At 34.6% G+C, this 125,256-nt stretch overlaps 1 protein-coding gene and 1 long non-coding RNA gene across 2 annotated transcripts; one reads left to right on the top strand and one right to left on the bottom strand.

Annotated features, from left to right (window-relative positions):
• Nucleotides 1-9,478: 9,478 nt before the first annotated feature.
• On the bottom strand, nt 9,479-87,734 carry LOC131800899 (uncharacterized). Its single transcript, XR_009341621.1, has 2 exons — nt 87,371-87,734; nt 9,479-9,644 (listed from the first exon to the last, which is right to left on the bottom strand). It is a non-coding gene; the product is annotated as an uncharacterized LOC131800899 (long non-coding RNA).
• LOC131800898 (uncharacterized) lies at nt 9,710-11,743 on the top strand. Its single transcript, XM_059118767.1, has 5 exons — nt 9,710-10,656; nt 10,728-10,849; nt 10,907-11,047; nt 11,107-11,319; nt 11,391-11,743. Exons 1-5 carry the CDS (start codon nt 10,470-10,472, stop codon nt 11,670-11,672), a joined length of 945 nt encoding a protein of 314 aa, XP_058974750.1. The 5' UTR covers nt 9,710-10,469; the 3' UTR covers nt 11,673-11,743.
• Nucleotides 87,735-125,256: the final 37,522 nt, after the last annotated feature.

Raw genomic sequence — 125,256 nt, 5'->3', positions numbered from 1 at the left:
TCACATTTAAATGCTGAAGTGCTCTAACGATAGCCACATGTGGTTTTCCCAGCCAAATTTTAAGAAATCTCACTATTACGCTTGAATTCCATCACGAATAACTTTTTTTCAGGAAAATTCTCACCAAAAATGCTTTGTACGCTTGTAAACAATGAGATGAGATATCACTGGCAATGATTTAACAGCTGTCAGACGAGCGATTTAGAAATGACAGGCAGTCTGAAGTTGGTTGTAGTTTTTTCATCTCACCCTGTATTTCGAGGACTTACAAACAGGATGGTATACAAATATCTAGAAAAAATTGTTGCCAAATTTGTTAATATTTTACAAATTTTGGCTAATTCTAATTAGCTAATATGTGGGTCGACTTTCTAAATTAATTTTTTTGCTTCATTTAATTGAATCAGACTTTTATCGAATTAATTACTCTTGGATATTCCATTCCATGTTATTAAAAGTCAAATTCACTTTAAGCTTATTTATGACAGAAAATCACACATTTCCACAAGTAATCTCAGCTTTAACCACTCATAGAAATTATTTTAATTTTCAAAATCCATCAAATCCACCCAACATATGAACTGGTGTAACAATCACATGTCATTAACCACAAACAGATGATATGAAACACCGCACCCGTTTCCTGCGACATTTACTCGCTGAAGATTAACCATTCATTTTCCTATCAACACCAACAACGATACATTGAATATGTCAACCTAACGCAGTATATTGTTCTACGACTCTACCTTATTATCACAATTTACCCCTTTACGAGGGATTTCCCCTAAGGATATGCGGCAGGAAAAAATAATTATTTACACATCATACAAATATGACAGTGACAAAAGAAAGAAAAGTGAAAATTCATCATTAATTTTGATAAACAATACACACACTAACGTACGCACGCATACACATACACATCAAATTCAGAAGAAAAGTTTGAAAGTAAAAGTGAGATGACTTCTGGTGGTGGTGATGATGATGATGAAGATGACATGTGTTTCATATTTAACTCCACTTCACAACTCTTACTCAGACTTTCCTGACGTTGAGAGTTTGTTTTGTTTTTTACGTTTTAACTGAAGAAATAAATAATTACAACACACAACAACAAAGTAAATTCAGGATAGATGATTACGCAGGCAGGATCACGTGTGTTATAGTTGTGAAGGAGTATCCGTACACATTAACAATACATATGAATAGCTGAATCGAGTTCTAATAAGATGACAATAAACAGAGTGCTCAAGAAATTCATTAAACAATATGCCAAAGATATTAAACAAATACGAAATGTATAACAATAAACAGCACATGAATATTACGAAGATGATGATAAAGTAGCAATGGTTGTGCAAACGCGAGCAAACAACACGAGTATGTGCCTAAGGCATATTTTTCATTAATATTTGTTTCTTATCAACATCAGATCATCTTCGTCATCCACTTCTAAGTGTTTATTAATGTTGGAGTGGAAGTTGTGAAAGGATATTAATCAGATATAAAGTTGGTAACTTTGTTTGTATTTTTTTTTGGAAAGGGATGCTTTGCCAATTTACGATTTAAATCAAAAATCTGTTTATAAGGGCTGCAGAGAAATGCTATTACCTGTGTTTATACACATACCAATGGAATTATTCTAGTCACGAGTTATTGAAAAGCAACAAATGAAAAATGCATAATATGAAAATAATCAAATAAGGATTTAATACATTGGATTCAATGGTTGCAAAGAGACATCTTTAGCAACACAATTTTTGATTACTTATTATAAGTGGCATCTTCGGAATAATAGTTCAAAGTACATATTTCAATTGGGGGTTTGGCGATTTCATTGTCTCGCATTAAGCCACAATTAAATATATACTGGGCTTTTGAAAGGCTTTGATTTTAAGTGGATCCTAAAATTAAGAGTATACTCTCTGAAATAATATCCCCGAGTGAGTTTTTTGGTAATATATATTTGTCAAAACTAAAAAAAAGGTTTAACGGAATAATTTAACATTTCCAAATCCCATCGAAAGAAAACAGAAACAAAATAAAAAACTGTGCCAAATAAATAACGGAAAGGACAGATATTAATATACGCTCAACGGTAGCCAATGAAAACATCATATGATTATTAACATAATATTAAATATTAAATATTTCAACAAGAATATGTTTTTAAAATTATTTGTTAGAAACACTTCAAACACTTCATCTGGACAGAAGGCCTTCCCATGGTAGGCGGAGGGACTTCCCACAGAAGGTCTTTTTGCATAAGACCAGATGGTCTAGGTATTGAATACCAGGAGGTCCTTTCATATAAGACCAGAAGGTCTACTTGTAAAAGACAACAAGGTGTTCTTATAAAAGACGAGAAGGCCTTCTTATAGAACATGATAAGGTTTTCTTATAGAAGACAAGTAGGTCTTCTTTTAAAAAAACAAGTTAAAAAGTATCAGTCGGTATTGCCGCCAGAGATATACCCTCAGCCTATGTTCGATTATCTAAATATATTTTGACTAGTGTTAAGGTTATTGAAACGTTTGCCCATTTCCTATCGGATGTTAATTTGGCGATTTATGAGCTTCGTGTGTACTCAAAATTTCAATATTTTGTGGGGGAGGTACCAGAAGGAGGGGACCGATCTATTCCCCCTTCACACCAGACCATGTGATACATACAAACACACAAATACAAATATTAGGATGTGTGAAATTTGAAGACAATCGGACTTTTACATCACATTTAATGAGATTGTAATTATTCAAAATTTTGACCATTTGTGGGGGAGGCACTTGATGGAGTGGACCAATATTGTCCATTTTCACACCTGTCCTAGCACTGACCCAAATATTAGGATTTGCAAAGTCGGAGCAAATTCGGATTAGCCTTTCTCTTTCTGTGCAAAATATATATATTTTTTTAAATTTCGACCTTTTGTGGGGGAGGTACCAGAAGGAGTGGGCCGATATTGTTCATCTTAACACCAGACCTTTATATAAATATTGGGATGTGTGAAATTTAAAGACAATTGGACTCTTACATAACATTTTATGAGAGTTGTAATTATTCAAAATTTTGACCATTTGTGTGAAGGAGTGGACCGATATTGCCCATTTCCGAACTCGATCTAAGTTTGACAAAAATATTACGATGTAGCCAATTTGGACCAAATCGGATACTCCCTTCGAGAGTTATCGTGCGCACCAGCCAGACAGACAGACGGACGGACATCGCTAGATCGACTACAAATGTTCTGAAACGGATTTGGTCCAAAGAGACCTAGGGTCTAAAACCGTTATTTCGACTAGGCACGTTTTGGCCGTATCAAATGATATATACCCTCTGTAGCCATATGGCTGAGGGTATAAAAATAGGTCTTAATATGGAAGGTTGGAAGGTCTTCTCATAGAAGGCCAGAAGGTCTTCTCATAGAAGGCAGAAGGTCCTCTCATAGAAGGCCTGAAGAACTTTCCCTAGAAGGCCAGAAGATCTTCTCATAGAAGGCCAGAAGGTCTTCTCATAAAATGCCAGAAGGTCTTCTCATAGAAAGCCAGAAGGTCCTCTCATAGAAGGCCAGAAGGTCTTCTCATAGAAGGCCAGAAGGTCTTCTTATAGAAGACCAAAGGATCTTCTCATAGAAAGCCAGAAGGTCTTCTCATAGAGGGCCAGAAGGACTTCTCATAGAAGGCCAGAAGGGCTTCTCATAGAAGACCAGAAGGGCTTCTCATAGAAGGCCAGAAAGGCTTCTCATAGAAGGCCAGAAAGGCTTCTCATAGAAGGCCAGAAGGACTTCTCATAGAAGGCCAGAAGGGCTTCTCATAGAAGGCCAGAAGGGCTACTCATAGAAGGCCAGAAGGCTACTCATAGAAGGCCAGAAGGACTTCTCAAAAAAGGCCTTAACAAAAGGATTTCTCACAGAAGACCAGAAGGACTTCTCATAAAGGCCTTAGCAAAAAGGACTTCTCACAGAAGGCCAGAAGGACTTCTCATAAAAGGCCTTAGCAAAAAGGACTTATCATAGAAGAAGAAAGATGGTTACCCCAAAGTAGCCTCAATACACGTTTGACTATGAGATTTCAATGATTTTTAATTTCATTTTATTTTTTTGCAAACAAAACTAGGGGTTTTGCATTAAAAACGAATATCCACATTGTTATTTTCACTATTTTCACATATCTGCTGTCCATAACTATAAAATTCGAAAGAAAATAAACAAATCTCAATGATATAAATTCTGTCTCATATTTCTTATAAAATGTTTAGTAAAAATTGTTTGCCATTTTTATTTCGACGAGTTTCTAATTAATATTTTCCATTATTTTTTAGGAATTCCATAGACCTGGTGCATGCAAAGGAAAGACCCAGATAGAAGAATTGAAACATTGTCTCAATCGGACATAAAACGGAATACCTTACATTAATATAGTTTAAGAAATTATAAATTTGTTGTATTATATTTAAACCTAAATTTATAAACAATTCTGTGTAATAAAAAAATAAGAAAAAGATTAATACTTAACATAGAAAATAAATTGTTGAGTTTTTACAGGTATAGTTAGCGGAAGGTGACCAAACGCCTGAAATTGGGCTTTATTTTTCTTCAAAATACAATTAAATGCTCACAGTGATTGGTAACACTGGCAACGACGTAATAGTAGGGCCATCTATTGATTCACAAGATCGCTGACAAGGAACCATTTTTGAAATTCCATTTTTGGTCAATGTTTTATATTCATTTGTCCATCTTTTTTGAACGAAATTCGGGTTATTGTCATCAATGGCAAATGCTTGATAATAAGAGGCTATTTCCTCTACATATTAGTGGTAAATTTGAAATGAGCAAAATGTGAAAGCCTCTCACGAAGGTAAGAGAATGGATAATTAGAAAAATACTATTTCAAATTTTTCTGGAATACTATGTTGTAGATATAGTCCCATTTGTTTGCCAGAAGTCTGGAAATCCGTCAAGTCGATTGTGATGTGCACAAAAACCCTTAAAAACAGATGGGTATAGTAAACTTAGTTGCAAAATTAAAATGGAAATATTAAAAAAATGTCAAATAAATTGGATTTAAAAAATGTTAACTCCAACAATCAGACGTTTCAACAGCTGGAAAATAACAATGTATTTGGTACTGTTACCTACTCTGTTCATGTTGATTAACAAATGTATAAAAGTATAGCAAACTTTCAGGCTCTTAATTTAATTAAACGATCATTTCTCCTCGCAATAACAACGACATGGAAGAATTTGTGCCTGAAAGCATGCTTTACAACCCGGTGTTGAAATTGGAATGACTTGTAGGTTGGCAACACTGGTAAAGATATGTTTATAGCGCCATCTATTGAAACACATGATCGCTCAATCACAAACAAAATTTTGAAAACCTAAAATTTGCCTATTTTTGGCAGTGTATTATTTATCGTTTTTTTTTTTTCAATTACAAATTGTAAGCCAATGGAGATGACGGCAAAATTAGGCATATTTCAGAAGTGGGATTCTCAATTATTTTTGCTATTACCGACGAAAATCGGCTTATATTGAACTCAAAATTTGCCATTAAAAAAATCGAAAAATAATGAGGAATTATTTTTGGCTAAGAAGAGAAAAACTATCAAACGATGAAGTTTATATAGGAAAAATATATGCACACGACACATGATCTTGGCTAATGCATAATTGAATCCAAGAGATACTTGTATTATGTATTATGTTGAATTTTTTAATTTGGAATTAAGACATCTATTTAATGTAAGTATAAGGATGTACTATGAACCAACTTCGAATATTGTAATCAGAAATGTACATTAAGGCTTGGCACATACTGTCCTCGCGAATTAATGTTTTAATTTTTTGAAGTTAAACTCATATGAAAACTAATCTGGATAAGCTAAAAAATCGATATTCAAAATTTAAATAAATTCCAAACACAAAAATTGTTCCATTAAAAACCAGCAAAAATAGGTATTTCAAAAATTTGCTTTGCTCAAAACGATCATGTGTCTCACTAGATGGCGTAAAAAACAAGTCTCTGCCAGTGTTGCCAATCTATCGATCAATAAGACATCCAGCTCAGGTCTCCTAAATAGCATACCTTAAGGCGTTCAACGTTTAATGCTAGATAGATCTTTTACTAATGAATTATGAGAAAACATTACATAATAATTGTAATAACCAATTTTTTATGTGGCAGAAAATGAAAATTATTAGCTTGTATATTTTCTATATTGTACAGAGGAATAAACTAATTAAATGGCACGCCTTAGAGTATGCTCTATTCACTGAATAGAACTCTAATAACTCTTTGATTGATAATAACAATGACACCTAGTGCCACACACGACGACTTAGAGGTGTGATTATTTGTACACGAGTTCGTTTTAATAATTCCCATTTCTGCCAGCTGCATCCATAGATAAATGAAACACAATTAAGATATTGGAATTTATAATTAAAGTGAATTTATTAAAAGAAAACAGCAACTGTCAAACTATATAAAACACTTAAACTAAAATTTCGTTAACACAACAATAATACTAAATTTTATTTTACAAAGAAGGTAATAAAGTATTAAATCAATAAAACAGGTTTCCTTTCCAACTTCTGCAAAAAGAAAAATTGATTAATTATTGATATTTAAATTAACCCTTGCAACGCTATAAATATTTACTTATCTGCCTGTCATAAACCATAAAATCAAAAATTCCGTGTCGACTGGCCTTTAATTGTGACCTGAAGAGCGACTACAAAATCAGTTTTTGCGCCATTGCAACCCCAATTTTTTTTTCAAAAATTTCCAGGATATACAGGGCGAAATGAAAAAACTTCACCTTCAGACTGCTGTCATTTCCAAGCCACTCGTCCGACATATGTTAAAATTATTCCAGTGGCAGCTCATTGTACACTGAGGGAAAAATCCCGTTGCGAAATCAAGCACGTATGTTGTCATTTTCGCAACGACCCGTTGTTATATTTTTCAACAACGGCTGTTGGTGAATTGTGCACGAACGTGCTCAAATTGACACCGAGACGTGGTCAAAGGGACAAAAAGGACTTATCATAGAAGAAGAAAGATGGTTACCCCAAAGTAGCCTCAATACACGTTTGACTATGAGATTTCAATGATTTTTAATTTCATTTTATTTTTTTGCAAACAAAACTAGGGGTTTTGCATTAAAAACGAATATCCACATTGTTATTTTCACTATTTTCACATATCTGCTGTCCATAACTATAAAATTCGAAAGAAAATAAACAAATCTCAATGATATAAATTCTGTCTCATATTTCTTATAAATGTTTAGTAAAAATTGTTTGCCATTTTTATTTCGACGAGTTTCTAATTAATATTTTCCATTATTTTTAGGAATTCCATAGACCTGGTGCATGCAAAGGAAAGACCCAGATAGAAGAATTGAAACATTGTCTCAATCGGACATAAAACGGAATACCTTACATTAATATAGTTTAAGAAATTATAAATTTGTTGTATTATATTTAAACCTAAATTTATAAACAATTCTGTGTAATAAAAAAATAAGAAAAAGATTAATACTTAACATAGAAAATAAATTGTTGAGTTTTTACAGGTATAGTTAGCGGAAGGTGACCAAACGCCTGAAATTGGGCTTTATTTTTCTTCAAAATACAATTAAATGCTCACAGTGATTGGTAACACTGGCAACGACGTAATAGTAGGGCCATCTATTGATTCACAAGATCGCTGACAAGGAACCATTTTTGAAATTCCATTTTTGGTCAATGTTTTATATTCATTTGTCCATCTTTTTTGAACGAAATTCGGGTTATTGTCATCAATGGCAAATGCTTGATAATAAGAGGCTATTTCCTCTACATATTAGTGGTAAATTTGAAATGAGCAAAATGTGAAAGCCTCTCACGAAGGTAAGAGAATGGATAATTAGAAAAATACTATTTCAAATTTTTCTGGAATACTATGTTGTAGATATAGTCCCATTTGTTTGCCAGAAGTCTGGAAATCCGTCAAGTCGATTGTGATGTGCACAAAAACCCTTAAAAACAGATGGGTATAGTAAACTTAGTTGCAAAATTAAAATGGAAATATTAAAAAAATGTCAAATAAATTGGATTTAAAAATGTTAACTCCAACAATCAGACGTTTCAACAGCTGGAAAATAACAATGTATTTGGTACTGTTACCTACTCTGTTCATGTTGATTAACAAATGTATAAAAGTATAGCAAACTTTCAGGCTCTTAATTTAATTAAACGATCATTTCTCCTCGCAATAACAACGACATGGAAGAATTTGTGCCTGAAAGCATGCTTTACAACCCGGTGTTGAAATTGGAATGACTTGTAGGTTGGCAACACTGGTAAAGATATGTTTATAGCGCCATCTATTGAAACACATGATCGCTCAATCACAAACAAAATTTTGAAAACCTAAAATTTGCCTATTTTTGGCAGTGTATTATTTATCGTTTTTTTTTTTTTCAATTACAAATTGTAAGCCAATGGAGATGACGGCAAAATTAGGCATATTTCAGAAGTGGGATTCTCAATTATTTTTGCTATTACCGACGAAAATCGGCTTATATTGAACTCAAAATTTGCCATTAAAAAAATCGAAAAATAATGAGGAATTATTTTTGGCTAAGAAGAGAAAAACTATCAAACGATGAAGTTTATATAGGAAAAATATATGCACACGACACATGATCTTGGCTAATGCATAATTGAATCCAAGAGATACTTGTATTATGTATTATGTTGAATTTTTTAATTTGGAATTAAGACATCTATTTAATGTAAGTATAAGGATGTACTATGAACCAACTTCGAATATTGTAATCAGAAATGTACATTAAGGCTTGGCACATACTGTCCTCGCGAATTAATGTTTTAATTTTTTGAAGTTAAACTCATATGAAAACTAATCTGGATAAGCTAAAAAATCGATATTCAAAATTTAAATAAATTCCAAACACAAAAATTGTTCCATTAAAAACCAGCAAAAATAGGTATTTCAAAAATTTGCTTTGCTCAAAACGATCATGTGTCTCACTAGATGGCGTAAAAAACAAGTCTCTGCCAGTGTTGCCAATCTATCGATCAATAAGACATCCAGCTCAGGTCTCCTAAATAGCATACCTTAAGGCGTTCAACGTTTTAATGCTAGATAGATCTTTTACTAATGAATTATGAGAAAACATTACATAATAATTGTAATAACCAATTTTTTATGTGGCAGAAAATGAAAATTATTAGCTTGTATATTTTCTATATTGTACAGAGGAATAAACTAATTAAATGGCACGCCTTAGAGTATGCTCTATTCACTGAATAGAACTCTAATAACTCTTTGATTGATAATAACAATGACACCTAGTGCCACACACGACGACTTAGAGGTGTGATTATTTGTACACGAGTTCGTTTTAATAATTCCCATTTCTGCCAGCTGCATCCATAGATAAATGAAACACAATTAAGATATTGGAATTTATAATTAAAGTGAATTTATTAAAAGAAAACAGCAACTGTCAAACTATATAAAACACTTAAACTAAAATTTCGTTAACACAACAATAATACTAAATTTTATTTTACAAAGAAGGTAATAAAGTATTAAAATCAATAAAACAGGTTTCCTTTCCAACTTCTGCAAAAAGAAAAATTGATTAATTATTGATATTTAAATTAACCCTTGCAACGCTATAAAATATTTACTTATCTGCCTGTCATAAACCATAAAATCAAAAAATTCCGTGTCGACTGGCCTTTAATTGTGACCTGAAGAGCGACTACAAAATCAGTTTTTGCGCCATTGCAACCCCAATTTTTTTTCAAAAATTTCCAGGATATACAGGGCGAAATGAAAAAACTTCACCTTCAGACTGCTGTCATTTCCAAGCCACTCGTCCGACATATGTTAAAATTATTCCAGTGGCAGCTCATTGTACACTGAGGGAAAAATCCCGTTGCGAAATCAAGCACGTATGTTGTCATTTTCGCAACGACCCGTTGTTATATTTTTCAACAACGGCTGTTGGTGAATTGTGCACGAACGTGCTCAAATTGACACCGAGACGTGGTCAACTTTCGGTACCAACAACAGCCGTGCTTAATTTGTCCACCGATGTGCTCAAAATGACAACTTTGCGTTTTTAATATTGGTAATTGCAGCCGATTACACACGAGTAAAAAATGACAACGGTGGTGCATGATTCACACACTGTCGTTGTCAATATGACACCGGTCGTGTATGAATTATGCACCACCACCTGCATAATGATGCACCACCGTTGTTACTTTGTACACCGACGTGCATGAATCGTACACGATCGTTGCCATTTTAGCAACTACCGTGTATGAATCATGCACCACCGTTGTCATTTTTTTACTCGTGTGCAATCGGCTGCATATTTACCATTTTTTCCGTGTTATTGAAAGAGAAAGGACGCATTGTGCAAAAAATTTATTGAAAATGAATAATAATTCGCAAGATCCTCAAAATATCATTGGTGAGTTGTTAGAAATCGATGGCAATATTGTTGTGGTTCGCGATACAAACCATTGCAGCAGTCAAGATGCGGAAAACAATGAGGACGATTATATGTTAAGGGAGTTCTTAAAAGGAATAAATATGGAGTCGCTTTTTGAACAATTAAAAGGTAAGTAAATAAAATGAATTTTTCAGTTAATCAGTGTAATTAACAAAGAATTTTCTTTTTTGTTCTTTTAGCATCACATGTAACATTTCGCAGTTTGCAGTACTTGAAAAAAGAAGATTTAAAGGAAGCAGTGCCACCATTGGGACTGCGAGTTGAATTCAGAGAAAAGCTCTTTGCTTGGAAAAAACGAAAGGTACGTATTATTTGTTTTACAGTGTTGAACTCAGTATTAATATTGTCATAACAATAGCTCGGGATTGATGACGAAACTATGTCAGTTCCATCTAAAATAGGTGAATGGTGGAAACGCAACGAGACACCTGCAAGTACTCCTGGTACTCCCGACACTACAGGTTCGAACTGCTCAAAAGCCAAAGGAATTTTGTCAGAGGTAAGGTAAGAGTAATATTTGTGTAAGCATAGTTAATGTAGTTTTTTTATTTAATATAGGATCTAACGGAATTGTTAACACATACCTCGAAGGGGAAACTGGCGCTTGAATGTAGTAGCGTTAATAAGAAATTAAGTGACGAGCAAAGAGATGATATAATTAATATAATTATTGAAGATATTTTAACCAACAATGTTACTCTTTACACTCAAGACTATATGCGCATATTGGATGAAATTTGTTCCGTTTTTCCTCTTGAAAACGAAATGAGGGTAAGATTAACAATATAAACAACGTATCTGATTATGTAGTTTCTTAACTTATAATATGTCTTTATTTTTAGGATTATTATTACATTTCAAGAAAAGGAAAGAACAACGCAAGCGGAAAACTTTATGCCAAGTATAGAAACAAGAAGTCCAAAAGAATAAAGCTTTTGATTTCCGAGCCTAGCACAAGCAAAGCAGCAACTCACACATCTCCTAATTTTTGTAACAAAGATGTTCCAGAAATTGATGAATCAGTTGAAAATTCATTGAAAGCTTCCTTACTAAGAGAATGTAATGATTGGGGATCGATCTGCGAAAATGGAAAAGATCTTTTAACATACGGCAAAGAGATATAAAAAATTTAAGTAGCCATACATTTCTCCTAGAATGGCCGAAGTTGTCCGATGCAAGAGCTTCAGAATTGGTAAGTAGCCATGAGCTATTTATTTGTATATGGATACTAATGTTTCGTTTTAGGTCAACATTGATTTCGATATTATGTATCCACAGAAAGGCAATCTTCTACTTTCTAAATGGGACCAATTTAAGAAAAAAATTTACAATTATTATGGGAAAAATATTCATAACGAACATTGCAAACAACTCTTCGCAAATGTTTTGACGGCAAGCAGCATAGGTAAATTTTAATTCCTGATTTATCATAAACATTAAAAGTAATATTTATTTTATATTTCGGTTGCAGATGCTCAAGATTATATATACGCAATACTGTTGAATTCAGTTTTACCATCACCTGCTAGGTTTAAATGTGGAAACGGTAAATTACGAAAAAAAGTAACAATAGTCGATTCGCAGGAAAGTTTCGTACTGCGACTACCGACAATTAACGATTATAAAAGGCAAATTGATACTGTCACTGAAAAGTATTACAATGCTGGATTAACTATACAGCCATTTATAATTGTGGAGGGTTTGTCCGATTTCAATATAAAAGGTTTTTATGTTTTTTTTAACCACAATTTGTTAAAATTTCAATCGTTCCTCGAATGTTTAGATACATGTTTTAAAATTTTTCATGCACTTTCTTTAAAATATCCAAATGCCTGCCAAATTCCATGGATTTTTATCCAAAAATATTTTTATGAAATTAATACTGTATATGATATAAAATCAGTTAATTTGACTTCACTTATTAATTTCTGCAACAATATTTAAAGTTCGATTCAAAATGTATATTTGCTTTCGTTGCCGTAAGCATTTTGATAAGGCAAATCTTTTAATAGCTCATTTGAAAACAGACCATTTAATGTCAACTAAATTTTTAAAAGTACAATGCGTTCAGGACAACTGTAAGCAAACATTTACAAAATTTACGTCATTCAGAATTCATTTAGAAAAACTTCACAAGAATCACACAAAAGCTCCACCAATGGCTAAAGCCATTAATGTGCCAGTTGAAATGTCATCATCAAATGAAAATGATTACACAAACAGTGAAACTGTTATTAACAACAATACAATAGAAAAGGATTTAGATGTTATGAAAAAGAAAACCTTATATCTGTCTTTACAATTACATGGTCAAAGCTATATGCCTAGAAATCATGTTATAGAAATACAACATTCTGTTTCAATTCTGCTTTCATCCATTTCAAGTACAATTGAAAAATATATAACTGATCATCCAAATTATGAAGACTTAAGGTACTTACTAAACTTTTGTAAAAATCCTTTCGAAGAAACTAGAACGGAATATAGACTTTTAAAAATTTAAAAGAACTAAACTTTTATGATGATCCAAAGGTTTATGTAATTAGCAATCAAGTCTCGGAAATTGTTATCAGCGGAAATCCCAGTTTAGGTCCAAAGTTATCCAATATTTATATAATGCCACTGAAATTCATGATAAGTGCCCTTTTTAAAATTCCAAATCTCTTAGATTTGACATTAGAAAACTCCAAAAAATTCCTAAATTCACCTGTTTTACAAAATTTTACAAACGGTGAGTTATATAAAACTAAATTATTAAAATATCAGTACAATTTAGTTATTCCCTATGTCCTTTACATGGATGATTTTCAAATTAATAATCCTCTTGGAACCCATACATTTTCCATATGTGGTTGTTATATTAGCTTTCCTTCAATGCCACAGCACTTGTTGTCAAAACTTGATTATATATTAACTGCTGCGTTTATACCATCAAAGGATTTAAAAGAACGTGGAAATGAAGTTTCATTTCACAATCTTGTAGAGGAGTTAAAAATTCTAGAAGAAGGGGTTGAAATTTGTGTTCAACAAAGTGTTCAGAAGGTGCATTTTATTTTAGGTGTAATTATTGGAGATAATTTAGCAGTTAATAGTATTTTAGGCTACGTGCAATCATTTAACTCTAAAAGATTTTGCCGGGTATGTAGAAGAAAAAAGTCCCAAATGCAATCCGACGCAATTCAGCATTTAGATGGTTTAAGAAACCAAGAGAATTACAACTCAGATGTATTGGAAAATAATTTTCAAGAAACAGGTATTAAAAACAAGTGTATCTTCGAATCTTTACCAAATTTTAACGTCACTGAAAATTTTTGTTTTGATATTATGCATGACATTTTCGAGGGCATTTGTGTCTACGATATGTCTAATGTAATTCTCGGGCTGATTCAAGAAAATATTGTTACGTTAGATTGTATTAACAGCAGAAAATCTTTATTCCAATTTGGAGAAATTGAAGTGGGAAATAAATCTGGACCACTAGATTTATGTAGATTGAAAAACTATAACTTAAAAATGACAGCTAGTGAAACTATGTGTTTTACTCATTTTTTACCTTTTATGGTAGGTGATTTAATTCCTTTCTCCAACGATCACTGGAAAGTGTTTATAATATTATTACAAATAATCGATTTACTTTTAAGACCAAGTTATATAGGAGACGATTTAATAAAATTGGAAGAATTAATTAGAGATCACCATTCACTTTATATAACATTATACGGTTCGTTAAAACCGAAACACCACTTTCTTGTCCACTATCCCACTGCTATCCGAAAATGTGGTCCCCTTAAATATCTCTGGAGCATGAGATTCGAAGCTAAACACAAGGAAGCAAAAGCCTATTTAGGAAATACTACATCAAGAGTAAATCCCTGTCGTTCATTATCTATTAAGTCTGGATTGAAATTTTCCAATTTTTTATTAAAACACGAAGATAACTTAGAACCAAATGTTATCATTAATACGCATACCATCGAAGATTTGGCAAAAGAGGAATATTGTTACAAAAAACGTAAGCCAGTTTTAAATTACCAAAATTGCAAAGTGTCTGATGACATTTTTTTTAAGGGAACTAGGTATAAAAAAAACTATTATTTAGCAACAAATAATGCCGCAATTGAACTTTTCAAAATTAAACATTTAATAATTGAAAATGAAAATGTTTACATTTTATGTAACCAAGTAAAAGTTAAAAACTTTGATTATCATTTACAATCGTATGAAGTTGGTTCTCTGAATGAGGATACAATTTTTTTAATACCAATTTTAGATTTTATTACTTACCCATTTCACTTATATCCTATGAATAATGGAAAAGTTTATTTCAGATTTAAGTTAATTTAATTTGTTTCTATACATTGAATATATGTAATTCGAATTGTTTTGTTAAATCAAATATGTATTTATATTGAATTTATGTAATTGGTTTCGTTAAATAAAATACTTTTCAAAAAATTTCGTTTCTTCTACTAAGGGTATAAAATGGAAAAGGAACGGATATCAAAAAATGACCACCATTGATTTCAATCTGACAACGGGCGTTGACAATCCGACAACGGAGCGTTGACAATCTGACAACGAAGCGTTGACGATCTGACAACGAAGCGTTGACAATCTGACAACGGGGCGTGCTCGAAATGACCACGTATGTGCTCATTTCATGCACATCTGTTGTTGAAATCGTTGCCAAAATCTCGGTGTCAAAATGACAACGGCGTGCTCATTTTGACACCAAACGTGGTTGATACACTATCATACACGGATGTGGTCATTTCATACACGGATGTTGTCATTTTTTCTCTGGGTGTACTGTTTACAAGCGTACAAAAGCATTTTGGTGAGCTTTTTTTCAGAAAAAAAGTTATTCCTGATGGAATTCAAGCGCGATAGTGTGATTTCTTTATTTTTTTTTTCTGGAAAATCGTTAGAGCACTCCAGCATTTAAATGTGAATAAATCGTTTGTGTCTCGTACCATCGCTCGTTACCATGATACTGGTAGCGTAGCACGACGTCAAAGAAGTGTACGGAAGAAAACAGCAACATGGTTCGTAAAGTAACGAAACGACTTGATCGAAACTCACAATGGTCGCAGTGGCCAAAAAATGGCTCGTGAGCTGAAAATATCGCAATATTCCATTCAGCAAATATTGAAAAATGAGTTCGGGGTAAAGCCATTGAAATTCCAAAAAGTGCAAGAACTTACACCGCAACAGAAAGAAAATAGACTCAAAAGAGCTAAAGAGTTGCTTCGCTTGTTCGAAATTGCTGAACTAAATTTGGCTTTTTTGCGATGAGAAAACATTCGTTGTCCAGCCGTTTATAAACAAGCAAAATGCCGAATAGGTCAACTGAAAATGTGCACCTCCGGTTGGCCACCAGAACCCAAGCGCCGGCAATGGTGATGGTGTCGGCCGCCATGGTCGATTGTCGTTCTCCGCTCGTATTAACGACCGTGGCATCAGAAAAAATGCGAAAATATTTTGGAGGGCAGGCAAACTTTTTGGCCGCTGACCTTGTATATTCCAACAAGACTCAACACCATCGCATTCACCACGCGCCACCCAAGAATGGTTACAAAATGAGGTTTCCCGCTTTATTTCCAGCGCACAATTGCCACCAAAATCTCCGGATACCAATCTGTTGGACCATTGCGTCTTGAGTATTTTGGAAAGCAAGGTAGGCACTAAAAAATATCAAAGTGTCGATCACCTCAAGCAAGCTCTTCGCCAGGAATGGGTCAGAATAACTAAATAAATAATAATAAATAAAGAGCAACATTCTGGCAGCGTGTGAAGGTTTCAGTGGCCGTTTGAGGGTCATAATTCGTGCCAAAGGTGACCAATTCGAACAAATCTAAATTTATTCTAAAATTTGATGCTATTTCTAAAAGTTTTTGTTTTCATTCAATAAAATTGAAGAAAAAATGTAAAGATTATGGCGTTTTACTTTGTTGCAGTTTACAATCTATATGTACGAGAAATTGATGGACGCTGGACTGATTTCGACAATTCTCACCAATTCGGAATGACCTCTTGCCAAATAAGAATAAAATCTAAGAAAATCGCACAAATATATGCCAATATAAAAGTGAATATTTTTTGTTTTGTTAAAATTCTTATCGCATGCGATTGTTTCATATTTGACTTTCAATTTTGATTCGTATATTCTTTAATATTTGTACACCCTGCAACACTATGTGTTGTGGGTATTATATTCAGGTCACAAATATCGGCCGATTCTAACAAAATTGTGTATGGATGATTTGAACACTAACATTAACCTACACGGCAAATGTTGCCGAATTTAACTTCTATCTATTATTTTTGTACTTGTTACCCATGGTACAATGAAGAGAAGGTAGGTCAACTTTGAAAAAATTGCAAGTATAGAGGTCTACCTGTTTGGCTTGTAATGTCAGAATTAGTATCAAAACAATAAAAAATCAAACAACTTGTTGCATTTATTTTGAATAAATAATTGAAAAACGCGATAACTGAATGAAAGGTTAGAACTTCTTTTCAAAATCATGTACTATATATCTCTAAAGGATTATTTCGCTACAAAAACTCTAGATTTTGTCGATGCATACGTTGAAATAAACATTTTGAAAATACCAGAATTTGAATATTTTCTGAACAATTTTTTTGTTATTGAAAAGAAAACACATACATAAACAAATAAAGATGACATATTAAGCCAAGAAAATAAAAAAATTGAAATCATATGGTAGTTCTGCCCTACCTTGAATTCATTGTACCATGTTGTTACCTTTCCATCAAAAGGTAGTAAGGAATCGCAATGTGTCACACACATGACGAAATTGTTGATGACAGCTATGAAAAAAGTTATCCACTTCACGTGCGAAGTCCAATTTTCAGCTATAGGGGATGTAATTTTGTCCACAGAGATTTCAGAAGTCAAGAAACTTTCTTCATAGCTTCTTTTTTGATAAATGACACAACTTATGATAGATGACAACTTGTTACTGCCGTTGGCGGCAACGTAACCATACATGTATGGGAACAAAATCTGCAGCTCACACATACATAGAATGTTCTTAACACAAAAATGTTATAAAAGGCAACAAGGTGTCATGTTCTGTATGTTTTGGAAGGATGTTTTTGAAAAATTAAATTTATTTTCTTTATAATTTCTTGCCTGGCAAGAAAATAAATCAAATAATTAGTCATAGTTTTGCTTAATTTTTCGACCAGTGACCACAAGAAGTCAAAGGCTTACAACAAATGTTACCCAAAGGTCTCATAATCATTGCATAGCATGTCTTACCTAACCGAAAGCCTCCTTATTCTTCCACATTTTATTTGGGCGGATAAGTGGTGACCTTAAATATTTCCTCTAATTTAAATATATTTTTTGGTTATTTTATTTTGCATCCCTTTCCCCCAAAGACATACTTTGTCACTTTTGTCCTTGCCGTTGTTTGGTGTGTTGGCCATATAATAAAAATTTATACACTATAATTTATAGTTTCCAAGTGTGTTGAAATGGCAGAGGATGGCAACAAATCTTGTCGTGTGATAATAATGTTAAATTATTTCTTTTTAGTTTGGTTTGGAACAGGGTGAAGGGCGAGGGTTTGAATTTCTAACATTTTCATGCAACTGTATATTCATAACTCTTAAGGGGCTATTTTTGCCTTAATTTACGTATCTTAAGACTTATTAGAGTTTATCCTTGCTTATGTGTATGCTTGTATGTTTATGTCTTTGTTTGCATGGATGTCCCCATAGTTGATAATTTATATATTTGTAGAGTCATTCTTGTAATCAACCCCTTTTGTGGACCTCAATAGTTTCTTAGGCTATTGTTGTTTTTGTTGCTGTTGCTAATGTTCTGCCCTTCTTGTGAATTCCAGCATGAAAAACTTTTTATCGAAAGTTTGGCAAAAAGAACACAAACTTTTTCTGTTCTTTAGTTTGTCTTCATATGGAAACTATTTCCATGAAAGGGGTTCGACTAGTATACCTTAATAGTGTGTAATATCTCCCCAGAGGTAAAACATTTACAAGTTTCATGCTGTATGAAAACTATGTAAGAAGTGAAAGGAATTTCACTAGTAAACTTTTAATGAAGAAATATTTAAATCTGTAGATCCTTTAAGAACCAAAATTGATTGGAAATTGTTCGTGATGAAATGTTCATAATTGTAAAATGTTTGAAACAAGATTAGTAATTTTAAGAATATATCAATTGAAAACAAGTTAAAAAGTAGTAAGTTCGGCCGGGCCGAACTTTGAATACCCTCCACCATTTGGAACGAATTTGGGAATTTTCAGAAAATAAAATCATTAAAACATTCTGTTAAAATTTTAAAAATACCAAATATAGCCGTTATATTGAGGTGTATACGATATGGGCCTACATAGGCATTGTTTGTCATAACCCATTACCATATTCAAATTCGAAACTTGAAATAAACGGTGAATTATGTTGCTAAAATCATCAAAATATCATATATAGGGAGGTACCGTTATATCGGAGCTGTGCGAAGACCTGGACCTGCATAGACAATTTTCTGTCACAGGATGTAGCATCCATTACGAACTTCAAATACTACACCTCAAACGATTTCTGTGGGTATTGTTCCTAAAATCGTCAAAATACTGAATATAGGGTATAGGTGTATATAATATATAATATAGGTGTACTGATATATGAGCCTATACGAAGACCTGAACCAGCATAGACAATTTTCTGTGTTAGGGTGTAGTATCCAATTCGAACTTCAAATACCAAATTTGAAACAATTCCGGTGAATAATGTCGCTAAAATCATCAAAATACCGAATATAGGGGGGTACCGTTATATGGGGGCTATACGAAGACGTGGACCTGCACAGACAATTTTCTGTCTTAGGGTGTAGTATCCAATTCGAGCTTTAAATACCAAATTTGAAACAATTCCGGTGAATAATGTCGCTAAATTCATTAAAATACCGAATATCTGGAGGTACCGTTATATGGAGGCTATATGAAGACGTGGACTTGCACAGACAATTTTCTGTCTTAGGGTGTAGTATCCATTTCGAACTTTAAATACCAAATTTGAAATAATTCCGGTGAATAATGTCGCTAAAATCATTAAAATAGCGAATATCGGGAGGTACCATTATATGGGGGCTATATGAAAACGTGGACCTACATGGCCCATTTGCATACTTAACCTGCCTACTGGAAAACTAAACATGTCTGCAAAATTTTAGCCATCTATCTCAATTCATTCGAAAGATAGAGTGATTACAACAGGCAGACGGATAGACATACGTACATCGCTAAATCGACTTAGAATTTTTTTTTTATAACCTCCATAGTATGGTGGAGGGTATAAAAAAATGTTGGAACTATATTAACTGTAATTTTTGTACCCTCCATCATGGGATTGTTTATATCACCACGTGAGATCAATCTCTCCCAAAATGCGTAAGTTGTGGAAGTTGCGTTTTCTTTATTTTTTGAGGGGTGCTGATTTGCTCACAATGAATCCAAAATATTAACCTCCGGCTGATTTATTGAGGTCGAAACATTCAAAATACCAAATATCTGGAGGTATCGTTATATGGGGCCTAAACCAAAAATATTGAGTCGTTTTTCGAGAAGATTTACACATAGAGAATCCGAAATATCAAATTATAACTGATATGACTGTGAGTAGGGGCAGAAATCTATAAAATACCGACAACGAGAAGGCACCGATGACCGATATTTCAATTTTATGTTGTTCATTTGCAAAAATGCGCGTTACAGGTCCAAGTATTACCTACAATGCGCATTTTTCTGATAATGTATTCATGTCATTAAGACTCCGAAAGTGTATCGTCTTTTCGGCTGAGAAATGAAGCAAGGACACAGAAAATCTGTCGCAGCCGTCATTTGCTACTAATGACAAAAAGTGAATAGATATTAAACAAGAAAGCAAAGGTAAAGTAAGCGGGACTGACCATTATACCCTAGAACACTATAATATTTTGGAAGCCCCTTAGGTTCAAATTTATAGTAATCCAAATGCAAGATCTCTGCCCCGTGTCTAATTCTCTCCTCATGCAAAATTCCGTGTCATTTGGTTTTCAATTGTGACTTGTACAGGTACCTGTGAGGTAAAAAAACTACAACAAAGTTAAACACCATAATTGTTATATATATATGTTTTTTTTTTAATTTTATTGAATGAAAGAAATGTCGGAAATATCATCAAATTTTAGAACAAGTTTAGATTTGTTCAAATTGGTCACCTTTGGCACGAATTAGGGCCTTCGGCCAATGGCCAATGAAACCATCACACGCTGCCCGAATGTTGTTCTGCGGTTTTCTGGCCCATTCCCGGCGAAGCACTTGCTTGAGGTGATCGACACTTTGGTATTTTTTATTGCCAACCGTGATTTCCAAACTACTCCAGACACAATAGTCCTACGCATTGGTATCCGGAGATTTTGGTGGCCATTGTGCGCTGGAAATGAAGCGAGGAATCTCATTTTGTAACCATTCTTGGATGGCGCGTGCTGAGTGCGATGGTGCTGAGTCCTGTTGGAATATCCAAGGTCTGCGGCCAAATTGTTCGCGTGCCCAAGGCTTTAATACACCCTCCAGAATATTTTCGCGATAATATTCGGCATTTATTCTGATGCCACGGTCGATTAATACGAGCGGAGAGCGACCATCGGCTGTTATAGCGGCCCACACCATCAACATGCCCGGGGCTTGAGTTCCGGTGGCCAACCGAAGGTGCACTTATTCAAGTAAATACGGTCGTTTAGTTTGTTTACAAACTGCTGGACAACGAATATTTTCTCATCGGAAAAAACCAACACATTTAAATGCTGGAGTGCTCTAACGATAGCCGCTTGTGGTTTTCCATCCAACTATAAAGAAATCACACTATCACGTTTGAATTCCATCATGAAAAACTTTTTTTCTGGAAAATTCTCACCAAAATACTTTTGTACGCTTGTAAACAATATAATGAGCTGTCACTGGAATAATGTTAATAGCTGTCGGACGAGTGGCTTGGAAATTACAGCAGTTTGAAGTTGGTTGCAGTTTTTTCATCTCACCCTTTAGATATATTGAAATATGCGAAGTTTATAAATCAGATGATAATTTCTCCTTTTATGAGAGACATAATAATTCAAAATTTTGAAATATTTTTAAAAATATTAGGATTTTCAAAATTTGAACAAAATTGGATCATCCCTGTTCCCTGTTCTATGAGTTAAATTATTTTCTATAAAAATTTTGAACTTGCGTGTGTGGGAGGTACCAGAAGGAATGGACCGATATTGTGAATATCCGAAATAGGTCTATGTTTGATAATAATATTAAGATGTACCAAGATTAGAGCAAATCGAATATTCCCTTCGACAGTTATCGTTCGCATCAGCCAGGACTTGGCGACCACTTTTGTGACCCATTTTATACCTAAAATGCACGGACTCCAAAGAATCTTAATTAGAAAATTAAAAAACAATATATACTTGATCCCTCTACTTAGGCTACCTTGCGATATGAATATTCAAAACGCCGAGACAAGTGTCTTCTATTCTTAGCTTCACCTTCACAATCTGTTGGATTTTATTTGTAATTATTTTTATACCCTCCACCATACTATGGAGGATATATTAACTTTGTCATTCCGTTTGTAACTCCTCGAAATACTCATGTCAGACCCAACAAAGTATATATATTCTTGATCATCGTAAAATTCTGAGTCGATTTAGGGAAATCCGTCTGTCTGTCTGTCCGTCTGTCTGTTGTAATCACGCTATCTTTCGAATGAATTGAGATAGCTGGCACACGTGTTTATTTTTCCAGTAGGCAGGTTAAGTTCGTAAATGGGCCATGTAGGTCCACGTTTTCATATAGCCCCCATATAACGGTACCTCCCGATATTCGGTACTTTGATGATTTTAGCGACATTATTCATCATAGTTGTTTTAAATTACGTATTTAGAGTTCGTTATGAGAACTACAATCTGAGACAGAAAATTGTCTATGTAGGTCCAGGTCTTCGTATAGGTACCATATATCAGTACCTCCTTATATTCGGTATTTTGACGATTTAAGGTACAATACCCATCGAAATTGTTTGAGATGTGGTATTTGAAGTTCGTAATGGATGCTACAGCCTGTGACAGATAATTGTCTATGCAGGTGCAGGTCTTCGCACAGCTCCGATATAACGGTATATGCGATATTTTGACGAATTTAGCTACATTATTCACTGTTTATTTCAAGTTTCGAGTTTGAATATGATAATGGCTTATGACAAACAATGCCTATGTAGGTCCACGTCGTATAGACCCCAATAGACGGCTATATTTGGTATTTTTAAAATTTTAACAGAATTTTTTAAGAATTTTATTTTTTGAGAATTTTTAAATTCGTTCCAAAAGGTGGAGGGTATTCAAAGTTCGACCCGGCCGAACTTACTGCTTTTTAACTTGTTTTCTTTAATAGCGTAATTGTTTTAATAGGTCCACGATTTCGTATATAACTCAATCTCCCGATACTAGGTAATTTTAAATAATTATGTCTTTGCTATATATTTTAGTTTGTAAGGACCATTTTCCATGTATCTTTGTTTAATACTAATACTTTTTCTTAAAGAATAACTAAAAAGTCAATGAGAGGGATATATTTACTTTGAAGAGTAACAGTCATTTAAAAATATTAATTCAACTCTGACGTCAGCAAATTAGAAACGTCTCACGCCTAGAAACAAAACGAAATAAAAACATCTTGAAAAGGGTTCAATCACTGTTGTATTTTTTTTTCGCTTTTAGTAAAACCCACTTCTATTCTTACAACCCTACAGATTGTCCATGTTGTTAAAAGATTACTCCCTAAAGGGGGTAAAAAGTGAAAAATCATTTCACTAATGAGCAATGAAAACAACGTGTTGTCTAAACAAAATTAATGTTGCAGTGGTGTTACCGCATCTGGACTCGGTCGTCTGATAGTGGCAACGTTTTGGATAAGTAACAGCCTCTTTGAGGGAATGTTCTTCGTCACTTTTCGTTTTTTAAAGAAAGGATTATCGTGGAAATAACACCCAATTGCCGTCAGGTTAAATTAGCCATTTACATAATGAAGGTATGTAACAATCACTCTTACCAGATTTTTTTTCCTATCTTCTTGCCCACGCGAAAAGTTTTTGAAACGTTTTTTTTCTCATTTTAGAAGTTTTATTTGGTTTTAATTTTGCTTTCTTTTTTTCCTAGTAAAGGATGCTGTTTGGGGAGAGGGATGATGTTTGATGGCCGCACGTGGTTCCTTTGAAAAGGGGTTGAATTATTTCCTATTGAAGTCATTTAAGGAAGTAATAACAGCAAAGATCTTCCTTTTTTGAAAATTTTCCCAAGATTTTCATTTCACAGCTTGTTAATTTTTTTCGGCCATTTTTTAACATTTTTTTTTCCAGTTTTAAATAGCAAACGTCAATACAAAAAACAGTTTTAATCCTCATTTCTGAAATGATGGGATGGGATACAAAGTGGCAGTAGCAGCGAAAGAACAATTTCACCATTATGACCTTAATAAAGGGTTGGTGTCTGATTTTTGTCAGGTTGTTGTTTCCATCACTTGCAAAGATTTTTGACGCGTCACTTTGTAATTTCGCCCATTTGGCGGGCATCAGAAAAAGTTTTAAAAGTAATTTATTTTTAAGGTTTTTTTTCCTTGGTTCACTTAAAAAAAGTGAATTTTTGATGATAAACGCCAGAGATTTGGTAGCTGAAGTCTTTCTTGCAGTCTGTCTGCCTTAGAGATAACCATATCGAATTAAATTTAATTGTAAATGACAGCATTTGTTGGCATTTTGTCTGCATTTTTAAACGGATAATGATCCTTAAAAGGATTAGAGTTTTAGAATTTTAGTCAAGAGCGAAGAGGCAAAAAGATAAATTCAATACATTTTCCACCTAATTTAAGAGTTTGATGAGATTTAATTTTTTTTTTCAAAGAGCTCAAGTATATCTCAGTCTTTGAAAGAAGAATATTATCAGCGCAGTTCTATGCATATAATTGTAATAATTCTCATTTTGAGTAGATTTTTAAACAATCTACGGGTGAGATGAGAAAAATGCAACCAACTTCAGACTTCTGTAATTTCTAAGCCATTCGTCCAACGGCTGTTAAAATTGTTCCAGTGACAGCTCATTATATTGTTTACTAGCGTACAAAAGCATTTTGGTAAGAATTTTCCCGAAAAAAAAAGTTATTCGTGATGGAATTCGAGCGTGATTTCTTTATATTTGGCTGGAAAACCACAAGTGGCTATAGTTGGAACACTCCAGAATTTAAATGTGAATAAATCTTTTGTGTCTCGTACCATCGCTCATTACCATGATACTGGTAGGAAGTGGACAGAAGCAACATCAGCAGAAATCGAAAAGTAAAGAAGCGACTTGATCGAAACACGCATCGCAGTGGCCGAAAAATGGCTCGTGAGCTAAACATTTCGCAATGTTCCATTCGGCAAATATTGAAAAATGAGCTCGGGGTAAGGCCATTAAATTCCAAAATGTGCAAGAACTTACACCGGAACAGAAAGAATATAGTCTCAAAAAAGCTAAAGAGTTGCTTCGCTTCTCCGAAAGTGGTGAACTGCCAAATTTGGTTTTCTCCGATAAGAAAACATTCGTTGTCCAGCAGTTTGTAAAAAAAAAAAACAGAATGATCGTGTTTACTTTCAAAAGAGGTCAGCTGAAAATATGCACCTTGATGGTGTGGGCCGCCATAACAGCCGATGGTCGTTCTCCGCTCGTATTAATCGACCGTTGCATCAGAATAAACACGAATATTATCGCGAAAATATTCTGGAGGGTGTATTAAAGACTTGGGCACGCAAACATTTTGACCGCAGACCTTGGACATTCCAGCAGAACTCAGCATCCCCCACCCAAGAGAAAATGCAGTTCCTCGCTTCGTTTCCAGAGCACAATGGCCACCAAAATCTACGGATACAAATCCGTTGGACTATTGTGTTTGCAGTATTTTGTAAATCAAGGTTGGTACTAAAAAATACCAAAGTGTCACCTCTAGCAACCGCTTCGCCGGGAATGGGTCAAAATACCGCAGAACAACATTCGGGAAGCGTGTGACAATTTCATTGGCAGTTTGAGGGCCATAATTCGTGCCAAAGGTGACCAATTCGAACAAATCTAAACTTTTTCTAAAATTGGATGCTATTTCCGAGATTTTTTGCTTTCATTAAAAAAAATAAATAAATAAATAAAAATAAAAAATGTAAAAATTATGGCGTTTGACTTTGTCGCAGTTTTTTTATTTTACTCGGAACTGCAAAAATATTATATGCGAATGTTATTGTTTTTGTAAACAACACTTTAGAACAAATTATAAATAAAACCTAAAGAACAACGAAATGTTTTCTAATTTTTTTTTTGCTTCTATTTAGTCATATAGACTTTTTAAAGCCTGAAGCAAACAGTTTATCAAACGCAAAGCTTGTTTGAAACTTCCCCATCACCAGCAAATAATTAGCTTACTTATGAACAACAAAAAGCATAAATAAATAACACCAGTAAGAAGAAAAATGTTCAGCTATTCCAAATCAATTTACTTGTTGTTAAACTAAATTACGTGGAAAGAAGTTTGTTGAAATGTATTTTCACACTCTTTCCATTTGGCTTTCGCCGTCTCTAAAGAATAACACCAAGAATTACGCTTTAATTTTTCATTTACTTTATGGAATGCTATCACATATCCCCCACACGTTTCGACAAACAACGCTTCGTAGAGCTACAATAACTTATCGACCATATGCTGCTGTTCACTGGTCAATATTATCTAATTGCCTTTTCGACATTCATTTAATCCCTATTAGTCTTTCACCTTTTTTGCTTCTTTTCAATGTGTGATGCCACCTTTTGCCGGAGCAACGAAATGAAGACGTGTTAGTTAAGATGGTGGTAGTGGTGTTATGGAACTCCTGTACATTTATGTAACATATCGACGAAGGATATTTTCGTCCTCGAACACATGTAACACACTTAGACTCAAATAGCAATCATGCTTATCCTTCAGAGAAAACATTCCACTTACACTTGTTTCTCTGCCATGATTTACCCTTATTAGGTTTTGATTCTTGACCAGTGTTTTGATGCAGCTTTTTTCGTTGTTTTAGTTTACAGTAAGTTATATAAGATTGTTATTTGTTAAGTTATATAGAATTGTTAACCCACTATGGAGTAGATTCCGAAGGAATGATATAAATATTGCGACGTTTCAGGTTCGGACTACGTTGATTACTTCCTTCACTTTATATGAGATATGTGATAATTCTTTAGAAAACGTTAAAATGTGCCAGAGGTACCAGACGTAGTCGACGGAATTATTCAATTTTCAAACTTCAACTAACGCAGATAAAATATTGGTATGGACAAAATTACAATTAAATCCAATTTTTTTATTCAATTTTATGCGAAATCACAAATCCCATATTCATCTCAGGTTTCTAATTGAGAAAAAATATTTAAATACAGGGTGGGATGAAGAAACTGCAACCAACTTCAGACTGCTGTCATTTCTATGCCACTCGTCCGACAGCTGTTAAAATTAGTCCAGTGACAGCTGTTTAAAGGCGTATAAAAACATTTTGGTGAGAATTTTGCAGAAAAAAGTTATTCGTGATCGAATTCAAGCTTTAGTACGATTTCTTTATTTGTGGCTGGAAAACCACAAGTAACTATCTTTAGAGCACTCCAGAATTTAAAAGTGAATAAATCTTTTGTGTGTCGTAACATCGCTCGTTACCGTGGTGCTGGTAGCGTAGCCCGACGTCAAGGAAGTGGACGGAAGAAAACAGCAACATCGGCAGAAATAGTTAGAAAGTAAAGAAGCGATTTGATCGACCCGCATCACAGTGGCCGAAAAATGGCCCGTAAGCTGAACATATCCCAATATTCCATTCGGCAAATATTGAAAAATGAGCAAGAACTAACACCGCAACAGAAAGAAAATAGACTCAAAAGAGCTAAAGAGTTGCTTCGCTTGGCCGAAAGTGGTGAACTGCCGAATTTGGTTTTCTTCGATGAGAAAACATTCGTTGTCCAGCAGTTTGTAAACAAACTAAATGATCGTTCTTACTTGCAAAGAGGTCAGCTGAAAATGTGCACCTTCGGTTGGCCACCAGAACTCAAGCGCAGGCCATTCAAAGTTTGACCCTTTATAGGGAAGTATCGGAAGGAAAGCACCGATATGTTTTATCCTCTCACCAGACCTTTGAATAATAAAAATATTGTGATATGTGCAATTGGAAGACAATCTGACAAAAAAAAATCAAAATGTTGACCCTTTGTAGCGGAGATACTTGATGGAGTGGATCGACATTGTCCTTTTTCGCATCTGATCTAGCACTGATGCAAATATTAGGATTTGCAAAGTTGGAGCAAAATCGAATTATCCTTTCTTTCTGTGGAGTTAAATATAAAAAAATTGGAACTCCTGTGGGGAAATGTACCAAAAGGATTAGACCGATATTGCCCATCTCCCAACTCGATCTTTGCGTATCAAATGATATATACCATATGGCTGAGGGTATAAAAACGGGGTTTAGCAACTCCAAAGAATTCAAGCTCACTTCTGACCTTGCACTGATGCAGATATAAGGATTTACAACGTTGGAGCGGATTATCCTTTCCCTTTTTGAGAAGTAAATTTGTTTGAAATTTTCGAACTCTTGTGGGATGATTACGGAAAGGAGTAGACCGATATTGCCCATCTCCCAACTCGATCCGTATATAATGATACGTACCAAATGATATATACCCTCTCTAGCCATATGGCTGAGGGTATAAAAACGGGGTTTAGCAACTCCAAAGAATTCAAGTTCACTTCTGACCTAGCACTGATACAGATATAAGTATTTGCAACGTTGGAGCAAAATCGGATTATTGTTTCCCTTTCTGTGCAGTAATTTTTTTTGAATATTTCGAACTCTTGTGGGATAGGTACCAAAAGGAGTAGACCGATATTGCCAATCTCCCAACTCGATCTTTGACCGTATCAAATGATATATACTCTCTCTAGCCATATGGCTGAGGGTATAAAAACGGGGTTTAGCAACTCCAAAGAATTCAAGCTCACTTCTGACCTAGCACTGATGCAGATATAAGGATTTGCAACGTTGGAGCAAAATCGGATTATTCTTTCCCTCTCTAGCCATATGGCTGAAGGTATAAAATCGGGATTTATCAACTCCAAAGATCCAAGCTCAGATACTGGCAAAAATTATTAAAAATTTGGTTGTTAGCAATTAGAATTTTAGATCTTCCGAATTCTAGGTTTTTTCCATGACACGTCATTCAGTCTCTCACTCATTCTAAAAATGTTAAATCCATTTGAACATTAACTAAATATAATCCTCCTTTATTTCTAAGTCTGTTTTTTGTTAAATATGCACCCCTATTCACTTATTCCAATATTACTTGAATACATCTCCTCAAATGCACTGTAATTAAATAGTTATTGCCATATAACATCGTTCGATGGTATTTCCTCCCACTGGCGTGACTGTTGTTTTAACTTTTTGTGTTATTTGGTAAGAAAACATTGTTTTAGCAACACTTAATATTGGGTGAATCTCTTTTCACCTACCATCTCCCTCTCCCCTTACAATCGATCGAATCATTGCCAACAACAAATTCATTCTACCATTACTTAACCTGATATGGAAGCTCGAAGACATGCACACAAACACACATGGATTGGACATTCCATTTGGACACTTTCAATGAAGATGAAAATGATGAAAAAGTTTCACGTGTACACTAAGATAAATTTGTTTTCTACTTCGTTTTAGTTGTTGTTTTTTGTTCTACTTCTCCCATATCGATACGTAAAGGTAGGGTGGTGTATCAATGAACATGCTTTCTTTTTGGGGGGTAGGGAAACCAATTGGTCATCTGTTGTGTAACAGTTGTTGATGGCCTTATAATTTTTCAAATACGCTGAAGTACACATGAGCACACACATGTACACACACAGTTTACCTACATCAACAGCCCACACATCCCTGTTCAGATACACATATCGTTTTTTCTTCCTCTTCTTTAATATTGCAGTCAGTTTATTTGTGATATGCTCAAAGGAGGCATGTGTGTATGTGCCTTGTATTTCGAAACATATTTGAGATGTGATGTATTTTTAATCTTCGACAATTGCTGTTTGGGGAATTGGCTTTAGTAGAGAAAAATGGAGTATCTTAAAGTTGTATTGTTATTTGATTTAAGTACTTCACAGAGCACACATTTTCTTAAATAACAATATTTTGTAAAAAAAATTATTTCATTGTAAGTATCATGTATTTTTATAATGGGAATTGAAACGTGAATTTATCACATCTGGTGATAATCCTTTGATGTTCTGAAGAGAACGTGATAAATCATTGAATTTAAATTTTCTTTGATGTTAGTTATTTTTTTGGATTTCCGTAGATAATCACTGCTATATAGGAAGATATGTGATATGTGAAGTTAAAGTGATATACACGTCTGGCATTCCTGGTCACAACAATATTCATATTCGACATGTACAACATGGATAATATTAAAAGCAATAAGGAAAGGTCAAAAGTCGGGCGAGCCGACTTTATAAAAATTTACAAAACTATGCGTATTTAGTAGACCTTCCGTAACAAAAAAAATTATATTGGGAAGTTATATGAAGTACATCATACAAACTATGAACCAAAATCATTGTTGTATAGTGGATGATATGGAGGGCTCACTGCTATACCGAACCAAGTCATGAAAAATAAAAAATGCCGAAACTAGTGCCAATGTCCCCGCATATGGCAACTCTGTTTACTCTGTAAAGCACAATGTCAAAAAGTGTTTCGTTCCAAAGATAACGTTAAAAAACCTAAGTCCACGACTGTCATTTTCGTTTTTATTCAAAGCAAAAATGAACCAAGTCAGTGTGTTTCACTTTGAATCAGCGTATATATAGATATCAGCAATGATTCAATGTCGATTTAGTGATGTCCATCCGTCTGTCTGTCCATCTGTGGAAATCACTTTAGCTTCCGAGGCGTTTGTAGTAGGTTAATAAAATTTACTCAGATGTGTGTTTGGTCTACAGGGCTTTTGGTATTGGAAATGATCGGTATTTTGATGACTTTAATGACATTATTCACCAATTTTTTTCATATTTCGTATTCGGTATTATGATGTTTTTGCGATATTATTTACCGGATTTTTTCAAGTTTCCTATTTGAATATTGTAATGGACTATGACAAAACTTGGCTGTGCAGGTCCACATTTTCGTATATACCCCCATATTACGATAACTCTCTATATTCGGTATTTTTATGATTTTTAAAAGTATTCTTTAATATCCAAATCCTTTCCAAATGGTAGAGGGTATTCAAAGCTCGGCCCGACCGAACTTACTGTTTTTTTATTTGATATACTTTTTCCTAATACACATTAAATATTAGTATGGGCACAATGACAAGAAAATCGTACATTATTCCATATTCATCTCATGTTTCTGGTTGAGAGAAATATTTAGATATAGCAAGTTGTAAAGAATCATCGACTTGTTTCGCAAGTTATGACAGATAAAGGCATTGAAAATTGTGACCCCTTGTGGGTGATGTACCGGAAGGGGTTCGCAGATATATTCCATCTTCACAACAAATATTGTGTTAGCGAAAATGTTTGTATGTGTGAAATCTAAAGGGAGTAGGATGATTATTTCGTTTTCTTTCTGTTTTGTTTTTCAAAATCTTGAACCCTGTGTGGGAAGGTACCAGAAGAAATGGTGCGATCTCTACCATCTTTATAACAGATCTTGTGTTGAAGGAAATTTTGAAATGTACCCAATCTGAATGAAATCGAATAATATCGCGTCTTATGAGCTTCATAGATATTCAAAATGTTGACCCTTTGTGGGGATGATACCAGAGGTAGTGGAGCGATATATTCCATATTCACAGCAAAGCGTGGGTTAATAAAAATATTCTGATCTGTGTAATTTGAACACAATCGGAAAATTTTTTCACATTTTATAAGAGTTATAATTATTTAAAAATTTTACCCTTTGTGGGGGAGGTACTTGTTGGAATGGACCACTGGAGCACTGACCGGATAAGGATAACTTTCGAATATGTGATGAACTTAACATGAAAATAAAATTCTATGAAGACGAAAATACAAATTTAATTTGGCAAAAGGAACTTCACTTAAAAGCAGCACAGCTAGCTCGAGACTCACTGAATACAGAAGTGCCATCTGATGAGCACTATTTCTGTACTTTCGACATTCAAAAAGCATTGCCTTTTCCAAAGCTATCAACATCAGTTGCTTATTACAAGCGGAACATCAACTATATTTAGTCATAAAATGAACAATTTATTTATTTTTTTGACTTGGTTCGCTTTAGCTGTAAAACCTTCAAATTTTATTCAGAGCAATAACGAACCAAAGCAGGTTTTTTGTTTTTGAATATTTTTTTAGTAATATATTTAAATTATTTTTCTTTTAACTTTATATCATTAGTTAATTTTGAATATAGACTTTTACATTTTCTTTTGGTAGACTAAAATATTGCTTCCAGAAATTAATTGCAGTACATTTACTTTACCTCTAAATATCTTGGAATTATGTTTTTATGACTTAGTTCGGTATAGCTGTGAGCCCTTCATATGACTTCGATAGGGATTATATTAAAAAATATTTATTGGACCAATATATATACAGGACCGAGTTTCATCAAATGGTAAAATTAGGTTGAATATAAAAAAATCTATTCAATTCGGGCTCATATTACATATGTATATGGTGAGCAATAAACGTAAAATCGAATGAAGATGTATATCGAAGTTATACACAAAATCATTACCGATCTCGATAAATTTTGGCAGAGGTATTCTTCAGCAGTATCTGATGCCCGGTATTAAATATCATTGTTGTGGAGTGCATATTACGCATGTGAGGGACTTTAACACTAAATCGGATGCAACATTTATGTGGGAGCTATAGCTATATCTGAACCGATTTTCACCAAAACTCGAAGCACTTGCTTTTAGGCTGAATTCCGTCGGAAGTGCCAAAATTCGGTCCATTTGGGCTTATATTTGCCATTTGGTGCACAAAAAATCAGAAATCGGATAAATTTATATAGGGTGAGATAAAAAACTGCAATGAAGTCAAACGCCAATAATTTTTACATTTTTTTAATTTTAATGAATGAAAGCAAAAAATGTCGGAAACAGCATCAAATTTTAGAATAAGTTTAGATTTGTTCGAATTGGTCACATTTGGCACGAATTATGGCCTTCAAACGGCCAATGAAACCGTCACACGCTGTCCGAATGTTGCTCTGTGGTATTTTGGCCCATTCCCGGCGAAGCGCTTGTTTGAGGTGATTGACACATTGGTATTTTTTAGTGACAACCTTGCTTTCCAAAATACTCCAGACACAATAGTCCAACGGATTGGTATCCGCAGATTTTGGTGGCCATTGTGCGCTGGAAATGAATCGAGGAACCTCATTTTGTAACCATTCTTGGGTGGCGCGTGCTGATTGCGATTGTGCTGAGTCCTGTTGAAATGTACAAGGTCTGCGGGCTTTAATACACCCTCCTGAATATTTTCGCGATAATATTCGGCATTTATTCTGATGCCACGGTGGATTAATACAAGCGGAGAGCAACCATAGGCTGTTATGGCGGCCCATACCATCACCATGGCCGGCGCTTAAGTTATGGTGGCCAACAGAAGGTGCACATTTTTTGCTGACCTCTTTGACAAGTAATCGTGTTTACTTGCCAAAGTTCTTATCATCCGAGAAAACCAAATTCGGTAGTTCACCACTTTCGGCCAATCGAAACAACTCTTTTGTGTCTATTTTCTTCCTGTTGCGGTGTAAGTTCTTGCACTTTTTGAAATTTTAATGGCTTTACCCGGAGCTCATTTCTCAATATTTGCCAAATGGAATATTCCAATATGTTCAGCTCACGAGCCATTTTTCGGCCACTGAGATGCGGGTTTCGATCAAGTCGCTTCTTTACTTTTCGAATCATTCCTACTGATGTTGCTGTTTTCTTCCAGCCACTTCCTTGACGTCGGGCTACGCTACCAGTATCACAGTAACGAGCGATGATATGAGACACAAAATATTTATTCACATTTAAACGCTGGAGTGCTCTAACAATAGCCACACAAAAGATACATAAAAGATTTGTTCACATTTAAATGCTGGAGTGCTCTAACTATAGCCACTTGTGGTTTCCTAGCCAAATATAAAGAAATCACACTTTATAACTTCTTTTCTGGAAAATTCTTTGTACGCTTGTAAACAATGTAATGAGCTGTCACTGAAATAATTTTAACAGCTGTCGGGCGAGTGGCTTTAAAATGACAGCAGTCTGAAGTTGGTTTCAGTTTTTTCATCTCACCCAGTATGTCCCATAAGAACTGAAACTTAATTGGAATAATATTTGATTTACATTTTCTACTAGAAAAGAACTGCCTATTTGTGCTTTCGTACTTTCATATATTACGATGAATATTAAAATCGGAACTTTTCTAATATTGTCATATTTGTTCCAACGACTATTTTTCCCGAAAAAATATTCGTTTAGCTCAAAGTTGCCATTAATAAGTCTACTTTATTACATTGTTATTTTTATTCTGATAACAATGAATAAAAACTGTAGCATTATGTTCAGATGGTAGTAATGTTAAACATACTCGACCTAGTTCTAGATTGCAACAATTTCCAATTTATAAACAATAACGTGTGAAATAGTTATAATACCCACCGACAAACAATTAAAACCTGCACATTGAAAACAAACATATTAATTATGCTCCAAGAGGAGAATAAAAAAAATTAATATAACAACAATAGTTACTATCAGCACACGAGTTGTGGTTAATAAAAAACATGAAATAAAACAGAAATGCTAACTAGAATCGGTAGACAGTGGGGCATTTTGTAAAATAGTTTTCTAAAATTTAACATTAATTGACTGAAATGTTTGAAAATGGATTTTATTTATAATATTAACTAACATGTGGAAATCAGCCAAATCTAACTGGGAAAATGACTATCGAAACAGAAAGAGATATTCATTAAGGTATCGCATTAGATAAATAAATAGTTTAGTCAATCTATATATATAAAAGAAAGTTGTGTTAGTCACTACGCTTAAAACTTCAGAACAACTGGACTGATTTTAACGATTCATACAAATTCGGAATTGTCTCCTGTCCGAAAAGGATAATATACAAAAAAAAAAAAAAAAAAAAAAAAAAAAATCGCGTAAAAATGTGATATATTAACATTTTCATTTTGACTTCTGAAATGTACAATAGTAATGTTTTATTTTGCATGATTTTTTGCCATTTTGACTTACTTTTTTCTAATGCAAATTTGTAGTGTTTTTATACCCTACAACACTATGTGTTGGGGGTATTATAAGTTTGATTGGGCCAAAAATTATGTAACACCTCGAAATATTGATTTCCCATATAGGAAAGTATATATGGATCTTCCTAGCTCGCCGAGCTGAGTCGATCTAGCTATGTATGTCCGTCCGTCCGTCTGTCCGTCTGTCCATGTTAATTTGTAATCACTCTACAGGTCGCAATTATGGCCCGATCTTCACGAAATTTAGAATGTAGGTGGGGCTTGGACCAGAATAGAACCCTATTGCTTTTGGAGATGATCACCAAATGTTTAGGGGTTGAAATGGACCAATTACTGAAAAAATGTCGGATTTTGCAGTAGCTATACAGGTCGCAATTATGGACCAATCGACGCGAAATTTCGCATGTAGCTACAGTTTAGGGCGGGGAAGAAGCCTACTAATTTGGGTGGTTATCGGATAATATTTAGCAGGTAAAATAGGCCATATCTTTTGTGTTGAAAAAAATCAAAATTTTTCATTAAACCGTGAATATTTTAAATCCCGGCGAAATCACAAAGCCATCACAAGGTTACTTCTGACTTTACATTGATGTTATTATCCAACAAATCGGATATATAGCAAAATATGTGCGATATATATGTCTATCAAAGAAGATATGCTTGAAACATCTCTTATATGTCGAGAACGGCTGAACTGATTTCGACAGTTCTCATTAATTCAGAATGGCCTCTTGGCAGAAAAGAAAAAACGTCTAAAAAAATCGCATAAAAGTATCTCTCTAAGATGAAAATATTGATTTTGTAAAATTTTCTCATATTTTTTCAATTTTGTCATATTTTTGGCATATTTTCATTTTGAATTAAACATTTGGTAATATTTCTACAGCTAACAAAACTAAGTAGTTAGGATATCAGGATATCATATACAGATCTCATTTATGGCCCGATCCTTACGAAATTTTGCATGGGGATAAGATGAGGGTCAGAATAGAAGCCTACTCTTTTTGGAGATGATCGCCATATATTTAGGGGTTGAAATGGACCAAAAAACTGCAAAATTGTCGACAGGTCGTAATTATCGCCCAATCCTCACGCGCATTTGAATGGGGGTTACCTCACATTGCAAAAGCCAAGCAATTTCGGATGGCCATCGAAAAATATTCAATGTGTGAAGGAGTTTGCCAACTTTTATAGACAAAATACGAAAATGTCCATTCCAGTGACTTTTTGGAGAATTCACAAATACAGGAAAGACGCACTTCTGACTATTTCGTTAAGGCTGATTTCGCTGAAGAATATAATCAAATGTCTATATCTCATATAGATGCGTTTCAGTCAAAAACCAATAATAAATGTTAATTTTTTGCCACTTCTTAGTTTAAGTTGCTATTATTCGAAAATTAGAGAACGAAACCTGATGGTTTTCTTTTATTATTTGTCACAATATTTTGTGAAATTCTGTCGAGTATTTCGCCTATATAAACTGTATGGTTTATTATAGTGTTGTAGGGTATTCAACGGTCGGCCCCGCTCGACTGTAGCCTTTGCTTACTTGTTTCTATTTAATTTTTTAATTCGAATATTTGTACCAATTAATTTAATTGACTTGATTTCTTGGGAACTGAAATGGATGGCGGTTTCAATGGAAGTGTAGTACCTAATTATGTGTGGGAGAAACGGAATGGATGATATCGAAATAATTTAATTATGGTTAAAAGACAATTACTTTTTCAAAATCACTAAAAAATCACGAAAAAGAGATCTCATTTCAAAAACTCTCAAATCGGGAAAAAATCGAAAGATAAAGTTTAATGGAATCAAATTTAAAAAAAAAACAATAAGCAAAGGATATAGTCGTGCGGGGCCGACCATGTGATACCCTACAACGCTACAATATCTTAGAAGCCCCTTTATGTCAAAATCCATTATGGAAGCACTGCCCAATATTCATGCACTCCGTCGTGCTGTTAGTTTTTGTGGTCCATTTTGCGGCTAAATATAACCCAATGGTCATCCAAAATGCTAGAATTCTTCACTGTGCTTAATTATCTTCTCAGGCGTTTCGATTGGCTTCAATTGTGTGATCAGGAATTTTTTTCTGTTTTTGGTTCATTTAAGCCCCTAAATATTTTGCGATCATCTCCAAATTCTTAAATTCTAACTTCATGCAAGATTTCGTGTCCCTTGGTTTCTATTTGTGACCTTTATAACGACTGCAAAATCAGGATTGTTTTTGAGTTGCTGGTCCATTTCAACCCCTAAATATATTGCGGACATCTTTGAAATCAATAGGCTTAGCCCTTCTGAGCCTAACCCTACCTTTGTCAAAAATTTCGTGAGGATCGAACGATAATTGCAATCTGTATGTAATAACCCCAACCTTTGTTGTAAGGTGAAAAAATATTACAAAATATACACTTCAATATTATAAGTCAAATTGAAAAAAACCCAGAATAGAACCCTATTGCTTTTGGAGATGATCACCAAATGTTTAGGGGTTGAAATGGACCAATTACTGAAAAAATGTCGGATTTTGCAGTAGCTATACAGGTCGCAATTATGGACCAATCGACGCGAAATTTCGCATGTAGCTACAGTTTAGGGCGGGGAAGAAGCCTACTAATTTGGGTGGTTATCGGATAATATTTAGCAGGTAAAATAGGCCATATCTTTTGTGTTGAAAAAAATCAAAATTTTTCATTAAACCGTGAATATTTTAAATCCCGGCGAAATCACAAAGCCATCACAAGGTTACTTCTGACTTTACATTGATGTTATTATCCAACAAATCGGATATATAGCAAAATATGTGCGATATATATGTCTATCAAAGAAGATATGCTTGAAACATCTCTTATATGTCGAGAACGGCTGAACTGATTTCGACAGTTCTCATTAATTCAGAATGGCCTCTTGGCAGAAAAGAAAAAACGTCTAAAAAAATCGCATAAAAGTATCTCTCTAAGATGAAAATATTGATTTTGTAAAATTTTCTCATATTTTTTCAATTTTGTCATATTTTTGGCATATTTTCATTTTGAATTAAACATTTGGTAATATTTCTACAGCTAACAAAACTAAGTAGTTAGGATATCAGGATATCATATACAGATCTCATTTATGGCCCGATCCTTACGAAATTTTGCATGGGGATAAGATGAGGGTCAGAATAGAAGCCTACTCTTTTTGGAGATGATCGCCATATATTTAGGGGTTGAAATGGACCAAAAACTGCAAAATTGTCGACAGGTCGTAATTATCGCCCAATCCTCACGCGCATTTGAATGGGGGTTACCTCACATTGCAAAAGCCAAGCAATTTCGGATGGCCATCGAAAAATATTCAATGTGTGAAGGAGTTTGCCAACTTTTATAGACAAAATACGAAAATGTCCATTCCAGTGACTTTTTGGAGAATTCACAAATACAGGAAAGACGCACTTCTGACTATTTCGTTAAGGCTGATTTCGCTGAAGAATATAATCAAATGTCTATATCTCATATAGATGCGTTTCAGTCAAAAACCAATAATAAATGTTAATTTTTTGCCACTTCTGAGAGATTATAGGTCTTTGGGAAATATTGGTTCCAGATCTAGGAAGACCATTTACGTGCAACATCTACCATTAAATTGGAAATGAGCAAATTAGTTTAAGTTGCTATTATTCGAAAATTAGAGAACGAAACCTGATGGTTTTCTTTTATTATTTGTCACAATATTTTGTGAAATTCTGTCGAGTATTTCGCCTATATAAACTGTATGGTTTATTATAGTGTTGTAGGGTATTCAACGGTCGGCCCCGCTCGACTGTAGCCTTTGCTTACTTGTTTCTATTTAATTTTTTAATTCGAATATTTGTACCAATTAATTTAATTGACTTGATTTCTTGGGAACTGAAATGGATGGCGGTTTTAATGGAAGTGTAGTACCTAATTATGTGTGGGAGAAACGGAATGGATGATATCGAAATAATTTAATTATGGTTAAAAGACAATTACTTTTTCAAAATCACTAAAAAATCACGAAAAAGAGATCTCATTTCAAAAACTCTCAAATCGGGAAAAAATCGAAAGATAAAGTTTAATGGAATCAAATTTAAAAAAAAAAAAACAATAAGCAAAGGATATAGTCGTGCGGGACCGACCATGTGATACCCTACAACGCTACAATATCTTAGAAGCCCCTTTATGTCAAAATCCATTATGGAAGCACTGCCCAATATTCATGCACTCCGTCGTGCTGTTAGTTTTTGTGGTCCATTTTGCGGCTAAATATAACCCAATGGTCATCCAAAATGCTAGAATTCTTCACTGTGCTTAATTATCTTCTCAGGCGTTTCGATTGGCTTCAATTGTGTGATCAGGAATTTTTTTCTGTTTTTGGTTCATTTAAGCCCCTAAATATTTTGCGATCATCTCCAAATTCTTAAATTCTAACTTCATGCAAGATTTCGTGTCCCTTGGTTTCTATTTGTGACCTTTATAACGACTGCAAAATCAGGATTGTTTTTGAGTTGCTGGTCCATTTCAACCCCTAAATATATTGCGGACATCTTTGAAATCAATAGGCTTAGCCCTTCTGAGCCTAACCCTACCTTTGTCAAAAATTTCGTGAGGATCGAACGATAATTGCAATCTGTATGTAATAACCCCAACCTTTGTTGTAAGGTGAAAAAATATTACAAAATATACACTTCAATATTATAAGTCAAATTGAAAAAAACCCATGGGATAAAAAATATGAAAAAAAAAAATGTCATAAAATACTACAAAATCTATATTAACATCTTTATTGGCATATTTTCTGCGATTTTTTTAGGTTTTATACTTTTATGCCAAGAGGGCATTCTGAATTGACAAAATTTGTCAAAATCGGTCCAGCCATTCTTGAGATATAAGCATTCTAGCTAACATCCCCTTCCTTTGTATATATATATTGTATATAGAACAGTGTGGCTTGTTTGTTCGGGATACCGTAGTATTTTGTTGTTGCAAAATGGCCAGGATTTATCCCTTTATTGTTGTTTTTATAAAAACAACGTTTGTTTATTAGTGGAGAACGATGGTAATGTTTACCAGGGGGTAAGGCAGGGAATACCTAGGTTTCGAAAAGAGCCACCAATCCTCATCAGTTCCCTTGTTTTTTGTCTGGGATATTCTCCCCAGAAGTTATTTTAAAAATGACTTCTATGACAAAAAACATTTTTAGATGCCGATAGTTAAGATATCGGATGTATATAGCGAAATATATACAATGTTTTGTAGTATTTTGTGACATCTTTTTATTTTTTCATATTTTTTATCGCATGCGATTTTTTCAATTTGACTTATAATATTGAAGTGTAAATTTTGTAATATTTTTGCTCTTTTCAACACAGGTTGGGGTTATTATTTATATACAGATTGCAATTATCGTTCGATCCTCACGAAACTTTTGACAAAGGTAGGGTTAGGCTTAAAAAGGCTAAGCCTATCGTTTTCAAAAATGTTCGTAATATATTTAGGGGTTGAAATGGACCAGCAACTCAAAATGTTCCTTATTTTGCAGCCGTTATAAAGGTCACAAATAGAAACCAAAGGACACTAAATCTTGCATGAAGTTAGAATTTAAGACAACATTACTTACAGGCGATATCCGAAATACACAATAGGCGAACTTCTGGCTTTTTTCTGCTGATTTCGTTGACGAATATAGCCAAATTGCTGTTGGAGATGATCTCAATATATTTAGGGGTTCAAATGAACCAAAAACAGAAAAAAAATCCTGATCACACAATTGAAGCCAATCGACACGCCTGAGAAGATAGTTAAGCACGGTGAAGAATTCTAGCATTTTGGATGACCATTGGATTATATTTAGCCGTAAAATGGACCACAAAAATTAACAGTACGACGGAGTGCATAAATATTGGGAAAATGTCCCTGATCAAAATGCTAAGGGTAATATCTGGGCAGTGCTCCGTGATATAATTTCAAAAGCGAAATCTTCCAAAATGGATTTAGACATGAGGGGGCTTCTCACATATTGTAGTGTTGTAGGTTATCACATGGTCCGCCCCGCACGACTATAGCCTTTGCTTACTTGTTTTTTTGCTGTTTTTGGACGTGGTTCATCTTCAATGCTTGTACGACCACCTTAAAATTCAGCAACCCAATTTATTACTGTTGCATATGAAGGAGCACATTCACCATATCATTATGAATTTCTTGTGCAGATAAACCATATTTATGCAAATTTTTCTAATTTTTCATTGTAAAAAAATTGCGGATGCGCCTTTTTTGAACACCTGTTTCAATACAAAGTACTTGTCAGATCGAAACAAAATTTAACATGTGTTCATGACTGAGATGGAAGTTTCCTTAACACTTAACTTTTTTCTGTTTATACCAAGCTTTTTGTGCTAGGCTAACATGTTTCCGAACTGCCCTCGTAATTAAAATAAAATACATCCCACTGTATATTAATTGTTTCTAGGCATTTTACTTTGCAAGGATGTATATTTCCACAGCCAAGTTAATAACTAAATGTGTTTTGAAAGCATTATGAATATACACAACGGAAATAGTAAACGAATATTGAAATACAAAGCAGTTTGTAAAACAAACTTTCGTTTTTCTATTGTGCAATTCCAAACCCTGAGAGAGAAATAGTTAATTTTTCTTTTCTTTTTCAACATATGTCTGAATTTGTCTTAATTTATTTGCCAGTTTATATGTTAAACTTAGAACTGTAAAAATAATGAAAAATATGATTTTAAGAGCGTTACACAGAGATTGTTGAGGTCTTTTTTATTACTTTGTAGTCGTAAAGTGAATTTGACAGAAATATAAAAATACGATAATTATTAATTTTTGTACCACGTGTCATCACAAATAATGTATGGGGAAAGGTATAAAAGCATTTTGGTAGGAATTTGTGATGGAATTCAAGCGGGATAGTGTGATTTCTTTATATTTGGCAGGAAAACCACAAGTGGCTATCGTTAGAGCACTCCAGCATTTAATTGTGAATAAATCTCTTGTGTTTCGTACCATTGCTCGTTACTATGATACTTGTAGTGTAGCCCGACGTCAAGGAAGTGGACGAAAGAAAACAGCAACATCAGCAGAAATGGTTCGAGAGTAAAGAAGCGACTTGATCGAAACCCGCATCGCAGTGGCCGAAAAATGGACCGCGAGCTGAACATATCGCAATATTCCATTCGAGAAATATTGAAAAATTAGCTCGGGGTAAAGCCATTGAAATTCCAAAAAGTGCAAGGAAGAGCTAAAGAGTTGTTTCGCTTGGCCGAAAGTGGTGAACAGCCGAATTTGGTATTCTCCGATGAGAAAACATTCGTTGTTCAGCAGTTTGTAAACAAACAAAATGATCGTGTTTAGTTTTCAGAGGGTCAGCAGAAAATGTGCACCTTCGGTTAGCCACGGCCATGGTGATGGTGTGGGTCGCTCGTATTAATCGACCGTGGCATCAGAATAAATGCCGAATATTATCGCGAAAATATTCTGGAGGGTGTATTAAAGCCTTGGGCAAGCAAACATTTTGGCCGCAGACCTTGGACATTCCAACAGGACTCAGCACCATCGCACTCAGCACGCGCAACCCAATAATGGTTACAAAATGATGTTCCTCGTTTCATTTCCAGCGCACAATAGCCACCAAAATCTCAGAACACCAATCCGTTGGACTATTGTGTCTGGAGTATTTTGGAAAGCAAGGTTGGCAAGCGCTGCGCCGGGAATGAGCCAAAATACCGCAGAGCAACGTTCGGGGAGCGTGTGACGGTTTCATTCGCTGTTTGAAGGCCATAATTCGAGCCAAAGGTGACAAATTCGAACATTTTCTATTTCTGACATTTTTTGCTTTCATTCAATAAAATTTAAAAAAAAAAACAAGTAAGCAATGGCTATAGTCGTGTGAGGCCGACCATGTGATACCCTACAACACTACAATATGTTAGAAGCCCTCTTACGTCCAAATCTATATTGGAAAAAAAAAATCTGTTTTTTGTTCATTTGAACCCCTAAATATTTTGCGATCATCTCAAATGCAAAAAAAAAAAAAAATGCAATAGGCCCCTCTGTATCTCAAATTTAGACTCATGTATATGATTTGCTTGTATACGATATGCTGCTATGCTCGTCAATGAAATCAGCATAAAAAAAGCCAGAAGTTCGCCTTTTGTTTATTTCGGATATCGCCTGTAAGTAATGTTAGTATTTTTTTCACACAAAAGTAGTGGTCCATTCTACCCGCTGTCCTAAACTCTAACTTCATATGAGATTTCGTGTCTTTGGTTTTTACTTGTGACCTTTATAACGGCTCAATTTCAACCCCTAATATATTGCGGACATCTTTGAAAAAATAGGCCTAGCCCTTCTGAGCCTAACCCTACCCTTGTGAAAATTTTTGTGAGGATGTATATAATAACCCCAACCTGTGTTGTAAGGTGAAAAAATATTATATTTTTGTAATATTTATATTTTCAATATTATAAGTCAAATTGAAAAAATCGCATGCGGCATCTACGTAACGGTCAGAATTGACCTGTTCGTCTATTTGTGATTTCGCCGGGATTAAAAATATTCCCGGTTTAATGGAAAATTTGACTTTTATTTAACACAAATGTTGTGGCATATTTCACCCACTAAATATTACCCGATGACCATCAAAATTGGAAGGCTTCTGCCCTGCTCTAGGCTCTAACCGCATGCTAATTTCCACGTCGATTGGTCTATGTAGAGCAACTGCAAAATCAGGAATTTTTTTGGTCCATTTCAACCCCCTAAATATTATGGGATTATTTCCAAAAGAAATAGGGTTCTATTTTGGATCTATCCCCACCTCCATCCTAAATTTCATGAAGATCGGGCCATAATTGCGACCTGTAGAGTGATTACAAATTAATATGGACAGACGGACGGACGGACATACATAGCTAGATCGACTCAGCTCGGCGAGCTAGGAAGATCCATATATACTTTCCTATGTGGGAAACGAATATTTCGTGGTGTTACATAATTTTTGGCCCAATCAAACTTATAATACCCCCAACACATAGTGTTGTAGGGTATAAAAACGTAAAAATTGAAGCGTTTGACTTCATTGCAGTTTTTTTATCTCACTGATAATCCAAAATACTAAAATTGGAAAAATAAAAATTATTTATATTGGCTTTAACCCGTATACAGTGTCTTTACCGAAGCTTGTACCAATTTTATCCATTCTATCTATCCAAAATAATGCTCCGTCTAGTTCATGTTACTGGAAGCTCTAAAGAATATCTACAAAAACTTTATCTTGAAATCTGAAAACCCTTTTACTTGAACTTCAGCGCAATACCATACCCTAATTAAGGTTGTGGAAAGATATTTTAAAGTCGAATATCTCGAAAATTTTTCAATATATTTATTATTGTTTGCTCAAAAAAAAAAAAAAACCAAATAAATATTATCAGAAATCTTCTATTTCCATTTAAACTTGTTATAATTTTGTTATTCTCTTCAGTGACAATAACCTTTTCACACGTACATTTGTGTCAGCGGTGACTTAAAGCAGTTGGCACCAAAATGCAATATAAAATAAAATTCCACTAAAAGTGTAAATTTTCCAACGCTTATGAATGTTGGTATGTGTCGCCGACAATGGCAGTGTTTCTTGTCTTGGCAATATCACATTGAAAATCATAATTTTCAGTTTCTTCGAAGAAAATTCTTCGCCCTTCTAGAAATAGCAACCAACCTATGCATTTAGCTTTCATGCGTACGTTTCCATACATGACAGGGTGTTTTAAGTGAACACTGGAAGGCTTTTACCGTTGACTTTGAACTTTTTTCTAGTTGTTTCTTTTTTTTTTTTGTGCACAACTACTTTCTGTCTCGTGTGAATTATATTCTATTGAATGCGTTTTTGTGCCATGTGGAGCGTATACGCAATATCATGTTGCAGTTATCCATACTTCTCGAAGGCAGCAGCAGCGGCCACCATTTGCAAGAGGATATTTGTTCGGTGCAAGAAACAATTGCTTTTATTCCTTGGTATGTGATGTGATAATTTTCTCATATTCACTGTCAACACTTTGTGCCACATTTTCATAGTTGAAATTTTATGGCCTAAACACAAGGTACAACTACTATAACGATAGTTGGAATCTTTCGCATAGCATATTTGATGACAGCGTCGGGAGTCTGACTGGGTTGAAACTACAGAGAAGATATAACAGCACTTTTTTCCCCGTCTACGAAAAAGGTGAAATATTTTCGCAATATTCTAGCCAAAAATTATTATTTTAGTGTAATATATGTATTGATATACCTATTATATGGGGAGGAACTCTCGTCTGCTTAAAAATATTATGTTACGAGGTTCTTCAAATCGGCAAAGTAAATTTGTTTCGTTTTTACATTCTCAATGTAATGGCCAGAGAGGATACAAATCGTAATACGGCCAAAATGTTCTCCATTGAAATAAAATTCGTCCTTTTGTCTTGCTGGTTCTGGGTCAGGCTCACATTAACTCTCAAAGGCACGTTCAAATTTGGCCCAAGTTAGTACTTCGAAACATTTAACCACACTCAGAATTCGACAATGAACAAGATCCGAAACTTTCCTCTCATACGTGTCTGTCCGTATTGATTCAAACATCGAGTATCACTATTTTTCAATAAATGTAGTTCAAAACAAAAACAAAAACTTTTTAGACATCTTGATTGTCGTACAGTTCTTCAATTAGGTCCAATTTTTTAGGTATCTTAATGTGTTTGCCAAGCTTGGATAAGGTTCCGAAAAAATTAATAAAATTTATCAATGCCAAGATACTCTGATAAATAAAAAAAGAATGGTAAAAAAATATTCAAAGAGAATTTCTTGTTCAAGAATATTATGGTTTGTATAAAATTTCTTAAAAAGTGTCTGACAAAGCATCATTGATTTTTTTGACGAGAGTTTCGTTTCCAAAACACATTTTTCTAAAATTTTCTGGTCATGTACTTTAGATTTTTTTTCGCTAAAAAATATGTTTTTAAAATATATTTTTGAAGATTTTTTTTTGACCGACATTTATGAATTGTCGAGGACCCAATGGCTAGGAACCGTGATTATTATACCCTCAGTCATATGGCTAGAGAGGGAATATATCATTTGATACGGCCAAAACGTGTCTCATTGACATAACGGTTTTAGACCCTAGGACTTTTTGGACCAAATCCGTTTCAGAACATTTGCAGTCGATCTAGCGATGTCCGTCCGTCCGTCAGTCTGTATGTCTGGCTGGTGCGCATGATAACTCTCGAAGGGAGTTTCCGATTTGATTCTAACTTGGTACATCGTAATATTATTATCAAACTTAGATCGAGTTCGGAGATGGGCAATATCGGTCCACTCCCAAACAAAATGTTGATATTTTTAAAGAAAATAATCAATTTTGCTCCAACTTTGCAATCCTAATATTTGCGTCAGAGCTAGGTTATGTGCGAAAATCTACAATATTGGTTCCCCTTTCAAATACCTCCCCCGCCAATTTGAATAATTAAAACTCATAATATTTTTTCTAAGCCAAGGGCCGGTGTGAAGATGGAATCTATCGGTCCACTTATTCTGGTACCTCCCTCACAAAAGATCGAAATTTTTAATATTCATTAAGCTTATAAAACGCGAAATAAACATAAATTACATTTAGACTTGGTACATCTGAATGTTTCCATCAACAAAAGATCTATTATTATGAAGATGGTAGAGATCGGGCCATTTCTCCTGGTACCATTTCTTCTGGTAAAGGGTCAAAATTTTGAATAACCAAAACGTTTATAAACTCCGAAAAAAGCATCAGATTCTCATTATATTTCACACATTCCATTTTTTCTAATAACACAAGATATGTTGTGAACCTCCTCAAAAAAATGTCAACATTTTGAATATCCATTGGGCCCATAACATGCAAAATTAATATCCGATTCCATTCAGACTTGGCACATCTCAATATTTCCATCAACACAAGATCTGTTTTAAAGATGGTAGAGATCGGGTCATTTCTTCTGGTTCCTCCCCCATGTAAGGGTTCAAGGTTTTGGAAACCAAACGCTTAAAGTAAGACAAATAAGCATTTAACTCTCTTCAAATTTCACACATACAAACATTTTTGCTAACAAAAGATCTATTGTGAAGATGATATATATCTGTGAACCCCTACTGGTACATCACTCATAAAGGGTTACAATTTTCTATACTTTTATCTGTCATAACCGACGAAACAAGTCAGCGATTTTTTTACAATTTGCTATGTCTAAATATTTCTATCAACCAGAAACTTGGGATGAATATGGATTTCATCGTATTGAGTTAGGGCCGATATCAAATGTACAATATTGGCCTATTCCAGTACCTACTGCATAGAGGGTCAAGAGTTTGAATAATCATAAAAGAAGTCAAAATATATTTCAATAATCGAACATTGGCTGAGGGCATACGTCTATCGGCAGAACCGACTGATACCTTTTAACTTGTGTTATGGTACTTTTCATATAAAATAAATAAAATGTTTTCAAAACTTACTGGCCATAAATAATTTGAGGAGTTTCGAAAATAATTTCAATGATACCCACGCCAAGAAACTTGGATTTTTAAAATATTTTATAAGAGCTTTTAGGCCTCGTTAGTCTCACATACAGGTTAGTCTCACAACGGAGCCGTCAATTCAGTAGAAAAAAACAAAACCAAAGATACAACAAGGTACCTTGAATTAATCGCAAAGTTAGCTGAATAAATGAAAATGTATATGTTTCCTAATATTCCCTAATTATAATAACTCCCTCGCTACTCTAACACACATACACACTCAAACTAGAAGTTGTGCTACGGATGTCGGATGTAACCCAACAGTGTTTATTACCGTTTCCAAAAAAGTGTGCAACAAAACGAACTAGACAACAGCGACAAAGAGTTAAAAGTACGTTTATATACGGTACAATTTATATTCATTTCAATTGTAGAACAAAGGAACAAAAAACAGCCTTTGTGACGCTCCCTAAGCAAACGAGAGGAGTAGGCCACCATGATTTTTAATGTCTTTCTTTGAATGCGTTTTATGTCCTTTTCTCTGGGATTTCAACACCATCTTTTCCCCTATATACATATAGGCTAACAACTCCTCTAGTCAGTTTTGTTGTAGGTAACTATGTACGTCTGAATATCTATGTCCAATTGTCGCCGTGGTTGTGCCCGATAGTTGGTAACGGTGCACAGTGTGAAATGCTGGTGCATTTATTTGAGCCAACAATTTATTATAGGTGTAAAGTGACGGAGAGAGGGAAAGAGAGAGTGCAATATTTTCCATGCAGTTGAACAATGAATTCATAACACGTTTTCCATAATGCAGATGTTTATTTTAACTTCGAATGACAGCTAAAGGACGTTACTTTATATGGTGCCATCTCATATAGAAATAAATATATTTATTATAATAGTAACGATAATAATTATCATGATAGCTATAAAATTTATGGGCAAACAAAAAAGTCTACTATTTTTTTCTATTATTTATTATTATTTTTTTTTTGGATTGGATTAATCAGCAGAAACACGGATTTTCTTTACTGAAAGCATACCTGTAATTGTAATCGGTGAATATAAACCAGAAATGAAAAAAAGGTGAATATCACCAAAGAAATAACAGATAATACTTTTTTTCCTTTTTTAAATACAGCCTAAAAAACACAGGCTATCAATTGTAATATTATAGTGGAGTTTTATGGTGAAATTACAGGAAAATTCCTTGGAATGTAATGAACATATAGAAACCGATTTAGCTAAAATATATAAAATCTGGATACATCGCATTAGTGCAATGAACCTGAAATATTATTTTCTGAAATTTGTGTAGGAAATTTTCAATCGAAGGAGGAAGCACCCATTTAAACTCCAAATATCAAATTGGAAATAATTATGAGTAAAACTTCAAAAAACCTGGACCTATATGGACAATTTTCTATACCAATGCGACATATCTTCAACTATCTTCAACCCTGAGCGTTAGGGCACTTTTCGATGTTTTCTCATCTAGATGCTTATTGGGAAAATACTCAGTAATCTAAACATTTTTCAAGCTGAAAAAGGTTTTTTTGACCTATTTTGGCAAAAGGGGGATAGCCTAACCTAAATTAGTAATACCATATAAAACGATGTTATGGACCATCCTATCTCGCCGAGATGAGTCGGTCTATCTATATGTGTCGTCCGACCGTCTGCCCATGTCAATTTGTAAAGGTCCCGATCTTCGCGTATTTTACATGGGGCGGAGTTAACGTCAGAATAAAAGCTTATTTTTTGGAGATGGTCGTAAACAATTTTGGGATTGAAACGGAAATCAAAACAGAATTTTTTTTTTTGATTTTGCAGTTGCTCTATTGGTTTTACAATTGACTCAGAATTTTACATATGGTTGGGCAGCTACCTTCCAATTTGTGTGACCATCGAATAATATTAAACAGAAAAAAACTTATGTGTAAAACGAGTAAAAAACATTAAGTTCGGTCGGGCCGAACGTTTAATACGCTTCACCTTAGGGTAGAGGAAACAGTTTTAAATAAAAGTATCGGAATTCGAGCGTGTTTCACTTTAAACTTATACTTATCAAAAAACCATAAAGTAGGCGAGGCCGTTATAAGGGAACCTCTATTGTTATTTTTATACTTCAAGGATTGTCATCTATCAAGTCTTCTAAAATACCGAATTTGAAACAATTACATATGTGGGTGAATGTGACTAGGATTGTTAAAATACCGAATATCGGTGGGTATCGTTATATGTGTGCTATAGGAAAACGTGTTCTGCCACCGGGCTAGAACCCATTATGAACTACAAATGCCAATTTTTATTAAAATATCGGAATATACCGTTATATGGGGCCTATTCCAAAACGTGGATCTATACATACAATGTTTCGCCGCAGGAGCTATAACCCATTACGAACTTCAAATACCAAATTCTGGACAAATCCGCTTAAAAATGTGCAAAAATACCGAATATCCGGAGGTCCCGTTATATGGGGGCTATACCAAAACGTGGGCCTATACAAACAATGATTCGCCACCGAAGCTAGAATCCATTATGACCTACAAATACCAATTTTTAGACAAATCTGTGGTAAAATGTGGCAAAAATCGTCAAAATATCGAATATCGGAAGGTACCCTTGTAGGGGAGCTACAACAAAACGTGGGCCTATACATTCAATGTTTCGCCACACGAGCTAGAACCCAATATGACCTACAAATACCAATTTTTAGGCAGATCCGTGAAAAATGTGGCAAAAATCATTAAAATACCGAATATCGGAAGGTACCGTTATATGGAGTCTCTATCAAAAAACTGAATATCAAATGGTACCGTAATATGGGGACTATACCAAAACGTGGACCTATATATCTCATTTTCAATACCAACCATCCTAGACACAATACAAATTGTTCTGGTAAATTTTGACGCTCTACGTCAAATGATGTGGGCTGTATTGTGATTTCAACAGACGGATCCGACAACCTTAATATTTTAAGCTGAATATTAATATATATACTTTATGGGGTCTACGATGAATATTTAGGGATGTTACAACCGGTATGACACAGTTAATATATCCTCCTTTCCAAGGTGGAGGGTATATTTGGTATTTTGATGATTTTAACAGTATTTTTCAACGGACTTGTGTTTTTTGAAAAACTCGCAAATTCATTCCCAATGGTGAAGGATTTTCAATTTGTCCGGCCGAACTTTATTACGTGTTAAAATTTCAGTTCAATTTCAACAAACTTAGGCTTTTACCCCTTATATAAAATGCCTTTGGTTATAACTACAAGCATGGGTTTTAAGCAGCTTAATCTTCTCATTCGGTAAAGGGACGTCTGAAGCACAAAGAGTCCTTCCTTAACCCCATGATGTGTTGATGTGTATATTTCCGAATTTCTTAAACGTAAGAATTTTATGATCAATAATTTTGCTTATTTTGAAAAAAAAAGACTAACTTGTGAACGCTTTTTAGTATTAATACTCATATTGTTATGAGTAATATTGCAGGAGACACTCTATACCTAAAATGAAATGATTCCAAGGAATCTTAATACGAAAACCTGCTCTATCTATTTAGAATACTTTGTGTACGTATGTGTGTCCGCCCATCTGCTATTTTAATTTATAATCATTCTACAGGTCGTAATTTGGGTACGATCGTTGCGAAATCTAGCATGGAGTTAGAGTTGGGGACAGAAGGACAGTCGCCCAACAGGTCACCATTATAGGCCAATTTCCATTTTGGATGGTCTTCGGATAATACTTAGTGCAGGTGCTATTACTGGTTTATTTTTAATTTGCATAATTTATTAAAATATTGAAAAACTCAGAGCTCAACACTTTCAGTAAATCAGCATTTTTTCCAGGCCGAATATACATAAAGGCACAAATGGTATAAATAATATCTTCGAGGCAAACGATTATAACATCTCGTCAGATTTGACCCTAGTATTGCCCATTTTATGTGTGATTTTTATTTTAATTTCCATCGGTGAGTATCACAACAATATTTGCATAAAAAAATCAAAACAAATAATTTCATATTTCAATGACACTTCCATTATGGTTTGGAGATGGCAGTTTAGATGACACATAATAATTTTCCACCTTTCTAACGCATCAACAGTCCGTTCATTGTCTGCAAGTGTCATATTGAAATTAAAAAAAAAAAAACACACACAAGGCAAAGTGCAGAATATAGACAAAAAGAGAAATTAAAAATTGCAGTCTTCACTTTTCATAACAATAATAGTAAAAAAACCAACGAACAACACAAAACCAATTCAGAGTTTGTCGCTCGATGGTTTGCTGTGAAAAGCATTGTTGGTTGTGACTTGGGTTTTTATAAATTTCTAATATTTCTTGGCAACACTCGCATACCACGAGTAATGGCCATAAATTCATAGCCGATACCCTTACTGTTGAAGTTCACCACTAATGGGTGCTTATGAACTGAAACTGTAAACGTACTATATTTTATGTCATGATTCCAATTTATGCCAGACACGTTCACGTAGGTGAGACTACTGCTGATGTTGCGGCTGTTGCAATAAGCCTGAGGTGCATTTTACTTCATTTTCTCTAAAGTTTTGTTTTGCTTCCTCTACTTTTTTGTTCGTAGTGTTGATTATTATTGTGCGATGTTCTTATCCTTCTTGTTGTTGTCGTTGTTCTAGAGGTTATACTCTTTACACGACCAAACAATGCCACCCAATCATTATAGCCATCATCACAATCACTCTTGAGTGGATGGATGACATTGGTGTGGAAGATGCCGTCTGTTTTCGATAAACCACAAAATGTGCTCCTTTTAAAATAATGAAGAGTGAATGTAATGTTAAATGGGAATTTCTATAGAAGGTACAGGATGCGGTCACATTGTTAGAAATGAGAAGTATTTTTTCTGTGTAGGGAGGATTTGAAGGTCTACCTGTTTATAGATACAGGGTTGCCCATATTCGACGGACTCATGACTCTTTGGGCCCATTCCAATCGACGATGCTTGTCCGCAGGCAACATTCTTTGCGTCAATGGAATTTTGTACGGGAACAAATGTAAATCAATGCGAATAATCCGTTGTAAAGTGCACCGAGCCATGCCCAAGTGCTGAGAACGGCGTTTTTGGGATGTTCTTGGGGAAATCTCAACACTGGCTAGTACGGCAGCGATATTCTCGGCCGATCGCCTTGGTCGACTTTTATATGGCCTCTTCGGATTAGAAAGAGCCTTACCAGTCGAAAATTGTTCGTATAAACGCTTAATGGTGTTCTTAGAAGGCGCACTTCTCACATTTATTAATGTTTTAAAAGCACGTTGAGTTTTCACAATTGACCTCTTCTGTTGAATGTAAATTTCAACTATTTCAGAGCGCTCGCGTGGCGTGTATTGGTTCATGGTAAAAATCTGCTTGGACTGACGCTTCAAACGCGGTATGTCATTAAGCGATGTGACATCTCTGTCAAAAGTTATGGAGTTGCCAGATGAGTCCGTCGAATATGGGCAACCCTGTATGTAAGGATTTCTTTAAAAAAAATCTATATGTTCTTTTGAAAGGCATTTTTTTGCAGAAAAGCTCTTGAAAGGTTGTCTAAAAAGGTTGACCTCATAAAAGGCAAGGAATACCTCATAAAAAAGTCTTCTGTCTTGGAAAGGTCTTCTGTCTTTTAAGAAGACTTTTGGTCTTTCGTCTATAAATGACCTTTAAAAAATTCGTCTTTGTACAGATGATCTTTGAAAGGTTTTTGTCATGTAGTGGATTTCAAAAACTAATCGCATTTACAGGGTGAAATAAAAACACTGAAACAAAGTCAAATTTTTACATTTTTTACGTGTTGAATTATTGAATGAAAGCGGAGAATGTCGGAGATAGCATCAAATTTTAGAATAAGTTAAGCTTTATTCGCATTGGTCATCTTTGGCACGAATTATGGCCTTAAAACGACCAATGAAACCGTCACACGATGCCCGAATGTTGCTCTGCGGTGTCTTGGCCCACTCCCGGCGAAGCGCTTGCTAGAGGTGATCGACACTATGGTATTTTTAGTGCCAACCTTGCTTTCCAAAATTCTGTCCTTAAAAGCCCTGGTAAAGGTATTCTGCCCTTGGAAAGGGTCTTCTGTCTTTTAACAAGACTTTTGGTCGGTCGTCTATAAAAAAACTTAAAAATATCGTCTTTGTACAGATGATATTTAAAAGGTCTTCATCAGGTAGTGTTTTTTTTTAACTACTCACATATACAAGATACCCTTCAATGGGCTTCTGCAGACAGAAGACATTTAGAAGAGGTTTTTTGTCCATAAAAGCCTTTAAAATGATATTCTGGATACTCTATATGATACCCTTCACCACTATACATATTTAGTAGAGCTCCCGTAACAAAATAATTTTATTCATGTAGATCATACCACATATCAACATATGGCTTTGCAGCAGTTTTAGTTTGCTATGCAGTGCATCATATCACTTGGAGGAGAATTATATTAAAAAAATATATCGGAGCCGAGTTGCACAAAATGGAAACGTACGTCCCGAAATTCATTCCATTTGGGTTGATATTAGCCATTATTTGCACAATGAACCTGAAATCAGATTAAGGATATATATGGGAGATATATTCGAATCTTTGCCGTTCTCAATAAAATTTGGTACCAAATATTTGGTCTGATATTAGCCATTTGGTGCACAATAAACCTGATATCGCATAAAGGTATATATGGGAGCTATATCCTAATCTGAATCGATCTCGATAAAATAAAAGGTATTTTTGAAAAGTATCTGATATCCGGTACCAAATATCATTCTTCTAGAGTGCATATTACGCATGTGAGGGTCTTAAAAGCCCAAATTGGATGAAACATATATATTGGAGCTATAGGTATATCTGAACCGATTTTCTCCGAATTTGATTTACTTGCTTCTATACTAAATTCGGTGGGATGTACCAAAATACAGGTCGTTTGGACTTATATTAGCCATTAGGTGCGCAATTTACCAGATTTCGGTTGAAGATATATGGCAGCTATATCACCAATCGATTATCACCAATTTGCAAAATTTCATCTCAATCGGACGGCCTGGCATGCATAAATCGACTCAAAAAGTGATTCTATGAAGATCCTCAAAAGTAACTATAGGTCTATTACAAACCTGATATATGAAAGCTATATCACCAATCGATTATCACCAATTTGCAAAATTTCATCTCAATCGGACGGCCTGGCATGCATAAATCGACTCAAAAAGTGATTCTATGAAGATCCTCAAAAGTAACTATAGGTCTATTACAAACCTGTTACAAACAAATTCACAAAGAAATTATACCCTTACCACTATGTGGTGTAGGGTATAAAAAGGTCTATATTATTCCGTTTGTCCATAATAATAATAGTAATTTTGAAATTTCGCTTGTCGTTTAGAGGTCTCTTGAAGAAATCTTGTCTTCTATCTATTTTAAAGTCTTACAGATATCCATTTCAAAAAGTCTGGTCATAATATCTCTCCCCCAGACTGTAACAGTTCGTACTTTTTCACTTCGACTTTTTCTTGTTGATTTCTTTTCGTTTGTTTTGTTGTTGTTTTTTTTTCGAAAACAGCCTTAAGGTATGTTAGCTGTACAATTTACAATTTAATGCAAGAAAACTCTACACCTCCAGAGTCATTGTTAGGAGAAAATTAAAAGAGCGAATTGCGAGAAAGTAAGGCATGATTTTGAAACGTGTATTCGAAAAGAACAACAACGGTAGTGAATCATTTATTTCAGTGAGCCGATGTCGTTTGCATGCTGATGATGATGATGGGGGAGAGCAAAGTTGACAGGACACTTCTACTATTGTCCTGGAATTAAATTCAGCATGAAATTGGTTTGTGTTCGCGTTCATCCTGTACACGACAATATCAACACTGCCAGACGTGGTGTTGGTGGAGGTAAATGCGTTTATATAGCTCTGGGTGTGAATGGTATTTATGATGAACAATGATTTATTTGATGACGTCGTGTTCGACGTGTGCTAATTGATTATTACAATGATGTCAATGCGAAGGTGTGTTTTTGATGTTTGACAACCGAAGTAATCATAATTTTATTGATGAGATTTGTTTTTCGAGAAGGAGGGATGCTCCATTTTATATTCAATTATGAATGGAGTGGCGGACAATCAACCGAACATTTTGCACTAAACTCATAACAGAAATATGAAAAACCTCCAATGCCCAAGTGTTAAATAAGGACAACGAATGGAATTATTAAGAAACAATTTGCAAGAACAAGGTATTAGTGAGCTTTTCGTCGGATGTATCTTTTAAATTCGAAATTGTATTGCCCATTTTGGTGCACAATTAATTTGAAATCGGATAAAAATATATATGGGAGCTATATCTAAATCTGAACCGATCTCGATAAAATTTGGCAAAGATATTTCAGAGCTGTATTTGATATATTTCCCTGAATATCGTTCTTACGGAGTGCATATTACGGTTGTGGGTAACAAATATAACAAATCGGATGAACAATATATATGGAAGCTATAGCTATATCTGAACCGATCTTCACCACATTTGACATACTAGCTTCCAGACTCAATTCGGTCGTATGAGCCAAATTCCATCCCACTTAGACAAATATTAGACGTTTGGTGCACAATAAAAGGTAAATCGGACGAAGTTATATATGGGAGCTATATCCAAGCCGATCTCTGTAAAATTTAGCAAATGTATTTCTGAGCTGTATTTGATATATTTCCCCAAATATTGTTGTTGCAGAGTGCATATTACGGCTGCGGAGGTCAAAAATAACAAATCGGATGAACAATATATATGGGAGCTATAGCTATATCTGAACCGGCTTCGATCAAATTTGGCATACTTATTTTCAGGTCTAATTTGAGGGTATATGCAAAATTCCATACAATTCGAGCTGATATTACACGTTTGGTGAACAATAAAAGGCAAATCGGACGAAGATATATATGGGAACTATATCTAAATTTCGACCGATTATCTCCAATTTCAATAGGGTTCGTCCGTGGGCCAAACAAATAATCTGTGCAAAATACATGGACAGACGGACGGACGGACATGCATAAATCGACTCAGAATGTGATTCTATGCAGATCATCAAAAGGAACTATGGGTCTATCTAGTTTTCTTTTGCATGTTACAAACAAATGCACAAAGACATAATACCCTTACCACCTTGTGGAGTAGGGTATAAAAATAGTGACAATTCTTAAAACTCAAAATGTTTTCGCCGGATTTTTCTAAACTCATTATCGAAAGTTCGCGAATTTTTGTACAGAGTCAAAAAATCTACAATTTTTAGAAATGAAGTCCCTACAAATTCTACTATTCTTGTGATGGATTCCTAGAAAAAGTTCATAATTTTTAAAGGAATTCCTGAAGACATCCTCTTTTTACAAGGACTATCAGAAAGATTCTTTTTTTACACTTGATCTAGTATTCACAAATATTAATAATATATTTAATGTATAATAATATTTGCTTGCTTGCTTGAAGTTTGAAGAAAATTGGGGAACAAGGTTAGAAAGTAAGTTTGATATGTATAGGAGGGTTTTGAAAATGTGTACTACTCGTAAGTTTGTACTAAGTTTGGAACAATATGGTTTAGGGTTAACGAATGAAGCTGGAATTTGGACATTTAAATTGGAGTCATTGTAGATGGTAGGTTTATGATATGATACGAAAAGTACTAAATTTGGTATTCTTTGATAGCATAGAACTAAATCCCTGAAATTTGATACAGATGTCTCTGTTGGGGTCTTTGGAAATTGGAAATCGACTAAAGTCCCACAAATATTCCTTTCAATTCAGCAGACAAACAGATGGGCTTGAGGCTAAATATATTCTGCACTTTTTGAAGAATAGTATAAAATATTTTCCCCAAAAAAATAATCAAAAATATTCTTTAACAATTTGCTTTGAAATTGTTTACATTCTCTATCACACACAGCGTCACAGCTTTATTCATCGATATTTAAAATAACCAAATTGCAAATAAATCACATTCATTGTTATTTCCGCCATTGTTAGTCTATGAAATTACCCTATTATCTGTTAACCAGACTCTGAATAACGCGAATGCTGTTGTTTATATTTGAAACCACTAAATCTATAAATCTTCAACACCTGTTTTTGTTACAATCTCTGCTGTACTCACCTACACTGAAACACTTTTATTATCTCCCACATTCCGCCAACAGCGAGCACATTCTGTGTAAATCTGTCTGGTCAATACCTATTTTTCGCGACACTTTTATGTTGCAAAACAAATGTGGGTAGGGTTAGAAAATAATGATTACGACGTGAAACATAAACAAATGACGTTCGTGTTGTATATGAGGGCGATTTGAAAATATGTGGGAAATATTTCCGGTGACAATTGCAACATTTCAATTCATTGAAATAAAAAACATCGGGATGCACAGTTATATGAGGATATATATATATATATATATATATATATATATATATATATATATATTATATATATTATATATATATATATATATATATATATATATATATATATATATATATATATATATATATATATATATATATATATATATATATATATATATATATATATATATATATATATATATATATATATATATATATATATATATATAGATATATATATATATATATATATATACTAAAATTTGGGACCATATAGATAGTTTTCCAGTAGAGGGAAATCTCAAACAACAATGTTATGTCATTTGTTATTAAAATCATCAACATTTTGTTATAACCAAAGCTTTAATACACCCTCCAGAATATTTTCGCGATAATATTCGTCATTTATTCTGATGCCACGGTCGATTAATACGAGCGGAGAGCGATCATCGGCTGTCATGGCGGCCCACACCATCGCCATGGACGGCGCTTGAGTTCTGTTGGACAACCGAAGGTGTACATTTTCAGCTGACCTGTTTGATAAGTAAACACGATCATTTTGTTTGTTTAGAAACTGCTGGACAACGAATGTCTTCTCATCGGAGAAAACCAAATTCGGCAGTTCACCACTTTCAGCAACTCTTTAGCTCTTTTGAATCTATTTTCTTGCACTTTTTGGAATGTCAATTGGTTTACCCCGAGTTCATTTTTCAATATTTGCCGAATGGAATATTGCAATATGTTCAGCTCACGAGGCATTTTTCAGTCACTTCGACGCGGGTTTCGATCAAGTCGCTTCTTTAATTTTCGAATCATTTCTGCTGATGTTGCTGTTTTTTTCCGTCAACTTTCTTGACGTTGGGCTACGTTACCAGTATCATTACGAGACACAAAAGATGTTGTAAAGAAATTATACTGTCACGCTTGAATTCCATCACGAATATTTTTTCTGGAAAACTCTCACCAAAATGTTTTTGTACGCTTGTAAGCTGTCTCTGGAATAATTTTAACAGCTGTCGAACAAGTGGCTTACAAATGAGAGAGAGTGGTTTTTGCAATTAACCTTACACAACTCTCTAGACAGGGCATTTTAAATTTGTTTCGGAATATTATGCCTACACCAGTCATGTACCGATCACCATCTTTCGATGAGGGGAGTCGATGTATTCTGTCCATCCGGTTGGTGAACACGATAACTCTTTAATGCAGTATACAGGGTTGCCCATATTCGACGGACCCATCTGGAAACGCCATAACTTTTGACGGAGATGTCACATCGCTTAATGACATACCGCGTTTGAAGCGTCAGTCCAAGCTGATTTTTACCATGAACCAATACACGCCACGCGAGCGCTCTGAAATAGTTGAAATTTACATTCAACAGAAGAAGTCAATTGTGAAAACTCAACGTGCTTTTAAAATATTAAATAATGTGAGAAGTGCGCCTTCTAAGAACACCATTAAGCGTTTATACGAAAAATTTTCGACTGATAAGGCTCTTTCTAATCCGAAGAGGCCATATAAAAGTCGACCAAGGCGATCGGCCGAGAATATCGCTGCCGTACGAGCCAGTGTTGAGAAGTCCCCAAGAACATCCCAAAAACGCCGTTCTCAGCAGTTGGACATGGCTCGTCCACTTTACAACGGATTATTCGCATTGATTTGCATTTGTTCCCGTACAACATTCAATTGACGCAAAGAATGTTGCCTGCGGACAAACCTAGTCGATTGGAATGGGCCCAAAGAGTCATCGAAATGGCCGAAGATGACGAGCAATTTTGGAACAAAATTATCATGTCCGATGAAGCCCATTTCACATTGAATGGGACCGTATATAAGCAAAATTGCCGTTTTTACGCCACTGAAAATCCTCAGGAGATTTAAGAAGTGCCTCTTCATGACGAAAAAGTCACCTTTTGGTGCGGCGTTAGTGCGAAAACGGTCATTGGGCCGTTTTTCTTCCAAAATGAAAATGGCCATGCTGTTACCATCAGTCAGGAGCGTTATAGCGACATGATGACCAATTTTGTGATGCCAATTATTCGTCGAAAGCGTATGAGGCAGTTCTGGTTTGAACAAGACGGCTCTCCACCGCACACAAGTCGCATAACAATCGATTTTCTGAAGAATTTGTTTCCGGGCCGTTTGATATCGTAAAGTGGTGATTGGACTGGCCACCGCGTTCGCCCGATTTGACGCCGCCTGACTTCTTCTTGTGGGGATATTTGAAGTCAAAGGTTTACGTTAACAAGCCAAGGACCGTAGAAGAGCTCAAGGACAACATTCGTGAAGAAATAGCCGCTATTCCGGCCGAAATGTTGGCAAAAACTATGGAAAATGCAGCAAAAGGGGCACAATACGTCCTCAACGCCAGAGGCGGCCATTTGATAGATATCATATTCAAAAATTGATGTAAACAAATCTACTTAGAACAAATTAAATGATTAACATTGCCAACTGCCACATTTTTATTTTTTTCTTTGATTAAAACAAAAACATATGTCCGTCGAATATGGGCAAACCTGTAGGTTGTAGTTCAAACTTGGTACATTGTAATATTATGCCAAACTAAGATCGGCTTCAAATATGAGCAATATTGGTCCACTCCATTCCCTCACAAAAGATAAACAAATTTGAAGGATAGATAGAGAAAGGATCATCCGATTTTGTCAAAACTATGAAAATGATAATATTTTTATCTGTGATAGGTCAGATGCTAAAATTGATAATGCCAGCCTACTCCTTAAAGGTGTCTCTCCCACAAAGGGTTAACATTTTAGATAACCATCTAAATCTATAAATGATCGTTTTTTAATCGTTTCTACCAATTTTCATACCAATTACTTCAGAATATAAATACAAGACCTATTAAAATAATATTTCGCGGAGGAATATTTGTAATGGAGTGGGTAATATACCCGTATTCTAACTTGGTCCTTTTGATGTCTGTTGCCGCCATTTGCTATTTTGTTTTCTAACGCCTGTGTATTTCTTGCATACAAGTGTGGTTTTAATTTATTATGTTTCTTGGTTGCATTTCGCGGTGATGATAAAATTTGCTACGTTTTCCGTAAATTTCAAATTACGTTTTTTCCTATCTCTATTTTTTTTTTTTAACAACTCTTGCCTTTTGTACCCAACTCCAGCTCATTATGGAGACAAGGCAGCGAATAGCATGTCGTTGCTGCTATAAAAAAGAATTATGTTTGTTTTATTTTGCAAAGTGGATGTTCTTTTTCCAACAAAAAAATCTGTATGTTCCCATTTTCAGGGTATCACAGTTCCGGTAACCTCATCCAGGAACACCAACCCAGGAAATGTGTCTGTCGCCAGTTTGTTGTTTTTATTTTGTCATTTTCATTCTTTGGGTATCATAATTTTTCAACAGCCGTGCATAGACACCTTCCGCTGGAAGATTGTGTCATCCTTGGTTGTTGTACAATTACTGCAGAACATGGTCAACATTATTGTGACCATTATTACGTTACGCGACGGCGTCTAGCAGCATATTACGGTGGGAAACATGAATTAACCGCGGAACGTTCTAATTGCACGTCCGCCACGTTTAAACCATTTTTCCGTGCTGTCTTCTTTGAACATTCAAAGGATATTCTTTATTACGCGGATTTCATTATAATTATGTGATTATCCTTAAATTTATTTTTTTTTTTCGTATTTATTCAAGTTGGATTATTGTGTGGGGCTAGAAGTTGGTAACTCAAAAAAGGTATAGGAAGCCTTAAAAAATGTTTTAAAGGAAAGAGGCTTGGGGCTTATCAAAGGACGTTTTGGTGAGAATGATACAGTGAAATATACAAAATGTCAATAGCTTCTAAAATTTTAAAGATCCGTATTGAAAGAGCTCTACAACATTTATTTGATTAAATTCCATAATTTTAGAATTTAATAACAAATCGTTGTGTTTGATTCAAATCCGCTGGATACAAACACACATTTTAACGAGTGTGTGCGTTAAAACGTATATTAATTAAAATCCTAACTCACCCACCTTGCGCCACTAAAACCATTACAAAAATTTCTAATCCATTGCATTTGTCGCATGTTCATTTGTTGCCTTTTGTATGTTATTGTGGTCTTGTATGCACTCTACCGAGAAATTCGAAAATTAAATGTAAAGTTTTTGGTAAAATGTTCTTGTTCTGTTCTTTTGGTTTTCGTTCTTTGGAGAACACATCTCAAGCGAAATCCAAGAAAATTACATTTTCGAACATTTGTTGGCAATTGTACAACAACTTGTTGTGTGGTTAGACACAAAAATTCTTTTAAGGTTTTGTTAATGTCATTTGTTTGGTTCCTACCAAAAACCAAACGAAGCTGGCAACACAAAGTAGCTACCAAGAAATTTGTTAAAGTAAAATGTTCAATCGAAAGTTGTAAGTATATGTGAGTATTTGTGTGCGATAGCAAAGTTAAGTAATTGATAAAATCTATAGGAAAACTTGAAGAATGGTCATTTTGTGGTTATTGAAATATTTTATCAAAATTAAAATTTTATTTAAGTATTGAAAAAAGTTTGATTCAAATAAAGAAGATATAGTAAATATTTGAATTATTTTTTTTTTAATTTTTTTGGAACAAAGTTCTGGTTTGGCCACACTTCAATAGTAATTGATACGTATTGCCTACAATTAATTGAAACTAAATCTTAATATTTTAAAATGTATTAGATCAAAGAGGTATAAAGGGCCCCATGTTTATATTATATATATATATATATATATATATATATATATATATATATATATATATATATAATATATATATATATATATCGATTTTGCATTGTTTATAATCGTACAAAAGCATTCTGCTGAGAATTTTTCAGTAAAGAAGTTATTCGTGATGGAATTTAAGCGTGATAGTGTGATTTCTTTTTATTTGGCTGGAAAACCAAAAGTGGCTATCGTTAGAGCACTCCAGCATTTAAATGTGAATAAATCATTTGTGTCTCGTATCATCGCTCGTTACCGTGATACTGCTAGCGTAGCCCGACGTCAAGGAAGAGGATGGAAGAAAACAATAACATCAGCAGAAATCGTCCGAAAAGTAAAGAAGCGACTTGATCGAAACTCGCGTCGCAGTAGCCGAAAAATGGCTCGTGAGCTGAACGTGAGCTGAGAAAGTGCAAGAACTTACACCGTAACTGAAAGAAAATAGACTCACAAGAGCTAAAGAGTTGCTTCGCTTGGCCGAAAGTGGTGAACAACCGAATTTGGTTTTTTTTCCGATGAGAAAACCTTCGTCGTCCAGCAGTTTGTAAATAAACAAAATGATCGCGTTTACTTTTCAAAGAGGTCAGCTGAAAATGTGCACCTTCGGTTGGCCACCAGAACTCAAGCGCCGGCCACGGTGATGGTTTGTGTCGCCATGACACCCGACCGTGGCATCAGAATAAAGGCCGAATATTATCGTGAAAATATTCTGGAGGGTGTATTAAAGCCTTGGGCACTCAAAATTTTTTGCCGCAGACCTTGGACATTCCAACTGGACTCAGCACCATCACACTCAGCACGCGCCACCCAAGAATAGTTAAAAATGAGGTTTCTCGTTTCATTTCCAGCGTAGGACTATTGTGTCTGGAGTATTTTAGAAAGTAAAGTTGGCACTAAAAATACCAAAGTGTCGATCACCTCAACCAAGCGCTTGACCGTAAATGGGCAAAAATCGAAACACAGCAACATTCGGGCATCGTGTGACGATTTCATTGGCCGTTTGAAGGCCATAATTCGTGCCAAAGGTGACCAATTCAAACAAATCTAAACTTATTCTAAAATTTGATGTTATTTCCGACATTTTTTTGTTTTCATTCAATAAAATATAAAAAAAATTAATAAATATGGAGTTTGACTTTGTTGCAGTGTTTTTTTTTATCTCAAAAGAGTAGGGAAATAACTGACTGACCTAGAATGAACATCAGATGGAACGACTGAAGGATTTTTGTTCGTAGTGTGATAAGGCTGTTTTTTCAAAACGGAATGAGCTAAAATTAAAATTTGCAATGAGAGCCACTGATTGATTGGTATGAGAATCAAGGTTGGAAAGTACTCGCAAGTTTGATATATGGAGGTGGTTTTGGACATGTATTCTAAGTGTACGAACTTTACTAAATTTGGAAGAATTTGATTTAGGGTGAATTGATGAAGCTGGAATATTGAAATTTTGTATTGAAATTCCTGTTACCTTTGTGATAAAGAGGTGCACGAACAGTACTAAACAGTACTTTATATGGTACAATTTGGTATTAGTGAACAGACCGTGCTTCAAATCTGAAAATTTGTATAAGAGTCTGTGAAAATTTGTATAAGAGTTTGTATGTGCAGCCTAGACATATAGAACTGGTTTCGAAATATGTATAGTACATAATTATTTGAAAAGTACTAAATGGTTTTATATTTGAAATTCGGTGATGGGGTACAGATAAAATTCTGAAATTTTATATTTTTGGTGAGATTTAGCGGTGGTTTGTAAATTTATTCTATATTTGTACGAAGATTACTAAGTCGTACTAAAGTTGGTATTTGGTTAAGGGAGAGGTCTGGAATCTTAAGATTTGGTATTGAAGTCTCTGTTGGTATGTGGAATTGAGATATGGTGTTGGTTTTGGGAATGTGTGATATAGTTGTGAAAAGTGCTAAATAGGATCAAATTCAGCATTGGGTGAAGGATTTCATATTTATACAACTGTTGGAATTTGAAGTGTAGATTTGGAGGTGGTTTGGGAATGCTTACTATAGTTGTTAGAAAAGTACTAAATTGTATATGTATATTTCTACGAATAGTACTAAATTTGGTCTCTCTTGGTGTCTGGGATGAGATATGGAGGTGGTCTTGGAAATGTGTACTATAATTGTACGAAAAGTACTAAATTTAGTATTGGGTAAAGAAATATATCTGAAATTCTTAAATTTCATATTCAGATAACTGTTTAAACTTGGATGTAAGTTTGGAAATGCGAACGACAGTTGTTCGAAAATGTACTAAATATTCCGCCGAGTGAATGAATAGAGCAGTAATGCTCTAATTTGATATTAAGGTGACTGTATGTTTGTAGGATTAAGATATGGGGGTGACCAATTGATATAATGATTAGACTTGGATATAGTGGGTCTTTTTTGCAATCTGCAATAAGCTTCAAAATGAAAGATTTTGAAGACTTTTGATGGAAAAGGTTAACATTTTCCTATAACTCTTTCCGAAAAAAGGGACAACTTCAATGATATATAAAACATTGAAAGCCTGAAAATTTGGCACGATGTCTGAAGTTTTGATTCAAAAAAGTTCTCAAACTGAAAAAATTGTGCATTTTCAGTAATAACAAATAAAAAAACATTAATTTCGGCCGGGCCGAATACCCTCCACCTTAGTGTAATAGAAACATTTTTACATAAAAGTATCTAAATTTAAGCGTGTTTCACTTTAAATTTCATATTCCAGTAAGACCTTTTGCATAATGCAGATAAACTTATCAAAACACCATAAAGCGAGTGATGCCATTGTATGGGACCAGACCAAAACGGGAACCTCAGTAGACAATTTTATACTTCAAGGATTGTCATCTATCAAATCTTCTAAAATACCAAATTTGTAACAATTATTTGGGTAAATGTGATTAGAAATATCAAAATACCGAATATCGGTGGGTATCATCATGTGTGCGCTATAGGAAAACGTGGAACTAAGTATTCAATGTTCTGCAAGTGGGCTAGAACCCGCTACCGTTATATGGGGGCTATACCAAAAAGTGGACCTATACATAAAATGTTTCGCCACCCACACGAGGTAGAATTCATTAGATCTACAAATACCAATTTTTAGAAAAATCTGTGGAAAAATGTTGCAAAAATCAACAAAATACCGAATATCGAAAGGTACCGTTATATGGGGGCTATACCAAAACGTGGACCGACATATCTGATTTTCAATATCAACCATCCTAGACACAATAAAAACTGTTCTGCTAAGTTTTGACGCTCTACGTCAATAATGAGGGCCAAACACGAACTGTTGGAAGGAATATAAAATTTTAAGGTGGACATTTCGCTGACAAGGTATCGGACACTCGACTGTAGTTAATATTTAAACGTTTTCAAAACATTTTGCTTGAAAAATCATATTTTTTTGGTTTTTCTATATTTGTTATATCACCCATCAGCACTACAACGTACAATTATTTTAAAAATTAAATATTCTTGTTATTACTATTACTGTTGTCATCTAAAATGATTTCTTTTGCCAAAGTTTTCCAATTAAATCAACTACAGTTCTTTTCTCGCTTTGAAGATTAGATGGTTTCTATGAAATACTTGTACATCGACACTCTGTATAGTTTTAGTTTAATAATATATTTTGAAAAGAAAAAAGTTTTTGTTGACTATAACCTTTTTGTTTTGTCTTCTGTTTAAACTTTCGATTAGAGTGAGAAATTTATTGAATTGCTATAGATTTTTATGGGCAAATGGAAATACTCTACTCCTATTGCTGGTGGTGTCGTTTGGCGGCCATCACGGTTATTTCTCTTTGGAAAACTTTTATTTGCCAAAATACTATTGCTTTTATTTCTCGTTCTAAATACTTTCAGAAACTTCAAATTTAAAATAGTACTCGTCAAATCAAAACACGCCTTTCGACAGATTCTATGAAAATTGCTACACTTGAATGTGTGGCATTCAAGTTGTATAACTATTGTTGGGTTGATAACCAGTATTCCCCCTTTTGCAGCAAAAAAAGTGCTGACAAAAAATGTAAGTCATTGTCATTAGACGGGGTAATGAATGAAGTGTAGATGACTTTAAAGTGGCGCCAGTTAAGGAATGTTACATTGGTTGTCATACCAAAAGTGTGGATGTTTCACATTTGTGGGCGTTCGTTTGTGCGTTGCAGGATGCCAACCACCACTTCAATTGAGGATGTTATCCTTGTTTTGGTTATTTTGTGGTCCCTTACATTTTTTCCTCAATGAAGACAAATATGACGTACATTTCACAAGAATGCCAAAAAACCGGAGAATTCCGATGACAATTTGAATATAACAAATATCTACCGCAACCACTAAAGTATTTTCGGAATTTTTTTGTTGTCAGTCATACCGGTGTCAGTTTTTGGTTTGTTCTATTTGACACCCAAGGATTGACTCAAAGCAAAATATTGACATGCATGTTATGTTGTAGCTAAAATTTGATGATACCCTACACTTGTATGTGGGAAATATTTTTGTGTAGAATCTGCAAAATGTAAGTTATTTTAAACGGCATCAAATAAAATGAAGAAGTTGAAAGCGAAAAATTTGTATTCCAGATTCCGTCACCAAACTGATAGAAAGGAAACCATTTACTGAGCTCTTGCATCAGCAGAACAAAATATTTTTTTTTCGCTGGAGGATTTCTTATACATAATGTTTTGTACTATTCTTCCAGATCTAATGAGATCTATGGAGAGTTTAGCACTCACCAGAAAAATCTGCTAATCGCTGCCAGCTTTTCTTAAAATGATAACTACATAAATTCTGAATTACCACTTGGCCAAAAATATTGACAACTACACACCTTTAAATGAGTTTTTCCTATAGCATTTACAAAACAAAATAATAATCTGTGTTTAAATAGAACGACTTACTCTTGGTGGTGATTTGGGTAGTACTTATGAAAATTCCACGTTAAATTAGACACAGTTTTTTCTAAAGAATTGGAAATATAAATTTCTGGTCTGCAATCCTGAATAAGGGTGTTTTTTTTTTTTTTTTTTTTTTTTTTTTTTTTTTGATGTGATTTCTAATACTCTATATCCTCGTTTTCAGTTCACAACACATTAAAAAACTCTCTTTCTCACTGTACAGCATAATCGCCAGAATTGTTTTAAATTTCGAATTTGGATATTTTAATGGGTACTAGAACCCATGACAGAAAATTGTCTTTGCAGGTCCTCGTCTTCGTATAGCGACTATGCACCTTAAGCTATGACACTTCAACCCAAACTTGCATGTAGTTACCTACAGTTATTACTAAAAGTGAAGTGTGATTTTTACACCCTACACCACATAGGGAAAAGGGTATTACATCTTTGAGCATTTGTTTGTAACATAGGAAAGGAAGCTAGATAGACCCATAATTACTTTTGAGGATCTTCATAGAATCACTTTCTGAGTCGATTTATGCATCTCAGTCCGTACGTCTGTCCATGTATTTTTGTGAACAAAATACAGGTCGCATTTATTATCCGATTAGAATGAATTTTTGCAAACAATATTAGTTTGACATAAGGACGAACCCTATTGAAATTGGTGAGAATCGGTTCAGATATAGCTATAACTCCCACGTATATGTTTTATCCGATTTGGTCTTTAGCTCCCATATATATCTGCACCGAGTTCAGTCTAGAAGCAAGTAAATCAATTTTGGAAAAATCCGTTTAGATATAGCTCCCATATACATGTTTCATCTGATTTGATGCTTAAGTCTCTCACATTCGTAATATGCACTACACAAATTAGTTGGTACAAAATATCAGATACAGCCCAGAAATACCTCTGCCAAGTTTTATCAAAATCGGTTCAGATTTGGATATAGCTCCCATGTATACCTCTATCCGATTTCGTGTTAATTTTGAACCAAATGACTTATATCAGCCCAAAGGAACTGAGTTTGACAATTCCGACTGATTTCAAAATAAAAAATTATTTTATCAATATAAAAGAAATTTATGTTAGGTATTACACTTATAACTAAAAATTGGCTTGACAGATTGTGACAATTCATACAATTTTCGAATGATTTCCTGGCAAAAAAAAAAAAAAAATCGCGGTAAAATATACCAATAAAAATGTGAATGAAAAAAAACTTTTTGGTGTAATTTTTTTCATTTTGACATACTATATTGAAATGAAGATTTCTTATTGTTTTGAATTCTGAATGAATAATATTAAAAATAGAATGAGTGACCTACGTGGACCTACTTCTTTCATATGACAATAATCCGTCTATGGCCGCTTTTGCAGGCCATGATAGGGGTACATGTTACATTTTAACCATATTTGTCATACTAATTTCGGCAAATATTGTTAATTTGAGAAGAAACCATGCTTGCAAAAAATGATCACGTCTTGGTGTAACCATCATGAGAGAATATTGGTTGGGAACGGAGATGTAGGATATACGTCTATATGACATAAACTCCGAAATGTCAAATCGTGGCAGAAACATAAAAAATTACTAATATTAATTTCTTTGATCGTCATTGACTTATACTATGATGACAAATATGGACCTTATGGAGTTTCCAATGCACATTTTAAGTGACAAAAATAAATTAATTCCTATCTTACGGCAATGGGTGTAAAAAAGTATTTATCTTTGACTATTTTGAAATCACTCTGCCCTCAATTATGAGGTGGATAAAACTAAATACCAAGCAGCACGGTATTCTGAACATTGGAAATACAAATTCCAAATTACAGTTAATTTGAATGAAAAATGTTATAGCCTATGGCTGAAAAATAAGATCAGGCTATTCAAAATATCTAAAACCGACGGTAGGTGATTATCTATTATAATTTTGGCCATGAATGTTTATTTCTAATTGTGCCGCTTACATAATTTAGATCCGTAACCGGTCAGTGCTTCAGGATATTCCATATAAATATCGTATTTTCTTTAGTAAAAATAATTTTATGACAAAATAAATGCTGTCTCTCTAAATTCTATTGAAAACTTTTGTAGGGTGTAATTTGTGTCTCCATTTTTTTATTTCTTTATATTATAAAACTTTTTGTCCATTCGTGCTTCATTTTGGTTTAGTTTCTTGCCACAGAAATTCCGCGTATCGCATCTATTCACTATGCCAAAAAAAAAAAACAACTACAACAAAAGCTGCAAAAGTGGTACAAACATCAACATCAATTGACAAAATGTACTCGCCGTTCATATACGAGTTTAAATAACAACGATTTCGAAGAAAGTTGTTTTCATATTTTGAATACAAATTGCTTTATTTACTGTCATTCACCCGCCCTCCTCTATGCTCGACGCATTGTCAGGATGCTGTCAAATTGAAGCAGAGCTTAGAGCAAAAAAAAAGGAGTGTCGCCGTTGCGTTGTCTTGTATGTCAAACATCCCCTTTTTTGTCAGATTTTCATAAACAACATCAACACAAAATAATTTTGCATGCCAAATTTGTCTATTTCGCTATGATATGCGAAGTAGGTTGGAAAATTATAGGTAAGGTTTGGAATTATAAATACAGGGTTGCCCATATTCGACGGACCCATTTGGCAACGCCATAACTTTTGACAGAGATGTCACATCGCTTAATGACATACCGCGTTTGAAGCGTCAGTCCAAGCAGATTTTTACCATGAACCAATACACGCCACGCGAGCGCTCTGAAATAGTTGAAATTTACATTCAACTGAAGAAGTCAATTGTGAAAACGCAACGTGCTTTTAAAACATTAAAAAATTTGAGAAGTGCGCCTTCTAAGAACACCATTAAGCATTTATTTTCGACTGGTAAGGCTCTTTCTAATCCGAAGAGGCCATATAAAAGTCGACCAAGGCGATCGGCCGAGAATATCGCTGCCGTACGAGCCAGTGTTGAAAGGTCCCCAAGAACATCCCAAAAATGCCGTTGTCAGCAGATGGGCATGGCTCGGTCCACTTTACAACGGATTATTCGCATTGATTTGCATTTGTTCCCGTACAAAGCTCAATTGACGCAAAGAATGTTGCCAGCGGACAAGCCTCGTCGATTGGAATGGGCCCAAAGGTCCGTCGAATATGGGCAACCCTGTATGAATGTGAAATAACTTAAGGTTATACTTTTATATATATATATATATATATATATATATATATATATATATATATATATATATATATATATATATATATATATATATATACATATATATATATAGTATATATATATATATATATATACAAAATGAGGTTCCTCGCTTTCCGGATACCGAGGAACCTCATTTTGTAACCATTCTTGGATGGCGCGTGTTGAGTGCGATGGTCCTGTTGGAATGTCCAAAGTCTGCGGTCAAAATGTTTGCTTGCCCAAGGCTTTAATACACCCTCCAGAATCTTTTCGCGATAATATTTGGCATTTATTCTTATGCCACGGTCGATTATTACGAGCGGAGAGCGACCATCGGCTGTTATGGCGGCCCACACCATCAACATGGCCGGCGCTTGAGTTCTGGTGGCCAACCGAAGAAGCACATTTTCCGTTGATCTCTTTAGCAAGTAAACACGATCATTTTGTTTGTTTACAAACTGCTGGACAACGAATGTTTTCTCTTTGGAGAAAACAAAATTTGGCAGTTCACAACTTTCGACCAAGCGAAGCAACTCTTTAGTTATTTTGAGCCTATTTTCTTTCAGTTGCGTGAAAGTTATTGCACTTTTTGGAATTTCAAAGGCTTTACCCCGAGCTTATTTTTCAATATTTGCCGAATGGAATATTGCAATATGTCAGCTCATAAGCTATTTTTCGGCCACTGCGATAGCCACTTGTGGTTTTCCAGCCAAATATAAATAAATCACACTATCACGCTTAAATTCCATCACGAATAACTTTTTTTCTGGAAAATTCTCACCAAAATGCTTTTGTTCGCTTGTAAACAATATAATGAACTATCACTGGAATAATTTTAACAGCTGTAGGACGAGTGGCTAGGAAATGCCAGCAGTCTGACGTTGGTTGCAGTTTTTTCATCTCACCCTGAACTGTTCAAAATATGATTAAATTCCTAATATATGTTTGTGTTTGTTGTAACATTAAATAAAAATTACCAAAAAATATCATTCAATTAGTGACAACCCCCAATTGTCATACGTCCTTCGTAAATCACTCATAACCATTTGACAAAATATCATTTTTAGAAATTTGAAATTTTGTTTTTACTCTATGATGCGAATAAGATGACTTGGCTATGGCTTACTTGCAATTGCGGTTGTTCTTCCTGCAAATATTAAGCGTGTGTCTTTTTTTCAACAAATTGCTCCCTTGAGTGTTTCAAAATAAAAATTGACATGAGCTCTAGCTGGCAAAAAAAATAGAAAGCAGCGACCACCTTTTTTGTGCCGTATTATTATGATGAAGTCAACGGCGGGCCATAGCTTTCTGGGTAAACAAAGCCAACCCGCACACATACCTTTTGACGCTGTGGCGACGGCAATAATAATAATTCCATAATACTTGTCATGCAAATAAATCTCTGCTCTTGTTTAATGTGACATCAGTTGTTGTCCTCGTTTAATGCGGCATAGACATTACAGTGGTTGTTGTTCCAGCTACCCTGTTGCGAAAAGACGCAAAAACAAGAAACTCCCACTTTATAATAATCACTAACAACGAAACGTATTTTCCATACCGACGACAGCGACAAAGGTAACTGTCAAATGCGCTGTTGGTTTTTAACATATTCTGTCATTTTTATACACACATACTCGAACATATTTTGTGATTTACATATTCTAAAGATATTTATTTTTTCCTTGCCCTTGTCTGGATTCTTGCAAACAGGGGTTGTATTTCAATTTTTGGCATATTGCAAAAGATTATAAATATTTACCATCAATTTGTCTTCTGGGATACCGGTGTGGGGGGGAGGAAAGTGGTATACGATCTCTTTAAGTAGTCCTTTGTTTATTTTTTGAGGCTTAGAATGATTTGTTTTTTATTTTCTATTAAATTGACATCGGATTCATTGAATTTTTAATCGTTTAGTCAATTCATTGTGTGTCATTATTGACGGTTTAGAATTCATGAATAATATATGGTTGAGGACAATATCTTTAGGAAGTTAATATATAAGTTATTAGGCAACAAATAAAAAAATGGAATAAAATATAAAAAAAATAAAAATGACATTTGTTTTTATTGGGCGGAGAAAGGTGTTTTTATTTGTATTTTATCTAGATCGGAAAATATTCTATCAAAACTAATAAATGGAAGAAATAGTGGAATGAAAGAGAGTAATTGTAGTATCGATAATGTCATAACTGATATCAAAATCATTTTTATCTGTAGTACACAATGTCTTTTAAATATGAATCAAATTAGAAACAAATATGAAATCAGATATATTTGGGAGCTACAGCTATAGCTGAGCTGATCTTGGTCTCGATGTCCAAACATTAAGCTAAATTATGTCAATAGCCTGTTTGGGGTCAATTTAAATGGTTGGTATCAATGTATATTATTACTAGCTGAACCCGTCGCGTTTCGCTACCCCCTTTTGATTTCATGTGCATTAAAAATTTTATATAAGAATATACGTTGGTTACAAAAATAAAACAAATTCAAAAATAACATTTGGCACAAATTTGGCAATTTCCAAAAAAAAAAAAAAAAATAATAATAATAAATAAATAAATAAAATCCGTTTAAAATGCTGTTAAAATCTTAAATATACCGAATGCCTATACGACGACGTAAACCTGCATAGGCAACGTTTGTTATAAGTTAAATCATCAAAATACCGAATATAGGTATAGCCCTCATATACCGTTATATGGGGGCTATACGAAGGCGTGGACCTGCACAGACAATTTTCTGGCATGGGCTGAGGTATCCATTACGAACTTCACATGCGAAATTTGAAACAATCCCGGTAAATAATTTTGCTAAAATCATCAAAATACGGAATATCGGGGGGTACGGTATATGGGGGCTATACGAAGACGTGGACCTACATGGCCCATTTTCTGTTTTATGCTGCAGGATATATTACGAACTTCAAATACCAAATTTGGAACGATTCCGTTAAATAATGTCGCTAAAATCATCAAAATACGGAATATCGGGAGGTACGGTATATGGGGGCTATACGAAGACGTGGACCTGTACAGACAATTTTCTGTCTTAGGCTGTAGTATCCATTACGAACTTCAAATGCCAAATTGGAAACAATTCCGGTGAATAATGTCGCTATAATCATCAAAATACCGAATATCGGGAGGAACCGTTATATGGGGGATATATGATAACTTGGAATGTTTTCTCATCGGAGAAAACTAAATTCGGCAGTTCACCACTTTCGGCCAAGCGAAGCAACTCATTACTTCAATTGAGTCTATTTTCTTTCAGTTGCGTGAAAGTTATTGCACTTTTTGAAATTTCAAAGGCTTTACCTCGATCTTATTTTTCAATTTTTGCCGAATGGAATATTGCAATATGTCAGCTCATAAGCCATTTTCGGCCACTGCGACGCGGAATTCGATCAAATCGCTTCATTACTGTTCGAACCATTTCTGCTGATGTTGCTGTTTTCTTCCTTCCTCTTCCTTGACGTCGGGCTACGCTACCGGTATCACGGTAACGAGCGATGGTACGGACCTACATGGCCCATTTACGAACTTAACCTGCCTACTGGCAAAATTTTAGCCTTCTATCTCATAGCGTGATTACAAAAGACAAACAGACAGACACACAGACAGACAGAAGGACATGGCTAATTCGTCTTAGAATTTTAAGCTGATCAAGAATATATAAACTTTGTTGGGTCTGACATGAGTATTTCGAGGAGTTACAAACTGAATGACAAAATTAATATACCCTTCATAGTATGGTGGAGGGTATAAAAAAAAATATTGTAATACTTTAATGCGTAAATAAACAAATACCTTGGTCTACCAACGCGTGAACATGACAGGAACAGCTGACCGTTATTTTTACTCCGAATTCCGTCACACGGAAATATTTGGCAAATTTGATTTTGTACCAAATTTAGTCACTCATGCCGAGTTTGATTGGAATCGGACATACATGTCGTGTTTGGTACATCAAATATGTTAAATCGGCCGAAAATATATATGTAGGCTATATCCAAATCTGAACCGATTTCAATTCAATTTCAATTTTTATAGCCTATGCTACTTTCAGGGGATGTTGTAATACAAGGTGGGATAAAAAACTGCAACAAAGTCAAAGGCCATAATTTTCACATTTTTTTTAGTTTTATTGAATGAAAGCAAAAAATGTCGGAAGTATCGTCAAATTTTAGAATAAGTTTAGATTTGTTCGAATTGGTCATCTTTGGCACGAATTATGGCCTCCAAACGGCCTAAGAAACCGTCACACGCTGCCCGAAAGTTGCTCTGCGGTACTTTGGCCCATTCCCGGCGAAGCGCTTGCTTGAGGTAATCGACACTTTGGTATTTTTTAGTTCAACCTTGCTTTCCAAAATACTCCAGACACAATAGTCCAACGGATTGGTATCCGGAGATTTTGGTGGCCATTGAGCGCTGGAAATGAAGTGAGGAACTTCATTTTGTTACCATTCTTGGGTGGCGCATGCTGAGTGCGATGGTGCTGAGTCCTGTTGGAGTGTTCAAGGTCTGTTTGCGGGCCCAAGGCTTTAATACACCCTCCAGAATATTTTCGCTATAATAGTCGGCATTTATTTTTTTTTTATATTCGGCATACGAGCGGAGAGCGACCATCGGGTGTTATGGAGGCCCACACCATCACCATGGCCGGCGCTTGAGTTCTTGTGGCCAACCGAAGGTACATATTTTCAGCTGACCTCTTTGGCAAGTAAACACGATCATTTTGATTGTTTACAAACTGCTGGACAAAGAATGTTTTCTCATCGGAGAAACCCAAATTCGACAGTTCACCACTTTCGGCCAAGCGAAGCAACTCTTTAGCTCTTTCTGTTGCGGTGTATGTTCTTGTTGAATTTCAATGGCTTTACACCGAGCTCATTTTTCAATATTTGCCGAATGGAATGTTGGGATATATTCAGCTCACGAGCCTTTTTTCGGTCACTGCGACGCGGGATTCGATCATGTCGCTTCTTTACTTTTCGAACCATTTCTGCTGATGTTGCTGTTTTCTTCGGTCTACTTCCTTGACGTCGGGCTACGCTACCAATGTCACGGTAACGAGCGATGGTACGAGGCACAAAAGATATATTCACATTTAAATGCTGGAGTGCTCTAACAATAGCCACTTGTGGTTTTCCAGCCAAATATAAAGAGATCACATTATCACGCTTGAATTCCATCACGAATAACTTTTTTTCCGGAAAATTCGCACCAAAATGCTTTTGTACGCTTGTAAACAATATTATAAGCTGTCGCTGGAATAATTTTAACAGCTGTCGGACGAGTGGCTTAGAAATGACAACAGTCTGAATTTGGTTGCAGTTTTTTCATCTCATCCTGAAACGTTACATGGAGCTATATAAAAATATTCACCAATTGGACAGTTATATGGAAGGATATTTCTCATATATACTGTTAACACATTCTGCTAAATTACAGCGAATTCGTGATCAAATTGTGACTAAAACTTCTAAAAGAGCATAAATCTCGCCGGATAGTTATATGAGGTTTATACTAAAACGTGGATCTATATTGCCCATTATCAATACCAAAGTCCTGCAGATTAAAACAGACTGCAGACTCGTTCGGAAGCTAAAGTGATTTCCACAGACGGTCGGAATTAGCTTAATCGACATAGAATTTCACGCTGATTGAGAAAATACTTGTAAGGTATAAATGTATATTTTTTATATACCCTGAATATTATGGTGGAGGGTATAAAAATTTAAAAGACGGGCAACATCGGTTCGCCCTATCTGTGAAAATAAAAAGAAATATCACATCGTAATATTTATATCAATATTTCAAAATTTACAGAAGCCGTCACAATGTATATTTGCTCCAAATATTTGCTCCACCCTTAGGTGGACTATATCGACCGTTTGAATAATCATAACACGATTAACTGTGAAATGAGTCGAAAATGTTGCTACTGATTTCGCCTCACCATACTGGTATTGACACATACGAGTATTATATTTAATGTGAAGGTGGGATATCCTTTTTGGGAAAGGAAACAGAGTGAAAGGGTGAACCATATCACGTATTTACTGCATACAAATTTAAGAATGTTCAGAATTTCGTCCGTACTAAACACTTACAAGGGCCTCAATTGATTTAAATTGTTTTTGTCACAAAATTATTCATCGCCTTTTTTAAACTTTCTAAATACTCTATGTATTTAGCTTTATAATCTACTGGGTAATTTGGCTTGAAAACAGATCAAAAGGTATTGCTTCGAAGTGGTAATGTAAATTTAAACCCATCATTTTTATTAGCTTTCTGACGAAATCACAACTTCGGTAAAAAACAAGTTAAACAAGTTATTGCCTGATTTTTTATAAGGGATAACTTCCCATTGTCCACATACTGGTAATGCAAAGGTTAGGTTCTTTACATCAGTTTGTAATGGGCTTATATAACTCCAAATTTTTTGCCAGTATGTTCTATCTTTATTACATTGCTACACATTAAATTATTTAAAATTATATTGACCTTCGTACAATTTTACCAACATTTAAATATTATAACTTTCCCATGTGGTGGCCAATGTTTGATCGTAGCCCACTACTTCGGGTCACAGGTGTCGTGAGTGTTCATGAAGTAACCCCCCATAAACTTTGTATGAAATATGAATATGAAATAGCAAACACACATTCACTCATCTCTAACCAGCATTTCCGCAATGATATTCTGTATGTATGTTTCTGTTGACTTAAAAAGAGCAAATCAAATGTGGTATAGAAATAAAAGCATAAAATAATCATGGTTGTTCACAACAGGAGTTTTTATATGTGCTACTGACAGGAGAAGCCTAAGCTCCAAACAATAGAGGTCAGAACAAAAACGAATATTATCTACAAAAAGGACACCAACCTTACAACAGCTGGAACCGCCCATGCCGGTAGCCCATATCAGTGGGCTGTATCACACGCACACACACAAGCACAATAGCGATTGTTTTGGACACTGACATGGGGATGTGAGGTTTTGTTTGAATTGAGCAAAATATGATGGCTTTGCACAAGGGAATGGTGTAGCAAAAAAGTAAAATCATAATTAGTTTACTAAGACCGGGGCAGGTTCTTCGGATAAATATATCTATATCTATAAAAGAGGAAAATGTTTGTATGTTTGTTTGTAATTTATGGACCCGAAAACCGCTGCACAGATTTTCCTTAAAATATAAACTACAACATCGCATACATAGGCTATATAAATTTGGAGATATAGCATCAGAATCGGAGGTATTTCCCAAAAATTTGGAATGAGTGACGAAATTTGATCAGAAAATATATTTGTCAAATTATATTGAATTCGGTTCAGGTTTGGATTTAGTTCCCATATATATTTTCGGCCGATTTCACATATTTGACGCACCCAACGCCATATGTATGTCCGATTCTACTAAAATTCGGGCAGAGAGGCGAGATTTGGTACCAAAAACAATTTGCCAAATTATATTGAAATCGGTTGAGGTTTGGGTATATTTCCCAAATATATTTTTCGCCCGATCTCATCTTTGTTATGTACCAAACACGATATACATGTCCAATTCCAATGAAATTCAGTATTTGTATCGGAGTTTAGTTACAAAAACAAATTTGTCAAATTAATTAGAAATACCATAAATATTCTCGGCCGATTTCATATATTTGATGCACCAAACACGGTATGTACCTCCTATTTCAATGTAATATGGAAGGTGTGACGGAATTTGTTGTAAAATTAAATTTTATTTAAATCGTTTCAGATTGGGATATGATTTTTTTAAGACGCATCGACCCACAACGCCTTTGTAATGGTATCAGGCTAACAGTAAAATACTACAACACAATTTAATTAAGGATACGAATATTACGGAGAAGTATGTTGCCACTCAACTTCAAAATATTGAAATTTCCTGCGCGCCGCGTTCAGCTAGTATTATATATAATATAATATAAATAATTTTTTTTACTAAAATACATACTTTTCCCTACTGGTACATGCCGTCATTATAAATCTGGTTAATAGTGGATTTCGGGTATAAACGAAAAAATCGGAAGGGTTGGGATTTTATAAAAAAGTATTACTTTTTATAGGTTATTTACTTGATTTTTACAATATAATATTCATGCATATGTCTTAACATTTCTAATTTAAATTCCATGTGACTGACCCACTGTGCAATATTGTATGCCTTTTTTTCTTCCATATAAAATTTGCTGATTGTTCACTTTTGTATTTTTTTATATCAATTCAAAGGTGGTCTTTACAATGTGACTTTTGCCACGAAATTCTAAAAACATAAACGTGTCCAAAACAGGAACGAGGAAGATAGAGAGCGGTTGAAAATAAATATTTAAACCCTTTTATTATATATAACCAAGTATTGTTAGACCCAAAAAACCACAAAAGATGAATAGACGGATTTATTAAAAGACCTGCCAATTTTAAACAATACAAATCATTCGTGTTGGAACTTTGATAACAGCCGTGTATAGAATATTTTATAACAAAATAAAATATATCGTATTGGAAAATGGAGAATACATATAAAATGGGAAAAAAACTAACTCAGTTTAACAAAGTATTAAAAAATATATGCAAGTTCTAGCACTATGTATGTATGGATGCATCAGCATTTTTAATGAGCATACATATTAACACATTGACTCGCATCTTAATTTGGTATTGAAGAATAAATAATATTAGCGATAATCAACTGATGGAATTCTTTAAAATAATATGAATTATGTTATTCATAAAAGTTGTTATTCATAATAATATAATAACAACAATAATATATAATAACAACAATAATATATAATAATAATAATAATAATATAATAATAATAATAATAATAATAATAATAATAATAATAATAATAATAATAATAATAATAATAATAATAATAATAATAATAATAATAATAATAATAATAATAATAATAATAATAATAATAATAATAATAATAATAATAATATAATAAAATAATAATAATAATAATAATAATAATAATAATAATAATAATAATAATAATAATAATAATAATAATAATAATAATAATAATAATAATAATATAATAATAATAATAATAATAATAATAATAATAATAATAATAATAATAATAATAATAATAATAATAATAATAATAATAATAATAATAATAATAATAATAATAATAATAATAATAATAATAATATTAATAATAATAATAATAATAATAATATAATAATAATAATAATAATAATAATAATAATAATAATATAATAATAATAATAATAATAATAATAATAATAATAATAATAATAATAATAATAATAATATAATAATAATATAATAATAATAATGGCCCTTCGCCATTGAAAGAACTTGAAAATTATCAAAAAAATCCGAAAACTACCACTTAAATGATAACCGTTATATGGGAGATATATAAATGGGGGATATATGATTTTGCGAATGTGAGGAATATAAACGCTATATCGGGTGAAACGAATATATGAGAGCTATAGCTATATCTGAACCGATTTTCACCAAAGTTGAAGTACTTGCTTCTATCCAGAATTCCGTAAGAGACACTTCATTTGGGCTAATACAATCATTTGGTGAATAATAAACGCCAAATCGAATAAAGATAAATATAAGAGCAATATGCAAATCTGAACCGATCTTCATAAAATTTGGCAGAGCTATTTTTGAGCTATTTGAGATATCTGGTACCAATTTTCGTTATTTTTGAGTGCATATTGTGAATATGAGGGACTTAAATGCCAAATCGGGTGAAACGTATAAATGTGATCTATAGCCATATCTGGAGCGATTTTCACCAAATTTGAAGTAACTGTTTCTAGGGTAAATTTGATCTTATTTGTTACAATCACCCACATTTGGCCTGATATTAACCATAAATAAACCACAAATCGGATATATATTGGAATTATATCCAAATCTGAACTGACCTCCATAAAATTTGCAGAGGTTTTTCTGAGATGTATCTTATATTTTTATACCCTACACCATTCTATAGAGCCTATATTAACTTTATCATTCCGTTCATAACTTCTCGAAATATTCTTAATAGACCCTACAAAGTATATAGGGATCAGCTTAAAGACGATCAAGCGATGGCCGTCTGTATTGTCTGTTGTATTCATGCTATCTTTCGAACGAATTGAGGTAGAAGGCTACAATTTTGTACACACGCATAGTTTACCATTAGGCAGGTTAAGTTCGTAAATGTGCCATGTCGGTCCACGTTTTCGTATAGCCCCCATATAACGGTACCTCCCAATATTTGGTATTTTAATGACTTAAGCGACAGATTTATCGGAATCATTTCAAATTTCATATTTAAAGTTCGTAATGGGTACTACAGCCTATGACAAAAAAATTGTGTATGCAGATCAACCTCTTCGTATAGCCCCCATATAACGGTACCTACCGATATTCGGTATTTTCATAATTTCAGCGACTTCATTTACCGGAATCATTTCAAATTTGGTAATTGAAGTTCGTAATGGGTATTAAAGCCTATTACAAACACTTTTGTATGTAGGTCCAAGTTTTCGTACAGACCCCATATAACGGTACCTCCCAATATTGTGCTAGTTTTCGGATTTTTTTTTTGAAATTTTTCAATTTCCTTCCAAATGGTGGAGGTTATTAAAAGATCGGCCCGGCCGAACCTAGCTTCTTTTTTACTTGTTTCGGAGTTCATATTATGGCTGCGGGGGACTAAAATAAAATATCGGATAAACCTTGTATATGAGAACTATAGTTTTATCTTAACCGATTTTCACTAAATTGTACGTGCTTGCTTCCAAGCTCAATTAAGTTGCATCTGCCAAATTCCTTCGTCTTTGGGATAACATTATATTTGGTGCACAACAAAAAAAATCAGGCGAACATATATACGGGGCCTGATATAACGGAATTGACTCAGAATGTGATTCTATGTAGATAATCAAAAGGAACTATGGGTCTATCACGCTTGCTTCTCCATGTTACAAACAAATGCACAAAGACATAATACCTTGACAACTGTGTGGTGTAGGGTATAAACATTTAAACAAGATTGCATGTTTGTATGTTACTTTACATTTAATAGCCTTTTTGTTCCTAGCGACTTTATGATTTCATCACATAAGAACTTTAAATGCAATATTTCATCCATTAACCAACATATAAGCCGAATTACCGCCCTGTCAAGACATGAACCTGCATAGGCAATTTTTGTCAAACTTGAAACAATTCCGGTAAATAATGTCGCTAAAATCATCAAATACCGTATATAGGATACCGTTATACGAGGGCTATACGAAAACCTTAACATATATGAACAATTTTCTGTCCCATTAGGAACTTCAAATTCCAAATTTGAAATATTTGAAAAATGAGACATAAATCATCAAAATACCAAATATTTCTGGTATGAGGATAATAAAAAAATTCAGACCTATATTGACAGTTCTATGCAAGGATGTTTCTTACCTAATGGGAACACATACTGGCAATTTACCGTAAACTGATGACGTAACTGATGACTAAATGTCTAATATTTACGCACTCCGTCGTACCGTTAGTTACAGCTAAATATAATTCAATGGTCATCCAGGACTTCTTCCCTGGTCTTAACTCTCTTCTCGTGCAAAAATCCGTGTCGATTGATTTTAATTGTGTGATCTGGAAAAACTGTAACTTTCGTGTCATTTGGTTTTTATTTGTGACCTTTATAGCAGCTGCAAAATCAGGAACATTTTTAGTTGTTGGTCCATTTCAACCCCTAAATAAACTGCGGACATCTTTGAATACAATAGACCTAGCCTTTCTGAGCCTAACCGTAGCCTTGTGAAAATTTTCGTGAGGATCGGACGATAATTGCAATAGGGTTCTTTTCTGGCCCTAACCCCACCTCTATTCTAAATTTCGTGAAGATCGGGCCATAATTGTGACCTGTAGAGTGATTACAAATTAACATGGACAGACGGACGGATGGACATACATAGCTAGTTTGACTCAGCTCGCCGATATAGGAAGATCCATATATACTTTCCTTTATGGGAAACCAATATTTCGAGGTGTTACCTAATTGTTGGCCCAATCAAACTTATAATACCCCCAACACATAGTGTTGTAGGGTATAAAAATCGAGCAGACCTGACACACATCTGAGTTAGATTTTGTCAACTTACTTATTTCGTTTTGAAGCTAGAGTGATTTCCACAGATGGATACATGAATGGGCATATATATTTGGATTGACGTAGCTATATTAATTGATATGCTATATAGTGTGTCAAGGACCAATATTTGGAGACGTTACAAACTTTTTGAGCCAATCAAACTTATAATAACCTCACAACATAGTGAGGCCAAATAGGTAACAAATGTTTCAAAACTTGCAAAATAATGCTCAGTTCTAAGTTTTCCCAAGTATTTATATTTTTTTGTACATTTATTTAAATTTGCAAGTGAAATATTTATATATCCCGGCTTCAGTCTAGACACCTAAATATTCCTCTGTCAGGGGACTAGGATATATTTGTACACATTAAAAACAGCTCACATTCTATGATAGCAGTACAAACAATTCTCAAAATAAACATTCTTCCGTTATAATGTACACATACATATCTCACAAGTCAACCATTTGCTCTATTTCGACTCTAAAAAGGTTCATCAATCACTTTGAATGATTTTCTGTACATTTAACTGTTGTTGTCTATCCACGTCATACAGAGTAAATACCTTCAAATGTAATTTGCCAAAAATTCCAGAGAAGGAAATTGTATTTCTGTATTCCGTAGTGTATGTCTGAGGAATTTAAGCCAGAGTGACATACAATTGCTTGTGATGATTAATAACTGATGGCAGCATTAAAGTTGTATGCCGTGCAGGACTTTAATATATACATATATATATGGTTTAGAATATAGCAAATTACATAATTTGAATTACGAAATAAATTTAAGACATAATTCAGTTGTGATATACACAAAATTTAACTATTGTTATTTAAGGATTTACGGATTTACTCGTCAAGAAAATTATACAAAAAAATATAAAGTAATTTAAAAAAAAAATTTAAAATTACCGGGATTCGGAAACAAGCAAAATAGTGTGAATTGTATAAAATAGTAAATGGTAAGAAAATAAGTCGGAAACTATATGTTTACAGTCTTCATATTCCCTCAACCTATATTATTATATGCTAAAACTGTTTTGAAATATAGACTCCATAGGTAAGTCTATATTTCAAAATGGTTTAAGCTTAGGATAAATGTAAATATTTTGTTGTATGTTTGATGCATACAAGCTATTGTTGATTGTAGATAAACAATAAGGAAAGGTCAAAAGTCGGGCGGGATTGACTATATGATAGCCTACACCTGCAATAGATATACCAGACAGAGTTTCACCTGGTAAAATTAGGTTGAATATGAACAAATCTATTTAAATTGGGGCTGATATTACATGTATGGTGAGCAACAACCGTTAAATCGGATGAAAATGTATATCAATCAAATATATATAAAAATCTGAACCCATCTCGATAAAAATTGCCAGAGGTATTTTCGAGCAGTATCAAAGCACCATTGGTATCAAATACCATTGCTGTGGACTGCATATTACGCATGTGAGGAACTCTAACACCAAATCGGATGAAACATATAGCTATATCTGAAATGATTTTCACCAAAATTTGAAGTATTGTTTGTAGGATGAAATCATTACCAAAATTCGGTCCATTTGGGCCGATATTAGCCATTTGGTGCACAAAAAACCTGATATTGAATAAAGATATATATGGAAGCTATATCCTAATATGAGGTATTGAGCTCCATAAGTTATTTGATACCAAATGTCATGTCATCTATCCTCAAAACGGATGCTTCTAGACTAGATAGGTTAGATGTGTCAAAACTCAGGCAATTTAGACTGATATTGGCCATTTGGTGCGAAATTAACACGAAATCTGTTGAAGATATGTATGGGCGCTATTTAAATTTGAACCGATTCTCACCAATTTCAATAGGGTTCGTCCTTAGGCCAAAAAAATATTGTTTCGAAAATTTCATCAACCTGTATTTTGTTCACAAATATACATGGACAGGCGGACGGACTGACAGACGGACTGGCATGCATAAATCGACACAGAAAGTGATTTTATGAAAATCGCCAAGAGTAGCCTTGGGTCTATATCGCTTCCTTCACCACGTTACAAACAAATGTACAAAGACATAATACCCTTTCCACTATGTGGTATAGGGTATGAAATGTGTGGGGTTAAAAACCGTTACTGCAATGAGTCCCATTTTTATACACTCTACCATAGCATGGTGTTATTCCGTCTGTAATTCCTCGATATATAGATTTAAGAGAATACATATATTTAAGAGCATATACGCTTATATGTTCTTGGTCAGCATAAAATTCTATGTCGATTTAGCGATGACCGTCCGTCTATCTGTCCTACAGTCGAAATCGCTCTAGCTTCGGAATGAAATGAAGTAGGTTAATGAAATTTTGCTCAGATGTGTGTTAGATCTGCATGACTGCTGGTATTAAATGGGCTACATAGGTTTACGTTTTCTGAGAGACCGCATATAACTGTACAGACATATTTGAGGTTTCTTTGTGTTAGTCACAATTTTAAACCGAATTTGATCTAATTGACAGCATATGTTCCATCATTTAAGAAACATCCTAGCATAGAACTGTAAATATAGGTCTAAGGTTTGGTATAGTCCCCATATAACTATATCTCCAGATATTCGGTATTTTGATTATTTTAGCGACATTAATGGTGTTTCAGCTTGTACCGAAAATTGCATATGCTGGTCCAGGTTTGCGTATAGGCCCCATATAACGGTACATCCCTATATTCCCCTTGTTCTAAAGAGAGTTTTTATACCCTCCACCATACATAGGAGGGTATATTAAGTTCGTCATTCCGTTTGTAACTCATCGAAATAATCATTTTAAACCCAACAAAGTATATATATTCTTGATCAGCGTAAAATTCTAAGACGATTTAGCCATGTCCGTCCGCCTGTCCGTCTGTTGTAATCACGCTACAGTCTAAACCAATTAAGATAGGAAGCTAAAATTTTGCACAGATCCCTCTTTTGTCTGCAGGCAGGTCAAGTTCGAAGATGGGCTATATCGGTCCACGATATCGTATAGCCCCCATATAACGGTACCCCCCGATATTTTGATGATTTTAGCCACATTTTTCGACGGAATTGTCTGATAATCCACACAAGGAGTTCCTTGTGGGTACTTTATCCCTTGAAAGAGAATTGTCTATACGATATCGTATATCCCCCACATTTTTTAACGGAATTGTCTGAAAATCCGCACAAGGAATACCTTTATCCCTTGGAAGAGAATTATCTATATAGGTCCACGATATCGTATAGCCCCCATATAACGGTACCCCCCGATACTCGGTATTTTGATGATTTCAGCCAGATTGTCTGAAATTCCACACGAGGAGTTCATTGTGAGTACTTTATCGGTTGGAAGAGAATTATCTATATGGGTCCACGATATCGTTAGCCCCCATATAACGGTACCCCCGATATTCGGTATTTTAATGATTTTAGTTACATTTTTCAACGGAATTGTCTGAAATTGTACACAAGAGGTTCATTGTGAGCAGTTTACCCCCTGACAGAGAATATAGGTTAACGATATCGCATATCCCCCATATAACGGTACCCCCGATATTCGGTATTTTCATGCTTTTAGCCATATTTTTCTATGGTATTTTCTGAAAATCCACACAAGGAGTTCTTTGTGAGCACTTTAACCCCTGAAAGGTAATTGTATGTATAGGTTCCCATATATCGGCACCCTGAAAGGTAATTGTATGTATAGGTTTCCATACATCGGTAGCTTCCGATATTCGATATTTTAAAGATTTTAACAGAATTTTTAATGGATTTTATTTTTTGAAAATTTTCTAATTCGTTCCGAATGGTGAAGGGTATTCAAAGTTCGGCCCGGCCGGACTTACTGCTTTTTTACTTGTTTTATTTGTTAAACTATCTATCCTTATTAAGAAACGGTGTAGAAAATAAAGAATTAATCGTTAAATATTTCAAATAAAATTTTACGTGTTACCAACAGCATTGAACATCTTTAAATAATCCCAACGAAATCAACTTAAACATGTTACCACATAAAAAAAAATAATATTAAGTAAAAAATTGCAAAGCACTTCAAAATTAACCAAAGTTTAACCGCAAACTCCATTAAAAGCAAACATCGCATCCGAACATCACACCGTAGATTACTTTTAATACATGTGCACGTTTTTTATTCAAACATCATTCTGATGATGATAATGTTGTGGCTTCTCAACGAACCCACAAATCCGTGCATACTCAAGTGTTTGTTCGAGTATCTATTCAGGAGAGTAATAACACTTTTGAATGGAAAAAGTTTAACTGATCCCCGATAAGTGCTGACATAGGTACAACAACGACACTTAATTTTTGCAGATAATATAGCCACCAACTAGTTGCAAATTTCCTCCTCTCCCCCCAAAGTGTGAATGGAAAATGAGACATGGAAAAAGTTTTTACTTACATGAACATACATCCACCAGTACTGCTGTGCGGCAACAAGACTCAACTAAATTTGCGTTCTTGAGCCAGCTCCATACTCCAGACTCCAACTCCAACAGCCAGTCAGCCATCCATTCTCTTACTTGCCGCCATCCATTCAAAACGTACTTAACTTTTACCTCTAATTGAAACATTAAATTTCATATCACGTACACGGTGTTAGACAACGAATCCCACCGCAGACCTTGGCTGCCATTCCAGGGAACATGACATCATCACTGACACTTGAAAAGTGGATACTCATGGTGGCGTCGTTGGTTTTTTTGTCTTCCGTCTTCTTCTCTGAGCATCGGTATCTGTAACAACAATCAGTAGCATCATTGTTGTTAAACTATGAAGGACTTTTCAGAGGTCTGAAGGGTATAAGTTTTACCTATTAAGAATGAGGCCAGGCAATATTTGCCCGACCCAATGACTAGGTCGGGCAAATATTGCCTGGCCTCATTCTTCCGTAATCATTTGCACGTTTATATGGGCAACCTAAAGTGTATTAAAATAGACACCTATGGTTATGTGATGACTATGCTCTTGGACAAGCACTGTGTAGAATGATGACGTTGCTGAGGTTATAAGCTACATAATCTATTAAACGTTGAATATAAAGTGATTATCTTGGCATTTTTTTGGAAATTTGATGTTATGTTAAATTCCCTTTTTGTTATCACTTTTACCGAGCCAAATAGTATCCTGAAATAAAGAGAATATCATGAAATTAAAATCACATAAGGAATATTAAATTTTTCTTTAATGAACTAAAGTTTGCAGTATTATCGTTAGGTGCAAATCTATCTTAGGACTGTCTGTCAATTTTCAAATCCATTGACATTGTCATAAAATGATATGATTCAATTATCAATACGACCATGCAAATGTCTTACTAATTCAGAATGAATTGTCATATTATGGAATAATTCTGTGTGGAATTACTTTAGAAATCAATCTAGCTTCAGAACGAAGTGAAGTAGGTTTTATTCAAATGTATGTTAGGTTTGTAGACTTGTATTGAAAATGGGCTATATGGTCCACGTTTTGGAATATCGAGAAGTTTAAGTTTTTTTCCCCATATAACTATACCTCCAGATTTTCGGTATTCTGATGATTTACATCACACACTTCCTGTGGAAAGGAAGTGTTGTAAATCTGAAGTTCTAAGTTCCTAATAGGCACTACAGTCTATTCTGGAAATTTGTATAGTCCCCATATTATGGTACCTCAATACATATATTCGGTTTTTTGAAGATTTTAGCTAGATTGTCTACCGGAATCGTTTCAAATTTCGTATTGTAAGTTCGAAATGGGTACTACAGCCTGCGGCAGAAAATTGCCTATGCAGGTCCACTTTTTCGAATAGGCCCATATAACGGATCCTCCCTATGTTCGGCATCTTGATGATTTTAGCTATATTATTCACAGGAATTATTTCAAGTTTGGTATTTGCAGTTCGTAATGAGCACTACATCCTGTGACAGCACCACGTCTACCACCGATACTGTCCCCGATATTGGACATTTTTTATGATTTAAGCGAAATTATCCGCCGGAATTGTTTCAAATTTCGTACTGTAAGTTCGCAGTGGGTACCACAGTAGAAAATTGCCTATACAGGTCTAGGTGCAGTTCGGTATTTTCTGTATTTTGATGATATTTGCGTCATTATCCACCAGAATTGTTTCATATTTTGCATTGTAAGTTTGTAATGGGTACTACAGTCTGTGAAAAAATGGCTTATGCAGATCCACATCTTCGTATAGACCACAATATAACGGAAACTTTCTCTGTTTGAAATTTTTATGATTTTAGCAGTAGTTTTCAGTCGATTTCTTTGGAACTTTGAAAATTCTTTCCAGATTGTGGAGGGTATTCTATGTTCGAACTTTCTCCTTTTTATTTTTATACCCTACAACACTATGTGTTGGTGGTATTATAAGTTTGATTATGCCAAAAATTATGTAACACCTCGAAATATTGGTTTTCCACATAGGAAAGTATATATAAATTTTCCTATCTCGCCGAGCTGAGTCGATCAAGCTATGTATGTCCGTCCGTCCGTCTATGTATGGCCCGATCTTCACGAAATTTAGAATGTAGGTGAAGATAGGAACAGAATAGAAGCCTATTGCTTTTGGAGATGATCGCATAATATTTAGGGGTTGAAATGGACCAAAAACTGAACAAATTCCTGATTTTGCAGTGGATCTACAGGTCGCAATTATAGACCAATCGACGGAAATTAGCAAGGGGCTAAAGCTTAGGCGTGGGCAGAAGCCTTCCAATGTAATATTCAGTGGGTGAAATAGACCATAAAATTTGTGTTAAGTAAAAGTCAAATTTTCCATTAAACCGCAAATATTTGTAATCCCGGCGAAATTATAAATAGACGAACAGGTCAATACTGACCGTTACGTATATTCCGGATATATATTGCGAAATATAAACAATATATATATATATATATATATATATATATATATATATACAGAGGAAAGGATGGCTCAGACGTGCTCGGTTTTCAAGGATGTCCGCAATATATTTAGAAATTGAAATGGACCAACAACAAAAAATGTTCCTGATTTTGCAGCCGTTATAAAGGTTACAAATAGAAACCAAAGGACACGATCTCTCGCCTGAAGTTATAGTTTAGGACAGAATGGACAATTACATTTGTGTGAGAAATTACCAAAATTACTTACAGGCGATATCCGAAATACACAAAAGGCGAACTTCTGGCTTTTTTATGCTAATTTCGTTGACGAATATATCCAAATATCGTAGACAAAAATATCATATAGATGAGTGCAAATTTGGAGATAAAGAGGAACCTCTTGCCTTCTAACATATTGTAGTGTATTACATGATCGGCCCCTGACGACTATAGCCTTTGCTTACTTGTTTATACTGCATGCGATCAGTTTGACTTACAATTTTGAATTGTTCATTTTGTAAAGCAATTTTTACACCCTACAACACTGGGTCGCAATTATCGTCCGATCCTAACGAAATTTGTTGGGTCAGGGGCAGTCAGAAACCAAAAGTAACATTTGTGCAGGAATGTATGGTAATGTATCAGAAACGAGATCTACCAAAGTTGATTTGGATATAAGGGGGTTTCCAACATACGCACGACTTTGCTTACATGTTTTGGAGTAATTTCTTCCCTCTTCCACAAATTGGCAGGACTCGGCCATACGTCGACCAGGCATGTCGGAAAAACTTCCGACTTTGAGCAGACGTGTCAGACGTCCGACATTTGGTTCGCCAGTTATTTCACAAACTTTAAGCCATTTTTAAAATCCTGAATAATTTAAAGTCACGTAAAATTAATTTCCAAGTCTAAAATCTTCCATTATGATCAATTTTTAAATCTGTGATGTTTTTATCACCACCAAAAGATGAAGGGTAAATTAAATTTGTATTTTTCTTTGCAATACTCGAAAATATCGTCGAGCAGGATAAAATTAAATGTCGAATTAACAAGTGAGAGAGAACGAGAGAGAGAGGAAATAAATTTATGATTTTAGATCATGAAAATAGGCTACAACGGTCCAAATTTACGTATAGTTACCCTAAAACGGTACCATCTGATTTTCGGAATTCGACGGTTTTAAGTCCAATTTTTTAACCAAATCTTCTGATATTTTAGCTTCTTTTTGGTAGTTTAAATATTTTAACAGAATATTTGACCATAAAACAAGTTGTCTTACGGTGTATTACACGAAAATTCGGTCCGTCCGAAATTAACTTTGTTTTTAACGGTGTCTTCATTATTTTCAGTAAATTGGTCAATTTTAATTCCGCATCCTCGTTTCTCCCACAAATTTTAAGGTAAAACTATTATTCTATGGAATAAAGATAACATCATTTTGTGCTATTTAGGGGTTAGTTCATAACTTTTCTTAAAAATCATTTTTTTCAATGTGTTTACCCTTTAGAATCTTTTTCGGATGACCCTAGGTTTCTTCAAAGGTAAGAAAAATTGTAGTAGTTTTTATTTGTTAAAAATGATAGAGATTTCAGCTAATACCTGTAATTTTACGCAGTGCTTTTTTATACCCTCCATTATACATAGTATGGAGGGTATATTAAGTTCGTCATCGTCGATTTAGCCCTGATAGGACGCTAAAATTTTGCACAGAGCAGTCTTTTGTCTGCAGTCAGGTCAAATTCGAAGTTGAGCTATATCGGTCCACGATATCGTATAGCCCCGTATAACGGTACCCCCCGATATTCGGTATTTTGATGATTTAAGCCACATTTTCGGATTTGTCTAAAATTCTACACAAGGAGTTCCTTGAGATTACTTTATCCCCGGGACGAAAATTATCTACATAGGTCCACGATATCGTATAACCCCCATATAACGATTCTCCCCTATATTCGGTATTTTGATGATTTTCCATTTCCATTTTCAACGGAATTGTCTGAACTTTTACACAAGGTGTTCTTTGTGAGTTCTTTACCTCCAGACATAGATTTGTCCATATAGGACCATAATATATATCGGCACCTTCGATATTTTTAAGATTTTTAAGATTTTAACAAAATTGTTAATGGATTTTATTTTTTTGAAAATCTCCTAATTCGTTCCAAAGTTCGGCCCGGCCGAACTTACTGCTTTTTTACTTGTTAAATTATTTAATTTCCTTCAACTGACTTATTGCTTAAGACAGCACCGACACACCTTCCAAAATGTGCAAAAAATATGGCAACAACAACCGAAACAAATGTCTAAATAACGTCTGTTTCCTTCCCAATTCTCCCCAAATCCAAACACTTGAGTTTGTTTCCTGTAACTGAAACCAAGGAAGAGAGTAAACCCATGCTCTTACTGATGTTTACTTCGCAAACACAGAATTTGTAAAAAATATTACTTCGCTGCGCAGCATTTAATTTAATTTTGTGCTTTCTTGATTTGTAATTCGAAATCATGAGAATGAAGATGGTCGAAAAGAAGAGTGGTGTGTTAAGTGAGGTTATTCAAGTTCTAGTACAATCTTCTGTTTTTTTATGCTGATTTCGTTGACGAATATATCCAAATATCGTAGACAAACATATCATATAGATGAGTGTAAATTTGGAGATAAAGAGGAACCTCTTGCTTTTGGAGATGATCGCAAAATATTTAGGGGTTCAAATGAACCAAAAGCAGGAAAAATTTCATGATCACACAATTGAAGCCAATCGACACGCCCGAGAAGAGAGTTAAGGACAGGGAAGAATTCTAGCATTTTGTTTGACCATTGGATTATATTTAGCTGTTAAATGGACCACACAACTAAAAGCACGACGGAGTGCCTAAATATTGGGCAAATGTCCCTGGTGACATAATTTCAAAAGCGAAATCTTCCAAAATGGATTTGGACATAGGGGGCTTGTAGGGTATCACATGGTCGGCCCCGGACGACTATAGCCTTTGCTTACTTGTTTATACTTCATGCGATCAGTTTGACTTACAATTTTGAATTGTTCATTTTGTAAAGCAATTTTTACACCCCACAATACTGGGTCGCAATTATCGTCCAATCCTAACGAAATTTGTTGGGTTAGGGGGAGACAGAAATCAAAGGTAACATTTGTGCAGGAATGTATGGCATTGTATCAAAAACGAAATCTATATTATAGTATAAATATCCATACCACTATCATATGCCACTCCTACATCCCTACAGTGATATCTCGTGACCAACATGCGATTATTTTGTAAAATTATAATATGATATTATGATTTTTGTGTTAACACATAAGTCCCTCGTAAATAAATAAAAGAAAATTGTCTTAAGGACCTTGTTCAAAAATGCCAGTAACAGTAGTGATACATCATGTTTACTTTCCACTAAGACCAAAGGTAAATGGTACAATGTCTCGGCACATGGCCGCGAAGTTGATAAGTGGAGAAATGGCAATGGTGATGACTGCTAGTGCCACTGAGATGCTATCAGCTCTAATAATAAAGTCAACGATGATGGTGTGGACGATGATGTTACATAATACGAGGAAGGCAATGACAGCAGTGATTTCTAGTGGCGTTGTATTTCTTAGCTCTCCACTTTTGCTCCCACATTCTTCTTTTGTAGCTATGGGGGAGTTGCTCATCACTAAAAATCACTGAAACATCTCGTCCATAAAATTCCACAGTTAGTGATGCTGGAATTAATGCATTTTTAAGTCTGTAAACAATGTTCAGGAAACTTAAGTTAGCATTAGGTATGGCAGTGGCAAGGTACTACCTTCATGCCGTGGGAAGGAAGTAAGTGAAATATGTTTTATTAAAATTAGAGCGGAGGACGCTTGTTTGTTTTTTATTAGCGCATAATTTATTTTCTTGATTTTTTTTCAACGTCTCCTCTTCGATATGCGTCCGTCATTTGATATTCTCTGTGACTCGATGTTTGTTGGTGTCATTTAATGGTCTAGAATTTAATTAATATTTAAATTGTCTGCGGTTTCAGTTCACGGTAATGTTTGTCTTGGGTCTATTTTTGCGTGTTAGTAATTATTATTATTTGCTTTTTTTTTGTAACTGCCTATGAAGTACTTGAAATTTAATTGCTAATTTATTATAATTTTGATGTAATGATCTTCAAAAACAGTCCCTTTTTTATAAATGATGATAATTAAATTTTGTCGAATGATGTATACCATAAATAAAATAAGATAAAATGTGATAATTTAGAGAAAAATAATATTGTGGCTCTATTTTATTTTGGAAATAATACGTATTTTTCTCAAGGTCTCGTTAGTTAGGATGGTTAGAAATTTCCAGTAACAATTGAACGAGTTCCGCAAAAATTTAAAAAAAGGTCCGAAGTGAGCAATATTGTGTTATTATAAATAAACAAGTAAGCAAAGGCTATAGTCGTGCGGGGCCGACTATGTTATACCCTACAACACCCTTATGTTTAAATCCATATTGGAAGATTTTGCTTTTGAAATTAGGATTTTGACTAGGGACATTTGCCAAATATTTATGCACTCCGTCGTGCTGTTAGTTGTTGTGGTCCATTTTACAGCTAAATATAATCCAATGGTCATCCGAAATGCTAGAATTCTTCCCTGTCCTTAACTCTCTTCACAGACGTGTCGATTGGCTTCAATTGTGTGATCGGAAAACATTTCTGTTTTTGGTTAATTTGAACCCCTAAATATTTTTATATTTTGCAATCATCTCCAAAAGCAAGAAGCTTCTCCGTACCTCCAAATTTAGACTCATCTATATGATTTGCTTGTCTACGATATTTGGCTATATTCGTCAACGAAATCAGCATAAAAAGAAAATAAGTTCGCCTTTTGTGTATTTCAGATATCGTCTGTAAGTAATTCTGGAATTTTTTCACACAAAATTAGTGGTCTATTGTCCGCTGTCCTAAACTCTAACTTTATGCGAGATTTCGTGTCCTTTATAACGGCTGCAAAATCAGGAACATTTTAGTTGTTGGTCCATTTCAACCCCTAATATATTGCGGACATCTTTGAAAACAATAGGCTTAGCCCTTCTGTTTCTGTTCCAAACCCTACCCTTGTGAAAATTTTCGTGAAGATCGGACGATATGTGCAATACTTATATAATATCCCCAACCTGTGTTGTAAGGTGAAAAAATATTTCAAAATATTTTAGTTCAATTTAAAAAAATCGCATGGGATAAAAAATATGAATAATTAAAAAAATGTAACAAAATACTACAAAATCTATATTAACATCATTATTGACACCTTTTATGCGATTTTTTTAGATTTTATTCTTTTATGTCAAGAGGGCAATATGAATTGACAAAATTTGTCAAAATCGGTCCAGCCAATCTTGAGATATAAGCATAAGCAACTAACATCTCCTTCCTTTGTATATACACATTGTATATATTTAGCTATATATAACCGATATATTTACTATCGGCATCTACGTAACGGTCAGAATTGACCTGTTCGTCTATTTGTGATTTCGCCGAGATTAAAAATATTCGCGGTTTAATGGAAAATTTGACTTTTATTCAGAACAAATGTTGTGGCCAATTTCATCCACTAAATATTATCTGATGACCATCAAAATTGGAAGGCTTCTGCCCAGCCCTAAGCTCTAGCCCCATGTTCCGATCCGATCATCTCCAAAAGAAATATGGTTCTATTCTGACCTTAGGCCCACCTTCATTCTAAATTTCGTGAAGATCGGGCCATAATTGCGACCTGTAGAGTGATTACAATCATGGACAGACGGACGGACATACATAGCTAGATCGACTCAGCTCGGCGAGATGGGAAGATCTATATATACTTTCCTATGTGGGAAACCAATATTTCGTGGTGTTACATAATTTTTGCCCCAATCAAACTTATAATACCCCCAACACATAGTGTTGTAGGGTATAATTAATACTAATTTTGGGAAACTGGCCAACAAATGGATTTTAATCTATGAGATAACACATTCATCGTATTAAACACAGAGAATGGAGAGGCTTCCCAAAAAAAAGAGTTTTACCTAGTTTAGATGTGATAATTTTGAATGTTGATGTAGTCACCGAGGTGGAAACACCAGGTCGACTTTTTGAAAGGGGCATGATGCGGTATTTTGGCCTTGTAACATGCTGTGATAGGCCCGTATTTCCTTTTAGGTGATCTCTATGTAATCACATTCAGAGTCGATTAATGTTATGTCCATGTATTTATTTTGTTAAAGTCACATGTCACATCATTGTTTAACTCAGATTAAATTTTCTTAGAGATCAATTGTTTGGTCCAATAAACACTGGGAATAATCCTTTCAAATGTAGCATAGGCTATAAAAAATTTTTAAATTTAGCTTGGAACTGGATATATTCCATTAGAATTGGAGTTACCCCCAAGAAGTCTAGATTTTCTATTCACATATCTATAGATCGGTTATCGAAAAAGTTTTCAAATTTGGAATGTATGAAGGAATTTGGTACAAAAATGAATTTGCCAAGTAATATTGAATTCGGTTCAGATTTAGATATAGCTTCCACAAATATTTTCGGCCGATTTCGTGCATTTGATGCATCAAACACGCTATGTATCTCCAATTATAATGAAAGTCGGAATCACGAAATTTTGTACTAAAATAAACTTGCGAATTGCATTAATAATCGGTTACGATTAGGATATATCATAAAAAATTGTATGTACGTCCGATTCAAATAAAATTTGGAATGAGTGACGGAATTTGGTACAACAATAAATTTGCCAAATTATATTGAAATCGGTTCAGATTTGGACCTAACTCTTAGATACATTTTCGGCCGATTTTGTGTATATGATACACCAAACACGCTATGTATGCCAATCAATGAAGTTTGGAACGTGTAACGGAATTTAGTCTAAAAATAAATTTGGTCAATTTATATTAAAACCGGTTCAGATTCGAATATAATTTTATTTTAATTTTATTTTATTTGCTATGGTACTGGTAAAAGGTAAAAAAGCACCAGTCCGGCCGAACTTTTAATAACCACCATCATTTGGAAGGACCTTGACAATTTTTCAAAAATTTCCGGGAAATACAGTTTAAATGAAAATCGTCATATAGAGGCTGCGAAATACGAAAATTTAATTAATAACGAAATTTACGATCCTGAAAAAACTTTACTATGAATATTCTTAAATTTATTTTATTTTCATTTCAAAAAATATTCGTATAAAATAGTTTTGAATGCATATCAAAACACAAGGGTGGTGAAGTGCACCGGGTTCAGCTAGTATAGCCTTAAATCCCATACATATGTTTGATCCGATTTGGGATTCAAGTCCCTCACGCTCGCTACATGATATTTGGAACCAAATATTAGATACACCTTAGAAATACTTCTGCCAAAGTTTATGCATACATATCTTTATCAGCCCAAATATAATGGGTTTTGGCATATAAAGCCGAATTCAGTCTAAATATCGGAAATAGTTATGAAATGTCCCTTCAAAATTTTGTCGATATTGTTTCAGGTTTTTTATGTAGCTACGATATGAGATATCCGGTAGCTACGATTTGAAGCTTTTTGTGCCAAAACAAGTAAAAAAGCTGAAAGTTCGGCCGGGCCGAACTTTGAATACCCTCCACCATACAAATTTGGCAGAGAAAATAATATTCGTTAAAAATTCTGTTAAAATCTTAAAAATGCCGAATGTAACCGTATATCAGGGTCTATACGGCGACGTTGACCTGCATATGCAACTATTTTCACAAGCTATTACAATATTCAAATGCGAAAATTCAAAAAAACTGTGTATAATGTAGCTAAAATCATCAAAATACCGGATATAGGGAGGGTCTATAAAACTTGGACCTGCACAGACAATTTTCTGGCATAGGCTGTACGAACTTCAAATACAAAATGTGAAAAAATTCTGGTATATAATGTTTCTAAAATCATCAAAATACCGAATATCGGGGGTACCATAATATGGGGCTAAACGTAGACGTGGTCCTGCACAGACAATTTTCTGTCATAGGCAGTAGTATTCATTACGAACTTCAAATACTAAATTTGAAATAGTTCCGGTAAATAATGTTGCTAAAATCATCAAAATACCGAATATCGGGGGTACCATAATATGGGGGCTATACGAAGACGCGGACCTGCACAGACAATTTTCTGGCATAGGCTGTACGAACATCAAATACAAAATGTGAAACAATTCCGGTAAATAATGTCTCTAAAATCATCAAAATACCGAATATCGGAGGTACCATAATATGGGGGCTAAACGTAGACGTGGACCTGCATAGACAATTTTATGTCATAGGCAGTAGTATTCATTACGAACTTCAAATACTAAATTTGAAATAGTTCCGGTAAATAATGTCGCTAAAATCATCCAAATACCGAATATCGGGGGTACCGTTATATGGGTGCTATATGAAGACTTGGGCCTGCACAGACAATTTTTTGTCTTAGGATGTAGTATCCATTAAGAACTTCAAATACCAAATTTGAAACAATTCCAGTAAAATACCGAATATCGGGGGTACCTTTATATGGGGGCTATGCGTAGACGTGGACCTACATGGCCAATTTTCTGTCTTAAGGCGCAGTATATATTACGAATTTTAAATACTAATTTTGAAAAATTGCTGGTAAATAATGTCGCTAAAATCGCCAAAATACCGCATTTCGGGTGGTACCGTTTTATGGGGGCTATACGAAGACGTGGATCTACATGGCCCATTTTCAATACCAAAAGTCCTGTAGATATGATACATATTTAGTAAAATTTTATCAACCTACTTCATTTCGTTTATATCGGATCTACATGTTTCATCTAATTTGATATTTAGACACACGAAAATAATTGGGCATGGGAACTTTTTTAAGTTCTTTTCTATAAGTAAAAATACTGTTATATCGATATATAGCCAAGTCGATCGGAAAACTTGTCTGAGACCTGAAACTGTCTAAAATTATGAGGCAACTTAAAGTGAGTCAGCCATCACCGAATTTCCATTGCCTAGGTCGAATATTTTCAAAGAGCAGCGAAATTTCTCATACAAAATTTGATTTGATCATACAATTAAATAAGACGGATATGTGGAAGGTTTCTAGCTGAAGTAGCTGCAATTACATTTTAGGAAGACAATAAGCAACAAAATGTGAATATTTTCTAGGTCTGAAACTAGTATAGGAGTAACTTCTCGCAAAACATGTTCATAACTTTTTTATTTAATATTCCAAGGGCTGTGCAGTAAGCTCGGATGTTCGTGATTAAATTAAATATCCTGGACATTTTAATTCACTGACCGTTGGTGACTCTTCCGCACATTTCCGTTATGATAATAACACATCCGAGTACACATATCCGTTGCATTTTAGAAATGCAAAAAACAATTCATAACAAACATAAAACTTTAAATGCTAATTTTATAAGAGAATTGTTTGTGCAAACTTTCCATGTTACACAAAGTCTGAGGGAAAATACCAATTGTAAAACACCTGAATGTATTCCCACTACGATTATGTTATGTTAAAGTTTCGTAAAGTTACTAAAATGTGTCAACCATGTTATACGGGAAAAAAGAATCCCCCAAAGGTCGTGGGGAATACGCTTTTTATTTGGATTTCTACATAAATTTGTAAAGTTATGCAGCAATCATGTATTTGACTAGATTCTGTTATATCCTTGTTTAAGTTCAAGCAATTGGTCCTCATCAGGTACAATTTTCAATTGAATTTCCCCGTAGACAAAACGACCCGCTTCTTCTATTATTTGTGCTCCTTTGTGTCGTCTTGTTTTGCCGTTTTTATTTGAAATTTCAAACTTTACTTTCTTACAGTTACAATTTCCATATTCAGTTGAGCTGGGAGCCGGACGATTTTCGTTACGATTGTCTTTCGCTTAGGTTTGCTTTGCATTACGTTTTATTCATTTGCATAAACTTTTATTTTATTTGAGCTATCCCGCACTTTGGGATTTGTTTTACTGATTTTTACTGCCCCTTTGGATTTCTAGCTAACGTTAGTAGCTTCTTCTATTGTTTTCTTCTCCAAAGCTTTACAGCACATTCAGCATAGGAAACCAACATCTTTAAATGGGAAATGTCCAAATGGAGTCATTGTTCTTGTTTTCTACAGAGGGGGATTTGCTTAGGTGGAGGTGTGTGTTTGTGTGTGTGTCGCCATTAGACTATCATCACCGGCGACCGCCATCAAAAAACCTTTGCTGTGTGTATGTGTGTTTGCCGCAATTTCATTCACTCACATCATATAGCCCAGGTTCGCCCAACATTGTAGCGATTTGACACAACTGCTTGAAATTCAATACCTTTTCTTTTCATTCTTTATTTTCGTGTCCTTTTATTTTATATCATTTTATTATTATTTGGTCTGATTGTTAAATTTTATGCATCAAAGTGGAATAAATTTTCCAAAACTGTAACCATTTGGAGTTGTGTCTCAATTTCAGTGTTTTGTGAATTGCCGCAATAAAAAGAGCAGACAAAACAGGAAAAAGGAAACAAATTTTATTCCAGAAATTTAAATTTGTTCGAAATTGATTTTCTCTTTGATGAGGTCAATTGCTATTCGCCTGCCTTTCAATTGTAGTGATTTTTCTTTATGCGGTTGTAGCCCATTAAAACAAAGGTGAATTACGGATTATTACAGGAAGTTACGAAAAAAAGAATAGTACTTTTTTTTGAATTGGTCTATAGAAAGGGATGGGGTGGCAATGAAATTGATTGGACATCTCTTTATTGTCGTACATGGAAACTATTATGTGTTGGAGGTATTGTAAGCAACATCTATATTAGGCCTCACATAAGTCTAGAATTAATATTACAAAGTGCCACATTTGTACTATATCGTTTATCAGATATAATGGACAGAAGTATTCTTCACAAATATTGAAAATTGTGCAGATGGGGTGGTTCGATATATTTCATCTTCACATGAGATCTTGTGGATGTATTGAAATGTGTGAACTTTAGACAATGTGTGAACTTAAGACTCAATGTCTGAGTCGATTTATGCATGTCTGGCCGTCCGTCTGTCCGTTTGTCCATGTATTTTTCCGAACAAAATGTAAGTAGCATTTGTTATCCAATAGAGATGCAATTTTCCGAACAATATTTGTTTGGTCCAAGGATGAACCCTATTGAATTTGGTGAGAATCGGTTCTCACTTAGATATAGCTCACATATACAGGGTGAGATGAATAAACTGCAATCAACTTCAGACTGCTGTGATTCCTAAGCCACTCGTCCGAAAGCTGTTCAAAATTATTCTAGTGACAGCCCGTTATATTATTTACAAGCGTACAAAAGCATTTTTGTGAGAATTTTTCAGAAAAATCAATTGCTCGTGATAGAATTCAAGCGTGATAGTTTGATTTCTTTATATTTGGCTGGAAAACCACAAGTGGCTATCGTTAAAGCACTCCAGCATTTAAATGGGAATAATTCTTTTGTGATACAGGTAGCGTAGCCCGACGTCAAGGAAGTGGACGGAAGAAACCAGCAACATCAGCAGAAATAGTTCGAAGAGTAGAGAAGCGACTTGAAAATCCAATGCAAGAACTTACACCGCAACAGAATGAAAATAGACTAGAAAGAGTTGCTTCGATTGGCCGAAAGTGGTGAACTGCCCAACTTGGTTTTCTTCAACAGCACTCAGCATCAGCCACCCAAGAATGGCTACAAAATGAGGTTCCTCGCTTCATTTCCAGCGCACAGTGGCGACACAATCTCTGGATATCAATCCGTTGGACTCTTGTGTCTGGGGCATTTTGGCACTAAAAAATACCAAAGTGTCGATCATCTCAAGCAAGTGCTTTGCCGGGAATAGGTCAATATACCGCCGAGCAACATTCGGGCAGCGTGTGACGGTTTCATTGGCCGTTTGAAGGCCATAATTCGTGCCAAATCGAACAAATATAAACTTATTCTAAAGATTGATGCTATTTCCGAAATTTTTTGCTTTCGTTCAATAAAATTAAAAATATATATATATAAATATATGGCGTTTAATTTTGTTGCAGTTTTTTTTATCCCACCCTGTATATCATGATCAGCATAAAATTCTAAGTCAATTTAACGATGTCCGTCTGTCTGTCTGTTAAAATTACGATACAGCCAACATTATTTGACATAGAGCTTTAAAATTTGGCACAACAATTTATTGTGTCAAAAATGGTTGGTATTGGAAATGAGATATATCGGTCAACGTTTTAGTATAGCCGCCATATAATGGTACCTCCCGATATGTGGTATTTTGATGATTTTCGCCAAATTTTTCTACGGATTTATTTGAAACATAGCATATGTTAATCATAACGGGTTCTATATCCGGTGGCGGAATATTGTATGTATAGGTCCACGTTCTCGTATAGCCTCCATATAACAGTACGTTCCTACATTCTGTATTTTGATGATTTATGCCGCATTTTCCTGCGGATTTGTCAAAAAATTGATGTTTGTAGGTCATAATGGGTTCTAGCTCCGGTGACGGAACATTGTATGCATAGGTCCACGTTTTCGTATAGCCCCAATATAACCGTGCCTACCGATATTCAGTATTTTCACGGAGCTAAATCGTCGAAAATACTTGCTTGCTTCTTGGAGCAACTCATATGTCTCTTTCACAATTTAAGGCTTCATCGTAAATATTGTAAAACATAATATCCTCTATCTGGGTTTTAAATTTTTTTAAGAAATGAAGCATGAAACACTGAGTTCAGAAGAATGTGACACAAACAAATGGATTCGACTTCCCTCATTCTCCACGCTGGATTTCAGAATGTCCTTAAACCACATGTACGTGGCAACAATTTTGTGACCATACTATTACCAACCAATGAAATCATACTTTCTTCTTCTGCAACTCATATTACATACCCAATTGACCACTGAGGCTATTCATTTCAATCCTTGCTTCGTTGTGCATTATGTGATTTAATTATTTCACAAAATAGGCCGATTTGATCTCTTCGTAAATCTTGCATACACTTTTGGAATATTAATGTGCGTCAAGTGCTGCTGTTGATGACAAACTAAAATTAATGTTAATAAACAGGCCATTAATTAACATATAAAATGAGAACTATCTTAGATTACCATATTCATCTAGGATATGTGACACACACACACATACATGCAAGCAAAGGAAGTGAAACCATGCATACAAATATCGTAATTACACAAAGGAATGGTCAGTCGAGTTGTTAACAGTTTAAAACTAGTTTGTAAGAAAAGCCTTTTAATAACATGGATGACCATTATTGTCATTTGAAAATAGGGGTAGCGACCAGACTTCATTAAAATTTGGTAGATTTTTGGTTGAAGAAATTATGCCAGTATCAAAAGATGAAAAACAATTAGTTGTCTCCAAATAAGTTTATTTTTCCAAAAAGAGTTCAAAAATCTATAATTATTCTAAATGTTCCTTAGAACACCTAATAAATTCTCATAAAATTCATATCACTAAAAGCTTCTTAGAAATATTAGAAAAATAAATCCGACATATCAGCTTTTAAATCCTAAAAAACATTTGTAAATTAGTCAAAAATTGTAAAAAATAGTGATTATGCTTTAGAAGTCTGTCAAAGCTCCTCAAAAATATTCTTGATAACTACACAATACCAGCTCCAAAAAAAAAAAAAACTTCAAAGAGAAATGTTCAAACTCCAAAGACAATTTTTAGTTAAAAGCTTCACGTTGATAGATCTGAAAGTTCCTGAGAAAATGTGAAATATTCCATTGATTGCAGTTTTATAGGTTTTTTTTAGATGTATTCAGAAATCGCTCAGAAAGTTGCAAAAGTATTTTAAGATATTTTTCAAAACATTAAGTCGACAGCTCTGGAAACTACAAGTAAATACTCTTAATAACTCTAGTGAAAACTTCAAGTTTGTAGATTTGTAAATCTGTAAAAATATATGAAATCTATATATTTAAAAGAGTAGTGAAATAACTGTCTGATTGTGAATCAAAACTCAGAAAATGTAATACTTTGCATTGGACTAACGGAAGGAGCTAGGAATTTGGAATGAGAGTCACTGATGAAGTGCAGGATATATGTACCATAGGGTTTTTGGAAGTTGCAAATTTAGGGTTACGAAAAGCTCTTTAATTCTAAAATAATACGATTTGATAACATGCAAACGGACAGAGCAAAAATTAACTTTTGGTATGATAATCAAGGTTAAAGTCTGTTTGATATACTGGATGAGATAAAAAAAGTGCAACAAAGTCAAACGCCACGATTTTTAAATATTTCTTTTTAATTTTATTGAATGCAAAAATGTCGGAAATAGCATCAAATTTTAGAATAAGTTGAGATTTGTTTGAATTGGTCACCTTTGTTGCTCTGCGGTATTTTGGCCCATTCCCGCTGAAGTGCTTCCTTCAGGTGATCGACACATAGGTATTTTTTAGTGCCAACCTTGCATTCCAAAATACTCCAGACACAATAGTCCAACAGATTGGTATCCGGAGATTTTGGTGGCCATTGTGCGCTGGAAATGAAGCGAGGGACATCATTTTGTAACCATTCTTGGGTGGCGCGTCAAAATGTTTGCGTGCCCAAGGCTTTAATTCACCCTCCAGAATATTTTCGCGATAATATTCGGCATTTATTTTGATTCGGCTGTTATGGCGACCCACACCATTACCATGGCCGGCGCTTGAGTTCTGGTAGCCAACCGAAGGTGCACATTTTCAGCTGACCTCTTTGATAAGTAAATACGATAATTTGATTGTTTACAAACTGCTGGACACCGAGTGTTTTCTCATCGGAGAAAACAAAATTCGGCAGCTCACCACTTTCGGCCAAGCGAAGCAACTATTTAGCTCTTTTTAATGTATTCTCTTTCTGTTACGGTGTAAGTTCTTGCACTTTTTGGAATTTCAATGACTTCTCCCCGAGTTCATTTTTCAATTATTGCCGAATAGAATATTTCGATATGTTCAGCTCACGAACCATTTTTCGGCCACTGCGACGAGAGTTTCGATCAAGTCGCTTCATTACTTTTCGAACCATTTCTGCTGATGTTGCTGTTTTTTTCCGTCCACTTTCTTGACGTCTAGCTGCGCTAGTAGTATCACGGTAACGAGCCATGGTACTAGACACAAAAGATTTATTTACATTTAAATGCTGGAGTGCTATAACGATAGCCACTTGTGATTTTCCAGCCAAATATCACACTATCACGCTTGAATGCCATAACGAATAACTTTTTTTCTGGAGAATTCTCACCAAAAATGCTTTTGTACGCTTGTAAACAATATAATGAACTGTCACTGGAATAATTTTATCAGCTGTCGGACGAGCGGCTTTAAAGTGACAGCAGAAATATGAGCACTGTTTGAAAATGCGTACTTTAACTATACCAAATGCTACTAAATTTGGTATTGAATGAAGAGATAGAGCTAAAGTCCCGAAATTTGATGTGAATGTAATTGTTGGGGTACGTAGTTGAGAGAAGGGGGTGACTTAAGAAATACGTACTATGGAGGTACGAAAAGTGTAAAATGACACAAACTGTGCCATTGAGTATTTGGATACAGATGGAATTCTGAAATTGTGTATAGAGGTCATTGTTGTTGTTGTTACTAAATTTGCCGTTGAGGGAGTGGATAGAGCTTGAATCATGAATTTTGATATTGAGGTCACTATGGGTTTTTAGGGTTTACATATGGGGACGTTGAAATAGTTTGGAACAGAAAAATTGAATGCGCATACATTCACAAATATCCTGCTCTGTAAACTTCAAAATTAAGGATTTTGAAGACTGTTATTTTTTCCGGAAGGGAATAACTTAAAAACCTTTAAATATATATCTCATTTTCAATACCAAACATCCTAGACACAATACAAATTGTTCTACTAACAGTCAACAGACAGACTGAAGAACAAACAGACAGGCGGACGTCGTGAAATCGAATTAGAATTTTATGCTGATTGTGAATATATATACTTTATTGGGTCTACGATGAATATTTAGGGATGTTACAAACGGAATGACAAAGTTAATTTTAAGAGGAACTTTTCGCTGACGAAGTATCGGGCACTTTCTAATATTAAATGCAAACTACTAAATAAATGCTCCGAGATTATTTTAGATGTTCGAAATCCCCTAAAAATATTTAACCGTAATTATAGCTTAGAAAGTCCAAACGCGAAAATCAGCTCAGAAGTATTCCTTATAAATATACGATAATTGATCTACAAGTCCCTAAGAAATATATATATATATAATCTTCACTTTTGTAGCTCTGTAGATCCTCTGAGTACTATGATTGCATCACTTAAAGCACCTCAGAAACATTTTTAACCATTTAGAATTCCAGCTCTGGAAGCCTAAAATACTCTTATTATCAGAAATAGCCTTAAAAAACTGCAAGATTATTATTCTGACAGCTCTGAAAAATATTACAGAGTGGAAAATTCCCCGAAATACCTTTGAAAATGTCGAAAATATAACATTGAAAGTCTCTGAGAAAAATTCTTAAAAAATGTTATTGGTTTATTGGTCTGAAAATTCCTTGGGAGAATTGTAAAAAACTCAACTACGTAATTCCCTGTGGAATATTTTAGATGCTATACGAGTATAGCTTTGAAATGTCCTCAGTAATATTAAAAAACAACACTTTTAACTCTGAACGTTGCTTATTAATTTGTTCTTATAGGTCTGAAAATGCATCAAAAATTGTCTAATAAAATCTACAATTTCCGAGCTGAAACCCCCATTGCAACATTATTAACGAAAATATTCCTAAAACGTCCACGATTATAGGTCTAAAAACGCTCTAAGTTATTCTTAAAAATTACGTCTGAAATTTTTTTGAAATATACTAACAGGCTACATGGTTAAAGCTCATAAATTATTGATACACTAATAAAAAATAAACTCCATACTATTTAGTTGTTGTAAACAAAAAAAAACATTAAATTAAGTATTGCCATCGACTCGAAGAAATTAAATATTTCTCTATATTGAACATTCCTTTTAAGACGAAACTTTTCTTTTAAATCTCAAAGATATTCAATTTCTTCAGAGTTGAATAAATGTGAAAAGCTATGCATTGTAACAACTTCCTGCAATGCCAAGGGATAAAAAACTTTTGCTTTGTAATGACACTGTCACACACACACTCCCAGATGATCATACATACTTGAGAGCAACAAAACAAAAAAAAATTCCCATCAGTCTTTGTGGAAACAATTCATTCATGTACATGAAAAAAATTACACACACACAAACAAACACTCTGTCACACACAAGCTCAAAAAAAGAGTGAAAAACAAATCAAAAACTGCAACATAAAGTGGAACAAAACAGGATGTTAATTTTACAAGTATGGGCGATATGAGCAGAAAGTAACCAAACAACACTAACACCAACAATAAAAATAAAAACAAACTTTTTGCAACAACCCATTTTACAAAGCAATGTTTAACTACAGATATTACACAAAAGTATCATCACTACGAAGACTCAAGTCCAAGTCCATTGTCATGAAATGAAATGTCTTCGACAGCCAATGTGAACTTTCAGACGCGAGTAATATATTCATGTTCGGCCTGAAGTGGTGTTTGATGGCCCCCGATGTGCATTGTGTCTGAAGGACTTGTGATTGTGTTGTAAACGAAGAAAATGGACTGTGGCCATTAGACTTTGAAGTGTGAATAAAACATAACGAAATGGTAATAAAGTTAAGTGTTTCATGACGACGAAGCAGTAAAGAAAGATTTTGTCAAAAGAAGCAAAAAAGGAGTTGATTTTCATGACACATGAAACATTTTGAAATATCTGATCGATTTTTTAAGGTTTAAAGTAATACTGACCATACCTTTTGGTTTCATGTGGCCCCAGATGATTCATGATCAGCATAATATAAGTCGATTTAGCGATGTCCGTCTGCCTATCTGTTGAAATCGCAATGTAGCTGTACAAAATACTTTGTACATACTTTTGCTTGCGATTGAGGCGCTGGGAAAATTCAGAAATAAAAAATAAATCTTCTAAAATTAAATATTTCCCAGCCGCCATAAAATATCACATGTGAAGAATTCGGTGATTTTGTGCGCTGACGCATACGATAATGTGTCAGATAATAAAGGTTATGACCCACACGCGCAGATATCGATGCGCTCAGTAGATGCACAAGATCACTTGAATGAAATGTAAAGCAGCCCTGCAATGTTCTCCATTCAATATTAGAATAGATAAGAACAATTGTGTGGCTGCGACTAGGTTAAGTTAGATTAGTTTCAGTAGTACGTAAGAAACATATTCCTTAAATAAAATCAGAATTGAATCAACAGCCAAACCTTTCGGTTGGTTTTCTCTTCTCATTCAGTAGCTCAAATTATTTGACCTATAGCTTTAAAATTTGACTACTGTGTCAAATTCTGTATTCTGTATTGAAAATGAGAAATGGACGTTTTGGGATAATTGACCATATAACGGTACCTCCCGATATTCGGAAGCTTGATGGTTTAAGCTACATTTTCCACCAAATTGTCTAAAAATTGGTATTTGCATTTCCAGTGGCGGAACATTTTATATATAGGTTCACTTTTTCGTACAGTTCCCATGTGAAGGTAACACCCGATATTTGATTTTTTTTATGGTTTTTGCCACATTTTTTCACGGATTTATCTAAAAATTGGTATTTGTAGTTCGTTATGGGTTCTAACTCCGGTGGCTGAACATTGTATGTACAGGTCCAAGTTTTCGTACAGTCCCCATATAAAGGTAGCTCCCGATATTTGGTATTTTAATGGTTTTAGCCACATTTTTTCACGGATTTATCTAAAAATTGGTATTTGTAGTTCGTTATGGGTTATAACTCCGGTGGCTGAACATTGTATATATAGGTCCACATTTTCGTGTAGCTCCTATATAAGGGTACCTCCCGATATTCGGTGTTTTAATGGTTTTAGCCAAATTTTTCACCAATTTGGCTAATTAATATTTGCAGCTCGTTATGGGTTCTAGCTCCAGTGGCGAAAAATTGTATATAAAGGTCCACGTTTACGAACATGTCCCATATAACAGTAGCTCTAGATATTCGGTTTTGTGTAAAACTTGGTATTTGTAGTTCGTTGTGGGTTCTAGCTCTGGTGGGGGAACATTGAATATCTAGGACCACGTTTTCCTATATCGCACATATAACGTTACCTTCGGATATTCGGCATTTTGACTATTTAAGCCACATTTTTGTAGTTGCAACAAAGGTCGCAATTAAGGAACAATTGACATGGATATTCGCATGAGGTTAGAATTTGGGATAGAGCTCAATACTAGAATTTTGGGTGGCAATCTTAAAATATATATAGGGGATAAAATGGACCACAACTTTTGTGAGAAATTTTTTTGAATACGATATCAGCACTACAGAGAGTGTAAATATAGAGAAAATGTCGAAAATCGGTCAAAAACCAATGGTAACATTTTTGCCGGTCTTTGCGTGCATATCTTGAAAAATAGAGCATATACCAGACAACTGAATGTGAAATAAAAATACTCTAACAAAAAAAAAAATATTAGAAAAGGGGCACTTAAGCATGACAAAAACCTTGTGGCGTACTTTAAAAGTTTCTGACTCAATTCCCAAGAGAATAAGATGTAATTATACTCTACAACACAATGTGTTGGGTGTATCATAGCGACAAAAATTATGTAACACCTCGAAATATTGGTTTCCCACATTGGGACCTATATATGGTTGTTTCTATCTTTCAGAGCTGAGTCGATCTAGCTATGTATGTATGTTCGTCCTTCCGTCTGTCCATGTTAATTTGTAATCAAGCTACAGGTCGCAATTATAGCCTGATCATCACGAAATTTTAAATGGAAGTGGGGTAGGGTCAGAATAAAACCCTATTGTTTTTGGAGATAATTGCAAAATATTTAGGGGTTGAACATAAAATTTTCCTGATTTCGCAGTTGCTCTCTAGGCCACAATTATTTACCAATCGACACGGAAATTTACATGGAGTTAGCGTCTAGGGCTGGGCAGAAGCCTACCAATTTGGGAAGCCATCGGAAAATATTTAGAGGGTAAAATATACCCTAACTTTTAGGTAAAACCGCGAATATTTTTAATCCCTGCCAAATACATAGCCAAGATAGATAGATAGATATTTAGCAAAATAGGTAAAATATACTTATATGTAAAATAAATAGATCTTAATTATTCTGCTTATATGTCAAGATCCGCTGGGCCGGTATCCATAAATTCGGAATAGTCTCTTGCCAGAAAAGGATAAAGTCTAAGAAAATCGCGGAAAAATATTATGAAAGATATTCATTTTTCATTAGAATATTTTTCCGCGTTCCATTTTTTTTTAATTTTCGTCATATTCTTTATCGCATGGAAAGTTTTCAATTTGACTTACAATTTTGAATAGTAAATTTTCTAAATTTTTACACCTCACCACACTACGTTTTGAGGATATTACATGCATCGGAAATTATCTTACGATCCAAAGAGACTAAAAAAATTACATTTTTCTAATTTCTAAAACGGAATTTTGCATCAGAAGAGAGTTAAGGACGGGAAAGAAGTGTAGCATTTTGGATGACCATTGGATTATGTTTAGCTGTAAAATGGACCATAATTGTGTTGAATACCTAACAACAGCGGAGTGCGTAAATATTGGCCAAATTTCCCGGATCAAAAATCTAAGGGTAACATCTGGGCCGGGCTCTTTGACATTATCTCAAAAACGTAATTTTCCAAATGCATTTGGACATAAGGGAACTTCTAACATATTGTAGTGTTGTAGGGTATCATATGGTCGGCGCCGCACGGCTATAGCCTTTGCTTACTTGTTTTTTTTTATTATATTTTATTATCTCACTAGGTATAATTTTCCTGGAAAATAAATATCCATATTGGTCCTGTATTTGCCCATATTTGTGCAATTTCCAACTTGAATTGAAAATTTGAGTTTTAGCTTTATTTTATCTTGGCTCTTCCTAAAATTTTTCACTTGGTTGTTATAGCTAAGTCTTGCACACACATGAGGAAATAAACATCTTGTGGCCGAAGGCAAAATTGCATTTGTGGTCTAAGTAAGAAAACTGGACTAGAAGAGTATCAGAGATGATAGATTCCATCAAAGAAATTTAATTAAGAGCTTGTTAAACGGAAACACTTTTCAACATCAAATATGTATTACTACACAAACCCACGCATGCACACACAAATGAATTTCCCATTTTTCGAAGAAGTTCCATTCCCGAGTGTATTCCAACACCATTACAATGGACGGCATGCAAATAATGACCAATTGGTCAAATGTTGCATTTGTGTATTGGTAATGGTGATGGAGTGATATTCTCAGTTATTTCTTTGAGGTTGACTTTATTATGACTTAGGGACATTTATATGTCAAAGTAATAAGATTTTATTTGATTTCTAGAACTTGACCAAAAAAACACATTGTTGAAATTATTATGCCCCGCAACCACCGGACTCGTCGTCCTCATCATCATTATTTGCAATGTTACAATGTTTTGCCATTTTAATTGTATTTTATGATTTCGATATTTTAGAAAAAATAATGCTTCGCATTGATGTTATTGATAAGCAGCTGTTTTTTATTTTCAAAAAAAAAAAAAAATCAAAACTCAAACAAATAATATGCATGAAATCAAACGGCATAATTGAATTAATATCCACCATAAAGGAGACAACAACAGCAGTACAGAACAACAAGCACAACAGTGACAGCGGACAACCTTTGTGGGAGATGTATAATAATAATCAGCCATAACAATAATAACAACAAATTTCCAATTTGGGTTATGCTATGTCTGGATATGTCATTCTCTCGTTTCGACCAATAATGGACATGTGCCGGTTGTTTTTGGGGTGAGTGTTTGATTTGTGCTGCAAGATGGGCGGGGTGGCGTGCTGTATAATGATATTGATGGACAAAGTATAATGGGCGGTTCGGGTTGTCCCTTTGATGAAAACTCAAAGTGTATGATGGAAATGGATGGAACTATTGGTGAAAAAAAAACGTGTCCCATCAAAATGGATTTGATTAAAATCTTCGAATCCAGATTGAACTATTGAAAGCAATACGTATTGAATACAATCCCTTCCATATACATGTGTTCATTGCACTAACCCTTTCGGGTTGACACGTTGATACAGTGGTTTGTGAATCTGATTCTAAATATCTAAGTGGCGTATGAGGTGTGTGCGTGTGTGGTATTTATTCAGAACGAATAATGACAAATATTGTTCAAAGTTGCTATGATTATGGCAATTGTGGTTTTTCATTGTATATATTGTTCTATATAAAAACTTAATTTGATTGCACTGATCTTGAAATCTGGTATACAAGTTCAGCGACGCAGCCAGATATGTCCTTCGAAACCTATTCGGGTTTTGCTCAAAAATACCTAAAAATTTACCATTTGGAGGGCGCTTGATGAGTCTCATCATGTTTACACTTAAACTGCAAGATGCTAACTGCAAACACTTGAAAGATTAATGTCCACTAAATTATAATACGTTACCATTTTCACAATATGTTCAGTTTGAAAAAAAAAAATTAATAAAACTAACTAATTTCATACAATTCGATTGAAAAATTTGGCTAAAATCATCAAAATACCGAATATACGATGGTACCGTTATATGAGGGCTCTACGATATCGTGGACCGATATAGCCCATCTTCAAAGTTGATCTGCCTGCAGACAAAAGGCAGATCTGTGAAAAATTTTAGATTCCTATCTTAATTTGTTTTGACTGTAGCATGATTATATAAGACGAGCGGCCGGACAGACGTCTTAGAATTTTACGCTGATCAAGAAAATATATACTTTTTGAGTCTAAAATTATTATTTCGATGAGTTACAAACGGAATGACGAACTTAATGCACCCTCCATACTATGTAGAGTGGAGGGTATAAAAAGCCATCTCTTTATCAGAAACCTTCTGACAATAGTGACTCCAATTCAAGATTTTGAAATTTCAGCTTCATCCGTACACTCTAAACCAAACTGTTCCAAATTAAGTACCATTTAGTACAGTTCGCACACTTAGTACAAATTTCCAAAACCACCTTCTTATATCAAAATTACTCTCAAATCTTGATTCTCATAACAAATTGCCAGTTTTAGCTCTATCCGTTCACATAATAGCAAATGGCACCATCTAGAAGTTTAGTACCATTTAAGAACTTTTCGTAACATTAAAGTTTAAATTTCCAAAAATTCTTTGGTAATTGGAGTAAGTAATAAACAGTGTTTTCTATGTCATATAATTGAATATAAAAGTCCACGTTTTCGTATGGCACCCATAAAACTGCTCCGCCTGATATTAGCTATTTGAATAATTTTAGCTGCATGTTTTAGCAGAGTTTTCAGACTTTTTGCTTCCTAATGTAGTAGGGTTTTTATTTATTTTTAATTTTATTTTTGTTTATTTTTAGATATTTCTTTATTTTGTTGATAGATTGACTTGATTGATCAGTGCAAACTTTCAGTCAGTCAGAACCCTAGTTCATTTGATGATCTGCATAGAACCATATTCTGAGTCGATTTATGCATGTCCGCCCGTCTGCCCATGTTTTTTTTTGTAAACAAAGTAAAGGGTATTTATTGTACGATCAAAGAAAAAATTGCACAAAATATTTGTTTGGTCCAAGGACGAAACCTATTGAAGTTGGGGGTAATCGTTCAAAATTTGGATATAGCTCCCATATATATCTTTGACCGATTTGCGTTTTATTGTACACGAAATATGTAATATTAGTCCAAATTGGATGGAATTTGGCGCATATTGGCGCATTTGTAATTTTAATTTGTAATTTTATTAGATGAAAGCATAAAATGTCAGAAATAGCATCAAATTTTAGAATAAGTTTAGATTTGTTCGAATTGGTCACCTTGGTACGAATTATGGCCTTCAAACGGCCAATGAAACCGTTACACGCTGTCCGAATATTGTTCTGCAGTATTTTGGCCCATTCCCGGCGAAGCACTTGTTTGAGGTGATCGACACTTTTATATTTTTTGTGCCAAGTTTGCTTTCCCAAATGCACCAGAAGCGAGGAATCTCATTTTTTAACCATTCTGGGGTGGCGCGTGCTGAGCTTGATGGTGCTGAGCCCTCTTGGAATGTCCAAGGTCTGCGACCAAAATGTTTTCGTGCCTAAGGTTTTAATACACCCTCCAGAATATTTTCGCGATAATATTCGGCATTAGTTCTGATGCCACGGTCGATTAATAAGAGCGGAGAGCGACCATCGGCTGTTATGGCAGCCCACACCATCACTATGGCCGGCGCTTGAGTTCTGGTGGCCAACCGAAGGTGCACATGTTCAGCTGACCTCTTTGGCAAGTAAACACGATCATTTTGGCAAGTAAACACGATCAAGCGAAGCAACTCTTTAGCTCTTTTGAGTCTATTTTCTTACTGTTGCGGTGTAAGTTCTTGCACTTTTTGGGAATTTCAATGGCTTTACCCCGAGCTCATTTTTCAATATTTGCCGAATGGAATATTGCGATGTGTTCGGCTCACGAGCCATTTTTCGGTCACTGCGACGCGGGTTTCGATCAAGTCGCTTCTTTAATTTTCAAACCATTTCTGCTGATGTTGCTGTTTTCTTCCATCCACTTTCTTGACGTCGGGCTACGCTACCAGTATCACGGTAACGAGCGATGGCACGAGACACAAAAGATTTATTCACATTTAAATGCTGGAGTGCTCTAACGATATCCACTTGTGATTTTCCAGCCAAATATAAAGATATCACACTATCACTCTTAAATTCCATCACGAATAACTTTTTTTCTCACCCAATTTCTTTTGTACACTTGTAAACAATAAAATAAGCTGTCACTGGAATAATTTTAAAAGCTAACGGACGAGTGGATTACAAATGACAGCAGTCTGAAGTTGGTTGCAGTTTTTTCATCTCACCCTGTATATGTAAAGTGGCGTAGGGTGTCATAAAATCGTCCCAGCCCGACTTTAACTTTGTCTCGCAATTTTCGATTTCAATTTTGCCATATCCGTCTGTCTGTCAATTCGTATGTATTTGTAATTCGCCATTTTTGATTCTCTTACGATGTATACCTTTTCCTACCCTTTGCTGCCAGTCATACCCATCCAAATGTCAAACCCTGCAAACCACAGTGTCCAACATTAAATCAATATGTTTTGTTTCGTTCACATCACTAACACGTAGATACTTTCAATTTTTATGTAATGCAATTCAAATGCCAATAATACGACACGTTCGACGACAATGATTTGACCACAAACACCTAAACCTCAGAAAAAAAGGGAGAAAAAAGTTTTCCTGCCACACACGTTCTAAAAAATAAAGGGTAATAAAACAACAACTACAACCACACTACTTGAACAATCCTTTCGTAAAAAAGCATTGGTACATTTGTCACATATGACGTGAACATTGAGCGACGATGACGACGACGACAATGATGACATCAAACAAACTGTTTTGAGAAAAAACTCAAATCAGATAAAAATTTCATTACCTTATGGCCGCATATTATCAACACAAGGCATCTTTCGTCTATTTTCAAAGTCCGATTACGAGTGGTTTTTGGGCGTGTTTCTCTTTTTTTTTTATAACTATTGCAAATGATTGTTGACTGTGATGATGCTGATGATGTTTGCATGTGGCGTTGGCATTAAAAATTGTTTGTTACTGATGTTGATGATACTTATTGTAAAATGTTACCGAAACATATGCATGTATGTTCTCGTAGGACAATATCCTGCCAAATGTATTATGGCGGCAATGCTCTGACATAGTGGAATAGCCTTTGTGTAGTGGAATCGCATTTAGGAAAAACACGTAAATGTGTTGGACGTAAAAGGATGTTAATTTGTTGTTGAAGAAGAAGAATATAAAACAAGTAAAAAAGCAGTAAGTTCGGCCGGGCCGAATTTTGGAACGAATTAGAAAATTTTCAAAAAATAAAATCCATCATTTTTTTTTTAATCTTTACAATATCTAGTATAGGAACGTGCCGACAATTCCGTTGAAAAATGTGGGTAAAATCATCAAAATACCAAATATCGGGGGGTACCGTTATATGGGGGATATACGATATCGTGTACCTATATAGATAATTCTCTGCTGAGATATTTAGTACCCACAAAGAACTCCTTGTGTGGAATTTCAAACACATCCATTGAAAAAAATTGGCTAAAATCGTCAAAATACCGAATATAGGGGTGTACCGTTATATGGGGGCTATACGATATCGTGGACCTATATAGACAATTCTCTGCCGAGGTATAAAGTACCCACAAGGAACTCTTTGTGTGGATTTTCAGACAATTCCGTTGAAAAATGTGGGTAAAGTTATCAAAATTCCGAATATCGGAGGGTACCGTTATATGGGGGCTATACGATATCGTGGACCGATATAGCCCATCTTCGAACTTGACCTGCCTGCAGACAAAAGAGAGATCTGTGAAAAATTTTAGCTTCCTATCTTAATTCGTTTAGACTGTAGCGCGATTACAACAGACGGACGGACAGGTCTAAATCGTCTTAGAATTTTACGCTGATCAAGAATATATATAATTTGTTGGGTCTAAAATGATTATTTCGATGAGTTACAAACGGAATGACGAACTTAATATACCCTCCATACTATGTATGGTGGAGGACAACCCCGCCGTAATAATATAATGCAATGATCCTGTATTATACCCACTTATACACGAATGTAAGAACTGTGCTTTCTGCACAGTAACCGAAAATTGAGAATTATTTCTTTTCACTTGTGGCCAAAGATTCAGTGTGGTGTCCCTTTCTTTTATTTTATTTGAGTGTTTTTTTTTTGTGTTATGGTGTTTTTTTTCTTTCTTTCCCAACCGGAAAATATCCCACAGGAAACCGAAACGCTTTTTGGTCACCAATCTTTTGCAATCACAAAGGGTTTTTTTCACTCCTTGTGTGTTGGTGATTTTTTTATCCTGAACTACTACGTGCCCATATTTTTTGACCCAATCACATTTGACCGTAGTGTAAATAACAACAACATGCAAATATTCTGCGAATCGTGAAACAAACACACAAGCCAAAGCAACCATGTGAAGGAAGTAAGTAGCCCAAAAGGAATGAATGGTCTTTGCAAATCCGAATAAAAAGTGTAATAATTTTATCTGGGATTCTTATCACAAACATGCTTGTCATATGAATGCATTGAGGGAGCCACATCCACCACCTCGAGCTTTGAGAACGAAGGACTATTGTTGTTGGTTGGCTATATTAAAAAAGGAGTCGTCTGAAAACCCTTTGTTTTGCATTTTCTTCGTTTGTTTTTGGGGGGCATAATTTGGTTTATTGTTTGAAAAGGTTAATTTATTTAAGTGACACAGACAAAAAAAAAAAAAAAAAAAACGTCTTGAGTTTGCAAAAATTAAAATCTTGCTTGTTGATGTGTAGAAGTGTTTCTCGTGCTAAAATACAGGATTTCTTCGTTCTGATAATGGTGAAGAAATGAGTTGCAATTTATATGGATTATACAAATAAATGAAATTGTTATCATATAATTAGTATAAGAGCCTTATGGTGTCGGATATGACAGGGTTTTGGTTTACAAGGGGGAAACCGTATTCCTTATTTCACATTTCCCTTTAAAATTAAGGGCCCCACCTCAGCAAAAAAAAAAAAAAAAAATAAATAATAAATAAATAAAAAGTCGTGTAATAAACACATTATTCTAAGTTGGGCGTGTATATGTATATAAATCTATTTACAAACATTTTTCCGCCAATAATTGTAAATAATGGGTCTCTATTAGGCATAGCCTCCTAAAACGGCGCCATGAGTTTCACGATCTCAGGTGATAGCAATTCCCTACTTGATAGGGCCTCACACAATAACGACTTGATATTCGGCACATCATTTACTCTTTTCCCAATTTCCAACCGTAATTAGTATTCTAGGTTATTATCGGAGGGAAATTCGCATACGGAAATAAAGGTATCACTGATAAAAGTTTAATACAACTGTGTTAGTCTATTGACGATTACAGTGACAAATACGGAACATTGTATATATAGATCCACGTTTTGGTATTTCCTCTACATAACGATACCCACCGATATTTGTAAGCCCTTATACATGGTGTGAAGAAAAAACTGCAACCAACTTCAGACTGCTGTCATTTCTAAGTCACTCGTCCGACAGCTGTTAAAATTATTCAATTGACAGCTCATTATATGGTTTACATGCGTTCAAAAGGATTTGGTGAGAATTTTCCAAAATGTTATTCGTGATGGAATTCAGCGTGATAGTGTGATTTTCCAAAATGTTATTCGTGATGGAACTCAGCGTGTTAGTGTGATTTCTTTATATTTGGCTGGAAAACCACAAGTGGCTATCGATAGAGCACTCCAGCATTTAAAGGTGAATAAATCTTTTATGTATCGTACCATCGCTCGCTACCGTGATACTAGTAGCTTAGCCCGACGCCAAGGAAGTGGAAGGAAGAAAACAACAGTATCAGCAGAAATGGTTCGAAAGGTAAAAAAGGCGACTTGATCGAAATCCGCGTCGCAGTGGCCGAAAAATGTCTCGTGAACTGAACATATCGCAATTCCATTCCGCAGATATTGAGAAATGAGCTCGCGGTGAAGCTATTGAATTTCCAAAAAGTGCAAGAACCTACACCGCAACAGAAAGAAAATAGACCCAAAAGAGCTAAAGATTTGCTTCGTTTGGGCGAAAGTGGTGAACTGCCGAATTTGGTTTTCTCCGATGAGAAAACATTCGTTGTCCAGCAGTTTGTAAACATACAAAATGATCGTGTTTACTTGCCAAAGAGGTCCGCTGAAAATGTGCACCTTCGGTTGGTCACCAGAACTCAAGTGCCGGCCATGGTGATAGTATGGGCCGCCATAACAGCCGATGGTCGCTCTCCGCTCGTATTAATCGACCGTGGCATCAGAATAAATGCCGAATATTATCGCGAAAATATTCTGGAGGGTGTATTAAAGCCTTGGGCACGCGAACATTTTGACCGCAGACCTTGGACCTTCCAACAGGACTCAGCACCATCCCACTCAGCACGCGCCACCCAAGAATGGTTACAAAATGAGGTTCCTCGCTTCATTTCCACCGCACAATGGCCACCAAAATCTCCGGTTACCAATCCGTTGGACTATTGTGTCTGGTGTATATTGGAAAGCAAGATTGACACTAAAAAAATACCAAAGTGTCGGGAATGGGCCAAACTATAGCAGAGCAACATTCGGGCAGGGTGTGCCGGTTTCATTGGCCGTTTGAAGGGCACAATTCGTGCCAAAGGTGACCAATTCGAACAAATCTAAACTTATTCTAAAATTTGATGCTATTTCCGATATTTTTTTTCTTTCATTGGTTATCTTTTCATTTGCTTCAGTGGCTGGTACCTTTTCTTAATACAGTTTATTTACCAAATTTCAATTACTTTAAACAATTTGAAACTGGCACAAAATAATACCATCGATTTATAAAGATTCTCTAATTACAATTTAGTGCCTCACCTCTAATACTCATTTATCACTTTTTCTTGTAACATAGACTATATAATAATCCCACAGTTGAGACATGAAAATGTCCTTCACTGCTTTCCCAGCTTTAATGAGTTCTATCAGTTAAATCTCCTCTGAGTTATTGCCTGACATTAGAAATTCAATTACCTCTGGCCAAAAAGAAGAGGTAGAACAAACCGTTCAATCAAGACATCCTTGTTAAAAAGCAAATACCACAAAATTGAGTATTTAGTTAACAAATAAACCTTTTATGAAGCAACTACTCTCATTCCTGCAGTATTTGTTGATGCCTGGAAAACAACTTTATCAATCGTGGAAAAATTAAAAGATCTCTACAACTTGAGCTGGCTAAGATGGCCAATCTATCAACATTATTGATGGGCATCGATTAGTGTACCGATGATATACAGTGACACTTTTTTCGCATTGAAATCTTTCCCACCCCTAGGATTATATCTTCTCTTTGTTTAAAGTATGATATGCTCCACTGTTGTTTCACCAACAAAATGCCAATTAATTAAAATATTTATTCGTTACATAAACAATTTAATGCAAACAAACAACCAACACTACTACATCAATGGATGCAAAGCAGAAGAATTTGCCATTGACGATTTCTAATGAAGTGTAAGAACTTAAAGGATAATAGATAAGCAGAAATTGGAATTAATTAGTAACAATATATCTATTCTTTCTCATTCATCAGGAAGAGAGAAAGAGAGTTGTTTGTATTGATAATATCCTTCTTTTGTTCGAGCTGTTGTCCAGTGCTATTCCCTCGTTTTTGTTAATTTTGCTATTTGTTCGATGCTAGCCATGAGGAAACGATTAATTAGTAATTCTTCTTCTTTTATGCTGAATGAAGAATATTTTATATATTTTGTTGTGATAAGCTAATAGTGTATGATTTATTGCAAATTTGTTTATTGTTGTTTGAATTCATGACCAAATCCTTAACAAAAAAAAATGATTAATTAAGAGACAAGAGGCTCTTTATTACTTGAGATTTTTTTTTTGTTAATATTAAAAAAATAAATGGGTTATTATCTCTCTGACCGAAACAGGTTGTCAGTTTGACGATAATTTTCTGCCGAAGAACTGCAATAGAGAAAAAATCTAATTTTAAACCAGTCGTACAGTATTTTATTCTGGTCCAAGTAGTCCGAACAAATATATTTTCATCATTTAATGATTTAATGGTTGTATAGGCAACACGCTAACTAATTTTAAGTTTTAAATCCCAGCTTTTGTATTGGTCTTCAAAGATTTGTACATAGGAATAATAAAAATAATTTAAAACAAGTAAGCAAAAGCTATAGTCGTGCGGGGCCGACCATGGGATACCCTACAACACTACAATATGTTAAAAGCCCCCTTATATCCAGATAGATTTTGGAAGATTTCGCAAAATCTATTTTGTCACGAAACATTGACCAGGGACATTTGCCCAATATTTAAGCACTCCGTCGTACTGTTTGTTGTTGTGGTCCATTTTCCATCCAAAATGCAAGAATCCCTCCCTGTCCTTAACTCTCTTCTCAGGCGTGTCGATTGGCTTCAATTGTGTGATCAGGATTTTTATTCTGTTTTTGGTTCATTTGAACCCCTAAATATTTTGCGATCATCTCCAAAAGGAAGAGGCCCCTCTGTATCTCCAAATTTAGACCCATCTATATGATTTGATTGTCTGAGATATTTGGCTATATTCGTCAACGAAATCAGCATAAAAAGCCAGAAGTTCGCCTTTTGTGTATTTTGGGTATCGCCTGTGAGTAATGTTGGTATTTTGTCAAACAAAAGTAGTTGTCAATTCTACCCGCTGTCCTAAAATCTAACTTCCTGCGAGATTTCGTGTACATTGGTTTCTATTTGTGACCCTTATAACGGCTGCAAAATCAGGAATAATTCTAGTAGTTGGTCCATTTCAACCCCCAAATATATTGCAGACATCTTTAAGACCAATAGGCCTAGCCCTTTTGAGCCTAACCCTGCACTTATGAAAATTTTCGTGAGGATTGGACGATAATTGCAATCTGTATATAATAACCCCAATCTGTGTTGTAAGGTGAAATTTTACAAAATGCACACTGCAATATTAAGTCAAATTGAAAAAATTGCATGCGATAAAAATATGAAAAAATAAAAAAAATTCAGAAAATACTACAAAACCTTTATAAACATCATTATTAATATATTTTTATTCGATTTTTTTAGATTTTATACTTTTAGGCCAAGAGGGCATTCTGAATTGACAAAATTTGTCTAAATCGGTCCCGCCAATCTTGAGATATAAGCATTATAGCTAACATCCCCTTCCTTTCTATATACACATTGTATATAATTCGCTATATATATCCGAAATATTAACTATCGGCATGGACGTAACGGTAAGAATTGGCCTGTTCGTCTGTTTGTGATTTCGTCAGGATTAAAAATATTCGCGGTTTAATGGATAATTTGACTTTTATTTAACACAAATCTTATGCTCTATTTCACCCACTAAATACTACCCGATTGGAAGACTTCTAGCCACCCCTAAGCTCTAACTCCATGCTAACTTCCGCTTCGATTGGTCCATAATTGCGACCTGTAGAGCAACTGCAAAATCAGGAAATTTTTCAGTTTTGGTCCATTTCAACCCCTAAATATTATGCGATCATCTCCTATCCTCTCTATTCTGATCATAACCCCACCTCCATTTTCAATTTCGTGAGGATTGGACAATAATTGCGACCTGTAGTGTGATTACAAATTAACATGGACAGACGGACGGACATACATAGCTAGATTGACTCAGCTCGGCGAGATGGGGAGATCCATATATACTTTCCTATGTGGGAAACCAATATTACGAGGTGTTACATAATTTTTGGCCCAATCAAACTTATAATACCCCCAACACATAGTGTTGCAGGGCATAACAAGTAAAAAATGCAGTAGGTTCGGCCGGATCGAACTTTGAATTGGATACCATTTGATTGAATAGGGTACCATTTGGTTGAATAGAGTACCATTTGAAAGAAATTTGGAAATTAAAAAATAACCCTGTTAAATTCATAAAAATAGCGAATGTAGGAAGTTACCCTTATATTGAGGTCTATACGTAGATGGGAACCTGCTAGGCAATTTTGTCATAGGTCATTACAATATTCAAATACGGATCTTGAAAAAATTCCGGTAAATAATGTCGTAAAAATAACAAAACAACGAACATATGGAGGTACCACTATATGGGGGCTATAAGTATAACTGGATATGTATAGAATATATAAACTTTATAGGGTTTTTATATTTATTTCGAGGTGCTACAAACGGAACTACAAACTAAAAACACCCTCCATACTATGGTGGAGGGTATATAAAAAAATGAATTTTGAACAAAAATTATTTCCAAGCCCATTTTTGGGAAGGTTAGGGGTTTTTATTGATATTGAATCAAAAATCATCAAGCCTATAGCTGGTTAGAAGCGTTATAATAACTAGATCTTGGGCAGGTAACTTTCTAAGCCTCTATTCAATTTTTATTTCATAAAAATCAGTTCAGTGATTGTTGAGACATTAAAGTTTAAAGCCAACTCTAGATTTTTTTTCTTTTTTGAAATGGCAATATACTCGAATGTCCTAAAATTCGATCGGAATGGTTTGAAATCCATAATTTAAAATCGATCGTTTTGGTTGTAGCTTCTTCAGCTCCCGATCGATTTGGTGAACTACAAAAATCTCATTAATAAGTTCAAATATGGCAACCTTAGAAAAATGAAAGATCGAAAGATCGAAAGATCTGTAGTTAAAGGAGGACTTTAATTTTGATATATTCTGGGACCTACATAAGAATTTTATGTCAAATAATTCTATATTCCTCGTATACATAAAAGTGTCGTTCTATAATTGTGACCTCTAGAGCAACTTAAAATCAATAAAATATTTTGTCTTTGGGACAAAATATAGGCTTCTATTCTTAGCATAACTCCAACTGCAACTTATAGCGTGATCATAAGTTAAGATGGACAGTGTGATTTCTTTATATTTGGCTGGAAAACCACAAGTGGCTATTGTTAGAGCACTTCAGCATTTAAATGTGAATAAATCTTTTGTGTCTCGTACCATCGCTCGTTACTGTGATACTGGTAGCGTAGTCCGGAAGTGGACGGAAGAAAACAGCAACATCAGCAGAAATGGTTCGAAAAGTAAAGAAGCAACTTGATCGAAACCTGCGTCGCAGTGGTCGAAAAATGGCTCGTGAGCAGACCACATCGCAATATTCCATTCGGCAAATATTAATAAATGAGCTCGGGGTAAAGCCATTGAAATTCCAAAAAGTGTATGATCGTACACCGCAACAGAAAGAAAATAGACTCAAAAAGGGAAAAGGATACTTCGCTTGGTTGAAAGTGGTGAAAAAAAATTATTTATAAACTAACCCTTTATTCGCTAAATCCCCAAATATATCACCAGGAACACTAACAAAAAAATCCCAAAAAATAACTCAATATCAAACTGTTCGACACCTATTCATAAAAGCCAGCACGAATGATGTCCTGTCAATAAATATGAAATTGCCAACATTTATATTTTCATGTGCCATTACAATTCATCGAAACCAAAAAAGGCAGACGTTCAATCAAACAAACTACCATATGCGAGTGTGCATGGACCGACCACAGCAATCAACAAGCCGGAAAAAGTCCTATTTTTTGAACATGTGTAAACGCTAAAAAAAGGTAAAATGCTGATCCGATTTTTTTAAGTGTGTGTGTGTCGAAACCACAAAATTGCAGAAAATTTATTTTATTTATGACGATTGTGGGCTGCTTTTGTCCAGACCAATAATTCTTATAAATTACAAGGTTAACATACATATTACATGAAGGTAGTTTAACCCGAAGAATATACAATGTACCTTGGACAGGAATTGTAAAAAAAAAATATTTTTCTTTGTGGTAAAAAAGTAAAAGAAAATGAAGCATGACGGACATGTAGAGAATAAAGGGGTTGCTACTATTGAGGGGAAGCTTCTTGTACGGAGATTAATCAAGTATTGAAAGAGTATTGGTTTCTCAGTGATGTTAAATAAAGTAAAAGGTACCCGGATATAGAGATATTTATTTTTGGAGAACAAGAGAGCATGAAGTATTTAGTTGCGAAATAGGAAACCACGAATGGTAAAAAATGCAGTAACAAAATGACAAAAAAATCACAATGTTAGTTCAGGTCTCCCAATAAATTCGAAGTTCCCTTAAATCTTGATTATACCTTCCACCTTAAAAGGGAGGGTATATTAACTTTGTCATTCCGTTTGTAACATCCCTAAATATTCGTCGTAGAAGCCATAAAGTATATATATTCATAGTTAGCATATAATTCTAAGACGATTTAACGATTTCCGTCTGCCTGTCTGTTGAAATCGCGATGCAGCCCACATTATTTGACGTACTGCTTCAAAATTTGGCAGAAAAACTTGCATTATGTCTAGAATGGTTGGTATTGATAATGGGATATATCGGTCCGCGTTTTTTGATATAGCCGCCATATAACGGTGCCTACCAATATTTGGTATTTTGATGATTTTCGCCAAATTGTTTTACCGATTTGTCAGGAAATTGGTGTATGTATGACATAATAGGTTCTAGCTCCAGTGGCAGAACATTGTATAATAGGTCTACGTTTTGGTATAGTCTCCATATAAAGTTATCTCCCGACATTCGGTATTTCGATGATTTTCGCCACATTTTTTCATCGATTTGTGTAAAAATTGGTATTTGTAGATCATAATGAGTTCTAGCTCCGGTGGCGAAACATTGTATGTATAGGTCTGGTTTTCGTATAACCCCCATGTAACGGTACTTCCCGATATTCGGT

This window comes from Musca domestica, unplaced genomic scaffold (genome assembly GCF_030504385.1).
Source record: "Musca domestica strain aabys unplaced genomic scaffold, Musca_domestica.polishedcontigs.V.1.1 130, whole genome shotgun sequence".
NCBI lineage: Eukaryota > Metazoa > Arthropoda > Insecta > Diptera > Muscidae > Musca > Musca domestica.
The sequence above is the reverse complement of the archived record's forward strand: the minus strand, read 5'-3'. Positions and strand labels throughout refer to the sequence as shown.

Excerpts from the sequence above, each read along its gene's own strand:
- LOC131800898 (XM_059118767.1), top strand. The coding sequence starts at position 10,470 with ATGAATAATAATTCGCAAGATCCTCAAAATATCATTGGTGAGTTGTTA. Across the intron at positions 11,048-11,106 it reads CCAAAGGAATTTTGTCAGAG|GATCTAACGGAATTGTTAAC; the intron begins GTAAGGTAAGAG and ends TATTTAATATAG. Across the intron at positions 11,320-11,390 it reads CTCTTGAAAACGAAATGAGG|GATTATTATTACATTTCAAG; the intron begins GTAAGATTAACA and ends CTTTATTTTTAG.